General features: G+C 39.6%; 1 protein-coding gene across 2 annotated transcripts; it reads left to right on the forward strand.

The window, feature by feature from the left end:
- Nucleotides 1–14,137: 14,137 nt before the first annotated feature.
- Nucleotides 14,138–76,187, forward strand: LOC121354270 (myocardial zonula adherens protein). 2 transcript variants are annotated; one of them, XM_041468720.1, is made up of 15 exons: nt 14,264–14,438; nt 20,241–20,330; nt 28,559–28,717; nt 31,036–31,128; nt 33,489–33,602; nt 34,468–34,620; nt 37,388–37,513; nt 38,375–38,503; nt 40,245–40,330; nt 42,471–42,576; nt 52,955–53,038; nt 53,458–53,558; nt 61,226–61,921; nt 62,556–62,778; nt 63,543–76,187. In XM_041468720.1, the coding sequence occupies exons 1-15, from the start codon at nt 14,355–14,357 to the stop codon at nt 63,678–63,680; spliced, it is 2,382 nt and encodes a 793-aa protein (XP_041324654.1). In that variant the 5' UTR covers nt 14,264–14,354; the 3' UTR covers nt 63,681–76,187. The 2 variants fall into 2 exon arrangements, with proteins under 2 accessions (XP_041324653.1, XP_041324654.1); XM_041468719.1 differs by lacking the exons at nt 61,226–61,921; nt 62,556–62,778; nt 63,543–76,187 and adding an exon at nt 55,012–57,637 and having other exon boundaries at nt 14,138–14,438.
- Nucleotides 76,188–117,558: the final 41,371 nt, after the last annotated feature.

Genomic DNA, 117,558 nt, shown 5'->3' on the forward strand with positions numbered 1-117,558 from the left:
CAAATAATATGACCAAAAGTCTTAGGACACTGAGAAGGATATTTCAATTCATTCACCAAATAATTGGTAGCTCTGTTTCTCCATACTTGTTTACTATGGTGATGGTAAAATCATCTTCATTGGCACAAACCAAATTTATAGTAGTTTAAGGTCATCTTATTTGTTCACTCCACCTCCTCTTCGCTTTCTTCAAAGCTCATGTTCAAAGTTTAGTTTAGAAACATTTTCCTGTTTTTTTCATGTAATCTATTTTTAAATGAATTTCAGAAGAAGCTCTTGACCCATAAAAGGAAGCAATCAGGGGTATATGTAAAGAAATATGGTTAAAAGACATTTAGTGCCTAGAAGTTTGTATAAACATCAGAGTTGCTAGTGTATTACAGAGACATGGCTTGAATTCTGACCTGTACAGACCTTCAGTTTTGTTCCACAGTACTACAATATCTCTTAAACAAACAGACCTGAGCTAAATTATGTTTTCTATAAGCCTAAACTGATGACTTTTATTGTGGATGCTTGTCTCTCAGTATAAGTAATCCATAGTGAACAGTGAACTTTTTTGTCCTTTCTAGGATTAATGGCCTTGGTTTTCTGAGTCTGTTATGGTAGATAGGAGAAGACAAATTACTTCTACAAGAGTTTTTTTGGTTTTTTTTTTCTGTTTTAAATCACCAACATTTGGCAAGTGCTCCAAGATCTTTACATGGCAGCTTCTATACAGTGCAAAATATGTAAATGTTAAACAAGTGAAGAAAATCCTCCTGTCCTCCATGGACTCCTCACTCACTTACTAATGATATTAGAGATACTCATCACAATAATGCATTTTAATGCCCTTGAGTTTGGAAGGCTTCCCTTTTATAAAAGCATTAAGATCTTTCAGACATCATATCTCTTGTTAGTGCCTGAAGAAATAAAAAGTTGTCATCTTCTTGCTGTCCCCTGTACCTGTTTCCCTGCACTGCACTTTATTTAAGGAAACTCCTGTACTATGCAAATACTTTAGTTCATCACTGTGCTTTTTACTGTTCAATCACCAGGCACGTTTTCCCCCCACAACTCTTGGTGATGAGACTGTAACTTGTTGATTAATCTGTGTATTCCTCTGATTTATCCTCTTTCTTCTCAACTTAATTCCTCCCTTTTCTTGATTAAATAATCTGTTCTGATTTATAAATAATTTTCTAAACTGTTCCAGAAGCCATGTGTTTTCCTCATTTTTTACAGACCAGCTGTGTGCTTTGCTGAGTGAGCTACATAGTGCAATAGCTTCAGCTTTTAAGCCTTTTCTGGATCACACAGCATATTTTAGTAATTAAATGTAGATTATTTTCGCTTACTGGAGCTTCCTATCCTGTGAGTAGAGCTACACATTTCAGCTGCTTAATTTCTACCAACTGCACTTCTCAAGTCACATTGCAAAATGTTCAAAGACTTTGCTGAAAGAGCAACATTCTTTAGAAATTGCGAGGGTTTCTTACACATTTAATTAATTTTTTTGCATAAGGTTCTGACTAGATCACATGTTTAACCTCCTGACCCTACCATGTTATATTGAGGGAAATTTCATTGGCATCTCAAAATTTACTCAGGAGCACTGGGCTATTGAGAAAAAGGTATAGAATTAATAGAAAGACGTTTTTGTATTACAGGTTTTTCTTTTAACATGTAAGAAAGGAAAGGCTTAAGAGGAAGGGGAGTGAAGTTCAGCAGACAAGGCCAAGTGCAGCATTCAGTTTGCCTCACCTACCTCAGTAGCAGCATGACAGCCCTTTAATGGTTGGTACCAATGACCCTTATGTGAGGTCAGCAGGGACTGTTTTACGTAAGCTGGAACATTTTATCTTTTTTCCATTTCTAATAGCAATTTACTGCTTTATTTAGATCCTGAAGCTTCATGCCATTAGCAGAAGAACAGGCAATAAAAAAATTTTACTTAAATTCAGAGCACAGGTGGAAGATGAGAGTTTAAGCTTTCCAAGTTGTCAGTAGGAAAACTGTAGGAACGCTTCTATGTGAGTGCAGAGGAGGAACTCACTACAGGTAACTCATTACAGGTAACCTGAGTTTTGCTTTGCCTTCTGTGTACTTCTGCTTTTCAACAGAATGGGCTTTCTGAACAGTGCTTCGTGTGTTAGGTTACAAAGCTATTTTCACTGGTTTCAAGTACTCCTTTCATCTTGGTTGTATGCAGGCTGGCTAGGATGTACCCTACCAAAAGACATAATGGGGAGTGAAGAAAAAATACAGACAGCAGGAAAGATTCTACTCAGGATCCAGTTCTGATTAATTTGATTTTGACCTTCCCTTCACTCTTAAGGATCCTGGCACACATCTGAGATGGAAGTAACTGCAGTAACCAGCAGGTTCTGTGGAGTGTCTTTTCTGCAGAACAACAGCCTTAAGTATAGATTTCCTTGCTTTATGGGGAGTTGCAAATCTGGTTTTCTTCAGACAAGGAAATGGTTTATTGTGAAACAGGTAGAATGGCTATGAAAAGTGGAAAGGAAAAAATAACAAAGTGAGTCCAATAAAACTATGTAAAAGCAGTAAAATCAGCCAACCAAAGAAAGGAGGCTTCCTGAATTAGGCTATGTGTACTTTAAACACAGCCCACTGTGCCTTGCTATTTCAGTACATATTGTGTATGGTGTCCAGCTATTTTAGAGATAAGATCAAATTTGTAATTTAGATCATAATGTCCCTCCCAAATGTGAACTTCTTAGGCATTACTTAGTCACAATGGAAAACTGTGGTCTGTGTGGATATAACAAACCAACTCAAAATGATAATGCATGTGGAAATTCAGTTTTCTAAATGAAACAGATTCCATTTAGAGACCCTGCTGGGCCAGCTGTTTACAACACAGCAACCCTATAAAGGTACAGGTAAGTGTGTCAGGACTACCAGGCTGTGCTGTACTTTCTAACACAGCACCTGGCTGATGGTGTCTCTTACCCTTCCCAGTTGTGGTTCTTCTTCATCAGTGACAAGTGCAGATCTGTTGGAAGACCCAGTGTGTGGCTTAGATGCATCAGGCCAGAGAGGAAGTGAAGAGACCTGACCACCAGATGTGTGGGAAACAGAGTTAACATTACCTTATTCACAGCAATGACAGGTTCCCAGGTGCTGACAGAAAGTTGTGGCTGGTAGGTTGGGACATTCTGCCTTTTTTTTGGCAAGTTTAGAGTTTTGGGGTATTTTGGTCAGAGGATAGGAAAGAAAAAAAACAACTCAAAAAACACCCCTGTCCTGGTTGTACTCTCCAGGTGTCTGCTGGTTCTTCTCTTCCTTGTGGGTGAAATCTGTACTGTATGCCTGGGATTTTATTTTACTTCACTCTTTGCTGACCATGTGTCCACAAGCACAGCGAGAGGCAGGCAGTATCTGCAGCCTGCTGTGGTGACATTGCCAGGGTGGTGGCACAGGAAATGTCAGGACACACTGTGGCCGTGACATTAAACACCTGTCTTTCAACTTTTATTTGAGCAAAATAAGGAGCTTTTTTCACTTGTGCAGTATCTGCTTACCTTGCCTCTTAGTGTTTGTATTCACCTGGCGGCTCTTACTGTAAAGCCTCACAATGCTTTTCCAGGGAATGCAGGTGCTTACTGCTCAAAGCCAGATTACCCAATCCTCAGTAGGCTGTGTCTAAACTGCGGCACCCATCCATGTCAATGTGCCATTAAATGACATTAGCAGCTGCAGCTGAAGGGCAGTGCAGGTGGAGGGAGGAAACTGGATACCAGGAAGCTCAGCTGGTGATGTAGTCGGCTCAGCTCTGTTCTGTGGGGTGTGCACAGGGTAATTCCTGCATTGAATAGGTCTCTGAGTAATTAAATAGTCCTGCATTTCCTATGCCTGCAGAGCCTAGAGCACTAGATATCAGGTAATTGAGCTTTGATTCCACAAACTATGTTAAGTCTTGTCATTTTAGCTTTACTTTTCAAGTATATAAACATACCAACCAGGCACAGAGGAGCTGTGCCTCTTACCACAGTTGTGAGTGTGCCCAGCTGCCAGCTGTGAGCCCTGGGAGGATGCTCTGAGGATGAGCTGAGTGGAGATAGAATCAGATACAAGCAACACGTTTTAACTTTGATTGGCACTCTATCTTGCCAGCGCAATTTTTCTTACCACCTTTACCATTTTTACGAATTAGAAGTAATGTAGAGGGAAAATGGGACAGTAACACCCAATTAACTTTGCTGCTCCTCGGAAACTATTCTGTGCTTAGCAGAGCTTGGCATTTCTGGCTCTTGAGGAAAAAAGATACTGTGTTTTGACGGAAGACGTTTGGAAATCTTAAGCTTGGGAGCGGCAGTGGAGTGGCTGAGCTCCAGCAGGTGTCGGGGAAGCGGCGGGGCAGCGCGGCCCGCAGGGGGCAGCAGAGCGGGGCGGCTCGGCCCCCTGGCCGTGACGGGTTCGCTGCATCCCCGGCGCCTCCTCCATGGAAATCTGTTCTCTACTGAAATACGAGACGCACCTGCCAGGTTTCCCTTCAGGAGGTAGTCTGTTCAGAAAGTGACATGTTGCTCCACAAAAATCCTTTTCAGTGTAGAACCACAGTCAAAGTAGCATTCAAGGTTTTAAGGTGCATGAAGTGTCTGATGTGAGAAGGAGGATGGTGCTTTCCTATAAAAATGTTGGTGCTGTAAGTACTCAGATACTATTGCATTACTCTGTAAGAAGACAGAAAATTGAGTGGTTCTGAGTGTGAAGAAATTAATTTATGAAGGACAGAAAAAGCTCAGAGTATCTCATCTTGACTGTTCAGTGACATTGTAACAAGGTGACAACCTCCAGAACAGAGCAAGGATAATAAAAAATGGTGTTTTTTTTTTTTTAATATACAGCATGATTATATTGTAACAAGGTGACAACCTCCAGAATAGAGCAAGGATAATAAAAAATGGTGGTTTTTTTTTTTTTTTTTTAATATACAGCATGATTAGACACACTGGTATTGATGGTGATAATTTATCAAAACCCAGAAGTTCACAGCTGGTAAGAACACCCATTATTCATGAAAATGTGATGGCTGGAGTTATGCCAGACAACGATCAATCTAACCATACCATCTGTACATGTGCTTGTGTGCCTTTCCTGCACTGCAGACATCCAGCCTAGGGTTGAGGAGGTTTATGTCAGGTTCCCATCAGGGTCAAAACTTCAGCCAAATATGTTTTTCTAGATGCTTTCTTTGTTGTCAGAAAATCACCTTTAAACTGAAATTATTCCAAATGATGATGAAATCCTGCTTATGGTTACAGCAGATTTATGCAGAAAAGGCACCCTATTAAACAGGAAGATTTGTTTGTATGGGTAGGATGCATAAAGTGTTCTAGTTATACTCATCTTCCTTTGCAATTTACGCCCACGTTGGGCACTGTCCTTTGCATAAGCCAAGGAGAGGAAAACAATATTGAGAAATCTACAGAAATGTTCAGCAAGAATACAATTATGGAGGGCACTTTAACATTTTTTATCCAATGTTAACTTATATAGGATCTTTTTGTCTGTGCTCTCTTCCCTTGTTAATCCATTAAAATACTAAGTATGTGTAGTAACAGAGGAAAACACCAAAATTCATAGAGATTCTGTAAATCCAGTCATATGAGAGTGGGACATATACCAAAATGTCTCAATAAGACCTTGCTAACCTGTCTTCTGTCAGAATGTTTTGGTGTACTTTTCATTCTAATCCTTTAGCAAAAGTACACTGTCATAGGACAGTGGATTAAGACATTGAAAGTGTTTGTTACTCCTCCAAATGGTTTACTAAAAACAAGATAGAAAATTAACAACCATCAGGTGTTTTCAATGTATCCAGTGCATGCTATTAATATATTATAACCTCTGTTCTACAGAAGTACAAATTACTGGGAATTTGGCTGTGGACTGTAGAGGGAGGAGGAGTGGATCTTGTGTTACTGTATTAATAATTTGGTAAATGTTTCTCTAAAAGGTAGGATTATAGAAATTTCCAGGGGCAGACTGATGGTCTAACATCCTGTTTTCAACAGCTCCAATTCCCAGGGTCACATAGGAAGGCAGATCCCTTCCTTTCCTTCCCCACATCAGTTGTGTCAGAGACTACTGTTAGTCTCTCTCAGGTAAATCTGGCTGATAACTCAGCCTGATTTCATGGCAACCACCTCACCATTCTGCCTGACCTAAACCTGAGCCTGTAAACCCACCCACAACCATGTGTGTATCAACCTCTTCCTTCAGGGTTTCTTTACTTTGTGACCTGTAGCAGCAATGGATCTCCAGGTTAATTATAAAAAGGCAGTAAGATATTTCCTTTGTGCTACTTTAATTCTATTAACCCACATTAATATCGAGAGCATCTCCATTTACTTCTCAGTTATTATCAGGCAGATGCTAGTAAAAAATGAGAGCACAAGTAGGGCAATTTTCTTGTCATGATTTTTGGTGACTTTCTGTTCTTGTTCCATACTAGGGAGAACTGGTGTTTCAGACAGGTCTGTTCTAAGCGCTCGTTGCTATCCATACCCCTCTTGTATCTGTTTTCTCTGCTTACATCCGAACTCTCATGCATGTGACTGTGTACGTGTGAATTTTAAAAAGCTTTGTGAGTTCTTCTTAGAGAAAGCTAATGGGAAAAGAAAACCCCTTGCAGAAGCTGCATTTTGAAATAAACACAGCAGCCCTATTCTGTTTGCTTTCCATGCAAAGATGCAACGGAGAAGAATTTAAACACATCTCTTGATATGCCATTTCTGTTTACCCCTGCAAGGTGATATAATTCTGCCCCAGCAAGAAATATAGGAAAATGTGTCCTATTAGGCCAACTCAAGGAGGCATAATAGAATTCCATGTGTTACTCAGTCCAGCCACTCAGGTAGATTTTCAGTTCTTCACTAACTCCTGTCAAAGATTTCCTAAGGTGGGAATGGTGCTCTATTATCCTGTAATAAACTTAAAAGAAGTAACCTGGGTAGGCCAGAACTGCAGCAAAATGCCTAAGCATGGGGAGGTTATGAGAAAAAGAATAGCAGTTAATTGTTCAGAGAAATGCAATTTTCAAGTTAATGCTAGTGACAGAAGTTTTTATCTCTTTCTGGGCTGCAGCATCCTGAAGGATGACACACGGGAAATCTGAGGAGTGGCCATCCAGATTCAGAGATACGGTGTGTGACCAAATGTGTAAGTGGTGAGGTGTGTAAATCCATTTCCTTCCTAGGACCAACGTTAGAGGGGAAGTCCCCTAAGTAATATTTAGTCATGCTGGCTCAGCCATTATTAAGTACCTTAACTATTTTGTCCTTCCTACATTCCCTCCTAATAACTTTAGTCCAGTTAGACCCAACATTATCTTCTGTATTGATTATGACTTTACTTTTTTCTATTATTATGATGACTTACACACAGAGGAAATGAGACAGTTCTTCATAACAGGATTAGAAAATTTCATCATACAGATGAAGATGATGATACAGAGATTTCTGCTAGAATACTTTTAGAGCTGGAGGAACCCAAGTTTCCTGATGAAGGTCCCCTGATTTCACAACCTGATATTTTATGGTTAAAATACCTCCACTTCCTCCTATTCCACCTTATTTTCGTTTTATGTGACTTCTAATAAACTTCTTTTTAGTATGTAGAAAGGAAATAAATAGTAGAACAAACAGAAGATCTTTCACTTACACAAAACTTTTATGGACAGCTCCCTGTCCCAGCTGTGTGTGTGAACAGGCAATGGGCTGTGAGAGTCCATTAACATCATTCTGATATGAGAGAACATGGAGGTCTTAAACCAGATCTGAAACAAGGGAGGAGCCAAACAGCTGAGAACTTCTGTAGCATCTGTACAGATGTTCTAGACAAATGCCTGGTTTCCATCATCCTCTGCCCCGAAGCAGGGCTGAAGTCAACCACTTGCTATTCTGGTCTTCTGTCATAAGATAGAGCTGAAGCAGAATATTGGTTTTGCTCTCTTACTCTTCTGTGTTTCCTTTCCTGTGGAGAAACAAAATGAAATCTCTCATCTTCCCCTTTTAAACTAAAAGAAGTCAGTTGTGACTTCTTTTACACATATCGTGATTTCCTGAAATATGTACATTCGTCACACTTATAGAAGAACTTGCACTCCACAATTTATTTCTGCCTCTAAAATTTTCTTATTTCCTGCCACAGTGACAGTGCTGGAATCAGAAGAGATCTATCATTGGCTATTATCTCTAGGGAGGGGAACATGATTTTAAATGCAGCTACTTGGCAATATAACAGTGGTGCCTGGCAATATAACAGTGGGTGTGCCTGTTTTCTACTCTCCTACCTACCTTAACAGGTTCCATTGCGTGACCTGGCCAAGCCACACCCCTGTGTGAACAATGCTGCTGCTCCTGTGCTGCATTATTTTTATATGACATCTATGCTGAACTGTCCTGCTTGCATGACTGACTAAACCAAACCTACTGCTGGAGAATGAGTGACAGGCTTCCAGCATTTCATGTGCATCTCGAGCCACATTGCCGTGGGCTGTGACCCACTTGTGAACTGATTGGGAGACCTACATGGAAAAGGAGATGCTGAAGATGAATCAGGGGGTGGTGCTTTTTCTGCTGAATCAGAACTGCACTGATGCCCTCTATGCTTCAGCAACATCTGAAGTGATGTTATCTAGATCCCTAAGAATTTGTGACTGAAAAATTAGAGTGCTATCTTTTCATTCAGATACAGACACATGATAAATTAAACTGTCCTATATTTGTCTCAATTCATTTCATATTTCTCAGTTGATTTTAAATTCCAGTCTTTTTTTAACTTAATCTAAAGTCATTACTATAGAAGTGTACAATTACGATTTAGTCACATGCTTAATGAAAAGCCCTCCTAAATAAGGGTAAAAAATACTTTTTTATTGAAAAACATGCCCTTCTAGGGCTTTCCAGCCTTCTTTGAAATCTTAGCAGTGGTAATTTTTGTTTCTCTATAAACTGCTTTTTACAGTCTGGCTCTACAGATCACATCTGCTAGGTGTAATTTTCATTTTTCCCAGTACATGCTCCGGGTACAAACTGTGTGAAATGCACTGACATGGATGCACGAAGGTACACTGCAGAATCCTGGTACTGTTGTCATTATCTGATTGGCTTCAGTGGATTTGCTCTGTGGTCATGCCCAGATACAGCTTTTCCTGACTAACCCATTCCCTTTTGTCCCTTCTGTCTTTTCCAGGGGAAATTACTGTCCATGTGGCATTGTTTTACTTATTGACCTATCTAGCATTTTTTTTACTTTGTTGCTACATAGTTAAAAAGTATTTTGAGAACTGAACAGGAAGATGGACTTTAAGTAGAAAGTAGGACAACAATTAAAAGCAGAAGATATTAAAAGAAACATTTTCTACAATTGCAGTCTATGACTCTACATTATCAGTAAAAATGGAAGCAAGGTATTATTGCAGGCAACTCCAGGAATTTAATTTTTATTCAATTCAACCATAACTGAAATAATTGCATAAAATATATACTGAGGGTTTTGCACAAATAAAATGTATATTCTGCATTTCAAATTCCTGATGTAGGAATTCCTAATTATAGATTTATGTGTGTGAGATCAGCAGGAAAGGCTCTGAGTTTTTGCAGTAATCTTGTATTAGCCATGTACCAAGCAGGAGAGCAAACAGTTATATCAATAGGTCTGAGAAGTGATTTGATGCTTGTAGCTAAACCAAGCTGAACATTCAGGTAGCTGTATGTGTTACATCAAATTAAAAGGGTAACAGTAGCTGCAAATGCAGCAAAGATGTATTTGACAATGGAAGACAAAATACTACTCAAGAGAAAAATTGCACAATATTATATATTGGTTTGTATATTGCATATAAGAGCACCTATGGCAACTGACTTTGGGGGCTCAGTTTCTGATATGTATCAGGCTGTTTTATAACCATTAGCGGGCTACAATTTTCACATGAGTTGTAATACCCAAAAAAGAGAGCCTGAAGTTACATGGTGCTGAGCTAAATGTGTTTGTAGAACACAATAGTGAGAGCTGGCAGAAAAAAAGAAACAGCTTCCAGGAAACATCTTTGATCAAGCCTCCAGTCCTTACTAAGTCTGGTTCTGAAATGTTTTACATGCATCTGTCCATTTGATAATCTCTGCCATAATGGGTTTCATGCCTTAGGGATGATGAAGGAAGAATAGATCTTAATCCCCCTGGAAAGTGAAGGCTATTAGAAGTTAATTATAACCTCATTTTTGTAGCAATACGAATGGGACTTTATAACCTTAATGACCACAGGTATGAGTTCTTGTACAATTTGTGACTGCAATTATTCCCAAATCTCATAGGATTAATATTCCACTTGATAATGTGTTACAGGAACTTTTCTTTTTCCTCTGGACTATGTCAGCAGTTAACCTGAAGATGGACAGGAGATTTTGATTAAAAAAAAAAAAAATCAGCTTTTTAGCATGTCTACATTTAGGCAATTTTTAATGGTAAAACCAGGCTACCCACTCCTGCTGTTTCAGGAGGGCAAACCTTCCTCCTCCATGTACTGCATGCTCTATGTCCATCTTGTGATCAGGGTCTTTTCATAGAAAGGCCTGTTCATTCTGTGCCATCCCACTTCATTTTTCCTACAGCATAATGGTCTTTGGGCCTCCTGGGAAAAAAATATTTCAGTAGTGCTGGTGATGGGAAACAGGGTAGTTACAAAAAACCAAAGAAGGTGCCTACACTTTAAATTTCTTGCTGTTTCTATGTAATTATATTAGCTTTTTCACAATAACTATTGCTTCGGATATTCATACTGTAATGTAATCATGTAATTAACCTACTGTGCCTTTGGACCATTGTAGTCAGAAAGCACTGGCAGGTTTTGAACTGGAAGCATCCTGGTTGGATTATGTTCTGCCACCATATTGTATATTGTCTGTTAGCAGTCTGTATTATTATGTATACTTTTTGGGCACTCTGTCCAGCTGTAAAAATCAGCAGAATAGAGTTATTTTAGTCAAACTAATTCCCAACTAGTGATTTACTTTCTATTCCTCCATCTTGTTTCTGTAAACCAGTGCCACATCCCAAGCAGAGTATGAAGTGTTCACAGCAGTGTACAATGACTCTTGCAGGAAAAAAGAGCTGTAAACTGTGGCAAATCTACTTCAGATTATCAGCACTGGAGGTAAGGTCATGGGCCCTGGTCAGGGACGAGCTGAAACCAAGTAGAGACTTCTCCCTGAGGTGCCAGGAAGTGAATGAGAGAGACTGTGGAGAAAGAGGGAGTGACTGTGTTAAACCTCCAAAGGGGGTGAGAGAGACTGCCAAACAGAATAATGAGCTGCAGCCATGAATATGTGCAGAGTGTGCCCAAGGCAAGCAACAGCTGGGCATGGGAACACCTTTGCAGAGCTGAGGAGACCTGTTGCTTGCTAGAAGCCTGTCACCTCCAGTACTGTTGGTGGGGAGTCAGTCCTGCCCAGGAGAACAAGGGAGTGTCAGAGGTCCTTTGACTGGGACAAAGCAAACCCACATCTCAGGGACCTTCTGAGTTGTAGGCCTGTCTTCTTGTTTCATAGCCCTAGTAGCTTGTTTTCCATGAGCTTACCCAGCTACTTTTCAGGAGCATTTAAACTCTTCATGATCAGTGATTCTTCTGACATAATTTCACACAGAAATGTGGTGCCTGGTTTTCTTCAAATCCACTGTTCTCAAGGGTAGGAAATAATGAACAGCTATTCCCTGTTCACTTCTGCATACCAGTCATGATCTTCTACGCCTCTGTCACCCATTCCCTGCCACTGTCTTTTGTCCAAGCCAAAGATCACAAATTTGCTTCTCCTTTCTTAATCAAAAAATAATTCTAGAGTTCTTTTTTTCAGCTCTTTTGTGTATGTCTCATACTGCTTCAACAGCTTCTCTTGAGCTTTCTTTCTCCCACCTGGGGAGTACCAGATGTTCACTCCATACAAGTGGTTGGCTCCAGAATCCCTGTAGTGTAGGCAGAGCTTCGGGGATGAAGAAAAAGTTGTTCCAAATGTTGCTTTCATGCAAAGAGGGGTCACACAGGCTACACAAGGGGTGAAGAGACTGCAAATGGTTGCATGGTCAAGTAGTAAGGCAGCAAACAAATTACTTTCATTACTACACTTGTGCATCTTGTTGGCAGGGGAAGGGAAGTGATTCTGAGAGTATCCAAAACAGAGATACTACTCACCATGCATGTAGGTTTTTGGGGTTTTTTTGGAGGATATTAATTTGAGGATTAAATAGAAGATGCTCCTTTTCAAACTAATATTGGTAAATCAAATAAGTCTTTCTGCTGTTTTCCAAGAAATGGGGAGAGCTGCAACTAAAATAGACATAACTGAGAAAATAATATTTTTATTGTCTGTCTATTATTCATGGACAAGTCTTTTCCTCATCTGTACTTATTTTTTAATTTTCCATCAAAATGATCAATATTCTTAAAGTTGATGCAGACCTTGCAAATTTTCCCAGAGATCTGATTATTGTGCCTTACTCTCTTATGTCAATTATTATTGTGCCATACTCTTACCATATAGGAAGGGAGGTCCTTCTCCCTAGTGTAGTACAAGTTTAGTCTCTGTGCCTGTTCTTAGAAAAGCAGTTGTATTTGTGCCTTGCATCGACTGGGCTTCTCCACATATACACCTTGCTCCAGAGGGAAATACAGTCAAAAAGATGCAACTTGTATCTAACCAGAGCAATCTCACAGGTGTGTGAACTCCTTCTCAGCTGAAACCGCAGAGATCACCAGCTGTCTGCATACCAGAATTTAAACAGACTCACCAGAATGACCAGGACACGTGCTAAGGGATAACCCTATGGGTAGACAACATACTTGTGAAGGAACATGTTCCTCTTGATGATGACACACCTATTACCCAACTGCAAACCCACAAAAGCAGCATTACAAGCAGGACTTAAGACAGGGGTGATTTATAGGGAAATGCAATTGTTTGTAAGAACAAGACACCTTGCCACAAAAAGAATCGTGTAATACTCAGTCTTGCCTTGAGAGAAATCCAAGTACAAGTGGATGTTCTCATTCATTTGCCTTGGGCTATATTACCTTCCCCAGGAGAAGAGAATAGTAATTGGGAAAACAACAAAAAAGATACTGAATACTAAATGCAGACTCTTCATTCATTCCTCTGCACTGGGCAATTATTTCTTCCTCTCTTGCTCAGATCCTCGTCATGTCCATAGCTCAATGTCCTGCCCTGGGGACAGAAAGCTGAGAGGCAGAAGGAGCAGAGGCATTGTACACAGAGAGGGTGAGGCACCCACAGTTCAGTGCAGTTTCCATTTTTCTAATGCAGATTTCCTCTCTTCAGCTCTCTGGTCGTTAACATCATAATAGGCAAGGACATTGTGTAGCCATAACTGTTTTCTTGTGGTCTTAATTTAATTACATGGAGACAGGAGAAAAGTTATTTTTAAAATGCTGTTTAAGTTATTTGTTCTGTCATTTCTTTCAGACAAAAGCATCTCCTTTCCTTATAACTCTCTTGATTATTGAGGAATATAGTGCTCATTACAGATGCCCAAGGCTGTAGGTTGAAGATTGTGTGCCGTGTAGGATGGTATAGGGTTATGGTGTTCCCTCAGCCCAGATGCGGAAGAACTGAGCATCTGAAATGCTGAAGTCCACACCTGCAATCTGGCTCGGGGCCAGCCGGCTCGGGCAGACCATACTCATCCTGTTGGACCTTTGGCACTGAGGCCGATGCTGTCATTCATGCACTGAGCTGCGCCGGCTTTGTGCCTGTCAACCCCGAGGCTGGCTGGGATCTGCGTGCTTTCTGACGAGCCTGGTACCCATTCCTGGAGCACGGACAACAACTGACAGACCTGGGTGGCTCACGAATTGCTGTGGGAAGAAGGGGAGGACGGTGTTCAGCTTTCACGTAACACTCTTTTACAGTGCTCAGAGGTGGGTGCCGGGGAACGGGACTGAGTGACCGCCAGTGGCTCCTGCGAGCCATAACCTCCGTTTCGCAGTGCCGGGAGGTGGCTGTGTGACAGATGGACCTTTCTGGGTCTCCCCTCGAAGCTCCTCTCCCCAGGCTGCACACAGACACCCAACGTTCCCGTGAGCAGAGGGAATGCCTCCCTGCACTGGCACCTCAGCGTCCCACAGCGACTTTGCCCAGTGTCACGCCACGGGGTGAAATCGGGCACTTCTGTGGCCCGAGTTCCGCGGGGCGGAGGGGGAAGCGGAGCCCGCGCAGCCCCGGCCCGCCCCCGCCCGGCCCCTGCGGCCGCCCGCGGCCAAGTGCGCGGGGGCGGAGCGGCGGCGCCGGCCCGAGGAGCCGCAGAGAGAGCTGGCCCGGCGGCCCGCGGGGATGCTGCGCTACAGCTCGGGGCTCACGGTGACCGCCACCACCCCCCGGAGACCGCCTGACGACGGCGGCCGCTCCCGGCGGAAGGTGCGCGGGGCAGCGCGGGGGGCGGTGGGGAGGTCCCGCGGGCGGGGTCGCGGGGCGAAGCGGAGGTTCGACATCCCCCCTCGTGCAGTTACCTGCGGAGCGCCTTTCTCTTTCTACCACCGTCACATTTCGGTGTTTTCAGGTGAAGCTTGGGGTGTGCGAGAGCATCTTTTTGTGCGTTGTTTGTAGGTGTGGGGAAAAGAAGAGTTTTTGGGGAGTCCTGCAAGGCTTTTGTAGATCTAGACCCTGACCTGTTCTGTAAACCTGCGAGGAAGGTGTACTTGTGTTGAAGACTTCCCCTGCATCATTGAAATGTGCCTGGATATTTACAATGCGAGCTCGCCTATCCTGTCCTGAGAAAGCTCACTGTAATGATTTAGATGGCAATAGTAATTTAACTGTTTAATCAGTTCCTCAAATGCAGATATGTAATTTGCTAATTTAAAAAAAAATCATAAATGCACTAAATAATAACTATCTCTTAAATCTGTTTGGCTTCTAAAAAGTTGTTAAAACTAAGGCAGATATGATAGGAATGTCTCTACAGCCACTCAGCTTTAAATAGCCCTTTTCTTGCTTTTGTAACTACACTGCTATCATTGTGAATATTGATTCCACATGAGAAGAAAGAAATAAAAAAAAGTGATAATCATATTGTTACCAAAAATACATCCATGTGACCATGATGTTTCTTGAATTATGCAGTTACTGTTTTGATGCTGCAAAAATATGAGTTCATAATCTAAAAAATGAAGAATATTGTGTAGTTCTGGTTTTACATAATAGCAAGAAAATCAGAGTGGTCTTCCTGACAAAAAGATCCCTAGTCTTCATAAAAATGAAATTGCTCATGCATAAGAAAAATTATGGTGACTTGAAAATCATAGTTATGTTCCCTGTACGTCTTCTGTTTTCCAATTGGGTTTCTCTGTTCTATATTTCTTAAATTAGTTACAGTAAGGGAACTTCTGTTCAGGTGATAAGCTTCTTATTTTAATCCTCTTGATAGATTTCTTGGGAATGATGAACTGCATTTGATACATTCTTTTAAGAAAACTGGTAGGAATTTAATTTGTGACTGCAACCCACTGGGAAGCCGTTGTCCCTTTTTTTAGTGAAGTGTGTCTGCCTTACCATGAGTTGTTAGAAAAGGAGAGAGAGACAATTAGAATAACTGCTGAATAAAAGGAAGATGTGTGTCACATTCCTGTGTGCCTGTGGTCACAAGAAAGTGCCGTTTAATTGTGTGTGGAATCTCACGGGAGAGATTTCATGAATGGAGCAGGCTAATCAACAGATAAATGACCAAAGAAAGTACTTCTTTGCTTTTTACGACTGAAATTAAACATGCACTGTTTGTCTGCTTTCACCTTCAAAGGTCTAGAGCCAACACTTGACCTTAGTTAAAGGGAAGGATTTTTAGCTATTGAGCTGATAAGGTAGTAGGCAGTTATTCTACAAACATGTTATCCCCATTTCTTTTGTCAGTACCAACAGTATTAAATTCTGGTGATGTAGAACTCCAGGGCTGGTTTCAAGCTAGATCAATATTGAACCACATCTTTTTTCTGTGGGGGTCCTGTAAAATGCTTAGAGACTGGTTGCTAGTAGAATAGCCTTTATTTTTCTGTTGCTGTACTGGTAACTTTGGTTATTCGATAACAGCATTGCTCACTAATTTAACAATTAATTTTAATGAAAAAATCTGTAATTATTTCAGCCCATAGTTAATTCTGAATAATGCCTTTCTGAGTGCTTTGCTTTTTGGAAAGGGAGAAGAAGGGGCTGAAGAACATTATTTAAACTGAATCTGTCATCTGTATTTGTTGTAAGTTGCACCCTAGTGATTTGAGTAGGATGGTAAACATACATGTGGATTGTGGACCTGGGCCATGGATTCTCAACATTTTAAACTAAATTAGATTTTTTTTTCCTAACTGCCATATTACAATAGCTCTCCTCTATGCTGTCCCACTAGCCTCTTAGAAATTTGGTAAAAAATATGTTTTCACCTGTTACTTTTCATTGCAATCAGGAAGCTTCTGCGGTCTGGTATTGTGTTGTGGTGAACCTGTCCAATCCTTGTTTTCCTGTCTGTGTCTTCATTTCACAAATGATGTCAGATGAGCTTTGGAAATGCCACTCATGGGTTGTTGGTGTCAAAAAGTCAGGAACGAGCATAAAATGTTGGCACAATTATGATGATTTATAATGTTGGCTTGCCAAAGCTGCAGATGCTGCAAATTAAACAAAAGTCCAACAGTTTTGTAGGATTGTTAGAAAGATACCTCATTCTTCTTCTACCCAGTATTTCTTTTTAAAACTTATGTTCACAAAGGTACAATGTTAGTGACATGAAGGTAAGGTGGGAGTCATGTCTGTCCCTGTTTTCTCTCACTTGTTCTTACTGTCAGTAAGCAGATGAAGGAAATTGAATTGCAGCTCTTTCCCTGTTGGAGTAGTTCTCATTCTCCTCCCCATTTTCTTTCTGAATTACCCAGTTTGTTTCTGGAAATTACTTTTTCATCCTCAGTTGCATGTTATCCTGCCACTGTTTGGCACTGAGTTGAGGCTCTTCCTGTTAGGATTTCATTTCCATTTTAAGGCATCACTACAGCAGTGTTTGCTGTGGGAGGAGGGCTTGCTGTGATTTCCATGTGAGCCTGCTCATTGATTTGGTCAGTAAACTCACCGACAAATGGCACAGTGTGTTGTTCCTTCAGGAAGCCCTGCAGAGCAGGAACAGTGCATGTACAGTGTTCAGAACTGCTTCTAGGGGCTGGAGGAAAAAGCAGTGCCTGTTGTTTTTCCTTTCTAGTCTCCATAGTGTTTTTGAATTTTAGCAGATGTGTCTGTAGTGCCGTCCTTAGGTAGAATGCATCATCTGATGCCTAGGAGGAGCTGGAGTGCATGGCTACTTTATACATTTGCTGCTGTTTCCCCAGGGATGCTGAGGAAGTCCCATTGTTGTAAACAATGGCAGAGTACAGCCTGTGTAAGTTTGTTCTAGCAAGGAACTGGGTGGTACTGTGCCACTGCTGTACAAGCCTTGCTGGGCACAATTTTAAGGCTGGAATCCTTATGATTGCCAGTTGGGATGGGGTGGGGTAAGTGATTTGGGGGTAACAGATAAGGCAAGGTGAAAAGGGCAAGAAAAAACAGCTTAAACCATGACAACCTTTTGTTGTACAGTGGTTTTAGTCTCAACAAATGACTGTTGTTAATTTATATTTCCCGTGTAGTTGTGATGACTTGACTGCTATCTGTACTGGACTTGTGTGGTTTCCTTCATAGTAGTCCTGTGACACCTGTGATGTGAAAGGCAGTTGTGTTCACTCACTTGGTGTACAGGTACAGGGATAATTACTTATTTACAATCACTGCATTCTGAATCTCTGTTGGCTATAATTAGCCTCGTACTGATTAATAGGCAAGTTATTTGCTTCAGAGGTTCATACACAACCTCATTCTTTTAACTGTGAGTTGCCAGTCATTATCTATTTCTAGTTATTTCAGGCATTTTTAATGTTTTATCCTAGCAATATGTTCATTCCTTTTTGTCCAGTTTTCCTTTGTTCAAAATCACTGCAAGAAAAAGGTGGCCTCATCTATCACTTCCTGCACAGCACAAACTCACTTCTATTTCCTATTTATGGCTCTGGGCTTTGTTTGCCTCCATGGAGGGATGCCAGTCTACATTTCCCTTCTTGTTGTAAACAGGAATGTTTTAAGAGGAAAGAGCCTTAATAAGCTAATGGGAAGAAAGGGCACGAGGAAATAGATGAGGAAAGGTGAAGTTAATTACCTTGTGAATCAATGAGTTCTAAAGATGAGGAATGTATTATCATTATCTGGATAACTAATCTGTAAGTAGGAAGTACCACCAGCTTCTGTAGTATATGGAGACAGTCTGCTGTTCTCAGAACAAACATAGCAGCCAATCAGTATCAAAAGCCAATGTACCAATTTCATAATTTTAAAATTAATTTCATTGTTTCAGTATTCTTTAGCAAATATGAAAGCATAAACTGCTTTTAAGTTTTGGGGGCTTTATGTCACTTTGTGGCTTCTTGTTCTAGGTTTTCTAGCACATGTATGAATGATAAATTAACAGGGAGGAGGCCACTGCACAAAACATTTCTTTCACAGATATGTCTACAGAAAAGTTTCTGTTTCACCTTGATCTTCTTATAGACTTTTCCCTCTTCTTATTCTTTATAATACAGACACATCTCACATATTTTATAAGAACTTTATCTGTCTCAGGACCCTGTTTCTTACTGGCCTTGCAGACCTGAAAGACCAAACTGAGAGGAAGATGGAAGGCAGTACCTAATATTTCTAAAATACAGTTGACAACATACCAGCAGTCTAAATGCTATTGATTTTTCCTCTCAACAGATTTAAAGAAATGCCAGGAAAAAATTGTGAAGTTGCAGATAGTTCTTCCAACTGTGTTTACTTGGGAAGAAGGAAATGTTAAAGCCTGTTTGAAAAGTTGAAAAAGGTCTTTTGTCTGGCAATGGAAAATAGGGGTGTGATGTTGTGATGCTGAATAGTGGTCTCTGAGAAAATTGTATTGTAAAGAGGCTTGAAAATGCAGTCAAGGCAGCTTAAATGATTTGAAAGACAGTTGGAAGCAATGAATTGTAAAATGGTAACATTTGGGGTGTATGGGAAGGGCTTTGCTGCAGTGCTCTGAATGCAGTGAGCAGAACTTTATTGCCATTTTCAAGGCAAAAGGAGGTGCTGTTATGACCAAGATGTGAGCTGTTAGCTGGGACAAATGCAGTGGGAAGGTGGGTGTGAAAGAGAGACACACATTCAGCATGACTCCGGGAGAAACTGGAGAGATCCACATCAATGAGATGCTGGGCTGTAGAAGAACAGTGATGTTGGCCCACAGTAATCATGAAAGTGATACTTAAGAGGTTTTGAGGAAGAGCTTTGAGAGCTCTCTTTGTTGCCAGCAGACAGCTGGGATTTTACAGGAAGGTGTAGTGCTGCTTTGAATTAGGACAGCCAAATTTCTCATTTCATCATTTGCTACGCTCTGCTTAGGACTTAGAATTTTTTTCCACAAAAATGTCTCATGAATAGGATTAAGACCAAAAGTTTCTTGTATGAAATGTATTGTTTGGAAAACACCATTAAACCAAAGATGTCTCAGCCCAAAGCAAGGCAAACTGCAGCTGGGTGCAGAATGATACCATGCCTGCTGGCAAGAGAATGGCTGTTCTAAAATCAGATAGGAAACAACACTTTTTTTTCTGAAGGAAAACTTTTCTGAAGTGTTTTGAAGCTTTACAAACCATTTGTATGTATCAGCTTTCAATAATGCTCCTATTTCAAATTTAGTGGAGTTGTAGTACTGAGGTATCCTTGGATCAAATACTTGGCTATATGCTGAGCAGAAATGAAGCATTTACTCCAAAATACACTCTGTGTTTCTAAACAATCCCTTTTGAAGAATAAAAGTATGCCAAATCAGCAAACAAAATTCAGAAAGTAGAAAATTATGTTCATTGTTTTGTTGTCTCAGATCTCAGTGTCATTTTTGAGTACCTAAGAACAATTTGTTGATTGAAAGGGATTTTTGCTATTTCAGATATGTAATTATGAGAATGCCCTTGAATTATTTTTGCCAGCTAAAAGCCCCTTTAACCTTAAAAAAAAAAATTGTCAGCTGTGTGGTAGAAAGCAGAAAATAGTAAGTTCAAAGTTGAATCTCAGTACAGTTCATTCTGTACATCAAATTGTTAAAATCATTTTTGTAACACCTAAATCTTGTTCTTCTTTCAGATGAATGTGTGTAGGCTACGTTTAACAGTGCCACCTGATGAAGTGTCACAGCCTGAACAGGGACCAAAGGAAACTGAGAGAAAGAAAAGTGTAAGTTTTAAAAATCAAAGTTTTACTTCTCTATAAACAAGGAGTAAACATTGCCCTCCATAGATGTTGATATTTGTTGTTTTGGCAGCCCAAAGTTGATTTAGGAACATGTGGAAGATCATCAAATTGGGTGTGAGTTTTGAGTCTAAGCTTTGGAGTTAGGGATGGCAAAACTGCATGCAAAATAGAACGTGGTAGAGGAACAACAGAGATTGTAGGTGATTTGTGACTGTGGTGCCTTTACAATTTATTTCATATTTATGTGTCAAAGACCAGGAAACTGCTACTAGGAACACAGTCCTGTATTAAACACAGTCCTGTATTAAAGAGGATCCCATCTTGATTGGGATCCTCTCGATCCTAAAAAAGCATTTCATATTTCATGTAGGCTCAGATTTAATGTGCAAGATTTGAGCATTAATGTAGTTGGTGTGCTGGGGACCCTTGATGTTTGTGTGTGCCAGCTAGTTTCAGTAAAGGGTGATGTACAACTAAGAAATTAAAGAATTCAATTATACGTTGATAAACCAAAATTAAACAAGTTGATGAATTTTGCCAGACTCAATGTCTGACAATAGAAAGAAAAACAACAATAGAGTTTACTGAAAATATTTTCTTAGAAATACTTAAAGGCAAAAATTACTGCGAAAGGCATTCTAAGCAATAACAATAAATGCAAAGTAAAATTCTCAAGATAAGGATTCCTTATCAGTTGTTTTTGTCCTGGAATCTTTTATACACTCAGGTTTTCATACACTGGTCTATCAGAGTAATTGGTTCTTCAGGATCTAGAAACATTACTTACAGAATAGTTTAAATAGACCTTAATGCAAACTAAATTTGGGCCACCATTAAATAGTAATAATTCATTTTGAACAGAGCTGTTTAGTTGTAGCACTTAGAGTAGCTTCTCTGTCAGTCTCTTGTCAGCTTGTATCTGATTGCAGCAACCCTCAGACTGACCTAAGTTTATGGGTCCCTTGCCCTAAGAGGAATCCGAGTTTGCTTTTGAGGAGGATAGATATTTACTCATGCCTTACTCACTTTATGGTTCTGAGTAATGTGATAATGAGAAAGAATTGTTAAGGATTAGGGCTGGACAATTTGTAGTGATTGTCTTATGTGACCAATGTTTTTCTCCGTGGGATGTTGCATTTAATGAGCTTTTATTTCCCCCATAATACAAGTAAAGGCAAGTGGGCTTTATATCAGAGAATGTTAAGGAGAGGATATGGAGATAATAAATGCATTATTTGATTCTATGTGCAAAACAGTGATGTTTAAGAGATGGGTCCTTATAAGCTGAGACCAGGAAAAACCGTATGCAATTTAAGTATTGTATGTTCTGAGTAGTTTCTAAAGTTCAGTGCTTTTAGACAATTGAAAGACTTAAAAGTCAGGCTTCAGAGCTAGATGGGATCTACTCAGCCAGTTGCATACCAATTAAAACACAGAGGAATTGTGCCAACTACGTGTGTTTTGTAATTTCTGTGTGACAAAGAAAAATACCTCACAGATAGTACAGCCATGGTGTATGGAAGCAGCTATAAAAAAATCACTGCTCATGAACTGGGTTTCCCTCATGTCTCTAAAGCCAGACAGCAGTGTATTACCTGTAGATTTTTATTGTCTGTCTAATCGATTGCTTTATGTATTTGAAGTAACTTACTGTGCACACATGCCTCATGATTAGTCATGCTGTGATGATTTACTGCACAGTTTAATTAAAAAAACCTCCTAAAAACAGTAATCAGGTATCTGCTGGTCACCCATGTTCAGCTGACTTCATGTTAATGAAATCACTTCAAGCACTTTGAGAACAAGTTTTACAAATGTTAGATCATCCTTACACAGTCCTGTGCCCCTTTTTGGAAATAGGGATAATAGAAATTAGGGAACTGCTCTGTTTTCTACCTTGCACTTTACAATTTAAGGTCAAAAAATCCAGCTTCAGCAAGAATCAGATTTAACATCAGGTCCTTTGTTGGAATCTAGAGTTCTGTGCTGACTTTAATTGCTGACTCCTAAGAAAATGGGAACACGAAAAATGCTTTTGGTATTTACAATACATTAACGTGACTTACAGAAATGAGCTGTAGGGGTAATCTGTGGAATTGCACAGTTTTTGCTGGAGTGCTCAGCCAAGTCAGGCGGTCAGAGCCTGGCTGCAGGTGCTTTCCTCTTTGGGCAGGACAAGTCTCTGCCTCTGCTGCTGAGGGAGGAGAGAAAAGACATTGCAGTGTCGGAGGGAATGCCAGAAAACTATAAATACACCATGGCGTGACATTTGGTGTAATCTCCCTTTTCAAATCTTTCATTAGAAGGAGGTGATTTTGAGCTGCCCTAGTGTGACATGGTGATGGCTCACTGTGTTTGTTACTTTTCTGCATCTCTCAGGCTCAGTACCATTAAGAAGTGTTTCAGTTGCAGAATCAGGTAATGAACTACACAGCAGCTCTTGCTAGTGCTGATCCTGCCAATAGCTTGTTTTGCTGCTTGATGTCAGACCAGAAGTGATTCTTTATCAGTTATGTTGATAGCTCTTGCCTTAGCCTTTTTCATTGGAGTCCAAACTTGGCAGGAAATTTATTCAATCTCTATCAGTGCAGTAAATTTCTAGATTAACTTTTTTACTGCTATGCATCCATTGAATAAAAATGAACTAGTGTAAGAGATTAAAAATGAAATTATGGATCTGGGTGGTTTTCTTGCAAGAAAATTGCTGCAGGCAATACTGTACTAGGGTGGCCTCTCCCTGCCTTTTGTGAAAGGCTGGCAGATGGTACAGAGTTAGACACTGATCTCAGAAACTGAAGGGGGAGCGAGTTTGTGTCAGGTTGGATTTTTTATACTCATATTTAGGATATGAGACCCTGAAAGAAGCATATGAGAACTTAACTCACAGGTAGAGGCTGGTTGGTTGGGTTGTTTGAATTGTTAGTACTTTAGGTAGAGAGAATCACAAACTATTCTGATTCTGTTCCATTATTTCTGTCCATGACAGACAGTGGGTGACAGTAGTGTGAGGCTGTTTACTTCACCATGAAGTACAAAGGAATGTTGTGCTTGGCAGATTGTATGCAAAATCTGCATATCCTGAAGCCTCTCTTGTCTTGCATAATAAAAGGCTTCCAGACAATTGTATTGTCCCTGTTTGGGATTGGGCTTGTTTTTATCCATCAGTCTCTTTCTTCACTGTCATGGTTAAATTTGGAAGTGTCATTGGAAGCTAAGCTTTTGAGGGCAGAATGTGAAGATATGTACAGACAGACATTTCTTTTTCATTTGGATATGTGGACAAGAGAATGAAAATTAGATAACACTCTGGAAATTTGTGTCACTTTGCTGTCTGTGGCTTTCAGCCAAGATTGAGCAGTGTTTAGTCTTAAACTCAGGTTGGTACTTGGGCTGCATATATCCTCAAACACTTTAATTTTATTGGTTTTTAAACATCACAACTAAGAAATTGTTTTTACTTCCTAAGCAAGAATACAGAAGCATAGCAAACTTTTTTTTTTTTTTTTTTTTTTTTTTTTTTTTTTTTTTTTTCCCAGCAAAAAAAAGTAGGCTGTAAAGAAGCCAGAAGGGGAATTTGTTTCTGTACATCATGGTGAGAATCAAGCAGAAACTTTTGTCAGGCCTGGTTCAAAAATATGAGTGCAGTGAGTGTGGGGCTGTGGTGCACATTGAATCTGGGACAGTGCTATTTTCTCTGCTGCTGCCAGCCCACTCCTGTCAGCAGAGCAGAACTTGTACCTGAAAAAATGTGGTTCATCTGCTACAGGTGATGTTACTGTTTCTCAGCCTCTCCAGCACTGGTCGCTTGATTTTTGACTCGGACTAATTAAGTAACACCTTTGTTAAAACTAGCACTACATAGTACATAAAAAATACAGAAAGAATTCCACAGACTTCTGAGGTTACTGCTGTATTTGTTGTATCTTAGCTTCCCAATGTGTAACCACTGGCATTCTGTGTACAGATTTCAGGGTTTAGATATCACTTTGTATAATGTCTGACACTTCTCTTTTGAGATGGACACCTAAATTTCACACCCAAGGAGCTTCAGTGTTGGAATGTGTTCAGTGATGCTTCTTGCATTCTTCATGAATTTAAGAACACTCATGTCTGTTGTGGCATGTTTTCCCTATTGTAATACTAGTTGAATTGGAGTGTAAAACACTCCTAAATGTAACATGATTTTTATGGGTAGAGGAATATGAAAAGACATAAAAACAGAGCTACTTTTTGTCAGAGCACAGTAACTTTTCGTGGTGAGCTCAATGTTATACATGTGTCATTTCACTGAAGAGAAAATATGTAACCTCAGTAACAGCATGAATATTCTTGTTCCTTGTGTAACTAGTGAACAGATAAAAGATAACTGGATGTTGTAGAAATGCCTGGAATGTGGGTGTTAAGGGAAAGATAAAGCCTTGCTTGACTGATGTAATTCTTGTTTAAAGTTTTTTGATGGTGTAGGTAAACAGAAAATCATGAGTCAGGAAAATTTCAAGGCCACAGGGATACTTAACACAGACTTGTGTTAAGCATTACATTAGATGTCCTTTTTTCTCAAAAAATATGAGTCTTCTGTGCTTTTGCTTTCAATTTTGGGGCAGGGAGAAGAATTTTGGGGCAGATATGAGCCTATCTGACTTTTATTTATAAAACTGGTAGATTAGGAAGCATATATCACCCCTCAGTGTTATTTACATAATGCAAATTAAAACATAGGCCATAGAAAAATCAGCAAAAAACTAAATTCAGGGTTTAGTTTTGTAATGTCTTCACCTCTTTCATGCTACTTGTGCTGCCTCCTTGGACAGAGACATAAACAGGATCCATGGTAATTATCAAGACTTTTGCAACCTTGGGGTGTAGGCTTCTGTTTTAAATATTTATTAGTGAGGTAAAGACAGTCTGTGTTTCTTTGGTGCATTCTGTGTGATCACACCAAGCGCAGCTGTCTGTTGCTGCAGCGCAAACAGGACGTGTTCCTGCAGGCTGATCCAGGCCGTGCCAGCATCCACACCATGTGTCCTTGCTGTCACCTTGGGCTGTCGTAGAACTGACTGTAGGTGCAAAGAAATATTCACAAACAGGTTAAGCTAACTCTGCCTTTTCAGATCATTAGCTCACATTAGAAGGGATTTGGCTGATATTTTGACCTTAAATGGTCGATTAATCTAATTAACCTTTCCATCTTAAAGCACTATTCAGGTTAGCTTTATGGTATTTACTTGCTCCTAAGTTCTTGCATGTATTTACTTACGCTGTTATCTTCACTGAGATGCCTCACTGCAGATAAGAGTGGAGACCATTGAGGACCTGCTTGGAAAAATATCTGAGTTCTGAGAGTGGGTATGTATGGGACACAGAGGAAAATAATGGGAAGTATTTAAGTTACTGTTACGTAGTCCTTGAGCATGTGGAAAATCCAGAATTTGTGAAAGAGGAAGCATGGGAGAGAGGATGTATCAGAGGAAGAACTGAGTACAAGGCAGAAGTGGAAAAAACAGTGAAGAGAGAATAATAGACAAAGATGTATAAAGTAGCTTGAGAGGAGGCAAACTGGCAGAACTATACTCAGTGCATGCTTACTGCTGCAGTTCTGTGGAGATATTTGAGAACTGAGCTACTCAGCAAAGCCTCGTTTAGAGACAAAGCTGTATAGAAAAAGTAGTCAACAAACAAAGCAACCATCTCAACCTGCATTCAGAGGAGTTTTCTGATTGTAGCATTTCTCCTAAGAGGAGACTGCATCAGGTGAGCCCCTTTTTGGTTTGACAGAACCCTGAAACTACTGGTCACTGAGAAGAAATTCAGAGTTACTAAACAGAAAAGAGTGAGTAGAAGATAAGCATGGCTGGAATAGAACAGCAATGAAAAAGGTTAAGGAAACATGAGAACAGTTACTTGTGTAGCTGTTGGCTCACGCGTCTTTAAAAAAAGCAAGAGCTGAAATTTTAACAGGCGCTTGTGTGGCGATTGTGATACAAAGGAAGAATAAGGAGAGGGTAAAAACAATATCCTGTATTTTAAGTAGCACATAGAACTGGAACAGTCAACAGATGATGGAGAGTCCTTTAATCTTCTGAAAGAGAAGTAACAAAGGCATCTTGGGAGGCTTGTGCACATACAGATAACAGGCAACTTTAGCATTGTTGCAAGTGACATGTTACCACTCTGCCTTTGTGAGTACCTAATCCTGCATGTACTGTCCATTATAATGTAAATTTAAGTGTCTGTTCATCTCTGAAATACGTATGTAAGTGCCATGGGTGATTCTCCAGCTGCAAACCCATTGGTTTGAATTTGTAGGTCTTTCTTGGGGAGTGGGGGGTGGGCTGGGAGAGGAGGCATCCTTCAAAGCATTCCTTAGGAATGTGTTCATCATATTCTAAAAATAAGGAACTTGGTCAGAATTTTTATGCCAGAGTTCTGCAAACAGCACTTAGACAATTCTGCTAATGTTTCAGAGGCACAAAGGACCTTGGTATTGCTGGTATTCAGCTGTTCACCTCATTAAAAATGAGTGATCATGGGCAAAGGGTATGGATTTATGAATTCAGTGTCTGGTGCCTTGGTAACCTCTAAACAATCAAAGTGATTATTCATTCTGTTATCAGGAAGATGGAAACTTGTGTGTAATCCCATTTTCCAGATGCAGGGGAGGAGCTGGAGTGACCTATGAAAGAAACTGTACAACCCTGGAAGCAAACAAACACAAAATAATTTTGAGTCATGTCCCCATCTTGTTTCTGTATTTCTCTATTTCTAAGTATGAGGTGTAGAACTTTTGTTTGTGCACATCCAAACAGCAAAACAAACCCCCAATAACACATAATTATGAAACATCTCATGTTTCATGAAGCTTTGCATATGTTTTCAAAGTGCAAAATTACATCATGTATAGGTAGGGCTGGTTGCCCAATGTTTTCTTCATTAAATGGTTTTAAAACTTTCTTCTCAAATGAAGGCTTACAGCTTTGTTATTCTATGCCTGAAATGTTCTTTATTGGGTGTCTGTCTGTGATTGTTCCCCTCCCAGCCCTGCACACACACACCCAGAGCTTCAGCAACATGCTTAAACTATTAATGATGTGATAAAGAAGAGCGTATAGGATTTACAGTGTTGAGGATAATCAGTCAGTGCCATGTGGGAAGGACACAATATAAAACAAATGTCTGTCTGTGTAAATTTTTTTTAATACAAGCAAGTTTTCCTGTTAATTTCCCCCATACCTAAAGAAATATTTATTCTTATATTGCCAGCATAGTTGTGTTGATTTGGCTCCTAAAAACTGAGAGTGCTGCTGCTTTAGGCTACAGATGGTGTCCTCTCTTCTCTGTCCTGGTAAGGATGGGAGATCTCCAGGATGCAGCTGCAGATGGATATAAGATGCTGAGCTTCATCTCTTTAAGCCTCTGTTTGTTGTCAAAGAGTATTTAGACAATGTTTAGAATAAAAAAACAAAACCAAAACTTATTCTAAAGTCAATGTAGTAAATGTCCTCAAGTGGACCTGTATGTGGTATATCCAACATAAGAAAGTAAATTCAGTAAAACAATCCATGCCTGATTTTTCTTTAGAACTGACCTTTCAAACAGAATGTGCAAAGCTTATCAGTAACAGCTCTGTTTCCAAATTCTGCTTTATCTTCAAGAGAGACAGATCTTTTCTCCTTTAAAGAACACTGTCTAAATGTTTTAATTTCAATTTCTTAGAACTTTCTATGTTTTTTGAGTAAACTTGTGAATTTTTCTTTCCTGCAGCAGGGAGTTTGAGAAATGAGGAATAATTCTGTGGTTGCAAGAGTTTAGAGGGAGCTAGAGACCTGACAGTGTTGCTGAAAGAATGCAGAAAAGTTACATCTGGTGGTGAATGAAAATAAGCCAGTTTAACCTTTTCTTACATGCCTCTGCCTCTCCTTGTACAAATCAGCCTGTTGTATCTAGCTGTGCCTAGATGACTTCTATTGAAGGCAGTGGTAATTAAGCATCTCTGTATTCTTTATCAATTATAAGTTGGTCATTGTTCTTTCCAAAAACATGAAGGTTGACAGGTTGACTCCAAAATGTTTGTGAGTTAGTGTTCATATGTTCTGCTGTGCTTTCGCTATGATTGGTCTCTCTCCTGGCCCTAAGTTACGGTGGTTTTATTTGTGGGGTTTTTTTTTTTTTAATTCTAGTACTGATTTTTTAAATTTTTTTTTTATTTTTAGGAGCTCTACCATGTTCCAAATGGGATGTCTCCAGGGAAGCTCTCTCATGGGATGGTGTATGGTGTTGTGCACCGAACTGACAACAACCATAAGAGAGAAATGGTGGTGTATGGCTGGTCAGCTGATCAGCTGAAAGAGGAGATGAATTACATTAAAGAAGTGAGTTACACTTTCACCTCAAAATTTGTTAAATACCCTTTCCATATATCCATATATTTCCATATATGTAGAGCTGTGAGAGTATAATGGGATGACTGATATCTAGCCCAACATCTCCATTTGAACTGGGAACCTACTCTGAAGATAGAGGCTGGCCTTGGTAGTATTTGAGTTGGGAAAAATCATGCCCTATACCTGGGAACTGTGCTTGCTGATGGAAGAAGCTATGTAAGGAGACACCTGAAAAGATAGTTTCCCTCTTCCTCTGCTTCCCCCGACCCCAAAATCCTCAGCTTTGAAAAGGCTTCTAAATTAGGTGACATAGTAAAGTCACTTGGGTATATTTTGGGGCGGCCTTAAAATAGTCATCCTAATAAGGATGTCTTTGTACTACTTTTTCTGTGCCTGCTCATTTATCACAGTTGGCAGAAGATTGCCTGAAAAACACAAAATGCATTTATGATCCTGCTTGAAATTTTTCTGTTCTTGGAACTCAGCATCTCTTTGCCCATCAGTCTTTGTCCCTCAGGCTGTGGCAGTAACACCCTAATTACATCAGGGGAATTAATCTGACCTCTTTCCATCCACCCTCACCACCCAGGAGGCTGTTGGTCAGCCTTTATTGTGTTACACTGGTTCAAGTGCAAACTGAGTTGATAGAGAAGGGAGGAACCCTGAGTCAAGCAGCAGTGGAAAGCACTGTAATCATGTGTGCTCCTTGCCTGCCTGCTCTGTGGCTATCAGCACTTGCTTCTCTCCCTCAGTACTCCCAGTTTGCCGGTTCCAGGTGTTCACCACTCTCAGGCTGAGGTTAGGGACTGGCAGGGTCTGTCAGTGCTGTGGGGCTGCTGAGGCGCACTGCCTGCCTTGGCTGCTGCTTTCCTGCCTAGGTAGTTTCTCTGCCCTGCTGGGGCAGTGCCAAGGGACAGGTGAATTGGCACACAGCAGGCCAGCTCCCCAAACTGCACTGTCTGTGGTACCTGGGGATTGCTTGGGCTGGGACCATCTCCCTGCCTTGTCTTCCTTTATGGAGGGACACATCACACCAGGTGAACTGCATGTCTTGCTTGTGCATTCAGGGTACTGGTGGTTTCAGGAAAAAGTGGGAAGGACAGGGGAGGAGACATGCTGGCTTTTGCTCTTCTGTCTTCCGGATGCTATGTTCAGCTCTGCTACTTTGTGATCTTTGGTCTGCTAGAGTAGTGGTGTCTTTAAAAGCAGAATCTTGAACAAGAGTCCTCAGCTTGTGCCATGTATGTGCTGACTCAGATAGACCAAAACTGCTGGGCCATGTCAGAGCTGCTGACAGCTTCCTCTGCCTGAGTCAAATTTCATCTTGCAGGAGGGTGTGTGCCTGTGCTTGTGCGTGGGGAGGCACAGGGTGAGTGGTGCTTTCCTGATGTGTCAGCTCCCTTCTCTCTTCCTCATCCCAAAGGGAGCCCGTGGGTAGGGAGCACTCCTTGTATAGGTCTGGTGGCCAGTGCCCCTCTTTCTGGGAGTGAGGGGATTCTATGCAGAGCAGCTAAAAACATCCTGTGCTGAAGTTTTGCCCTCACCCCACTGTGCAGACACAGTAAACTCACTGACCTAAATGATCTGCAATCAGCCTGTGCTTGGCAGAGGTGAAGAAGGGAAAAAAAGAGGTTGAGTTACGTAGGCTGTAGGCAAACATGACTGCAGTGGCATGTAAAGCCAAGCTGAAAGCCAACTTGGGGGTTTTTGAGTGTTTTTTTTCCTGGAAAGGCAAAGAATAATTTGCATCCATAGTTCTTGAAATCAAATTGAGTTCTCCATTCTTCAGATTTGAAATTGCATTGGTAAATGTAAGCTAGTTTTTTGTTTAGTTAGATATAAGTTTAAAAGACTGAAATTAAAAGTGTTTATCTGCAAAGGATACCCAGAGGAAACCAACCGCTTTTAAAAGTATGGAGGTACAATAAGTCCATGCCTTTTTTCAGAAATAAAACAATATATGATCAAATTACTTTTAATTCATTTAGTAATCAGATTAGAATGACTTACAGGTATTTAATTGAAATTAATTTATCTAAATTATTAATTTATAAATGTCTAAGCATGTACACAGAGGTTTGGAATTAGTCATAGTGACAGTTATTTCTATCACCCCTGTGTAGACAAGTCTTGAGACTTAAGTTTTTGTCTTTTCCTTGAGAATAAGTTGCTGTTATGCAGTGGTAGATTAACAATGGAAATTACAGAAAGTAACAATGAAGAACATAGAGAAAAAAATAATGTCCTACTATATGAACAGTATAATCCAAAATTTTGATAAAGGCATTTGATTTTTCTGACACCAGGTGAGAGCAACTCTGGAAAAAGTAAGAAAGAAAATGTATGGTGAATATGATGAAATGAAACGAAAAATACAGCAGCTTACAAATGAACTGAAAGTAAGTACCCATTCATTTGCAAGGAAAGCATATGGGAATAACTGTCCCAGTGTTATCTAGAAACTTTTCTTTTGCTTTAGCAGAACAGAACTAATCTTCCAAACCACTCCAATTTGCTGTTTTATGTGAAATCTGTAGTTTCCTTTTGTTATTTATTTTTCCATCCAGGAAGGTAAAGCAGGACAGAGATGCTTTTGCATATGAAATTACTAACTGGCTGGAAATTCTTGGAAACAAAATGATGATTTTGATACCATTGCCAGTATGTATTGGTAATTAATGGAGATGGATGTAACAGCTTGCAGGTGAATCAAATAAATAACATTGATAATTAGGAGAAATTGATAACTTGGAGTTATTTCAACACTTTGCTCTGTTTTACTGACTCTGTTGTTGAAACACTAAGTAAAAGAAGTAGCAATATTCGTGAGTATTAAAGTGCTAAAAATGATTTACCTTTTGGTTTTTAATGGAACATTTCAATGGTCATTCAATGACCTGTCTTTCTTCTGACATGCTGCTTTAGCAATAAAAGCTGTTGCACTCTGTAAATAGCCTTCATATTAAACTGCTGAGGTGTTGGATCTAAAGAATCCCCCTGAAAACTTGCTTTGAATTTATGTTCAGCATTGATTTTCACAGTCCTGGTTCAGAGGAAGACTTGGCAATTAAAAGTATTCTGACTTCAAGGGACTGGGACCTTGACTTGTGCCCTTCTGCCTTCCTCATTCGGAGGCTGTCAGTTCCCTGCATGCTGTATTAGGTACAAAAATCAGAACTTGGTGTAAACTGGTACTTTCATTCTGTGCAACTGGTCTCAAAAAATAGAAAAAAAATCACCCTGACTTGAGGGGAAGAGAGAAAAAACTCAATTTCTGCAAACTGTGTTAAATAGTCATAATGCAAACAAGACTCACTACTCTCCCCCCAGCATGCATGTGCTAAATGCTGATTCAGGTGCAGCTTTGTTGTCTTTGCTGCTGATCTTTACTGAATAGCAGTGATGACATCCTGCACTTCCAGAACTTCTGTCAGACCAGTAGAAATCCTGAATGAGTCAGAAATTCTTCTTTAATTAAGGGTTTCTGACCAGCTCTGACAGAATATCTAGTTCTCCAGCAAATTAGCAGTTCATGAAGCTTCCTTCTGACATAAATGGCACATTAGGAGACATCCTTCCCTTTTTTAGTACTCTAGACTGCCTGAAAGGAAGCACAAATGTTGTTCTTCCTAATAATGTGAGCTTTTGTTTGGTTAGTTATTTGGGAGCTGATTTTGGTTTTACATGACTGTTGTCTTTTGTGCTATTTCCAAATCCTGTTTAAAATCCTTTCTATACTCTTTGCTTCAGCTTTCAATCACTGTGCTTTTATCTTCGCAATTTCCAGGACAACTTTTTATTCATAAAGGTTGTTTGAAATTTGCTCTTCCAGTATCCTGCCCTGGGCTTCTTCTCACATGTTCTTGCCTTGTAACTTTCTTAATCCATCCAAAGCATTTCTGCTTTCGTTTGTTTTACATGAGCACACATTTATGGAAGGTTAACAGTGACTACTTGGCCTCTACTCCCTATGCTGACCTAATCTGTGTATGGCTTGGTTACTACATACTTGTCCCCTGTATCAGTCTTTGGTGTTCTTCTCTTTTTATCAAGAAGCAAATCTGGTCCCTCTAGGAATGTGAGCTGGTTGGCTTTCATTAGTAACACTCTTTCCCTCTTTATTATTGGATCATTCACAATTATTTACACTGTTTGAGTTTTGGTCTCTTCTTGAATGATGTTATTTTGTGTCTTTCCCCTCCCCCCCCCTTCAGTTTTTAAGCATGTGTGTGTGTACATATCAGAAAATGACTAATTTTCACACAACAAAGCCCTCTGGCTTCCCCTTCCTGCTTTGTACTGTTTCTTCCTTAAGTCTTCTTGATGTTGCTTCTCTGTGTACCTGATTAGTCAGTTCCTTCTTAATTAGGGCCTTTCTACAATTCACAGTTCCTGATTTCCTTATTTCTTGCATTCTTCTGCTTTTCACTCTGAATTTTTACAATCTGCCCACTCTATGTATATAATCTCTCTGAATAGAGAGCTGCCAATTGTCCTCTTGTCCTTCCAAAAAGAACAGCTTATACAGTGATTGCAGACTAACAATAAACTTAGATACTCATGCCTTATTTCTGTTAGATTATTTGGATTTTAAGTTTTGTTTGTTTGTTTGTAAAATTATACTTTGAGGCCTGTATATTTTAAGCATCCTAGTAAAATGAAAACGACCTTAGCATCTTTTTCTTGTGTAGCTCTCTTGGAAAGAATAGATAAACTTGGTCATTATTCTATATAATTATTTTTTTTTCCCCCTGCTCAGGTGACAAATGCTCATCAGGAATCCTTAGAGAATCATGTGCGAGTGCAGGCTGCAGCCTTAGATAGCTTTAGTGAAATGAACAGCTCCTTGACATCAGCATCAATAGACTTGCAGGTACATCTTCATAGCTGCTTCCCAGCTCACAGCTGCCTTTTCTAACATGGATTTCAAAGCATGCAGAAAACATGGATGACAGATACAGATTCTAACACTAAGCAACACCATAAAGTACTGTCTTGGATATCTAAAGCACCTAATTTAAGAAACAAAGAAAAATGTTCCAGAAGTTCTTGTGTTAAAAAAAATATTACAAATAATGTACAATAAAGAGATACTGATATGCAGCAGACTAGTACCACAAATCATGTCTCTGTGAAGGATCTAAGGTGAAAATGTGATTTGGTCTGTATAGTGCAAAATGGTGCATCTCCTGACTTAGTTCTGCCTTCAGTTGGTAACAGAAATGAAGTGGCATGTTTGGGTGCCAAACACTTGTAAGATTTTACATACCTGTGAAATGCAGGGGGAGGGACGAGGTGGGAATGAATTTTAATTTTTAAAGCCTTCTGAATTCCCATGTATCTGAGCTGAACAACTTAATGTCCCTGCTTTCTTGTATGTAACAAGAATATTATATTCTTGTACATTACTTTCATGTTTTCAGTCCACTGCATTTTGTATGTATGGCATGGCCCTCAGAGAGAAGGGAAGATTATTCATGCTGAAATGTATCCATGTTCCTTTTTTTTTTTTTTTTTAAATAGTGTTCCAGGACTCGATTTCACTCAGTATACTCCTCACAAAACACCTTCTAGCAACAGCAAAAGCCATAATTTTAAATGTTAAAACTTGCAAAACTCTTCACACTGAATTAATGTGTCAGAAAGCTCTTTAAATGTCCTGTTTCATAATATCTTGCCTATATTAATTAATCAAATTATTTCTGATTTTAAAGATGTGCTTTGCCTCTTTCTTCTAGAAAACTCTAGTGGATGTTACATTGGAGAACACAGACATAAGGGAACAAATAAGGAATTTAAAACATACACATGAGCAATCTATGGAAAAGTTGAGAGAGAAGCAAAAGCAACTGGAAACGGCACAAATTGAAAATCAGTTACTGAAGTTAAAGGTGAGCTGTACAAACTCCCCCAAAAATACTGCACAGTAAGGGCATCAGGTGGATGTTAAATGAATTCCTTGGCCTTATCTGTAAAGGGTTCTTCATTCTTCATGCCCTTGCCATGCCCTCGAACTCCCTTGTTCCTGTGAATCAATACTGGTTTAATAACAAAGAATCTCAGCTGGTGACAGGCAGTCTTCCCATAACATGGGATGCAACATAAGAGTGAGAGATGTTGGCAGGTGAAAATTCAAACCATTAAATGGTTATTAGTGTCCTTTCCTATTAAGTAAAGGAATATTACAACTCTGCACATTGCTACCTGAATTTCTTGGTGTTGAGTTTCTTTGGTATTGCACCATTTTTAATAGGTAGTCTGTTAAGTCTTATGAGCATGTGGTCAGCAGGTAACAGCAAGCATCTTCAAAAGAGAATTAAGCTATTTCTTTCAGAGAAATGCAAGGGAATAAAACAGGTTTAATACGACAGACAGCTTGACCATATTCTCCCCTCATCACCTAAATGATTCCTTTAATTTCAAAAAAAACCAAGCCTACAAAAAACCGAAAAGCACGCTGCAACATAAAACAAACAATACCCTCTCCTCCCCGAAAACCTTTGTCTCTGTTAAAATTGCTCAAAGCAGACCAATTGGGATATAGTACTACATCAGAATTCATCAAATTTTGAAAAATTAGTTTCTATTTTTGATAAAGTTTCTGAAATTAAGGTGACTGCAGCTATATTCATGTTTAATCTTGAGAGAAAAGGTGTCTTTCTGGCCGTTTTGCTAGTGACTAGCACTCATGCTTAATGATGAATGGTTAAACAAGAAAACATATGTGCACTTCATATTCTGCTTTCCACTCACAGTGAAGCTCTACAGGCTATAAAAGTAGCTGTATTTTGCACCTGTGGTTGTCAGCAGGAAATAAAAAGAGGGAAAAACCAAGTAACAGATGCAAATATGATGCAATTAAGATTTTAAAACAGAAATTTGGGCTTCACTATAATATTAAGGACAGGCCCAAGCAAGTCAGGGAAAGGTATAGTCTGCTTCTAAGAGCAAGGAACTGCAGCTGAAGTCTCAGTTTGACTGAATGCATAAGGATTTGTTTATCTTCAAGCATGTCAAGCTCTGCAGAATACAGGCCCTGCATTTACACAGCAAAAGTGTAAATTTTGCCATGACACTTCCAGTTTTACTACCAAGTTAGTGAAAAATATACCTCATTACTGTCTTTGACAGTTAAATATAAAATTATGTCTCAAAAGGTGCCAAGAGTTCTGGGAATTCATTCTAGCAGTAAGGGAATGGTGTGGGATCTGGGAGGTTAGTGTTGAAAAGCAGTAACTACTGTATACCATGATTACATTGTGGGTGGAGAACACACCTGTGGGGCTTATTAAGGTTTGGTTTATTCATAAATCTGTAATAACTTACAGTGGAGATGTTGCTTAAGTGTATCATTACAGATGCCCTGATACATCCACTTTTTTAATGCTAGTTTTCACTCATTGTCCTCATTGCACAAGGTGTAAGGGAAGAAGTGATGGAGATAAAAGGCCAGAGATCCTGTTCCAGGGCAGTGTATCTTAAGGAATCTGGGGTTTAATGATTGGCTTTCTCTAAATGATACGATTCTTTCAGGCTTCCTGAAATGTGGAAGGTTCATTTAACTCCACACCCTCTCATAAAGTGCAGGTGACTACCTGTGCCCCAGGGTTGGCCTAGGCGAGATGACAGAGGGGACAGTTGCAGTACAAGTGGAGTCCTCCAGGGCTCATCCCTTTTCAAAGAATGAAACACACTGTTGTTTTTCTACAGGGTACTAAACCAGCTTGTTTCTGCCATGCAAGATGATCCCAAGGGTTTACTAAACCTTTTGGTCCATGAAATAGAAAAAAAATCCAACCTAAAACCTTAATCATCAGAACTCTGTATTTTGTATCTGTGTTAAGTGTGGTGATCAGCAGCGAGCACTTTATTCCTCCTCTTCCTGTCACTTTTGTAGCCCCCACAGCATTTCACTGTAACCTTGGCTGATTCACAGCATCTCTAGGAGGAGAACTAAGTTCTGTACTAACTGTTTTACTTCAATTTTATTGTGGTTTACATAGTAGATGGACCTAAGCTGTGAATATCCTATCTGGTGTTTAATTACTGAGGGTGTGTTTCAGTCAGTGTTTTCAGCCAACAGCAGGAAATCCTGTCTCTGAATTACCATTCTGCCTTCTTCCCCATAGCTCTAGTAAAGTTTCTGGTTCTGTTGTTAAAAATTAACCCTTCCACATGCCTGCGAATTCTAATTTTCAGTTTGATTGCAGGGAGGGTATTGCAATAAAGTATTGCTTTGAGTGTTCATGGTCATTCAGAAAGAGGAGTTGAGTCTAGTCCACCTCTAGTCCACGCTTCAGTAGAGTGGGGGGAGACAATATTGCTTCAATAGGGAAACAAACCAAGTGACTTGGAGGCTGTTATGGAATGGTTCAGCAAAGAGGCATGGCCTGATCTTGGATCAGCAATGACTAAATAAGATAATTGCAGACAACATGGAACTTGAGAGAACAGTAACTTCTACAGATTCAAATTAAGTGAATACTGGCAGAATGCTGTAAATGGTCTTGATGCAAATGGAAATCTACTTTTGCAATGCCAGATTTATAACAAGGGGGAGCTTAACTTCAAACTCTTATTTTCTCATCATGTGAACTCTCTTTCTCCTGCTGCCAGCAATACTGTATTTACTGATGGGGCAACCCTCCTCTCTCACAGGTGGAGTCATCGCAGGAAGCCAATGCTGAAGTCATGAGAGAGATGACCAGAAAGTTGTATAGTCAGTATGAGGAAAAAATGCGAGAAGAGGAACAGAAACACAAGGCTGAGAAAGAAATGCTGCTGGTATGTACAGCCAGTCTGTAAGAGCAGTGCTTAGCTTGGATGCCATTTCTCAGTCACTTCATACTCTGGAGCTGATGCAAGTTCCTTCACTCCTGCCTCTCTGATTAGTCGTGCCATAGTTACTAAGCTTCCCAAACATTTGGGGTTATAGGACAAAGAAAAATATGTGTTCAAACATAGTAATATCAATGATAATCTAGATTTCAAAATCTGAAACAGGGTAAGTAGGCTTTTTTAACTTCTGATTCTCTAAAAAAGGAAAATATAATGTCCAAATTTAACAAGTGACAGTTTAAGAAGGAGAAAGGAGAACGTCACTGGACGCTACTGGAACAAGAACTCTCCTGTCCCCCAATTTCCCTCCACCCCCAAGTTAAACCTTTCTATGAAGAGTATATTGTTGCATTTTTTTAAATTATAGAATCAGATAATGATGGAGATTGAAGATAGATGCTCCTTTTTATTCATATTGCTTTACGTCTAAGGAAAGTACAAAGCTGAACATGGCCAACTATGGTGTTTAGAAAGCTGTATTTTGCAGCAGCATATTTTTCTCATGCTGTTATTTAACACATCCTTGGGGAAGGGGAAGGGAAATCAGTGATCTAAGAAATGGGTAAAAGTTTCTTTTGGATTGTCATAATGATGCTTTACTAATACCTGTGTATTTCAAAGTACCCCCAGTCTTTGCTCTATGTAATTCACTCTCAGGATCATAACTCTTCTGATTTCTGAGCAGGTGTAGTGAAAAGCTTTGAGCTCTTTAGAGCTACTAGCCTGGCCCTAGAGCCAAAAAGAAGAAGAAATATTCCTCATTAATATGTTAGATGCTAATGTGACTGTAAATGTTCTTGTTTCTAGGAGGAAACAAATCAGCTTCTGAAGGCTATTGAAGAGGCAAATAAGAAGATGCAGGTTACAGAAACAAGCATACAGGAGAAAGACCAGAGAATTGGTGAGCTGGACCGGCTGATTGAACGCATGGAAGAGGTAGGAGAGGTGACTGCTGCCTCAACAGGAACTGCACCAAGTGCATGGAGGAAATTTCAGTTGTTGTTCTGCTGCTCAGCTCCCTGCTCAGTGACATACCATTGCTGTTTGCATCTTCGTTACTGTATTTATATCAGTAAATTCACCTGGACTGCCAGACAGACCCTGTGATGAGGTGGTGGTTCTCTCTTCCTGATGGTCCTTACAGGGCAGCATTTATTTAGGAAATGAACCATTATTTTAAAGAGAGAATTTAAAAACCATTCAGTGTCTCTTCAGTGTGCAAGGTGTCTTAAGCCTAATCAAGTAATAATCATAAATGACCCAGAGTCTCTTCTAAATGTTGCTATGGTAGGTCCATAAAGCACAGAGCTTTGTCTGGGGATGGATAAGAAGCTAATCCTGGCCCTGTAGGGTCTCCATCAAAGGGAGGGCAGGGACAGGTGACATCAGACTGGGGGGCTACCCGGCCAGGAAGACTGAAAGGATGAGGCCCTTTACAGGCAATGGGAGCAGCCTCTTGTTCACAAGCCCTGGTCCTCATGGGGATTTTCAACCACCCTGACATCATTTGGAGGGACAACACAGCAGAGCATAAGCAATCCAGGTTTCTGGAATGTGTTGATGATAACTTTAGTCTCCAGTTGAGGAGAGGTTCTGGATCTTGTTCTCACCAACAAGGAGGAGCTGCTGGGGAATGTGAAGCTCAAGGGCAGCCTTGGCTGCAGTGACTACGAAATGGTCTTGGGTGTACTTTGGCATTTCTCATTGCATTCAATAGCAGGCATCTCATCTTTAAAGATTCGTGCCTCACTGTCTCAAATACAGGAGCAGACAGTGTTTTAGTCAGTGGAGGGAGTACAATCTTCTGCTCTTTCAAATGAAGTGGTTTTTTTCACCAATTTCACTTTATTGTAGTACATATTTCATATCAGTACCTACTGAGAAATACGTTTTTACAAGCCAGTCTTGTTGGCTTGACTGGTTAGTCTAATGTGCATTGAGTGCCTTTTGTCTAATGCTTGCAAATCCATTAGTAGAATTAATGATTTTACTGAAAAATTACTCAACCTAATAATATGCCCCTCTAGTGGCTCCATTAACTTAATCTGGGCTTCAGCCTACAACTTTTAAGTATTATGCAGTGAATGTAGGATTGCAGTACAGTTCACATTAGTTCTTTAATCTGCTCTTATCTGGCTCACACTCACCAGAGTGAGACTGAATGCCTCTTAAATTCCCATCAAGGTGGATAACACACTTACACTTCTCTGTTAACTTGTTTGACTCAGACCTTAAATCCTCACAGATCTTCACAAGCACTGTGCTGGTGGGCACCTAAAAATAAACAGGAATACTCTGGGGGAAGAAAATGCAGCAGTATCTTTTATCTAAGCCTTGGATTTGGGAGTTCTTTTTGGAGTGATAATGTGGGCAATTTGACTTTATGTAGTTAAAGATTTTGATGACTCATCTTTTTATTGAAAAAAATCCAGTTTCAAGTATAGCTGCATATCTTCATATAGGAAATTGAAACTGAACTAGTTTCCATGCATAGCTGGGAAATTGATTTTGATTATTATGTATTCTGTCCTCCTTGGCTATAGGAAATGCATGAATTTTGTTTAATCAGTTTCTATTTTAATTTCACAAATGATGTTTTGAATTGCAATGAAATATGCTTTGTGAAGCCTTCACATTTTGATAGATGGAGAACTGAAGGATAACTTTTGTTGTTTAGGAACGTCACCAGTTGCAAAAACAACTTGAATTAAATGAACTACAAATATCTGGAGCAAAATCTGAAAACAACTCTGACAGTGAAAGGTGAGATATGACTTGCCTGTGGAACTTCTATTATTGCTAGGAAACTTGAAGGGTTTCTTTGCTTTTGTAGACATCTGAATTTTGCCTTTTCTAACATTAAAACTGCAGTCTGGTAGGGATTGTCTATCTGAATGTAGGCTTATTGATATGTAAAATATCAAGACAATTATTTTTTGCAAGAATGACCACCTTCATGCATCTTTTCTGAAAAGTTGTTTGCAAATGTGTGGAGTCCATTGTAGGTGGAACAAGCTATGACATATCTGTGGCTTGCATTTTTCTTAAACCTGCATTCCCAAATTCAGAAGAGTATGATCCTGACTATGAATACTTTCACTAGCTAAACTCAAAGATGTATATGACACTGCTTCAGCGGGTAAAGATGAATTATAACCAGAGACTGAATAATAGTACTTGATTACTACTTATGGTTCTGTGGCACCCAGAAATTAAGTTTTAAGGTTTTGGGCTTCCTGCTGTTCTTTGGGAAACATAAACATGAAAGGAGATCCCTGCTGAGAGCTTCTCAGTGCCTTGTATTGATCTGTGACCAGCTTCTCTGGTTTCAGAGCAAGAATGGCTTTTCACAGCAGCCTGTTAAAATAATAACTCCAAGGGAACAGATGTCGCTCGCATACAACATAGAATATGGAGATGAAAGATAATTGCTGTTTTCCTTTACCTCTGAATAACACAGACACTTCTTGCTTCAATGAATCCTTTTCACTGTGAAAAGTTATGCTGCAGTAAAAGGGTAAAGGCAGTGTTCAGGCAGAATTTGTGCAATGCAAGCGAGCTCACAGTTGCAATCTATGCCATGCAAGTGATGAATCTGTGTTCAGATTATGCTGGTTTATTCTTAAGTTGTCTTTACCTGTCTGAACCTTTTCAGACACTCAAGCTCCACCTTAGGAAGGATGTCTGTTCCATTTCTCCATTGCTATCAATGCTTAAGATCCTGAATCTTCCAATGAGATACAAAATATGTGCTACAATTGCAATTAAAATATAAATTAAAGTTTTATGAGATGTTAATACACACAACTGAAAAACTTGCAGCAATGCTTTGAATTTTTTGAGTCCTTGTCAAAGAGCTGCAGTTACATTTCTGCAGAGTACTTCACTGTTAATAGAGATTCTTTTGGGGGGAAACAGCATACAATTCAGTCATTCACTGGAATCATGTCTTACAGTTTGCCATCTGCTGCTTTGTCTTAGAATCGTTTTTCTATTTGCAGCTTTAACAGGTTTTTTTCTGCTGTGCACAGACCAAGATGAAAAAAGCCTTTTTGTTTTTGATTCCCCTCCTCCCATTCTCAAATTCTGTCCAGTCCTGAACCTAGGAGTACAGCAGTTTATTTTGTAAGCAAGAAATTGCTTTCTTTGACAAATTTTAAGAATTGGACATTCAGATAAAAATGGAGACTCCCATGGCCAAAGAGACAAAAACTTATGGAGAAGCTTCACTCTGGTTTCCTTGCATATTCTACAGCTACTTTTCTGACAAGCTGCCAAACCAGCTTGAGGCAGGAGTTCTGTGGGAGTTCACTTTCTGTATTAAACAGATTTGAAGAAATGCAGAATCTATCCGAAGAGTTGTATGCACAAATGTAAACCATTCATAGCATTCCTGCTGACTGCTGAGGAGTTAATACTATTCCAGTTAGCATTCTGCTGCTGTTGGCAGCTCTGCCAAATTCTTGACTCAAGGCTCCCCTGCAGTAAGACAGCTTTGAAAGCAGACCTGCTTCCTGGCTTCTGTTTAGCACATATTTTCAAAAGATTTGCAGGTAGTAATAAGTCAGGCTAAATGTGTCTCTCTGAAGCTAAAGATCTAGTTGTCTAAAAGCCTTTCACTAAAGGAAAACACATCTTGAGATGAGTTTTGTCACATTGTTTAATTGTCAGCACTTCAGGCTCTGAGTAACCATGTCAGTATGCAAGACAAAGGTGAGATAACTTGGGTGGAGACTGCCACTTGGACTAATATCACATTAAAATGTACTTTGGACAATTTGACATCTGTCAGTGCAATTTGACTTGCCTGTCCTGATTTATGATGGATTGTGGGGGTTGTTCTTGTTCTGCTTATACTGCATAGCTCCCCACTTACAGGCCTGATCTTTGCCTGTTTTGCCAGGTCACAGCATTTGGAGGAGGTAGCAGCCAGCTTGAGAGAGCGGATCAAGCATCTGGATGACATGGTTCACTGCCAGCAGAAGAAAGTCAAGCATATGGTTGAGGAGGTGAGATGTAGTAAAACAACTCAGAGTGTTTGGGGAGCACTGATTCTTTTAGTACATAACCCAAAGAGAACTGTGTTCTCTGTGTAGTTGCCTTATGCCACCTTTGTTACAGTGGAAGTTGAGTTAAGCATCTGGAGCCACTGAAGCAGAAAGAGTAGATGAAAGCAGTTTAGTGCAGTGGCTGTGGGTTATATACTATGATCTTTAGGCTGACACTAGTTCTGTACCCCTTCATGGGTGTTCAGGAAATGCAACACCACTTCCAGCTCAATTTGAACCGTTCAGAGGGTACCTCTGATATGATGCAGTCTAGTCATTAATGGTCTCCTTCCTGTACAGAATTGTAAGGCAAAAGCTGACCTTTATTGCTTTGTTCTTCTGGTTTTGGGAGATTTTGCTTAGGTTTTTTTGTTTGTTTGTTTAGTATGATTCCTCACAGAAACAGGTGAGCAAGTACAGGTTTTCACTGCTCATCTCTTCTTACCCTGGTCTGGGGACATTGTCTTAGCTGCTGCCATTTCCTGTAAAATTGTAAGTAGAATTTTGCTGGATAGATGCTTTAGGTTACAGGCTACCTATGTGTCAGGAAACTGTTCTGTGGTCAGAAGGCTGCAATTGCAAACATTTCTGTTTGTCCAAGTGGGAAGCATAACATGGGAAATAGATAAATTTAAATTGGAGCTTTACAAAGCTGACAGCTCTGTTAGATGAGCCTCCTACTGCACAGAGGATGGGTGTTTATGAGATACCTTTGATTTGTATCTGGACATCATACACTCAAAGATATCAAATGTTTAGAAATCACTCAAATATAAGGCATTCCTTCTGTATTCACAATGTGCTATTACAGGATTTCTGATTAGGCATGGAGATGTTCCATTTTTGCCAAGTTTGTATTTATGTATGCTTTGTTTTATAAGATTCTGATGCAGCCCTTCTGTATGATCAGATGTGTGATGCTAGTGTCTTTTACACAGAGGGATTAGAGCTCTTCTGTTGTATCAGACATATCAAGTCTTGAGGTTTTGGTTTTAGTTTAGTTCACCATTGTCACTATTTTTAAACATCCAAGCTGGTCTAAAACAGAACTTAGAGTCTTCATGCCATGATATTTTAATAAAGAAAACTTCTCCAGTCCAATAATCCAATCCATCTAATTAATGGATTATGGGAACAATTATATAATGGAGTATGGGAACAATTATTTAATCTGCTTTGTATCTCAGTATGCCAGAGTTTTTTCTGAAGGATTTTTGATACACGTGGCACCCTGAATGAATCTAGTAATACATGAGGATGGTGGCCTAAATTTTGCCCTTTATTACTAAGTATATTTTAAACTTCTGGTTGTAACTTGACCTCTAGTGGGCTGCATTGGTATAACAAGTCCTTTCAGCTCTGTTTTGTTTTGGAAAAAAACCCCACATATAAAGCTTGAGCCAAGGATTATTATTTCATTAATATTAGATTTAATGGGTGAGTTTAGCTTGCTAATTGCTTGTAATGTATCTCTGCTGGTGCCTTCATATACACAGAAAGCCCTCCTAGACCATCTGGTTATCCTATTTAACGAGTGTTAGGTGACCAAGTCACTATTAATTGTCAAACATGTCTGCTTCTAACTGCTGTCTGACTGCCTGCTTTTCAGATTCAGTTAAACCTCTATCAGTCTTGACTGCCACCTAGCCATAGGGTAGATATTTGTGCTCTTTCCTTTAGTCCCTGTGTGTTTTAATTTTTATTTTAATTCAGCTTCCTTCTGCATTAACATCTGTGTAGCTATATCTATATTTTCACTAGTGAGCTAGGTAAAGGCTCCTGTACCAGAGTTTTGATCAGGTCAGGTGATACCAAATACATCAGGCATTCAATGTTTGGGGCTTTGTTTCTTAATTTTGTGCTATTTGTTGCTTGTGTTTGTACTGTGTTTGAGAAAATATACATAATAGAGTTGGCATGCCCTGTTTCAAACTAGACTCTTAATTAAAGGCCTAAAAATAGCAGTTTTAATAATGTAGAGAAGAGTAGCTCTTCACCATGAGGCAAGAGAACAAACATTGCAGATATGTATGCCCTCAACTATCCAAGCATGTGGTGCTTTTCATGATTTTGTGCTTTTCTCTACATAATATTCAATAAGTATTTTTTAGCTCATTTTAAGCAAACACTTGCTAACTATGCCATAGAAGCTGAAAAGTTGGCAACAAAAATATTGAAAAGGAATGCTATCTGAAGAGCCTGTTCTGAAGTTAGGTTGAAAACTAGTGAGCAGCAGCACTAAAAATATATCTGCTAGGGCAAATAGGGAAGATTGCACTACTATTTAAGTCCCGGAAGACATGTTCATCAGGGTATATTTAAACACACATCCTCCCTACACTAAATTTAACTGATTGCAGAATGTAATGACAAGGAATGTCAAGAAAAGTGTAATGAAAACCTGCCCTGTTACTCATTATTGCAGTATTTTCATGGCTGGTATCTGTAAAGTAACATGCCATCTTAGGGTTTATGAGGGTATTATAATGATATTAATAACTTGCATTTAAATAATTGTGAAAGAATAACCAAATAATTCAAAGGCTAGAAACCTCGCTTTCTGAAACACTTAGCTTCTCTGTGGCAGTCAATAGGGTGAGAACAGGCTAACCTGGGAAATTCAGTAGAGAAGTGGAAGGAAAGTAAGAAGTTAAAATTATCAGCAGTGCTTATGTTTGAAGCAGGTCTACTGTATGAGCTGGTAGGTGAGAAAGCCTAAACTTGCTTGACTACAGAATGAGCTTGGTTTACTATGAATCTTCATATATTGGACACAGATCTGAAGTATAAATAAGGGCTTTACTCTTCCAGTGTAAATTGCAATGAGTTTATGCAGTTACCATCTCCAATTCAGAGAAACTGGAGAAATGAACATCACTTCAAAGGGATGCTGAACAAACAAGATATACTGCTTCAAACTCATATGGAGAACTGTTAAAATTGGACAAGCACTGAGATGAATCTCCTGGCTGAAAAAAATCACAAAATTCCCTGTTCCTGGGAAAGATGATGGATCATTTACAAATCACAGATGCAGGGCATTCTGTAAAAAACCAGCAAGCAGCCAGGAGGAGGTGAAAGAGAAGCTTTAGAATGGAGTTTGGTGATGCAGCAGGCAACTCTTAACACCTCTAGTGTTATTTTGATGGCATTTAAAAATGTGTTAGCAGGTGGTGGTCAGTCCTAACTTAGGCATGAAAGGGGATGCTGCCAGAGAAGTATCAGATGTAGGAGGCCATGGAGAAAAAGAGTATTAACACCTTCCTCTTCACAGATCTCATCATGTTGGTAGTGAATGCAATGATTATGTGATCTAGAGAATTGAGCCCAGGCAGAGGAGGACACTCACAATTCAGTGTGCTTATACTCCTTAGCAAAAAAAAAAAAAAAAAAAAAAAAAAATTGCTTCTATTTTTTTCCTCTGAAAAGAAATCCTTCCGTCTCAGGCATTAATAGAACCTTTTTCAACTTGATCTAATCAAACCAGTCATAAATTAAATAGAAGCATAGAAAATCACTTTCAGAAGAAAAATAAATGGGAGAAATAAAATGGAAATTTTCTGGAGATGGTGACCTTCAACACCCCTGTGTGTTAGCTCTCATGCACACACATTTTTCATCCTCATAGGGATTCTTTTCTGTGAGAGCAAAAATTGCTGCTCATTAGTGCACCAGCTGAGCAGAAAGTTATCCTGCATAGTCTTAAGCCTCATGTTCTCATTAGAGAGAGATTGCAGATGATTTATGGCTGACAGATTTATTCCTGTGTTGAACTTGTTTGTTAAACAAATCTATTTGTTCACAGCTTAGTGTAGTATGTTTTAAATGCAGTGCTGGCAGCTAAAAGTGCAGGATTTGCATTTGGCAGGTGTTTAGAAACCCAGCCCTTTTCTCATACTATTTGTACATCACGGGCTTTCAAAAAACAAATGAGGAGAGACAGATGGCCGAGTGGGTCACCCAAGGCTCAGATTTTTTAGCCCTTGCCTTTGTAACTGTCTTAAAGTATGGCTGGGTAGAGCTAAGGCAATCCAGGAAAAAAGACAGTTTGATGAGAGGAAGAATTTGCAGGGAGACTCACAGGTGGAAGGCAGAGGCACACAAACTTCAGGCCCTTCCACTAAGGGGTTTCCCCTGCAGAGATGGGACTGGGCAGGCAGATGCAGGCACAGAGGCACCACGGGAGGGCATGGGAAGTGCTACCACACTGTTCCCTCCAGGGCTGAAATTGCTCTTGCTCGGTGAGAGGGGTAAAAGCTTCTCTTCTGAGTATCTATCTGATGGGTCAACCAGTTCATCCTGTCTGTGCCACTGTAGGAAACGAGACTTTCATGTAAGATAAATGAAATACAAAACATAGATTTTAAATTAGCAATATAATTATTTTGTGGCTTGATCTCAGTTTCAAACCTGGAGAGATTTAGGAGAGGTTTAGTTTTGAGATTTATACAACTAACTTTGAAATGGATTGCAATTTCATTGCACAGTAAGCTTATTTTATATGTAATGTTGTTTCATTGTTGAGAAGCAAGAGAGGGAAGGAAATTAGCATTTACATTTTGTAAGCAAGGCAAGGGGGTTGATGCAGATAGAGGAAGCTGTTTTGAAGGGATCTGAAGAAAAAAAAGAATATTTGATTTCATGCCAAGAAATTATCTACAGAACTTGGATTTCACATGAAATTCCCCTAACTACTGAATTGAACTGTCTCTAGGTCATGGCCCATGAGCTGTTCTCCAGCTTTAGTCTCAGATTCCTTGGATAATAAATGGTGACCAGACACCAGGGAGAAGCTGTCTCCTGTTCTGTCGGGGAAGATACTTGCATGAAAGGACAAAGTGCTAATGAGCAAATGATATCCCAAATACAGAAGATACTTTGTATTGCACAAATGGAGTATTAAATGAAGAAATTTTTCAAAAAAGACTTAAACATCTGAAAACATCTGTATCAAGACACTCCAACTTCAGATACAGAGCAAAATTTCCCTCTTTTAATATGGAAGAACAGTTTCAAGGTCATGTAAAAGAAGCCACACAGAATCACAGAGGAGGAGAAGATGGAAGTACCAACAACAGATGCCAAACTTTTATTAACCAAAATCTGCATTGCATAGTACCTACCATGAAAATGAAACAACAACAGAAATGCAGAAGAAATGTAGAAAGAGAAACCCACCTTGGGAGCTTGGAGGAAGAAGATAAAGGACAGAACATGAATAACTTCCCACAGCCTCCTCCCCCCCTCCCTAGTACAAGTGTTTGGCATTCCTCAGTGGACTTGAGCAAGCAGTACATTGCTTATCTGTTGGCAGAAGTAGAATCACTGCTGGTGTTTGGTGAGAGGGTTTATATATGCACAACATCAGCACTTTCAGCTGGGAATTGCCAGGCCAAGTCATAAATTAGAAACTTGCCCATTACTAAGGTAATGCTTAACGAGGTGGGTTGATGTGCACACAACGAGCCAATGTCTGTAACTCATTAGGACATGTCAGCCCCTGCTTTAGCAATACATGGACATCAACCACTGGATAATGTGTTCATAGAGCTCATTCATTTAGGAAGGTCTCTATGCTGGTGCATTAACCTAAATCAGTCAGTTGTTATTCTTCTGTAAATGCAATGTGAGGTTTAAAATACAAAAAGTACAAGTTTAAGTGGATAAGTTGTTCACGGGATTTAAGGAGGATTAAAAGGCAGAGGTGCTCACTCCTATTCACTGCATTATGCTCCCTGAAAAAGTTTCAACTCTTGTCTAGCCTCTTATAAATACCAGTCAAGGTCCAGTGAAATACAGGACCGAGAAAAATCCTGTTCTCCTTGTACAGCAATTACCTCTACGAGCTCAGGCTGATGTTGCAATGTCTTGTCTGTCTTGTTTTGTGCATGTTGTCTTGTCTGTCTTGTTTTGTGCATGCTGTGTAGCATCTGTTTGTCCTGTGCAGTCATATTTCTGACTAATTTGTTCATGTCTCTGTATTGGTGTTACAGATGCCCAGTCCATTAATGGTTGATGAATAAGGAAAATATAGGTATACTTGAATAATATGATACTTATATATATTAAAACTATGTTCTGGTAAATATTTTAAACTAATGGATAATAGTGTTAAGTGGTATATGGTGACTGAGTTTACCTAATTGCTGGATCTGTTCCAATCCAGGAGATCACTGTATAGTTTAATGCCTCCAAATCTGTGTCTGAGTTACATAGAATAAAATAGTTTCCTATTTCAGGCTTTATTAAAAAAAGGCTCTACATTTAAATACAATTTTAGTTTTCTCTCAAGATGCTTTTCCCTTCTGCTTTAATAGCTTTGTAATACTGCTGACTTTTCATTCTAATACCATTAGTCACATATCCAGCATTTCTTTACAGACTCTTCCTTTTAGGTCTTGCAGTTCTCCAATTCTTCTCTTGACTGTTCTTCTTAGGTATTCTGTCCATGAGATCAGTTTAATGCTGTTGACTCTTTCATCTCACTTTCCATCTTAGGGAAGTAAAGTTTAGTATTTACACAGCCCATTCAAGTACAGTGACAATTGTTTGGTATTTGGAGAATCTATAAAGTGCAAAAGTGAGAAAGAAAGTGATCTTCATCGATGGGATGGACAAGAAGAATTGAATTTTCTGGGACATGCAGCAAGATAAAGTGACAGTCTGAAGATTGAGGCAGTTTGAGAAATGACCTCAAGTTTTCTGAAGGAGGCAAAAGCATAGAGGTGGTGACAGCAGTAGGGCAGAAACAAGGATGAGAGATCTTAAAGTCAGTGACCATATTAATGCTGAGTCAGTGGATAAATTCAGGATGATTCACATTCCATGTTGGACCTTATGTGCTGATTCAGTTCATTAGAAATTGCAGTGGGTGTGTGAAATGCAAGCTGCACACCAAGCACCACTGGCAGGAAACTTCATGGATCGTGCCAGGAGGGGGAGAGATCCGGTGTCCTTTCTCTGCCTGGCAGGGAAGTGCCGGGGATTGAGGTGGGCTGGCTGAAGGGCTGAGAGCACATCATGCCCCCCAGTTGCTGGCACACTAGATAAATTACAAACTGGAGCTTGGGCTTTGTAGCTTTTTTCTTCCCAGTTTTGGAATAGTCAGATGTCTCCCAGCTGGAGAAGCAGGAACAATGGATGCAGTGGGTTGGGGGAGGTAAGAGAGAACAAAGTGGTAGGAAGAAGGGTGACTGTGTGGCCCAGGGTTGCTAAAGTCACATTATTACTGTTAGCAGAACTGTTTTGAAAGGAATGAATGGGTCATTAATGTAACTATTTCTGAGTAGGTTGCCAGTTTTGTTTGAGTGCTTAATGTAGACAGGAAGGTTATAGAAATACAGGTAGAAATGTGGAGTCTTAACAATGAAAGTCAGGTCAAGAATTAAGTGCTAGGGAAAGTCTCTCTGGACATTTCTGGAGAAGGCTCTCTCTGGCAGAGAGAGCCTGAAGGATGTACCTGAATAGTGCTTGTAGAAAATTATGAAGAAATCTGAGAGGGTAGTTGTGCAAAAGCCAGGTTTGGGAGAAAGTTGCTGAGTTCAGTGAGCAGAAACTCTTGAAGTCTGCAGACACAGCAAGAATGAGGCAGATTATAGACCATGAGCATTGACCAAAGAAAAAATAGGAACATCTTGATGATAATTTTATCTTGAAGTCAGTCCAGAAATTACTTGGATACAAGAGTCAGTCCATGGAATTTGAGAGTCTTTGGCTTGCACTGATTTGTTTCTGACCATTCTGACTAGACTGTTCTGGCCACCACTCAGGCCTGGAGCTGAGTATTGTGTTTGGCCCATCTTGCTTCTCCTCTTCTCCTCCTTACCTTGTATTCAACCCAAAGTCAAAATCTATTGCTCTGACACCTGCTAGATATTCTCTTCCTTTATGCAGCTTCTAGAAACAAAGAAATTCTCAAGATGTGGATTTGTGGGTTTTAAAGTTTAATATTATAATATATTAATATATTAATATAATCTCTTAGAATTATTCCTGTTTTTCCTGGTTCCCTGTGACATACTCTCTCAAGGATTAATCAAATCAGGTTTTTTGTTCCTGGTGTTAAAGGCATAAGATGATGTGTACTCAAGTCCTTATCCAGTAAATAAACTTATTTTTATAGTAAATTACTGTTCTGGAATGTGTCATCTCTGTCAGGACACTTGTTTCAGCCCTTGGCCTGCAGTAGCTGCTGAGGCAGCTGTTTGACCATGCATCTCGGGGTGCAGAATTCCTGCTCCAATCTGAGCCTGCTTTCCTTCTGCAGTGGCCTCACAGGGTGCTCTGCTGTGTCCAGGGAGCAGGACTGCAGGACATTTTTCCTGGTGCTGAAACAGCCTCTCATTTTAGCACCTCAAATGCAGCCTCACTGCTGCATTTATTTCTCCCGAAGTGCATTTGGAATGTGTGGCTGTGTTGGAGTTCCTAATGTTTGAAGAGCCACCGACAGGTTCTATATAGGTTACACAATTCACAGCCCGGTCATTCTGTAAAGCCTGCATGGTCTAACCACACCTTCTGCTGACTGCTGGACTGAGACACAGAGCTTGTGATGGTATTCTGCATACTCACTGCAGAAAAGAAGGTGGATTTTAAAAATCTGGTGTAACTCTGGGGCAAAGGCATAGGTTTAAAGGGTTCTGACTGGTACTATGTAAATGTGTTACAGAGAGCCTGGAGGTACTGTTGTGTATGCTTCAGTCTGCTGCTCCCTAGAGCATCCTCACCAAAATACAAAATGTCTCTTTGGAGTTCAGTTCTGTGTTTGGGAAGGGGAGGAAGCTGTTGCTCAAAGTCTTCCTTTTTGTAGTCTCTGTTAGATTTTAAGGTGCCCGTGCTCATCTTTGCCTTCAGACTGTTCTAATTGAAATAACTCAAAAACATCCATAGGGAGCTGTCTTTCTGTAGCCAATGTGAAAAATGAGCAGAACTTTAATTTTAACTTACACAAAATCTATTTGTACATGATACTGGTGAACATTATAGTTACTGTCAGTTTATTTAATGTCTTAGGATCTTTCTGCCATAGAATGAATATAAGTTAAGGTAAATGCCTGTGAAACACAAGAGTTGTCTTGCTTTTGGATGAAAGATAGTCTGATCACTTATTTGGAAACAGAAATATTTTGTGTTTGATGTAAAACCAGGCTAGGCAGCTGATGGACTTGATTATTTTCAATAACAAGCAAGAATGGCTGTGTGTCAGTGTGATCACCCAGCTGTGCTTGGCTTTGGGCTTCTTTGTGTGGCACTGATTATTGGTGTTAGTAATATTTCCTTGTATGCATAGTAGGAGAATATTAATAGAAAAGATCCACTTGAAAGTCCTAAGAGAACAGTTTATCTTTTCTAAAGTGGAGTTTGTTGGCAGGACTGAAGCTATTGAACCAGGGAAGACATTAATTCAGTCATAGTATTAAACAAAGTTGTGATTAAATATGATGATCGAGATATGTTCTAAGATTCTCTGAAAATGCTACAAGCTTTGTGTTTCTGTCAGTTGAAAACTGAAATGATAATAGCTTTAGATTACATGGGTAGTTTTTACATGGACTTTAAAAGAGGAAAAAAAGGAAAGATCTGATTGTGAGAAAGATGGATGATGATAGTACTCCCGTATTCTGTAACTGTTCAGCTGAAAACACTGTATGGTGTTTATGTTTTAGCCTTTCCAAGTAACAACTGATCATTGTGCCAGTGACATGTGATACCTGAAAGTCATGGAGACTAAATTAAAGTTCAGTTGGTGTTACAGATTTTCATTTTTCAGTTCAATATGTGGTATTTGTTTTGCTTCTTTTTTCCCCCACAGTTCTGTATGTTTTTGTTTAAATATTTTATAATTTCTAGCAGTAAATTTTTGGGAGAGCATTGTTTTCATTATTGTGCCTTGAGTATTTTATCTTTCTCCTTTAGCAGGATGGAAATATTTATATTAATCATTGTTTCCAGATATGCTGAAAAATTTTACACTGGTGAAGGGGATGTTAGTGTTTGTTCACAGCTTTGATTTTAATATACAGAGTTAAAAAGTGACTGGTGAGAATGCATGGAAAACTTGACCAAAGTATTCAGAAATGGTCATTCTTGCAATGACTGCCAGATAAAAATGAATGTGTTCTGAGTGTTCCTTGATTTCAGTTTAGCTGTTCTGCAAAACGAATTCACTTTAGTAAAAGTCCACTAAATTGGGTAGCTAATCCAGGGATTAAAGCAGTTTGTGAATACTTACAGGTATTCTGAACAATAATATTAAATACCTTTACTTCCTGTGATACCTAGATAATTTTCTTGCTTTTCCCATCCCCATCAGACTAAATATCTTTGTTTTTCTTCATAGATTGAAATGCTAAGGAAGAAAGTAAAAGAAAAGGAATTATTTATAATACAGCTTTTAGACAAAATCTCTTTCTTAGAATGTGAGGTAAGGCACATTTTAAGTTTACATGATTGTGATTATTTTATGAAACCAAATTGAATTTGAACCAATGTCATCCAGTGCTATCTGAATGTATAATTACTAAATGTATTTGCTGTTCTTCAAATGGAAATTAAACATATGACACCAGTCATACAGTCAGGAGTGTGTGTAATAAAATCTCAATATTCACTCTAAGTTTCTTAACTTACAATTTTCTAATGGTTTTATAATGACTTAGACCAGAAGTTTCTGAATAAAACTGTTGGTTTAATTTATATTCTTTCCAGAAATAAGGGTTCCTTTATTTTATTGATACATACTTTTACACTGTTTCTTGTAGGGAGAGGGCAATGTGCAATTTTATTCCCTTGTTTAATTACTATAAATAAAATAAAGTTGTGATGGAAATTATTGTTTCCCAGAATAAAGAATTACAAGACAAACTGGACTACTTAATGGAAAACCAACAAAAGACCAATATAGAGACCAGAGATACTGGTGTAGAATGTGATCTTCCATACAGGTATTTATTTTCTCTGCTTGTTTGTAAGAAAATTCCTCATAATGTCCCTTATCAGTGCTGTATTAGTGACCCTCATTAGTGAACCATTTTGCTACTGAATTGTTTGAGTGGACTGTGGAGTTTAAAAGAGCACTTCACACCTAGATGCAATTTACATCAGTCATTTATGATTTTTTTTCTTAAAGATGCAAACATACTGCAGACTCGTGGGGAGTAGTTATTGCCAGTAATGCAGTTTAAGTCGAGAAGTCAGAGAGGGGACTGTGAGGTGTGGCGAGTTCTGGTGCAGAGTGGCAGCTGGCAGCGCTGCAGACACGGGACAGCTCTGCCCAAGGCTGCTCAGCGCCGGCTTCGGGCACACTTCACCTCTGTGCCTGGAGGTGTGACCACTGGGAGAGCGGGGACACCGACAGGGAGGGCAGCAGCAGTTCTGGAGATCTCCTGGCCCGAGGTGGAGGATTGCCAGGTAAACAGGGCTGTGACATCTCCGGAATGCTGATGCTGCTCCGTGGTGCCAGGGGCTCAGCAGCCTGGCTTTGGGAAGCCCAGGTGTGGTGCCAGGGGCTCTGCAGCCTGGCTTTGGAAAGCTTGGCATAGTGCCTCCCCTTCTCCCCTGCTTTCCCTGCCCTGAGCCTGCAGCAGGGCACCTGGGAGCAGGGCTCTGCACTTGCACTTCAGTATTCCCCACAAGGCCCCACAGGGAAGGGCAAAACAGGAAACAAGCCAGGAAAATAGGGATGACCGCTTCACATTACTTTTATTACCAATAAGTAAACTTGTTCATTGTAACCACTCTGCAAATTGAATTGTTTAGTTTAAAGGAATGTAAATTAGCATATGAAATCAGCAAGCAAACTAAAATTTCCTTCATAATTTAAAAATACACTCATTTTGGAGTTCGGCCTAGAGCATATTTAATGGTATGTGTTTTGGAACCTTAAATACACTGTTTTTTCACTCAGGTTGTCAACAGAAACCTATCTTTGTTGCCCTCTCTCGGGCCCCTCCATATGTAAGCACAGCCCTTACTTATCTGATATTTTTCCTCTTTTTGAGATTTATCTCTATGAAGGAATGCACCTCTGTGCAGTTTAGATTTCATGGAATTACACTTAATGATTAATTGTGTTCTTAAATGCAATAGTGCTATCTTTTTTTGTAGCAGGACTCTTAATTCTAATAACTTTATTTCTGGGCATTCCACTGTGAGCACCAGCAAATGCTGGCCTGTAAACATATCAGTATCTGCCACGGTTTTTATCAAATACTCTTTGTGGCATTATAGAAAAGAAATATGGAACATACCAAATGCACTGATAAGTTTAATTTTAGCCTGTAATATCAACACAAGGCTGCAAGTTCATTGCCATGGCATTACAGACCCATGTACATACATACAGCTGTGCGATACTCTGACCTTAACACTGTGAGCTTTCTCTTGTCTCCTGAACAGCACAAGCTCTGAGAACAGACCTCCTGAGAGTCCGAGGCCGGTGAGGACGTACACCCCATTCAAGAGAGTGCTGGAATTTAGCACAAGGAGCAGTACATCCTGAGAGCTCAGCTCATCCAGCTTCCTAAATACGAGCAGAACTTTGCGCCTTTGCAGCTTGGTTAGATAAGTTTTTATCAGTTTAGAGGAGAGCAGCAGCATGGAGTCTTGCTAAATTTATCCTGAAAGCAGCTCTTTGGTAACTTTATTCCTGAAGTTGCTACTGATGTTAACTGTGAGGGAGTAGGAAAGCAGCAGGCTGAGGGAAGCAGCAGTCAGGCAGTACTGCTTCTTTAGAAGCTGTCTAGCGCAATGCGTCATTTCAAATGCCTGTAAGGACTTGTATAGCTGTACAGTTGGGTTTTTTTTTCTTCACTTGTGTTGTAATTCTGTTTGAGTAATGAAGCTCTAATATATTGTGTTGTCAGTACTACTGGAGCAGTACCTGAAGCTGTGCTGGCAGAGGGAACTTGTGTGGAAGCTCTGAATCTGCCCAGACTGAGGGTGGCTCACACCTGTCCCAGAGACCTGGGGCAGTTGAGGGCTCTCTTCACCTGGAGCAGCTCTTTTGTACTCTTTGTCTGGGAGGGAGAGATGAACTGGGCTGTTTAAAACAGTTCTCTCAACACATGGCAAATGAATATTGTGTTTGCTACTCAAAACAGTAAGGGATAGAGCAGATTATAATGGAATTTGCTTTATTGGACTGAGGCACTGGTTTGCACTTCCTAGTCATGGGACAGAGTGGCCATGGGTGACACATTCAGTAGCAATTGTGTAGGAAAATCCCTGACAGTTTATTTATTTACTTTTCCATTCAAGGAAGGAGTTTTCATTAAACAAAAGTTTGCCTACTGCAACCTGCAGCAGTCCTTGCAATTCCAACAGCAACAGCAATCCTGAATCAGGATTTGAGGTTTTGAGTACTATTTTTTTTTTTTTTATCCAAACCACTTAAAACCTTATCTTTGGCTTCAAAGTAGCAGCAGGAGTGACTGTATCTAGTACTGAGCTAATTTAAATATATATATAGGGTATTATCTACATCTTCTTTTGATCTTCCACTCTTAGTGAATTTAAAATGAAGTAGGAATATATTATTTTAATTATGTTAACATGAATGAAGGACCTTTTTTTTTTCCTAATTACAGTACCTGCAACAGAAAACAAACAACTTAGGTTCTGTATGATCAATATTGTTCTTGCATGCAGTATCAATCCCAGGAGGTGCTCACCTTGCCACAGAGCTTCAGAAAGGGATTGCTTTTATCTCCAGCCTAATGCAATTCAGTCCTGCCTATTCAAATCAAGCACACTTACTAAAGTTGTATTTAAAATAATAATGTTGATGTCATATTGAATGCACAAGATGAGTAATAACTGATTTCAGGGATGAGCTTTGTACCTGTGCAATCTTATCTCCATCTAGTGGCTGATAACAGCAAATATTTGGACAGTATCTGTTTTTGAAGAGAAAGACACTAAAACTAATCCCAACAGGTATATTAATGTCCATTAGGGATGCAACTTTAGGTCTTAGAGAATGCATTTTAGCATTTCTGTGCCCAAACTCTGTAATTCAGGACTTGAATTCTGAATCATGGTTTGTGAAAATTACTTTCAAACTCAAGATGATTGGATGAAGGTGGTAGTTTTAGATAAAAGGAAATGCATGTTGTTGTAACAAACATTAACTGACAAGTTTAAAGAAGTGAAAATCCTTTACCCCTCTGATTTTGGCCAGAAGTCAGAAAACAACCTGATGACTGTGAGGTGCTCAGTGAATGGTAGTAGAGGGCAGGGTAAGTATCAAAGTGCTGTTTTGACACAGACTCAAAGGAAGTTCATTCTACTTTTAATATACTCCTGAGGATCTCCTGAAAATGCTGCAAGGTATTTTTAACTCTGAGACTTGCAACATTACGATAATCTGCTCAAGACTTTACGAGGAATGCAGCAAGGCCTTAAGTTTTTACTGTAAAGGTGTTCTGTGTAAATTTTGTCTTGACTGTTTGATGAAATACAGTATTTTTTTCTAAACCAAAAAAGAACTGAAGTCAAAGCTGTATTTTAAGAGCATTTTGACATGCAGTGAGCTGGATGACTATCAATTGATGGGACTACTGATCTAAATTTGGTAACTGTGAAGAACAGGAGAGGAACTGTGTTTATATCATTGTGTTACATGAAAACGTAGAGCTTTCCACTCAAATGAGCAGTAATGTAAATTAGCATAGATAATAACAAACCTGACTGAAAAGACTGTAACATTTCTGTACAAATTTTCTCAATTTGAGACTGAGTTAATTAGTACTATCACATTAGAAACTAGTAAAATTTCTGCAAACAGCAATAAAAGCCATATAGGAAGGTCCCAGAAAGTACACTAAATGCAAGTCAATTGTATGACTACATTTGTACCATGATAAGTATTCTTTTGTGATTTATTCCAGATACTCTGGAAAGTATTTTGGGATACACTTTTCATATATGCTGTACAAATAATGTATTACATTGTACGCTTTTAATACATCCGGTATGTAGGACATGAAAAGGATAAATTGCAATAAACACTGTATTTAAACTTGTTGTTCTGTTGTGTCAACATGAAACATGAACATGAGTCTTTTAGAAATAAACCTACCTTAAAATGTTGCAGACTTACTGTTCACAACCTTGTTTGTTCCAAACATGTGGGAATGGAAAGCGGCTCCTGCGGAGCCTCGATGTTCTCCTCGGTGTTTCCTTTGGCACACGGGCTCTTGAGAACAGGAAGGCACTCCCTGGCTAAAGACTCTCAAAGCCAAGTCACAAAAGTAGATGAACTCTTTCATGAAATAAAAAAACTATTGACTTGCACAGGATAAACAAAAACTGGGCAGCACAGCTCTTGGAAAAAAGCCCAACAGCTTCAGATAATCCAGATAACATCTGAATCCATCTGGGATGATGCTCTCCAGGCCTCAGCAGGATGAGACTGGGATGGTTGTGGCCCATCTTTATTTACAGTTTATATCCACCTCCTGATAATGGAGATTTATTTTGAAGACTTTAAAAATAAAGCAATCTACGTGCCAACTAAAGAAGAGGTTGTGCAAACACAGTAATCACAGTGTCACAGGTTTGTAATGCTCACAGGAAGAATGGCAAGTTTTTAACTCAAATAATGCTTTCCTATTTATGTGTATTCAGCTCAGATTGCCAAGAAGCCCTGATAAAATCTTGTTGGAATGGGCAGTGCTTGGTGCTGAACCTACAGCATGGGATTCTGGCAGCTGGATACAGATGCTTTTCAGAGAGCTTGAAATATTTTACATCTAAAAACTTCTGCATATGGACAGATGAGAAGTAAGTTCTCTGTGCATGAAGTCTATAATTCTGCAGAGGAAATCCCTGCTCCACAGAATGGAGATGTACATGCTGAGAGCTTCATTCCACTTACATTTTACTTCATTCTTGTTCAGCCCCTGGGGCTATCTGCATATGTAGAAGAAGAAAAGTGCATGAGAGACCTGAGTTAAGGCCCTTCCAGCCCTGCCTCAAGCACAACATTGAAGGAGCACAAGAAAAGGACACAGGAGCCATTTACAGCTCAAGGTATGTGAATGTTTTCAAAAGAAAAAGGGACTTGGTGATTTAAAGAGAAAATACAAAGTGAACATCTGTGAGGTTACAATATTCTGTAAAGGCACGTGGTATGTAGGCAATGCAATGATCTGATGGTTGCTTCCCAGTATGTTTATAGGTAGAAAGACATATAGATTTGCTTTTAAAGTGTTTGGGGCTTTTTTTTGAGAAATAAGGTTAAAAGGAAGAGTTGTTTTTTTTTTTAAGGAAATTAAATTTTACAAAGGAATTTTAAGGAAATTTTTATTTTAAGGAAAATCAAATTATTACAAAGGTGCATCATGCTGATAAGAAACGAGTTTTTTTTTCCTAAATGTAATAAAATTTATTCAATTAAATTCCAAATACTCATACCATTTTTTCTTGTTATTTTGGGGGTGATTTATGTGTAGCTTGTTTCTTCTTCTCCTCCTCCTCAATATTCCTGAGCAGAGAAACTGTAAAGGCAGTTCCCACTGCCCACCCCCCCCTGAAAAAATCCCTAGTTTCTTTTGTCCTTTTCCAAATGAAAAGAAGCAGCATTTTATAAAGTTGAAGAAAGTAGAAAACAACAACTTTTCTTGTAGAAATAATACTAAATTACTAAATCTGTATTTCCTTCTTCAAGTTTGTACCAAAGTTGATGCTGTCTCGTTGCATAGTATCTAGATACTGCCCACCTTGTTCACAACCAAGAACGTATTTCTTCCAGCACCTTCCAAATTTCAGCTACTTCTTCATCATTCTGGACTGTGGGTTACCTGTAAACAGAAAATGTTATTCCAAAATTTAACACTCATGAACTGTAAAGATGAACAATATTCCTTCCCAGTGAACTTGGACAAATACAGACTTAGTGAACAGTATTCCAAGTGAGGTACAGAACGATCAGGTAAGATTCCCAGAAGCCATGTTATTAACACTTTATTCTCTTCATTTTTTGCTCCACTTTTTTCTGTGTTTATGCAGTTTAGCACATAAATTGAATCCACTGTGAATTGCTTTTCTGTACATGTCATAGAGCAGCTGAACATTTTGCGAGAGCAGTGTTCTAATGCGATTGTTCCTTCTAGATTCTCAGTTCCCTGCTGCCAGGAGCGGTTTCCGTGCCGTGTCCCCCTCTTTCCTATTGCAGGATCAGGTGTCCCCCCCTCTTTCCTATTGCAGGATGAAGTGTTCCTTCTGCAAGACGCAGAAATGTGACATGGATGCGTGACTTAAACCTGTGTAACAGAGGCAGCAATTCAAGGAACTTGTGTCCTGTAACTGCGGGGGATCTCCCGCTGAGAAAAGCCCAGGGATTTCCCTGAACCTTAGGCAAAACTCCCCCAGGGAGTGCGGAACAGACAAAAGATGTCGAAAAATTGAGATAGAATATCACACTGGTCTCCGGGGAGGGGGAAAAGTCAGAGTCTGCTGCAGTGCTGACCCCAAAAATTCCTAAAAGGTGTCGAATTGCTCTCCAACTGAAACGCACAGGCTTTCAGCGCCGCTCCGCGCGTGCCACACGTGCCGTGCAGGGCACAAGCCGCAGTTTTCCCAGCTCTGGGTGCAGTTGTGGTGGGATGAAGGCGGGTCCCCAGCGCGGGGAGAGCGGCCCGCCGCGCCGTCCTTCGCGTTCCGAGCAAGTCGGGCCCTGCCGCCGCGCCGTCACTTCCGGCAAGATGGCGGCCCGCGGGGCTGAGGCGGGGGCCCATGGCGGCGGCTCCGGGGCTGCGCGGGCGGGCGCTGCCCGAGCTCCGCGAGATGCTGAGGCGGCAGGAGCGGCTGCTGGCCGACCGGTGAGGGCAGCCGGAGCGCGGGCGCCGAGTAGCGCGCCGGGCTTCCCGCCGACTTCGCCCGTCCCCTTGCAGGCGGCAGAGGACGAAGCGCCCGCTGCCGTTCAGCGCCTGCGGGGCCGGGAGGGCGCGGGTAGCCCCGGGCTGCAGCGGCTGGGGATGCGGGCAGCGCTCAGGCTGTACATATCCGTGTGGCTCTGCTGCCCGCGGGCACAGGGATGGACTCCTGTCCTGTGAGGAGAGGCTGAGAATTGGGATTGTTCAGCCTGGAAAGGGGAAGGCTTTGCGGTAACCCAATTGCGGCCTTCCAGAACCGGAGGGGAGCTTACAGGAACGATGGGCAAAACGATTTGCAGGAGTATGTCGTGACGGACGAGGGAGGGAAGGGGTTCAAATGAAAGAGAGCAGGTTTAGATTAGACACAGGAGGAAGAAGTGATTCCCGGTGAGGCGCTGGGACAGGAGCCGTGCCTGCCCCGTCCCTGCAGGTGTTCAGGGCTGTGCGGGGCCCTGAGCAGCCGGGCCTGGTGGAAGTGTCCCTGCCCGTGGCACGGGGTGTTCTCAGGTCCCTTCCCACCCAACCCATTTCATGGCTCCTGTGTTGCACTGACAGCACGTAGGTAGTGCTGTGCTCTGAGTGCTTTGCATCTTGCCTTGTTTCAGAAGTTTAGTTTGTAAATAAGCTGATGTTGCAGTGTGAAAACTGCCCCATTAGCTATTCTAACAAAACTTCTGTATCTCAGGTTGAAATAGGATTGTTTATAGTAATTTTTGTTTATTTGTTTGTTTTAGGAAGTTCATTGCTAGGCTTCCAGATAAGGGTAAGAAGATCTCTGATTTTGTTGAAAAGCTGAAGCTTGCCATTTTCCAAGAAGAAGAAGTAGCCAGGACAGCTGAGCTGTTATCTGCTGTCAGGTTGGAGTTTCAGGCAAAACAAGAGGAGATTAATACAAGCAAACAGGAAGCTGTCCTAACTGAGGACACAGTGGACAGTGCAGATTCCTCAGTCATTAATGAAAACTCTAACATTAAGGACATTTCTGACACTTCTGCTGAAAGGCAGGAGGCAGAATGTGTTGAAGAAGATGCCACAAATCCAGCTTTGGAAAATCACAGTATTCAGAGGAAAAATCATAAAGCAAAGACTGTTGCAAAGGATCTGAATCATTTTTGTGAAGATGTCTCCAAGTCAGCCTCAAGCAATCACCTGAACAATGATCAGCAAGTGTCCCAGAGCAGTACTGAGGGTGGGACAGAAAGTACAGCTGCTTTGGACAATAGTAAAGAAGCCTTGGTTGATGCCTTTCAAAGAGTTACAATTGCAGATGGGGAAAGCAGTGAAAAAATATTGGAAAAAGAGCAGGATGTGGCAAAACACAAGGGCAATGTATTTGGAAGGCAGCATCCCAAGACACCACATTATATTGAGGTTCTAGAGGCCAGAGCCAAGAATCCAGTCATAAAAAAACCCAAATTTAAAACAAATGCGTGAGTACTGATCTTTTGTATGTGCATAAAATTGAAAATAGTACAGAACAAGCATAATGGCTTTATTTTCTAGTGATGATTAAAGAGATTTAAAGTCTCATGACACTCAAGGTTCATATGTTGGCTCTGTAGCTTTAAATGCCACAGATCTCAGTACTGAGCAGTGGTTCCTTTCTACCCATCTGAAACAACTGTCATGAATCTTCACAGAATTTCAGAACTTAAGGTGCAAAACTACTAAACAGTTGGTAGAACTTTTGGATCAGTTCTAGAACATGTAGAACTATAATAGCTGGAAGTGTTTTGCTTTTTCTGCACTTTTAGGAAAATTACAGTCTACGTTGTCTGTTCTGGTAGCAGTAACAGTTTGTACCTTGTGTGACTGCCACAGCATTGCTGCTTCAGTCTGCTAATAAATCAGCTAACCAGTTTGGTTCATTGTCAGGAGTAACTTTTCTGTCTCTCTGCAGAGAAGTAGTTCTGTTTTCTCTGAGTGCTGTTTACTTCTTATTTGTCTGTGTTTTCATAGCACTTCAGATTTATTTTCAGCTCTTAAAAGTAGGTTTTGAAACTGAAGTTGTTCAGCCTTGTGATGCAGATTTGGATCACAACACAGGTGTTTTATGTCTTCTAGACTATCAGGAGAGCAGAGTGGGTCATCTCATGGTTCCTCATCCAGTCGATCTCCCGGGGGATTTGGCTCTCCAGTTCCTCCAGAAGAGAGAAGACTCAGAGATAAGAAACATTTGGATGACATCACAGCAGCTCGACTGCCACCACTTCACCACTCCCCTGCCAAGCTGTTATCCATAGAGGAATCCATAGCAATTCAGATACAGCAAAAAGAAGCTTATGAGGTATGAATGTGCAATTTGCTCTGAAAATTCTATAACCAGGATCACTCCCAAAACAGAAAAGATAAAGGGATCTTTTCATAAAGGTGAATTGAGATGGGCAGACTTTGAGGAAAGGCACTTTGTCTTGTATTTGGTTCTTTTCATGATATAATTAAAGAAGGCAGGAAAGCTCTCTGAAAGTGTTAGTCTTACATGAAACAAAATCTTTGTGTGTTAATATGCTGACCTGATTGCACTCACTTCACCTCTGACTAGAAACTTAAATGTACACCTTCCCTATTAGTGATGAGAGCTTTTGTCCCTTGCATAAATGAAGGCCTAGCAGTATTTGTTATTCTTGAAATATGCAAGTGTCTGCATTTGCCTTTATTTATGCTGTGTCTGAAGAATCCAGGTTCTGAGGTTCTAAATTCTGTTATAATGGATTTTGACTTTGCAGGCAGTGTCAGGCTAATGTTTAAATTAGACACTATTGTAGGAGTGTTCTTTTAAAACTGACATTACTATATCACAGGTGGGGGCTGCCACTTGGAGAACTTCAACTCTTATTAAAAAAGTCAAATATTAATAGCAGAGTTATGTATAAGTGTGAAAAGAAAATTTCTTTGCTAGTTGCTAAAACTTTTAATTAAGCCCACTTTGGAATTACTACTACTACTACGATTATTAATATTATTATTAAGTGTATATTTTAGTACATTAGTTTATTCATGAGAATGACAAATGAACACTTTCTAACCTGTGTCCTTTTTTTTCTGACATAGGAAATGCAAGCCAAGCTTGCAGCACAGAAGCTTGCAGAGAGACTGAATATAAAAATGCTCAGGTTTGAACCAGAGGGGGAGGCCTCAATGCAGTACAGAGAAGTGAGAGATGAAGATTATTTTTCAGCAGAAGACTGAATGCATGAAGTCTGTGGATGAGCTGTGTAACTGATCTTTATGCAGTATTTCTAAAAACCCAAACCTGAATATTGAGAATGCTTCGTCTAGTCAGTTTTTTCTTAAAATTTTCACATGACAGCTCCAGGAAGGGTTCAGTGCAGAGTTGCAGGCTAGGATGGGTCAGCTATAAGAGCAAGTTTCTTCTGTGCAGAAATGTGATTGCAAAGGGCTTTGGCACAAAACATGTCCATAAAGAAAGCTGGGGTGTCTGTGAACTGCTGACATGTATGAAAGCTCTTGTCTTCTATAAATGTGGGCTACTTCTTTTACCTATTTATTATTACCTTTCATGGTATGGTGAAAATACCTGCCCAGAGAGTTACAGTAAGTGTCTGATCTTTGGGCTGGAACCACACGAGAACTTATTTCTCTGCCTGCACCTTAAAATAACACTTGCTGCCCTTAAGTTGTAAACAGCTAAGAATTTAAAGTTATTTTGTAACTCAAATTCTGTTTGGGCTTTAAGGGACTCTGCTGTTTGGTTTTTGTTTATTATGGCAAAGCACATCAAGAGATCAAGTTCATCTGAAGACTTTACTATTCTTATTAAAGATTTTTATGTTTTTCTGTATTTTTGTACACTGCTTTTATACTTTGGATGTACTATTTTTTCATAGTCCAATACTGTAAATTAAGAGATCCACCCTGGTTTTCTTGGAGGAAGTGTTGTGTGCATTTTTAAGTTTTGGCTGTTACTTGAAGACAAAAAACAACCTTTCTTACATGACCATGAATATGAAAATACGAATTTTGAAAGATAAGGAACACACCTGACAACTGCTTCATAATGGTATTTTCACTGTGGGCTAGGATTTTCTGAGCCTAGTTTGAGTTCAGTTCTTAAAAAAAAAAAACCTCAGAGATTCCTTGTATAGCCTGGCAATGCCTGTTTTCCAGGATGCTGCCACAGCTGTGTGTGCAGGGCTGTCCCTGTTCTGCAGGAATGATATCTTTGGAAACCAAGGCTGCTCCAGCTGCAAGTCATTTAAAAAGCTGCACGGGATGAAAATGTGGGAGGAAGGTCTCAGCCACTTCTTGAGTGCAGGCAGCCCTTCCCTAGCAGGCAGTAACTCTCTCCCAAGTGCTCCAAGCCCTCCTGGGCAGTCCCTGTGGCACAGTCTGTACCCTGGCACTGCAGTTGGACAGGTGGAACTGCTGCTAAGCTACTTGTGATATTTTTTGACTAGGTCATCTCTTGCTCCTTCCTGAACCCTTTCCTCTTGCAGCCTTCTGGTTCTCATTGTTCATTGGCTTCTCATCAGCTGCTCTTCCCTTTTTCTCATTAGGCTTACTTGCTGTCACTAAACCCAATCCATATTCTGCCTCCCTGCACCACCCATTCCTTTTCCAATGACATGCTGCTGTGTGTGTCTGTGTGTGACTCCTGCCATGTGTCATGCATCCTCCTGCCATTGCTATCTTACCTTGCTTTCTGGAACTCTATCTGAATACCAGCTGTGCACCTCCTACATGCCTCAGTCCCTTGAATACCTCACAGAGACCTCAATATCTTTGTAGTTTTGCCGTGACTGCTCTCCTGAGGCTTTCCTTATTTCCTGATTTGGTTTTAGACTGTGCAGATGTTTGTCATTTCCAGGCCTTCTCACCTTTCTACCTTCTTTTCATACTTGGGTTTTTTTCCTTCCTCTCTTGTCTATGCTCCTTCATCCTCCCAGCTTCTCACCATCACTTGCCTTTGTCAGCACAATCCTTTGGCTTGTTTTCAGCCATTCACATTCATCCCTCAGCATCCCTGTTGATGACCCAGTGGATCTCAGTTGTATCTATTTCTGTTCAGCACGTGGCTCTGACTCACAGGTCAGATGAGTGATCTCTTGTGGGTGCAGCTCATCTCTCAGATCAGTGCTTTCCATGCTGCCACCTGCTTGTCCAGCTGCATCTTGTCATCAGCCCTCCCATTATTGCAGTCTGTACTGCTCAAGGACAAGGAGTCTAGGAATTGTGTTTGCTTTCCCTTTGCTGTTTCATGAAACAAATTACCACTTCCATGCTGTTTGCATCTTTTCCCCTGGTTGGCATCCTTGCCCTTATCCTGTACTGGCTGTGCTGTCACACCTCTGTGAGATGCTGTGTGTGTTTTCTCTCTGCTGACTTTTCTGTGTTGTTGGAATTCACACAAAGCTATGCAGTTAGGGAGTTGTTTTCTAGAGTACTGAAATTTACCTCTACCTAGGCTTCTGCTGAGCACACACTTCTGCTAACTAAACCAACTCTTTTTTTTTTTTTTTTTTTTTTTTTTTTTTGTACTATTAACACATACTTTTGCTCTCTAAACTTTAAATCAGAGGCAGTTTTCTTGACCTTTATTTTGATAGCATTCAGCATGTTGGGCTTTTGCCAAAATGATCCCTGCATGGGCAAACTTCACCCTTCAGGGGAGGTAGGGTGGGGTGGAATTCACTGTGGTAACAGGTGAAGTTCATTATGTGTTCGTTGAACAATCAGCAGCTGTTCAGTGCAGTTTTGGGGAGTTCTTGTGTGAATACCAAACCAAGCTAAAGGTATGAATTTTAAGTTATTATTTTAAAGTTTGCAAAACCTAAAAGCTTTCTTGGGGGCTGTTGCTTCTGAGCAGAGGTATGCACTTTGAATTAAGATTCTGTGAATGATAAGAAAGCAAAATCAGGTTTAAAGAGTCCTGTGTTGAGGACGTGCAATCTTGAAGTCTGTGAGAGGTTAGAGCACAAGAGGATCGTGAAAGGATTTGCTGGATAATGAAAGGATGAATCATTAGATTGAGTATGGTATTGCTGTCGTGTATTTCATTGTTTCCCAGTTCTAGATCATGTCAAAATGTATATTGAGAGCTGAGGTGTAGTAGTGCATTTTATTTAAACGGTATGCTCTGTCTCAGCCCTCCAAAATGTATGGTATATCCCAAGCCCGTGGTCCTGCCCTGAACCATCGTGTATCTGTCATCCCATTGGCCCAAGTCTGATTCCGCACCCATTTTCATTCTCCCTCTTAAACCGTGCAAGCAAGACCTGTCGCTCTCTTAGCCTTTCTCCCCTCTTAGCCCCTTTTTCTCCCCTCTTCTCCCTCCCCTAGGCCTTTTCCCTCTTCCCCTCCCTCCCCCTTTCCCCTTCCTCCCCTTCAGTAACCACCGTGCTCCCAGGGATGTGATCCCCAATAAACCCTCATCAATCAGCACCCTCAGAAGCCGTGTGGAGTCTCCTTGCCTGCCTGCTGCTGCCAGCCAGCTCACAGCCTAGGGGAACCTCCAGGGACAGCCCGGGGTGCCCCCCCAAAATGAACCACAACACTGAGGAGCTTGTTCTCTGTTTTGAGAATGGACTGCTATATTGGAATGGGTTGTTAACACAGTAAAAATAAGAATGGATAATATATTTTTGAAGTTGTTCATGTGAATAATGTTTTGTTTTGACCATGTAAAATTTAGAAGAGAATTGGAACTCTTGTGCTTCAGTGCTTTACGAGGAAAAGGAAACTAGGAAAGCATTGCTATGTAGGAAAAGAAAACTAGGGGTCCAAATGGATGAGGAAAGACCTGAGAGACCTAAAGCTGGCCAGTCTTGCAGGTCTGAGAGATGGCACAGAGACACAGCTTAAATGTGGCCTGTGGTCAGAGAGCTGCAGCATGTGAGGCAGGGATGTGTGCAGCGCCAGCTGCAGGCCCTTGGTTTCTGCATTGCTGGGGTACCTGATTCCCAAACTGCTCAGAAGAAAAGCCCTGTAGATTTTCTGTGCAGCAGCTTTAACCTTTCTGAGGGAGCGAACATGTAATCTGGCTTGCCTGCTATGGTGATATCATCTAGACGATTTAGCCACCTAAAATTTTATGCTAGGTATTTAGAAAATAACATTTGAAGAAAAACCTAAATACTGCTGGACTTTAATTATTTTTGGCAGACTTTGAGAATGAGGGTAGAAAGTACACAGTTGTTTTTCCTGTTTTTTAGAGTTCTTTTGATAGTGTTCTGGCTTGTGGACTACTTCTAAGGGCCACATAATCAAAAAAAGTCAGTGACAGTGAGCTGTGAGCCTCCTGTGTGGAGGAAACGGGGCTGGTAAATTGAGAGAACTTGGAAACTGTGGCTCAGTGCTGTGGAATTTCTGAACCTGCCGCAGGGACACAGTATCAGGAGTCAGGGAGAACAATACCCAGACATTACTGCCTGATGAATCAAAAGGTGAGTGGGAAGCCACAGCAAGAGCTGCTCACGGTCCCTGAGCAGACCCGGGCAGCAGTCTGGGGGTTTCTGTGTGGATCTCCAGGCGCACCACAAGCTGGCAGCCTTCAGCAGCCTCCCGGCAGCCGGCCCTGAGCAGCGCGGAGCAGCGCGCTCCCTGCTGTGGGTGTGCCTGTGGCTGCAGCTCTGCTCCTCTGCAGCTCCACTGCAGAGCCAGCTCGGCACCCAGGAGCCTGCAGGTCATGAGCCACGCTGGGCTTTGCCAGTGAAAATTATCTGTAGTAGGACCCAGTTCTGGCATGGTTTGGGTGGTGTCTGGCTCATCCTCTGCCTTTGGCAAGTTAGTGCCTGCAAGGCGTGTGCTTGGGCACGGGGAATTGCAGCTGGCCTTTTATTGCAAATGCAAATGAATGGCTTTAAGAGGACAAGCGGAGGGAGTGCTGAGTTGGAACAAGCTGTGTCCTATCCTGTGGACTCTACTGTAGGAAAAGGCAGCTTTTCTCAGTTTTCCCAGCCCTGCTTCTTTTTCAGAGCAGGATAAGAAGCATATTTTCTCCAAAGTATGTTGTAAGGACAAATTTTTCAGGGTGTATGTGTTGCACTTTGTAGTCCTGTTCCAGGGAGGTGCTAACTGATCCTTAGTTTCCCTTAGTTTGTGGTTTACAGGTTTTTTTGCAAATTCACTGCTTTTAGGTGATATGTGTGGAGATCACCATTGAGATTTCGTGGTCTCCTAATGTTTGGGTTTAGGTTGTGAACTCCCACGTTCTGGAAGGGAAAGGAAGTAGAAAAGACAGCTGCGTGAATACATTTGTTTTGTTGTGGTATTGTTTGTTTTTAAGTCAGCTAATGATTGTGTTTGGTTCTCATTCTCTGCAGTGCTATGTCACTGCTGCCACTGTGGTGGGCAAATGTTAACTGACTGCAGCCCACACATTTTCCAATCACATTGACTTTTCATGGGGCATGGATGCACATTTGACTCCTTTGTAAATCCATACTGTAATTATTATTATTATTATTAATGCAAAGTTTTAGAGACATTTAATAATCTCTTGTTTAAAGCAGCTGTTCTGATCACTTGGCTATTAAGTTTTCACTAAATTGCCCTTTGATTTAGTGAAGCATGAAAGCTTCACTGTAATACTCAGCTGAAGTCAAAGCTTGATTCCTCCAGGAACATTTATATGCAAGTGCTCTGTTGAACTGGGATATTGGCTGTGTGTTTTGTTTAATCTCTGTGTGCAAGGCAATTTGTGAATAAGAGTTGTGAACCAGTTACTGGATGTGAGGAGACACAAATGAACCCAGTGAAATGCATGTGGGAAGCAAATTGATTTTCAACTTGCTAGAATCATTGAACTAAGCATTTCACTTCTAATCACCTAATATGAGTGAATGTGTCCTGCAGCAGTAAGCTTCAGAGCAGTTTCTTGACAGGAAAATTTGTAGGAATTTGTATTGACACCCTCATTGCTTTTCTTTCAGGTTTATATTGGAGACCATAATTGTGTCATGCATGAATTGGCAGATCTCCACTGAAATCTTGAGGGATATAAGTGGAGCCATAATGCTTAATGAACATATTCCTATTTCCTCCCTCTCTCCACACAGCTGGTATTAATGTACTTGCTTATTAGATCAAGACAGTGATATAATGTGGCAAGTGGTTGCAGTCCAAGGTTTGCTGAGGCTCTGAAGCTGAGTACTTGATAGGAAATATTCTTTACACACTTCTAAATAGAAATTTCATTTGTAAAATTTTTGTACTTTTTTTTTTCCCTGAAAAAAATGTTTTCTCAATTGTTACTTGATGAGAGTAACATACACATTAAATTTACTCAGAGAGTAGTCAGACAGTGGTGGGAGTACTGCAGCTCTGGCTTAACAGCAGAAGATCTCCTGCACTAATTTCTGAATTGAAGCTGTCATCTGCCCTGCCTGACCTGTGCTGCCCTGGGCCCAAATACTGTGACAAACCTTGTACTGCAGGATCACAGCTGAGTCTGGAGGTGCAATGACACCATCTCTAGGGGATCTTGGTGAGGGAGACTCTGCAAGGCTGAATGCTCAGCTGTTAGGGCTTTACCTGGTAGGTGGATACACCTTCCCAAACTGACACTGTAAGGAGAGTAAATTACACAGTCAATGAGATTTACATTACCAAGTCATTTAAGCAGTTTTCCATTGCAGTTGCCAGGTGCCTGTCAATGAGAACTAAAATTCCTCACCAAGAGAGGAACCTGGTATTGGTACCTGGGTACTAACTTGAAAACATGAAACAGCATTGGCACTCTTTCCTTCAGCCATCTTATAACACTACTGCCACTTATATTAAATTAACATTGATTTTATTCTGTATTCTTACAAATCTCTAAAATTTATTCTTCCAGAATTTGCCTACAATGAAATAAACCTCCTGATTTTGGGTAACAGATAATATATATAAACATAAGCTGGGTTATCTGGCCATTATTTGTATTTGAATGTATGAAACCTTCAGGGACTGTGTGATAAGCTCTTTCTGTTACCACTGTTACGAGTGGTCTGTGTTGTCTCCTGGTTACTATAAAAGTCTTGATGTAATTCTGGTTTCCAGAGTTACAATCCATCAGTTCCATTTGTAATTATGTGGGAAATTATTTTGTCATTGGCTTTCTCCCTGCATCTTCCTTATGGGGGAGAAAAAAACCAAATCCAAGCCACACAGATTCATAAAGCCTTTCTTATATGTAATAATATTTTCTTTACTGACCCAGGTTATTTCATATTGATTAGAAGTTCCTAAGCCTTGGTTTCATGTGTCTTCCTCAGAACTGCTTTAAGTTGGCATTGTACTGATTATAGGACTGCTTGAATGATAGCTGATGATAAATATTATCCGTGCACAGACATTGGGCATCATCATGTGTCATGTCTGCAGACCAGTTTTTTGCCTGCACGGCAGATTTTTGTGGCTGTGAGCCAGGAATTTTAATGAAAGAAAACATCAAAGATGCAGAAGAAATGAGAATATTAGTCAAGGAAGATACACAGTGATGCTCTCTGATAACCCCTGGTAATTGACATTAGAACTATGTGGGAGCAACTTAAATAAACATCTGGACACTGAGTTTAGACATTTCCAGTGACAAAACCCAGACAGATCTTCTGGACTTGCAATAATAAATATTTCAGCGCAGTCCACATGAATCAACTTAGAATTCTGTTTTCAATTATTCTAGTTTTATAAATATATCATAGTTAATTATTCAGGGATACAGTTTCTTTTGAAGATTAAGGAATTTGATGGTTGCTTCATTCACATAAAGTTCCATTTTTTATTTGTACCAAACTTACTTCTGTTTGTACAAAAACAATAATGCAAGCTTGCCAGAAGCCATTAAAGTAGAATGCAACTGAACTTTTCCTGGAGTGGAAGGGCCTTTTCTGAAATTCCTGGCAGTGCACTTTACTTCATTCCAGCTATAGTAACCACTTAAATTATGCTGAAAAGAAAATAATAAAAAATCATTTTTAAAAGTTATTCTCAATATTTAGAAGAGACTTTATTTTTTTACTTTTGGTAATGTGATAGTGCTAAGAATGTGGTATCCCTTACAAACAGTGAAGAGATGTTTATATCTACCAAAGTATTTTAAAAAGATAATAATGGAGCTACTAGACTGAATGGAATACTGGTTACAGTCCAGGTCTGATCCTGGTAGTACAACTGTGAGGAGTCAATGGCTAGCAAAAACATGCTTAATTTTTGTATTATCTCTGTATTCTTTAGAGAAGCCTCTACTGTGGGCTCTAATTGCAAAACCACTTATTTCAGGAGGAATGAATCATGTCTCTGAGGTCGAAGAGTTATTTCCACATTATATTAAAATTACTATATTCATGCTTTTAAAATAATAATAATTATTATTATTATTTTGAGATTATATGTACCTTTGTTACTGGGGGCCCTGGACAAAATGAGGAATTCTTCTGAAATGTACTCAGTATTTAGTAATCTTCAATTTCCACTTTCAGTTTAATTTATGCTTCCCCACAGCCCAGCCTGTCAACATCAGCACGTTTCTGCAGTTCCCTGCCCTGGCTGTCACTAGCAAGAGCACAAGTGTAAGCTGGCTGCCAGCGTTATTGAGCCACTGGCCGAGTTGTACTATACCACTGGGTTAAGAAAGTTTTAGGGGACTACTGTGTTAGTCTGACCTTTCAGAGGCAGGAGAGGCAGACACGAGTTGAGTACAATTCAGAAAGTCTCTCTTGTGCTGGCTGACAAAGTAGTTTCTGCACCAGGCTGGGCTCGTGTGGCAGTTCAGGTTAGAAGGGACCTCAGGAGAGCTCCTGGCTAGGATCCTGACAAAGCAGTCAGTTCTGAGGCCAGGTGACATTGCTCACGGCCTTAATCCAGACTGGCCTTGGCAACCTCCAAGGAAGGAGACCATACAGCTTCTCAGGATAACCTGTTCCCAAATATGACTGTCCTCCTGTGAGGCCAGGGACAAAGCCTCTCCTTGTTCAGCTTATGCCTGGCTATGTTTTTTGCTGATGTCCTTACAGGTACTGGAGGATGCTGTTCAATCCCCTTGAGGTCTCCCCTTCTGCAAGCTGAACAGGTACACTGCTGGCTCAAGCAGCTCGCTCTTTACCAAGACCTTCAAGGCCTTTTCAGCAGGGCTGCTCCACAGCTTGTCATTTCTGGGCAAACCCTAGGCAAGCATGTCAGGAAGTTGTAGGCTGACAAGTGTATTGTGTTTGGTTCTGTCACAGCTCTCTCAGATTAATAAAGAATGTGTATTGTACTTGGTTCTGTCTCAGCTCTCTCAGATTAATAAAGAATGTTTTCTGCTTTCATATTTTAAAAACAAAAAAGTAACCTAGACTCCGATCAGGGTAGCCATGCTATCCAAAACTTCACTGTTAATTAAAACAAGGCAATTTGTGCTTTGTAACCCTTTCTACATACTATAAAAGTGATGGATAAGGAAGCACAGTGAAAGCTATAAATCAGCCTTGAGTTTGATAATCTAATAAGAGCATCTCTTTGGCAGTTTCACCTCTTGCTCATTGATCTATAGCTTACTAATTAATTTTCCTTAGTTTTATCCTTGTGTTTATTAGGATACCTAATTCTTTATTGCTAAAACTATGCACCGGAAATTTGTAGTGTTATAGTTCAGACAGTGCAATTTATTCATTGTTATAGGAAAACAGAGGAGGAAGACAAATTATTTAGAAGTTTATTACTTAGAGAGGTGCACTTGAGCAAAGACAGAGAATAAAGCAGAATGGATTTTCAAGGGAAGATGTACGTTGTGAATGTTAAGCAGCTCTTGTAACAGAGGAATTATGTGTTGAATGATTCCCCCTAGGAAAGTGTTCAGTTCTCATCTGCAGGTGCTCCCAGAGCACTGACTGCAGGGAGCAGCTCTGCACTGGAGAGGTAAATGGATAATGGGATGTGGGGAGGTTGCTTTGTGTATGCTGCCCATGCCATGACTGCAGCATTCCCCTCTGTCACAGGGCAGCTGCTCTTTCCAGCTGTATTTGTGGTTAAAACCTGAGGGTATGGTTTGGATACCTTAACTCTCATGGAATTTAAGGGAAATTGCTCATCAGATCCTGAATCTGAAATACATTGATAGTTCTGATTTTCTCCTGCACTTTTGTTTTCTGATCTTGCTGAAAGGATGGGGCAGTATGGGTAAATGCTTTGCTTATCAGCTCTGCCCCATTCCAACATTACTTTTTCCCAAGGAGGAAAAATGCTGATAAAAAACAGTAATAAAATTAGTTTCAAATCATTTGTAGCAGATGAAAATTCTTTATATGCATTCTTTTTGTGCTTTGTCTAAAGGCAAAAGAGCTCAAGCTCTGTCTTGACCCTTCATTTGACTCAAACTACCACACAGTACAGAGGAAATGAAGTTTATAGGTTTGTACTTAATGGCTGTTGAGACACTTGACACATGTACATTTAAAATGTTAACTCATTTCTCTATTTCAGTGTTTTTATTTCCTAAATGATTATTAAGTTTTGTAGAGATCCAAAGATAACAAACTTCTAGGTAGTACATATATTACAAGCTGAGTTTTTTGCTCATGTGCCACATACTTATATCATATGCAGATAAATTTGAAAAATGAAAAGAAAGCAAGATGTAGAAAAAATGTTAAGTAAATAATTCATTAGATGGTAAAGTTCTCACTTTCTTTATAAATAGCACTTGGTTTAAAACAAACAAACAAACAATCAAAAAACCCCAACCAAACCCCGCAGCTGCAACCAAAGCAGCAAAGAGCATGTATTGTTATTAGGTTATCAGAATCCTCCTGCAGAAAAGAGTACAGGTCAGGTATAGTAGACAGATGTTAAGAAGAGCTCTGTTCTCTCTCTTGCAAGCAGTTCTCATGCTTATCAATTGTGTTTGGCTTTTAGAATAAAGGTAATTGGCAAAGTACCATGTCATATTTCATCCATTATGCCTGTCTTATGAAGTATCACACACTTCTTCCTAGAATAGGTGCTCCCCCTCCTCTCCAGAGATCAGACTCTGCTTTTACTTGTGGAATGGGTCTGTGGGAGGGTCACCCGAACTGCACTCTTCCTATCTTTTAAAAACAGGGAGATGAGAGATAAAGTTTCATAGGTCTGGAGAGAGCAGCAGTTTGTATTTCAGTCGGTGTCACATCTGTCTGACTCGTGTATGTGGTCCATAACTCTCTGCCACGTCTTTGGAGGGAAGTGCTCCAGAGGACTTGGTGTGCTCTTTTTTGTGCTTTAGTGTGTTAAGAAAGAATAGCTCCAAAATATTTGGAGGCTCTAGGAGTCCGTGATGTAGAGATTAGGATGAAAACCCAGCACACCTTTTCCAGATGTGTAAAGAAGGACAGTATGACACTCATTCTTAAACCTAGCCTATACTTATGTTCCCTGCTAAATTGATGTCTAAGTAAATAGCTTTACTGGTGGAGTAGAGGAGACATGAGAGTCAGGTTACACTTTATCACAGAACTTGATATGAAATCCATACTTTGTTCCCTGGACAGTGCAGTGAGATGGATATCTGTAGTAATGTAAGGGGATTTGTAGGAGTGCTATATGTCACAGGGCTGCCCTGGATCAAATAGCATTTAAATACATTGTACATGGGCTTTGATCAAGGACCACGGGGCCACGGCTAGCCCATGGAGCACCAGGAGACTCACACACAGCCTGCCACTGCAGCAGGAAATGTTTTCCCAGGTTATGGTTTTACTGTTATTAAAGCCGGAGATGTGCAGTACAGGATCACCCAACTAGTACTGACTAGTTAAACCAGGATACTGTGTGGACACACAACTTACTCCTGTTTTCTATGTAGCTGGAGCAGTCCCAGGGTGATGGCTATGCTGCCTTTATGATTCTTTGCCAGCTGTGTAAGGACAGTACTGGATCTGGCACACAGCTTGCCAGGGGAAGAGTGTTTCTCAGACCAGCTGGAACAACTGAGACTCATGTGATCAGTCTGAATCAGTGTTGCTATTGTTTCATATGTTTTGTTTGTGGTTGGACTAGGTGCTTAAACCCAGGTGGTGTCTGATTGAGGACAGTCCCAATTTGTGCATCTGTCTGAAGAGTCGATGTCCCCACTGTGATCATCCTGTTCCCCACTGCAGAGCTGTGCCATACAAGGCATTTAGTGGCTTTTGTTTTTGTGCCAATGTTTCAAGGATGCCATAGTAATTTTAAAACCTAAGGTAGAGAGAAACCATTTTTTTCCCCTCCCCACAAAACCAGCCTTGTTTGGGATTTGTTTTAGGGTTTGAAAATGGTAACTAGTGTTTTGTGTAATTAATGCCCTCCATGAGGCACCTGTGTGGCACCAGGCAGCACCCCAGAACCCTGCCTGGCTTGACAGGGCGATGGAAGCAATGGAATCTCATTAGCACCAAGCTCTGCCTGGGTTAATGAAGCCCTGCTAATGAACAATGTTGTGCTAGGTAGAGTAACCTCATGTCAGTAGACTAACTAACCATGATCAGTTTGGATATTAAGAGGGTTTGAAAATATCTTCTGATATTTTTATTGATAATACAGGTATATGCAACCTTGCCTGATCCTATTTCTGTTCCCATTGCTTGAGGAATATAGCTGGCCTGTTTGTAGCTTCTGACTAATGGCAACTCTAACACAATTTTCTGTGGATTTATGATGCTCAGCCAAGCTGATATAATCATGTAATAAAGATCTATTTTTTTCCTGATACTTTAATTAAATATCAGAGCTCCTTACAGAGCTTCAGAAGAGGGGAAGCACACGAAGTGGGAGCTGTGCCTCGCGAGTCACTCCCCAGCCCGGCCTGGTCTGCGGGGAGCAGCCCAGCTCGGGCTTGTGTTTGTGAGGGGCGGCACAGCGACAGCGACAGCGACAGTGCCGGCGGCTCCAGGCGGCCTGCCCCGGGCTGCGAGGAGCTCGGTGAGAGCTGAGCAAAAACTTAAAATGGGCCCTAGCCTGGAGGTATTGTACTCTCCCTGGCTGACAGCCTGGGCTGGAGCGCAGCCAGGGAAGGCGGAATGGGGCCCTAGGGCTCTGCAGATATGAACACAATAAATAACCCCGCGCAGCGCCCCTTGCGCGCCGCGCGGAGCCGGCAGCGCCATCCTCTGCGCGGCCTCCTGAGGGCACCGGGCAGCCGCGGCTGCTTTCTATTATTAAAAGAGGGAAATGAAAAAAAAAACCAACCCACAAAAAAACAACACCCCGCAATGTAAACATTCTTACAATTGCTGCGGAAACTGGATATAACCAGGTTATTCAAAGGGGAAAAAAATTAAGCCATCTGTACATGCCAAGTTTGCCTTCACATCTGTTAATTGTAAGGGGGTGATTTTAAAAAAGAAGTCGTGTTTTAGAGCCTGGTTCGGCAAAGGCCGTGAATGTGTCCCCTCGAAAAGAAGGTTAAATGTGCCCGTGTGCCATGAAGACGTTTCCATGCCGGTGGCCGTGGAAAGACACCGTGTTTCCCTGGGCTGTGCCGCGGGAGCAGCGCCGGCCGGGGCTCCGCGGCCCGGGGCTCCGCGGCCCGGGGCTCCGCGGCCCGGGGCTCCGCGGCCCGGCGCTCCGCGGCCCGGCGCTGAGGGCGGCCCGGCGCCCCGGTATTGTCAGCGCTGTGTTGCTATTATTCTGTCAGCAGTGCACGGTAAGAACAAATGAGCCCTGTTTCAAAAAAAATTAAAGGACAGAAAATGCCAGTGTTGTTGCTACTATTACATTTTAGGAATGTATTGTCTTACTGCAACATTATTGCGTTACTCTTACATCATCCACAACGTGACATTTCTGAGTTCAGTACAGTCATTTTAACATCAAATAGCAAATCTTTTACCTCACAAAATCTTCAGTTGAGTTTAGCTTGGAGACATGTTTAAACTTAAAATAAAGACAAGTCTGTTTTGGCTCTGCGTGCTCACATGAGTGCCTGTCTCTGGTGGTCTATTTTAGAGAGCCACGATCCACTTCTTACTGAAATTCTGATTTCAGTAGGAAAATCTAAACATCAGAATCATTGGTTCAAACTGATGTGCTCTGGTTTCTTGGCTGTTACTTGAAAATGTCATCCCATTAGAAACACACTTATGTCACTGCCCATTATTTTATTGTGAATTTCAAAATATTCAGTAGGGTTTGGGGGCTGGTGTTTGTTTGTTTGTTTTTCTTTAAGACTATCACCTGAAACAATAATACATGAAAATCTTGGCTTCAGCTGTATAAGGCGAGTTTCTATGCCTGAAATCTGGAACATCAGCCCCAAAGGTAAAATATTTTCTTAATTCTGTCAGTTATAAAGAATCCAATGCTTTCTGTGTTTACAAATAGATAAATAAATAAATCAACGAATTCCCATGATTTTCTGTTTGGAAATTTGCTAGATTTTTACTGTTTAGAATTGTTAATACTGAAAATAAATACAGCAGAGGAAGAAAGCATGTTCTGTGCCTGATCAAATGAACTCTTAACATAATTTGGTTTTCTAAGTGGCCTTTTAATTTTAAAGAACAAGCTATTCTTATATAAAGATTCCTTTCATTAAGTTGTTTAGATGTTTTTCTAAAAGGAATTTATTGGTAAACTTTATTTGTCAGTAGAATAATAATTAAGATGTAAATAAATTAATATTCAATAACTGGAAGTTACAACACACACAACAAAATGGTTTAAATAACATCCTGTAAAAAGTAATCTTTACTGCATTATTGCACTGTTAAAGCTCAAGCTTTCAGATACAAAGGCGTTATCAAATTATGACACAATCCTCCTTTCTAACATCTTTAAAGGTACATATTGTGTAAGTTTACATACATAAATAAGTTTACATACATATATGACACTTGGAAGCATTTGAACAAGATGCATTAAATTAATCTTTCAGTGAGGTTTTGTACATATTGCCTTGCAGAGTACTTGGGGGAGCATGAGTATTTGCAAGGATATCTGTGACATCTGTTCTTAATATTCTAACATCTTTCTTCCGTGTATGTTTGATAGACAACATATTTTTGGCAGTCTTTGTTATTAGAATTGCCAAAATGTTGATATTGAGTGCCTTGGTTTTCGATGAGTGCAAGCCAGAATGAGCCTTTTCAGAGATTCATCTTTGGAACCAAGTTTTTTCTAGAAAGTCATGTGTTTCAACATTCTTTTTAGGTAATCAGAAATAGATTTATAATAGAATAAGGAAATTATTTCTGTTCAGGAACAGTTGTTCATATATGTCTGCTCCCTCATCTTTGTTTCTGATCTGTGTATTTTTAAACATAACAGTGTGTTAGAACTCCATCCAAGTACCAGGCCGTGGGATTTTGCTTTACTAGATCCTTAACCCTCCTAAATGCCCATTGTAAATGCATTGATATGAGTGTATAAATGGCATTTCATTAAGGGATTTTCTGAGACTCAGATGTAACAGTGTTGAGCACTGTGCTGTGCAGTTTTTAGAGTTCTGAGTAGAGAGTGAAAGGCACAGCCATGAGTTAAGTGCCAGGGCTTCTTATAAAATATGTGAGAAGCCCCCTCTGAAAGATCCGTGTAAAGTCCAGGTAACACCAGAAAGCAAAAGGAGAAACAGTGAGGAAGTACCTCTGAGTACTTTGGATTAGCAATCTGAAAAGAAATAAGGTTCCTGGGTATTTCTTTTCAGAAACTAAGTGACTGTCATTTCTCTGAAATCACACCAGCAAATGATTAGGTGTCTGTAGAATTCAGCTGGGATTAAGTCCTTTTATTGCAGAGCCTGCGACTTTCAAGTCTGTTTGTTGAATGTCTTGGAAAGGTTCATTAGCCAGGGGCACACGAACCGTCCTGTACTGGTACAGGCTGATATCCTCAGGGAAAGCTGTTACCCAGTCTAGCAAACCTCAGGGAGAGAGAGACCATGGGTTCAAACCTATCTGACATGTTGAAGAGAGAGATCAGGTTCCAGTTGCTCTTCAAAGCAGTACTTTGGTGGAGAAGCAGTATAACCCACTTTTCCTGCCCTAGGAAGACAGACAAGGCTGCAGCTGCTTTTTCTGGAGAGGCCAGTGTGAGCAATAGGAATGCATTCTGGATCAGACACTAGTGATGACTGCATGAATCCTGCTGGTAAGTGCTGAACTGCATAGTCCTCCCATGTGGCAAGTCAGCATGTATGTAGAAGCCAAGCTTTAGGTATGAAGACAAATTCAAGGTGATAACTGAGGCATAGATCCTTCAGTGAGAGAGCATCAGGAGCGGGTTTCCAACCCTGTGCTGCAGTTTTTAACCTATGTGTGATTTTCAGAGCAGAACCTAAGTGGGAGCTGAGTGCATGTCAGCTTCATTGATTGGACCTACTCACCTAAAAAAGTTGGAATTTAGTCCTATGTGACCAAAAATTGGTGATGGAGATATTTTATACAACAGATACATGAGCCAAAGGTCTCATGTTTATATCTGTTTCAGAATCTGCAGAAAACAACTGTGAAATGTCTTGCAGACACTGAGATCCTGGCCCTGTCAAGGTCACAGGGGCACTTCATAACAACTTAGATCAAATCTTGTAATGTGATATTTAATTTTGACTGTGAAGGTTTCTCTTGTAGAAATAAAATTAATTATGCTGCTTTATAGTGTTGCCTCACATTACAAATATTTATTTGCCAAATTAGTGTTTATTTATAATCCTATAAGGTCAATGTAACGTAAGTGATGAGAAAATTGCCCCAGAAGTGGAGAAACACATGCCCTCAATCATTATCACCCTGACTCACTCCAACTTTATTAGAATTTTATGTTGTTTCTTCCCCCACAACCCCCAAACTGCTGTTACCCAAACTGAGGTAGACATACCTTTCCTGTTGTAGAAGGAAATCCCTAGACATGAGACCTGTAGTAGTGGTTATTGCTCTGTGGCTCTATGAATGGCTATGAATTCTTTGTTCAGCATGGAGAAAGAATACACTTTATAATGCACAAGACACCAGCAAAGTTTTTTCTTGAATTACCTTAATAGTGTCACTGCCATATGTCACTGTGACAACAGACACACACACATCAGAAAGTATTTCTGACTTGGTTTTTTGAGTACAGTTCTCATACTGGTGATATTTTTATTCCTGCCATAGTTTAGCCAAATGATTCATTTCCTATAGGAAAAAAATGATACTATATTTTTAATATTACTTTTGGAGCACAATTTCTTTGATCTGGTGTTTACTATGTGGATTTTGGCTTCAGCTGCCCCAGTCTGAGGGCTTTAGGTGCAGTCAGTATGAACTGGAAGTGCATCCTGATACATCAGATGCTGTGTGTCAATCTGAGTCTTCGGATTGGCAACTATAACGAGTCTGCAGCATCTGTATGAGGGATACAGCCCTTTCCTGAAGGCCCCTTTTATTTCCTCCCTGGCGTTTCCTTTGGTGTACCTGTTGATTCACTGATCTTAAGTGAAGCAAGTGAGTATTGATGCAAGCAGGCATGAAATGCGTCTTGAAAAACCAGAAGAGCAAACAACAGATAAGGGCCGAGGGAGGCTCATCCCTTTGCAGAAATGTGCAATTCGGCGTTCTCTCAATAGATGTCAGCAGCACTACAAATTTGCCCAGCTCACCGCTTTGAGAGCCGTTCTGTTTACAATTTTTATTAGTTCACAATTTCAGATTCAAAAGATTCAAAGGAATATCCCATCTAAACCAGTGGAAACTATTGCCCTCTGAAATGGGTTTAGAGACTTCTGTTTAGCATCTTAGAATAATATTGTATTCTCAGTAATGCATTTTTTTTAATAGAGAACTTAGAAGGGGCTTATTGCAACATTTTTCGAATTTTCTGAACATTTACCTCACATTTGCCCTCCAGGCAAATGTGAAGAAATATAAGATGTCTAATATTTTGCTTCTTTCTGTGAAGTAAATCAAAACCGTGGGAATGTTTTCATATAATTTGATTTACTCCTGTCTCCTACAATACATCTTCAGCTCTGTTCAATTAACTCTCTGCCTGCTGTAAGAAAAGGGTGCAATCATATTCTGACTGAAAGCAATGGCAAGTGTTCTTTTGGATCTGCTGGGAGTTGTCAGCCCCAGAGGAATTCACAACCACAAGGGAAGGATGTGGAAGGAAGTTTCTTGTGTGTAGAATTTTGTGTGTGTATGGCAGGGAGAGAAAAGGGTTGTTTATTTCAGTGTGTAAAGAACATTCATTTTGCTGCATATTATAATATAAACAGAAATATTTCAAAATCGCCATGTACATGAAATGGGGACAAGAAGATAAACAATCCAGTGTTTATTTGGTTAGAAATGAAGAAATTTCATTATCTTCTCTTTCTCACAGGAGGGGTCTTTTCCTTCATCTGATCTCCAGCAGGAATCTTTAAGTTTTTTTGTGGTATACTGGGGACTTGTCAAGTGTGGCAGAGTTATACTTTTGGATGTTAAGATCATACTCTGAGACAGGATCAGCCCAGAAAGCAGCATTGGCCACTTTCCCACATGTCTGTCACCATCTTCTTTGGAAGAGCACCAAAATGAGCAGCAGTAAGAATTAGAGGCCAATTCAGCCACAGGCAGTGCTGGGGACATTTTGTGTGGCATTTGCTTGTCTCTAGGAAAATAGGCTGTGGCTGTTTTATCTTGACTGCAGGGTGTGCCTACACATGCTGTAGCCACCTACAACTGGCCAGCTCCAGAGCCAAACTTCTTTACCAGGGATGCTTATTTCCACACATCCCTGCAGCCCACCCCTCTACCCCAAATTTGGAGGGGAATCTGGTGGAATGATTGTAATTTAGTGAAGGGAAATAAAGAGCTGTGCTCCCCAACCTATGTTATTGTCAACAACACTTGCAATTATAACACTCTTAGCAACTTTGTAATTTGTTTTCCATGCCATCTTCAGATCCTTTTCACTTCCTGTGTCGTGTGCAACTTTGCTGTGTGTTACCTTCAATCTGTAGGTTGGGGGCCACTATGTCATACAATTCCTTTTATATTTGTTCCCCACTCTCGTCCTTTCCCATGATCTGTTCCTTTTGGTGTTCTTTAGTGACCTCTCCCACCTCACAATCCTCTGTTCCTGGCCTTATCAATTGGGCTTTGATAATTTTCTGCTTGTCAGTCGGTCTATTCTATATCAAACCTTTTCTTAATTGCACTTTTTTCATGACCTCGCTGGAGTGGGCTGGGAGATGCTCTGTGGCAGGCCAACACTGCCAAAGGAATAATTACTAGTTCTAGGGATGGATCCAAAACACAGGGGAGCCAGTGGAGTTTGGGCCCCCCACATGGGCCCATTGATGTCTGGATCTCAGCCTGGGTAGATGAAGCCGACAAGGAGAAGCAGTTTGCCAAACTGAGCATGGGGTGCATGGCTCCAGGGTGATGAGGCAGCAGCAATGCACAGCAAATTTTCCCTCAAGGCATCTGTTAGCAGCAATTTGGGAACTAAATCAAATGACCCCAGTGTAATGCTGTTCTGCTCTCTCCATTGTTCTGGGGTTCTTTCTTACTTGCATAGCCAGCAGGAGGAAGCTGGTGGCTTTGGCTCTCTCTCTGTCTCCCTTGGCTCTCCTTGCTGAACGGATCTGTTTCTGCCTCCGTTGTTCAGCTGTTGAGCAAGTCTGTTTCTTAGGTTTTGGCTTGCTGTACAAGGCATGAAGAAGGGAATGCTGAATCTGCTGCTGCTCCTTTGCAGAACATTAGATTTGGAGGGACAGTCTTTGCCACTTCAGACTGAACTGGAAGTAAACAGAGAAATTGTGTCTTGTGTCTGTGTGAAGGTTGTGCAAAAATGTCTTCCTAGCCCTTGCTGGGGTTACTGTGCCGTTAATTGTGTTGTGAATTTGCATCTGAGAGTATCAGAGGGTCATGAGCTAAACATACACTTGTGCAAAGTTAGGCAAGAGTTGTCTCTATGTTACAGGGATTGAAATCAAGGTGCAAAAATAATATGAGTTAGCTCAGAGTTTACACAAAGGCTCAAGCTATTTGGCAGCAGAGTGACAGGAAATCTCCCCATCTTCAGGGCTGTGCATTATGACAGAGCCAGAAGTACTAAATAAAGCATAGTGCCGAACACTGGGTTAGTTTTCATTGTCTTCATGTAGGTCTCCTAGGAAACTTCTAAGAAATGAACTTTTGCAAAAAGATTGGGCACGCAGAAATACTTCTGGGTATTTTGGGATTGTAAATAATTGGCGTTTAAGTCAGAGTAAAAAATGCATGTTCCTAACTTCATACATACTGAAGTATGAAAGAAGAGATGCTGACTTAGTTTAACGTTCACAACTTGAAAAAGTTGTGACAACTTTTTCAAGTCATGTTTGCTGCACTGATGGACTGGTTTAGATGAAAAGGGGGGTGGTGGCAGGGCTGAGTTTTCATTTAAGTATGACTTGACTGGAAGAGCTAGCATAACTTTTTATTAATGCTAACAATGCTGATCAAAGCAAGGTTTAACTATTACACAGTTGCATACCTAATATGAAAAAGAAGACCTTTCTGCGTGTGCACAATTTCCTGACACTGATTTTGTGGCCTTATGTGCATCAACAGTAATGGACCAATCCAGCCAAAATTTGCTTCCACAGCTGCTGGTCTTAGGAAGTTCCCTGGGCCTCCTGTGCTCTGCAGCTGTGGAGGCTATTCCCTGCTCTGAATAAAAGAATCTCCCCTCTCCTGTGACTGCAAATGCTGAATGAGACATCCTGTAACACCCTGTTCAGAGGGGCAGAGCTGACAGCCAAAAGCCATCCCTTGGCATTTTAGTCCTTGTAGATAATGACAGATTGTGCATAACCATGAGCAGGGAATCCCTTAGTCCTAAAACAGGGAAAGAAATTTTGGGGGATAAAAGTTCATTGCCCAAAGATCTTGGGGCTGGTTCAGCTCCAGAGAGAGTAAGGAGGAGAGATTTTATGTAGCAGTTTAAAGAAAAAGTCATCTGGCATATTAGAGTAGTGCAACATCTTAGGTGGGTGTAAAGGGCCCATTTCTGCACATACCATAAGAGTAAAACCCGAGAACTGCTACGTGGAATGTTTCTTACAGAGCCACGCAAAGCTTGCCTGCTTTCATTCAGCTGTAAAACTGTCGGATGCAATTTTTACATGAATTCCTTAATTTGCACCTTTGAGAACTTACAGTTTTGCAAGTGAAACCTGATGGTTTCAAGTGTGTTTCAATTTGAGTTTTTAACTTTCTTGTTTGAACCTGAAACTCAAAGTGAAATTTAGGAGTTGCAAAAGCACGCATAGAATACAGACGAATTGCAGGAAAAACTCACAAGAACCTGAGCAAACCAAACTTGCAAAATTTCCCATAGCTCAGGCTCTCTTTGTTTATGAAAATTGTCTTAGTTTTCCCTTTGTTACGTGGCTGTGGAGGCTTTGAAGGTGGAGAGATTGTGATGGTGGGAGCTGTCAGGAGCAGCGCTGTCAAAGAATTGCAGGGTCTTTCCATGGTCAACTACTGTCCCCATGGGGAAAACAATTAATCCAAATCCAAGTTTGTCTTCAGATTCCACCCATGTATTAGGCAAGAATAGTTTAAGCTCTGTGGATAATGTGTAACTGAAGCTAAAGAGACAAGGTTTGAAGCCTGTTTTGAAGCAGGGAAGCTTTAGTAGCTGATCTGCAATAAAGGGGATTTAAAAAGAGCTGGATGGTAGAAAACCAGATTAATGATGAAGGTTTTCTAATTTCCATTCCTGCAGCACTTTTTGTTGGAAAACAGAAAGTAACCGTGCTTTGTTATTGCATGAAATAAATAAAACAAACCCAGAATGCTGTGGTAGTTTCTTGATCTCTAAAGCATACAAAGCTGAAACCACCACATGCAAAAACCATCACAAGAAGAGAGAGTGCAAGCTGAAAGGTTGGTGATACTTGCTCTCTGCAATGCACACAGCTCACAGTTCTCAGCACTGAGAGCTCAGCTGACCTCAGGGGAATTGATAGGAAGTCCTGGCTCTGCTTGAGTCAATGGGAATTTTGCTGTGGACTTCAGGGAACTTCACAGAGTAGTCCTTGTTGTGCAATGTATTGTTCCTGACTCTTAAAACCTTGCAAAATCTCATAGTTGGGCAAATAGGCATTTTTTGGTGCTCTGTATCTTCTGCCTAGCAAGCATGGGAAATTAAAGGCAAGCCATATTCACTAAAGCTGGCTAGGCTCCTGGTAGTGACATGCTACCTTACCCATGGAAATGAAATACAGAATGTACAAGTACTATGGCTGGCAGTGGTCTTGTGCTGCTCATTCCTTTTATTTGTATGTTCAGTCACCTTCTTTTGCCTGTGCTGTCACCTGAACTGCTTTCAGGGCACACGGGCTTTGGCAGTTCATGGAGGGAGGACTCCTGGCTTGTTTGGTCATTAGACATTAAGGTCCACATCCTCACTCCCATGTGGGCCTCAAGTGGTGGTTGTGATCATTGATATTCATTTATATTAAGCAGATCATTTAAAGTCTGTTAAGTAAACTGGTATCTCTGATTGTAACATTTGTATCAGGGAAATGCTGTGTTCAGCAAGCAAATAAGGATTAATTTTTGGGCCCTGTTCCTAAGGATAGCCGTGGCTATCCTTAGATGTGTATTATCATCCCTACAGAAGATACAAGCATTTTTCTCTCTTAATAATATCTTTTTGTCAGCTTTGATTGTGTAGGCTGCCAATATTGTTACAAAAGTTTTTATTCTGTTCACTCCATTTGTTGAGTTCTTCCTGCTAAGTCAGCCAAAAATTTATTTTCACTGTACATGGAAGGTCTGGCTGTTGTCAGTAGGTTATGTATGGGGGAAGGTAAAATTTAATTTATTGACTACTTAAAAACTGTGCTTTCATAACTGAAATGGATGGGGTTCCTTGTGCCTCCTTCCCTTGTGTCTCTACCTCTGCAAGCCTTAGCTGCAAGGATGAAACCTAGAGTCCTTTGGAGGACTTAAAAATAGAAGGGGAACATACTGTATCTATTTCACTTAAGGAAGTCTACCTAAGTAAATGTGCAGATGAAATGACAAAAAACTGGCAATAAAATGGCATGAAGCCTGAGATACATATTTCTTGTAGAGCATGTTTGTAGGGACCCTAAAACAGGTCCTTATGTTCTTTTATAGCCAAAGCTGAAGATAAGTGGGGACTTAGGACTAAATCCACAGCATTAGCACCTTCCAGTAATCTGTTCTTGTGGTGGGAAAAACCTTGCTGAGGAAAAAACAACTTTTAGTTTAACAAGAGTTGGAAAATCACTTCAGCAAAACACAGCATTCTTAAGGTGATGTGCCGGGGTGAATTGACCTTATAAGGTCTATGTAAGGAAATATAATGGTATTATTTCCTAATATTTTGAACTTTAGGGTTTTTTTCTGTAGAAGTTCCAAAAAGTTTTTATATCTGTAGAAGAAGCAGCTGGGAATCTTGGATGTAGATCAGTTTGATACACCAGTTAATAGATACCCTAATTAAGGTGCCACATCAAGAACCTTTCCCTTCAGAAAAAAACAAAATAAAATGTGAGATTTATTTCTGTGGTGCCTCTTCTGGAAAAACTCTCTGATTATTGTATTGTGTTCATAAGTATGACACAAAATCAGCAGAGTGTTGCTAGTGGTGTAGGATTTAGAATGTTAATTTAAGACAGAAAAGTAAGCAGGAAGAGAATTGATTGCCAAGGGTGTAGGATTTGCTCTGCCAGTGTTGTAACCAGCCTGTGAGTGCTCTGTCTGAAGCCTGCAAAGCGGGCACATAATATAGCTACCCACAGACTATGGGTTAAATGCCAGCTGCGGTTGGTGCTTTTTTTTTTTTCTCCCCAAGTATAGCTGAATAAGGAAAATTATATTTAAGCTTGTTTTAGTTGGGAATGTGACACATCAGAAAATCACCAGATTATTTTCCCAGCCTTGCTTTCTGCAGAAGCCCAAATAACTTTAGTTGCCTCATAAATCCACAGTGATTACAATGTATTTATTTATTATTATCTATACAGACACAAAATGATCTCAGCAAAGAAGAAGCCAAAACAATTCCTTGATTTTGGGAGAAAAATAATTCAGCCCCCATCTCTCTTCTACCCACAGGCTCCTCCTGAGGGCTGTGACTTTGTCTTATGCTTGAGCAGGAAACGTTTTTGGCTGAGATTGAACTCTCTGGGGTGTGTGGATCTTACAGGTATATTGTCAAGTGGAGTTTGTATTGAACACGGGGTGCTTCACTTGAGTGTTCCCTGTCAGATTACATGTGTGATTTTCAATATACAACTAGTTAGTTATGTTTTGTTATTACACAATTTCAAATAATATAAAAGTTAAAAGGATTAAATACTTTTTGAGCTGTGTAAGGGGAATGTGGGACCATGGTCACTTCAGCAGGGAGCTGAGTAAATTGTTGAGAGGCATGATAAAATAGGATTGTACAGCCTTGGAATCCTGTGTGTGGATGAATGGAATATGGAAATATGTTACATTAATTTCTAGGGGATATTGACCATGTATTGATGAAGGGGCCTGAGTTCTGTTCAGTGTCATGGATGACATAATTGAGATCATTAAATGCTATATTAGGTATTCCACCCAGTCATGTTTTGCTGTGAAAATCTCAGTGTCAGAGCAGAAACTCATTTAATGAAGTACCAACAGTGGCTACTTCTTATAAGGTTGGGCATAGACCCTCTCAGATTCTGGAAGTTGGCAGCTTAAGAATATTTTGTGCTGGGTTATTGTGGCGTATCACTTTCACAAACTGATCAAATCCCTTCGCAAGACATTCTCACTTTTGAGTTCCACATTCTTTGTTTGTTTCATTTTCCATGGTACTCCTACTTTATTCTTTTATTCCAAAAGATAATGACTAGTTATTCCTTGTTAAACTATATTTTCTTCCATGTTATCTCATTTCAATTAAAATGTTATTTTATTTTTTTCCACTGCATAGAAGTTTTTCACATTTGTCCTCTCTTTCTAGAAAGATTTCAATCAAACAAATTATCTGGAGTTTGAAAGTACCAAACAATCTCTGTGCAATACACTCTGTGCTCCACTCCATTGGCAGAAAAGCTGTGACTGGATATAATGTGCTTCCAGGGTTTAAGAACAAGTGTTCTAGACAAAATACAATTATAGATTGAGATTAAAAAAAGTGACATGTGAGATGTGCTTGCCGAAGTTAGATCACAGTAAAGTTATATCACTAGTAAAGTGATATTTAAAACAATAATGTATCTAGAAAAAGAATTTTTGTTCTAGATATTTTGCAGCAAAACATATGGTCAGGATCAACAGGGGACTCCCAGCATTAGGCTGCAGGAGATGGGGATTTGTACAGACACTGTGGGTAAGGAAGGGCCTCTAAGGGGAGAGTGGGTGCTGTTGAGAGGGGATTTGCTGGGCAGGCAGGTGACAAAGCTCTGTGGTGATCAGTCAGGGTGCTGGATATAATTTATACTTTTATTAGTGACTTTGGCATAAAAAAATGATGTTGAGGAAATTTATTGATGATATCCAGTTGGTATCTATTGCTAATGCAGAATGGGCAGCAATTACTTACAGGAAGAAATGAATGACCTCAAAGTTTGGGCTAATAGGAACAGGCAGAAAGTTAATGGAATGCAGTGCAAGATCATGCACTTTGGGATCACTGACAACACTAATATAAACTGGAGCTCATGGTTTGGAAACAGTTGAAGAAGGGACATACCTAAGTATTAGGGGTTCACTGGATAGCTGGTAGCCAGCAATATGTTTCAGGCACAAAGGGCATTTGAGATTGAGATCTTCCAGCTGAAATCAGTAAGTATTTTTGCTTGACAAGGTGAGATGAATCTGTATCTGAATACCATGTATCACTCCAATTTTCCTTGTTGAAAAAAAGGGGAAATCAAGATTCAGCAAGTCCGCAGAAGAGTTACTGGTGTCATGGGAATGATAAGCTTTTATGTAAGAAGAAACTAAATTGACAATGGTTTATTTAGCCTAGCAAAATAAAATTTGAGCTGTGATTTATATCCATGGGAGAAAATATCAGAAAAGCAACGCTATTTAAAAGACAACAATTAAAGACAAACAAATTGATATGAGCTCTTCTTGAGGAAATATGAGCTGCAGTTTAGGTTTCTAACTAACAGAAGAGCCAGATTCTGGAACAAAGAGTGACATGGAATGAGAACTGTCAGGTGTTACTATGGAGCAATGTCCATTCATTAGAGAAGTAGTTCACTTTCCTGTGGCTGAAGCCGATGGCATGACCCGAAAGTCTTATGGAGAAGCTTCATAATTTTTTGCTTGATGCTAAGTTATTCTACTTTGATTAGTGCTCGAATGGCAGTTTTGTAAGGAGTGTGTAGAAATTGCATCAGATTTTATTTTTGATGGTGATCAAATTGGTGATGCCTTGACATATTTTCACTGTAGTAGGTTGAATCTTCATGCTGTGGGGAAAACTATCCTTTCTGGAAAGCCATAAAATTTACCAATCCTTATAGTTTTGCAAGTGAGGGCATTAAAGCTGCATTAAAAGTCATCTGTCATTATCCTGCTGAAAGACTGGCAAATCAGTGTGCAGAACTAGAAGCTGCATTACAGTGCCACCATGTATTTCAAATTTCATGGGCAAAATTTATCTTTCTAGAACACTCATTTTTGCACCAATTAATAGCACAAATGGCATACTTATACTACTTAATGCATTTAGATGGACCAGAGGTTTTTACTTTCCAATAAAGAAAATATTTCACATTCCCAAGTTAACTTGTGTTTATAACTTGCTTAAAAATACCTTTGTTAAAGGGCCTTCTCTGCTTCCGTCTATGAGTACCCAAGGACAGAAGATATCATGAAACCAAAATAATTTTCTGTGCATGAAGAAAACTCTCAACTTATTCACAGACAAAATCTTCGTGATAAACTTGTCAACATATTCATGGTCTAATCAGAATGACATGGTATTCAAAGAAGAATATTTTATAAGTATTTCCCATTCATAACAATAGAATGCAGCAGTGTATGAAAATAAATACACTGCATGGAAATTCATGTGGATGTCAATCAGTGTTTTATGTTCTCTGATGAAGTTGTACCTTTGAAATCTTCTAAAAGCTGCTGTAATACTTCTATTTCAGAAGAAAATCAATTATACCTCTGTCAGGATTAAGCCCATGACAGTTCTCTCCTTACCTCTTTTTTCTCTTGATGTGTGTGTCACCATAGGTTTATATATATAAGGTTCTTAAAACCCAAAAATGCCAAAACTTCTCCTCTTTTAGCCAGATGTTTCATTCTAGAAACATCTTTTTCAATGAAAGTAAAGTAGATTCAAACTTTGAAAAGTAGATTGCCATAAAATAGATATCCGAGTAGTTGCAACTGAAATTTAAGTTCTGACTGAAACAAAAGATTACACCAAAGGGGCTTTTAAATTATTATGTGTGTGCTAATTGGGTAAAATTCTTTTTAATGCACTAACATTTGTGAAGCTGTGTTTGCAATATATCTTGAAAAGTTTGAGATGCAGTACTTTAGATGCTGTCATCCTTGTGGTTTTAGGAGAACTTATCTTGCAAGAAGGGCTTTTGTACAGGGAACTTGCTAGGCTCATTATTCACCGCAAGGATGGTGATGGTTTTCTCAATGTTTGTGACTGAAAAAAAAATAATATCATAGAACCCTCAATCTCAAAGTTCGCATCTTGCTTTGACACAGTAATGTTTTTCCACATGAAGCACTTATTTTCTACAGCTTCTGCAGCTGGGACAATTCTTGAATTGTGGAAAACTCTCTATACATGTACCAATGCACTGTAGTCCAGATAAATGAGTAACACTGTTGATCAGAGCTTCCAATGAAACACATAAACATTGGGATTTTTTAAATTTGTGTGCTTGTATTGTCTATGTAATGCAGATTAATGCATTCTGACATTTTCACACATCGCTCCTCTACCATCTTAATCTGACTGCATGTTTCACAAATAATCTGACCTTTGTGCATCTGTCTTGGAGTTTTTGGTATACAGGTCATATAATGTTTCCTTAGTGAATACTTACATCAAATGACTGTTTCTTAAGGTCATCTAAGTCAGGAGAAATGCTCTCATAGGAGCTTTATGGCTCCAGCCCTTGCCACAGGAGACACCCTATAGTGAGTGCACAGGAGCCAAGACATTTGCTGTGGTGGTTCTACTTGCACTCCCCCACACCTGCAGTTCTTATATTTTGATATTGGTGTGGTGCAGCCTACCAGTAATTCTTGGATATTATCCACTTACAGACCTGTTGGCCATGAATTTGTATAATCTCTTTCTGAACCTACACTCTAACCTTACTGTTCCTAAGGTGGCAAGGTCAGGAATTGTATTGCCCACTAAGTACTTTATCTGGTTTGTATTATGTGTTCATTTAGTGCCTCCTAATGGCCTGAAAATAGCAGCGATTTTGTGAATAAAATTTCTGCATTCATTTTTCACAGTTTTTCCGTAATTTTGGGAATCCTGATTGTATTCCCCCTTGATCTTCTGCCCAGATTGATAAATCCTAGACTTTTCGGTCTCTGCTTGTAAGTCAACTGCTGCAAACTATTAGCTGCTCTCTCTTTACATCCTCTATTTCTATTTATTTGTCAAGGTGCCAAGACCAGACCTGCATAATTTCTCATGTTAAGTTAAAATCTGATATTGCTGATTTCCCTAAAGCTGTATTTCATCCTCTTTTGGGCTTAATAGCATCATTTCTTTGGTGCTTAAAGGCAATGGTAAAATCACTGAATTTCAGTTCTCTAGGAAAATGGACAGTGCAGTAGAAGGATTAAAAGTAAGTAGCATAGGTGCTGACAAAATAAAACCAGAGAGCTAAATATATAGTTGCTTAGGCTTCTCAGAACGAATCAAGTTTGAGTGGATATGGAACTAAATTATTTGAACCTGACAAAATAGGTGAGTGGAATCTATACATGTGAAAATAGAGGGAGGGTTTGCTAAAACTGGTTATAACTTTAAAACTTATTTTTAAATTAACACAAGTTGATTGTATCTTAATGGGAAAGCTGCAGCCATCTATATGAAACAAGATTATTTGTCATGGCTTGATAAAGCAATTGCAGGCTAGCTCACAAAATTACTTTTCTAGTGCAGTAATCCTATGGCATGAAAAGGTGATAAAGAATGCAGCAATTTTGAATGTGACCTCATCATTACCTGTGGCTTCTGTGCTGGTGGTTTAGAACAAAGCAGGCCATGGCTATGTTAGGGCTGATGCATCCTACTGGTTTCACTCATGTGGAGTAGTCAGCCCTTTCTTCTACTTCCTGTGCAATTTAAAAAAAAATGAAAACAATCCCAGCTCCTCCTCGTGACTGATACTGAAGGTTGCAATTACAAATTTCCTGGTTGAAAATTTCCTTCTGAGCTAAGAAGCTGACTCTGCTCTTAACTCCAATAAAACTATTTTAATCCAAGAGCTCTAAATCTGATCCATAGCATTTGGATTTACCTGACTAAGCTCAAAAGATAGCCTTACTGAGTCCTTACTTTTTGGGGTGGTTTGGTTTCCCCTCCCCCGCCCCCCATCTTGTTTTTGGTCTTGTCAAATATTGTTGCTAAACTGGTCATTCTTTTCTAGGTTTCAGCTTCTCTCTCCCTCTCTCCCCCTCTCCCTCTCTTTCTCATCTGGCCCAAACTCCCAATGCCTAGAGATTAAACAGTTCATATTTTTCCACTTTTGCTCAGTTTCTCATATTTACTTTCTTCTTTCCCTAGCCTTTTCTCTGGACATAGGTGGTTCTCTCTTGTTTTGGAATGGTCTTACAAAACAATATAAGGAAACATAGATTTATATTCAGTTTGGCAACTGCTGGCATTCTTCTCATGCTTAAGAACAGTTGGGTGAAAAATTAGGTACAAATCAAAGGGAACCCACAGTCTGTAATGTATGCTGAATTAACTGCCTTTGTCACTCCTCAGGCTCGGCCATAAGAGGAACTTCATGATGCAGCTGCAGGTAGAGAAGTGAAGGCCAAGTGAAGTCAGGCAGTTAGTGGTGTGGAGGAGCACCTGCAGAAGTTGTTACCATGGAGTGACAGACGTATGAGAGGTACATGTCACTACAGGTGACATGGTAGTCTGTGAGGGTTGCAGGTACCTTTCCATTTGACTGGTGCTGTAATCCACCTCTGGTTGCCAAACTGATTGCAGCAATGTAGAGAGTGCCCTCCCTGGGCAAGTGCTGAGGGATGTGCCCATGGCTGACACAGGCTCATCATCGTGGAAGGAAGTTTGAGGCTGGAAGGAAGCAGAGGCACTGTGGCTGTGTAGTGAGGGTGGTGGGGAATGCAAGATGCTCCAATGGAAAGGAGAAGCAAACTTAGCTGTGATTTTTGGTTTTTCTTAAGGAAAAAGTTATCTTGGGCATGGACAGGAGGTAATAGAGGCAGAATGGAAAAGGCTGCCTATAGTTGTGATTTGTTTCCTTTCATTATTTTAAAGACAGAGCAGTGTTTGGTCTGCAGCTGTGCCTTGCACTGATGAACCTATGCGGGCAGCTTCTCTGCCCTGTCTCCTTCAGGTTTCAGGTGTCATCTCCTCTGCTGACATGTGCTTCATTCCTTCCTTCTCCCATGACTTGTTTGTCTTCAAAGCCATGGGTAAACTGATTATATTTCTCTATCCAAGCCTAAAAAATGGAAAACAAATAGTAGTCTCCCTCTATAGAGAAAAAATAAAGTGAAATAAATGGATAAATAACGAATAGGCAACAAAAATGTAGGTTTTCCTTTCTCCATATTTTCGTATTCATTCTTTAGTGTGTAGGAACAACTAATTTCTCATTTCCACCACTAATAAATGCTGATAGTGCTTTGAAGTCAAGACCATATATCCCATGGTTGCCCAGGGCATTTCCCAGGAGTACAAAGAAAGAGCTCTGAGATTTTGAGGAGGCTATGTCCCAAGGGAGGTGCTGGGCAGAAGTAGGACTATTCAGTCTCGCCTCTTTTTTCTACGATAAATGTAAGATAATGCCCTTTACTAAATTGATAAAATAGAGGTGAACTGAGCTAAAACTTAAAAAAAATCTTTGCTTTTCACCTTTTTTTTCCCACCTCTCTTACATCATAACAATGTATGTGTTTCATTCTAAGCTGTTGTTAGTCTTTACTGCACTCCTGTCTTACAGGGTGAGGCTGGAGGGACAGCTGATATTTCTGATTCCATGTTCTATGTACTGAAATATAGAATATAGGGCTGCCCATATATCTGCTGGTTGAAAACCTTGAAGCTGTGATGGTAGGCAAGTGCATACAGACATATTTCTGCAATGCTTTGTTCTGGGGTATGAGTAGTGCTGGAATTCCAGCAGTGCAGCAGCTGGAATTAAGTTCTCTCTGATGTACCCATGTGGGCTGTGTGATCTGGTACAGAGCTATAATCTGCATAAGGACATAGATTATTAATGGCAATATACTTATCTAGTTCTCTTTCTGTTGCTGCCAAAGCACTATTTATATCAGTAACTCTCACTCACAAGTTATATGAGGAAGTGTTTCCTTTTCTTAGTTGTAAACTTACCTAAATGAAACTGGATTCTGAACGTGTGTATATAACTCTTGACCTTGCATTCTGAAAAGTGAAGTAGGTCCTTTTTTTTCCTCAAAAGGTCTTCACTTGATTAAGAAGTTTTCATTGCCTAAGTTCTGCTAGTCGCATCACATATAGCAAAAATAAACACACCAGCTGATGAATGAAGGACAAGTTACAAGGCTGAGGGGCAAGGGTGTCACCTACATTTACACAGGCAAATTAAGATTTATTCTTGCATTGTTTTTGTGTGTAGTATGTTTCTTGCAGCCAAGTTGAACTGCATTTAAACACAGAAGTTGTGTATATGCATAATTTTAAGCACAAGGATAATCCCTTTATTTACATAATTTTTAAGATTTGTAAGAGTTAATTTGTAAGACTTTGCTGAGTCAAAGCTTTAATAGCATACATTTTTTAAATCCTGCAACACTTCAGACAATGATCCAGGCACAGGATCTTTGCACTGGCCTCCTAATCTATCAGGAGCAACATTTGAAAATATTATTTTACTTAACAGATTTGAAAATTAATTCAGTTAAAAGTAGCTGTGAATTGTTCTCAACAGATGTCTAACATTCAAATTAGGGTAAGCATCACTATTGTCCCTTTACACCTGAGAAGAAGGAAACATGTAGAAGTGCTTGCAACAGTATTAGAACTAAGGAAATTCAGGAAAGTCTTGTTAGTTCACAGCCATAACTAGAAGTCCAGACTGCTTTGAAATTCTGGCTAAATATACTTTCATATTCTTAATAATTCTCACTCCTCAATCAAATTAGAAACAAGAATTAGAGGCTCAGTAATATATGTCTTGAAGCTTATAGATGTCTTGCCTTAAGTTTGTGGTGGCTAAAAGTGAGCCTTCAGTCCCCAGAAGTCATCTGTTACTCACTGTGCTTTCCTTGTGTCAGGTGTGTTCTATTTCTGTGGACCTATAAAAGAGAAATAGTTATACTATTTAACAATTTGATTAGTGGGAGGTTAAGCTAGGAGGGTGTAATTTATTTAGTATTGCCTCTTTTCAGTCAGTCATTTAATTTTTTTGGTGATTATCTGGAAGCATTACTGTTTCTTCATTTATCACAAGTTCGAAGATTTAGAGGGAAATAACAGACTAGCAGTGAAACTAAAAATGTAATTTTCTTAACAACATGGCTAATTTAACAAAAACAGTTTATTATTGGAAACAAAAAATATACAAATGTTTGTTGGTCCTACCTGTATTTGAATAATTCAGTACAAAGGATTTGAAAGCCAGCCTTGTATTCTTGTATTGAGACACAGTCATGACAGAAAGTGATTGCACTTCATTTAGGTATTTCTTCAAGTTACCCAAAGGCATAGTATTTGCAACCCCTATTTAAATACCTGATGAAATTAATTTAATTGTGCGGGAGCTATTTTGTATTGTTATAGCACTGTATGTCTTCACATTTGACAAGTACCAGCATTTAACCTTTTAATTGAAGATTACTGTGGGGACTCTGCCAGAAATGCAGACTGCAAACACTAACCCCCGTCCCTGCCTCGTGTAACACAATAGGTACAAAGTCAGAGGTCCCTGACAGGCACGCTGGGGCTGTGTGGGTGGCAGTTCTGTGCCCTTCCAGAATTAACTTCTTTCTGTTCCAAGGGCTGGTTATACATTTTAAGGATTGTTGCAGTATTTTTCTATGCAGATACTCACAGAAGATAAACAGATATTCCCCCTTACAAAAGTGCTTTTTAGTGGGTATTCTTTAAGGTAGGAGCAGTGCTTCAAGGGGATGAAAAGTGTATTATTCTATGATATGTGGATTCTTATACAGGGCCAATGCAAGAAGTGGGTCAGGGAGGAGACGTATTCCTTTACACCTTCCAAAATAATTGGAGTTGGAAGCTACAAGAAGGCATGGAATTAGTGAAAATATCAGCACTACTGGCACTGCACAGCTCAGGTCATGGAGCTGCAGTAGTTCCTAGGAGGGGATGAGTGCAGCTCCAAGCCGTGCCAAGGGACTGCAAGATTCTTATTTCAAGGCTTCTCACTCACTGTGACTGTTTTGTGAGCTCACAGCTTTCGAACACAGGTCAATTTATGAGACCACAGGCAGGAGTGCTGGGAAGCCTTTGTGTGAGAATATGAGCCATGGTTTGGTCCAACCAGACTGCTTCCAAACTGATCCCATATAAATTCACTTGAAGAAGTGTGCAGTCTCCCTTTTCCAAAAGGGAGACTCTAGAGAAATGGGGACTTGTTCTACAATGTTCTGTGGACTGCTAGTGGAGCTGCAGCTTCAGGTGACTTGAGTTGTTAACTTTTCTTTTCCTGGCCAGGTTTCAGAGTCCCATAGATGTTGGGCCATTATATATAAAGGTTGGAATTTTAGTTTCTAAATACAGTCAAATCCAGCATAGTATTTAACTGTAAATATAAAACTTTTTAAAAAAAACTCGTCAAGTAAGGAAGAATTTGGTCTGTTAATAAACTGAGCATGTGTAAGTACCCTGAGGAGGGGAAGTAATAAGTGATGTTTTGTAAAAGTAGGGGTTAAATTGTGATTATAGGAGTAAGAGGGAATACACAAAACTTGGTTCAGTGACTGTGTACTATAGAAATACACATGACAAACTAAAGGAACCTAAAGCCTCTGGAAGTAACCAGTAGTTATTTAGTTACAGTTATTGTAGTTACTGTTACTTGCAGAGGCCTGTTTAGTGCATGTCATATGCAGCTAAATTTTCTGAAAGGATCCACTTATCATTTGTTCATGCAAGTAACTTTTGTTGATGCTACATCCCCAGTCAGATCCTTCATGTGAGGAAGCAGAATTAGGTCACAAGCTAGGGCCATTCAACTTCTCTTTTCAAATCTTTGTGTGTCTTGTGGCCAAAATGAAAATGCAATGCTACCCACCACCCTGGCTTTACTGCAAATTTTGGTTTTGTGAAAGGTCAGCACATGAATGTATCTTGTAATATTACACATTGCCTTTATTAAAAAATTCACATGCACAGGAAAACTGACAAAACAGTTTATTTTGGAAAATGAGTAAATCCAAATGATGGATACCATGTGTCAAAATAATCCTTAGTGCACGTGCTTGCATTTTCACAGGGACATTTTTGAAAATTATACTGTGGAGAATCAGTCATATTATACTATTATACTATATTATATTATTGTACTAGAGAATCAGTTTGCCAGGGAGCAGGTTTAAGCCACTTTTCACTACTGACTGCAAGATGTGGTGTCTTTTAGTAAACATAGAGGCCAAAGCACTTTCATCTTTACTTTAGCCCTTTGCTATTGGTTTCCAGAGATACCAGACAAGATCTAATGCACCAGTTAGGGCAGTTAGATAAAGAAGGATTAAGATTGAAATTTCAGAACTAAAGGTGTGAGAATACCTGAACCATCTTTAGGATTCGTTTCATATCCCTAGGACACTTTAAAAACTTGGTCCTTAGTTGAATCTGATTCAGTTTTAGAGCTAGTGGAGAGAGATGAGCGTCTTCAGAAGGAATTTTTTTGATGTTCATCCATTCCAAAAGGGAAGAGGTGATGAAGGATGTTATATAAAGCACTGCTTAAAGAAGGGAATGGTCTTTTATCTGCTTACTTTAAAAGCTCAGGTAAATCTCATGTGAAGGAATTAACTTTTACCATGGTCAGATGTGAATGGAGGATGATTTTGGAGATGTTGAGAATGTGCTGCTGTGTTTGGTTAAATTTCACTGATGCTTTAAGGATAGACTTGCATTTTAACTTTTTTTTCCCCCCCAATAGCCCGAATGCAAAAGTGCATGTAAGCTTTTTGCTGAACCTGGCAGGGTGGATACATAGGAAAACTTCAACTGGAAGTTGCTGCAGAGTTCTTGATTCCAGGACATTGAAGTAACCAGTAAGGTCCTGTCCTGGGAATATGGAGGACATAGATTTGTTTTGTTTACTTTCTTAAGTGTTTTAGATATAGTTAGTGAACATTTCTGCAGATACATTTTCAAGTACTTTGAAGTAGTAGCCGTTTGCTTCACCTGCATAATATTCTGTGTGTGAGAATATGTATGGAAGAGAGGTTAAGATCTCTTTGGTAAAAAGGCCTTAGTCTGCTTTTATTTTGTTTCTGGTTAGTATTTGCTCAGTGAGCTGGGAATGGAAAGTTCTCTTCTGAAGTTCACTTCATGTTTGTGTCATACTGACAACCGACATCTCTTTTGTGGAAACTTAAAGTTACTCAAACATTTAAAAAGTTGGTAGAGTTGCGTTTTCAGTCGTCTTCCTAAAGTCGAAATGGACTTACTACTGTCAGTCTACACTGTTGCCATGAGAACAAGATATTGCCTGCCATTTTCTCTCTTATATGTGTTTTAGGAAAGATGCTGGGACTGTAAAATAAATTACTATTTTGTAATTTAGCTTTAAGCAAAAGGAATATTTCAATGGTGACAGTTCTGGAAATGCTTTAACTTTTAAATGCTGACACCAAATAATAAGTAAAACTTTGTGATTAATGTTTCCAGAAGGGACTATTAACATTATCCTACATCTGTTCGTGATATAATCTCTAAATGAAAAACACTCACTATGTGGGAGAAAAAAAAACCAACCCAAAAAAACCAACACAACAAAAACCTAAAGAAGTATATGTTTATGTAGCATTTCAGTGCAGACTTAACTTTAATGTGTGGACATACTTGTAAGAATTAACCAACTAATTTTTCATCTGATCATTATTTAGTCAAAACTCTATGGTACTCTTGAGGTTGCTTAAATTTCATTGACAACATGTCATTTCATTTGCTGAAAAATATGGTCATTTTAAATTATTCTACATGAAAGAACTTTTTTATTACTTACAGTAAAATTAACAATCATACTTGATGAAAATACATAATAATAGACATGAGGAACAAAGTTCTGTGAAGCATCGTTCTAGAATTAGCTCTTGCTGATTTAAATAATTGAGGTTGTATAGAAAGGTTGTTTTTTATGACTAGGATGACTTTGCAGTAGTCCATCTATCTTTTAGGAAATATTTAAAAGTACTGAAGCAGAATTTGTAGAATATACATCAGTAACTCATTCAGAAAATAATTACTGGTATTGGTTGGGCATAATTTGCCCATTTAAAACAAATCCTAAACTATGTCACCAAGATGGTTGTATTAATTTCAATCTCTATGCCTCAATCTCAAATTTATTTACTTAATGAATTGAAGTTTATCGAATTAATGTGCTTTAAGAAAATGTATGCTGAAAAGTTACCCTTTTTAAGCTGAGTGGTGGTACTGTTAGTATTAAATGACAGTTTGTGCCATGCCAAATATTTTCTAAAATGAATAAATTGGCATTTCTGGTGGCTTTTTCTAGACACCTGTTGAGTAGTCATTTTGATCTCTGTTGAGTGCTAGTTGCCATGAACAACTAACTCTCAGTTTTCCAGTTTCCGTCTTTAGCTGGCATGAGAAATCAGTGATAACCTAACAGTTACAGGCAGTATCTACGCAGGCCACTTTATGATGCATTTTTTAATTGATGCTCTTTCCTGCTACAATTCTTAAGTTCCAGCAAACAGCTCTGTTGGGTTTGGGTGTTGAAGTGAGCTGCAAAGTGTGGGCCATGGAATGCCTTATGCAGGTTTAACACCTCATGTGGTAGTGCTCGCACACTGACACAGGTGGTGTGAATGACATTCATGAAAGAAATGAATGTATCTTCCAAATGAACACTAGTAAGGGAGCAGCGGGTTGGTTACGAACCTCTAAAGCCTGATTCAAATGTTTGAAGTTAATACCTTCTTACTCTGCTTTGGTGACGATGCTTCAGGGTAATCTCTGCTAGAAACAAAGAAAGTTTCCTTTAAAATAAATTGAGTTGAAGGCTGTTCCATAATTTATCTTGGAACACCACTGTTCTAATCTCTATAGATAGATCAAGATGTATTCCAAGTTATTTTTAACAAAAAAAATCCAGACAGCTCTGGACACAAGGCTGTCCAAGATACTTAACCTGCCTGAAATTAGTTTCCTGACATTGACAGTATTTTAATTGTGCAATCTAAACTTCTAATCAGTAAATAATATGTTTAACCAACTGTTTTTAAGACATGCTAGATTTTAGAATTGATATCTCTTTATACATATAAACACACAACTTGCATATATATATAGTATGTATGCAGTTCAATTAGAACTGATCAGATTACTTGTCTTTCAAGGCAAGTGTATGTAATACACTTAATCTATGTCAAAAAGAAAAGTTAAAACACCTTTGGGATTTACTCATAATTTTCACATCATTTCTATCCTCAGTTATTGGATTAGAACAAAATGAGGATATTGCCATTCAAGGAAATATATTTCTTTATATATATGCATGAAACAGTATAGAAGAAAAGCTTCAGGTTATTTCACTCTGCTTACAAAGTAGCCCTTCACATGCATCACTTAATCTTTGTGGGAGTGAATGAGCTTATATTGTACGTGATCACTGGGGATCACATTCAAGGTATTTGGTTGGTCATCATCCCTAGACCTGTTTTCCATATGTTCTGACCCCACCATTTGCCATTCTTTGCCATTAAGCTGTAGCTCTGGAAGTTTGCACTGTTTCTTTGCTTCATTCACCTGTTCTGTTTAGAAAAAACGTAAATATCTCAGACAAGTTAATACAGACTTTTCTATATTTTTCTATAATGAGGAAAATGAGCCAGAGTAAGAAAGAAATTTAGCAAAATAAATCTTTATGACTGCCTCTACCAGCACAAAGGTGTAATCTGTCATTTTGTGTTCAGCCCTTTAGTATATTTGTTTCTACACATTTCTTTATATTACAGGCTTGTCTACTGTGTCAGATTGTAATGTGTCATATCTTACAGTTCCATTTCCTTGTGTGGGATTGTATCACACCTTTCCTCCTAGCACAAGTGTTTGGGCATAACTGACTCCTTTCCATTGTCTAATTATTCTGTTTCAACTTTTTTTCTGTGAGCTCTGATAATGTGTGTATGACATGTACCTTACAGAAGTGGCCTTTTTCATTGCTCTTGGAATTGTCATGTTAAACCTGTTTCTAAAACCAGTTTGTCACCTAAGTACAGACAAAACATCATTCAACACGTGCAACGCAAACAACTGCCAAACTTCAGACTTGAAGATTTGTGTCAGCCTTGCTAGCCAGCAGTACTGAAACAGCTGTGTGTGCTTGGCTTCTTTAGACCCATGATTGCTGAATGAACTTGGAAAGAGTGAAGGGGAAGGGAGAATCCAGTGAGTATATGCAGCAAGTTTTTTGGCTTGGTGGTTATGAAAGTGATTCAATCAATGTTCTCTCAACCTGCTGAGGGCCTCATAAGTTCATTATCAACAGAATTTATTTTAACGTCCTTCATGGAAAAGGGAACATCCCTGATGCATAACAGAAATTGTGATTATCATGTTTTCCTACTAAATATTTCCTACAGCCAAGGTGGAAAGAATGTTGTTGAGGTATTTTTAGACTTAATGCTGCATATATTTCTTAAACTTCAGAGAGACTTAAAACATAATGGTTGCTGATGAAATTCAGATTTTCTCTTTCCCCCCAATCAGCTTAAGCAAAACTATTTCGATATTTTTAAAAAACAACCATTCATAGCTCTTTCTGCCAATCTGGAGACAATGAAGACTTTAAAGCCATAAAGAGGGGATATTTAAATAGAGAGTATCTAGAACAGCATTAATAAAAGCCAGATAGAGAGAACGGAACATCTTTCAAGCAAGCTTAGAGCAAATATCCTGAAGCTGAAAAAGTCTGCCTTCCAGTCTTGATAGGGTCTTGTTCTCCCATGTCTTATTCTTAAACCCTCTGCATGGATTCCCTGAATACTGATACAGGTGTAGGTTTTCACTGGTATAAATGGGAACAGAATTTGGCTTTTCACTCCAGTCTAAATTGGTGGAAATCCTGAAGTGTGCTGTTATTAGGGTTTAGGAGAATTGCTTGAGGTTGACTTAAAAGTAATAAAATTAAGTAGAATTTGATCCAAAGTTTGGTAACTGGTTTGTACTTGTGTAGTGTGGATGAAAGGCCAATAAGGGTTAAGAAGATAGAAGTCCCAAATTCTCTTTCATTTTACCTCAGATAAATCTGAGCCCAGGCCTCCAGAGGTGAAAGGCTAGCACATTAACTAGGACCTTAAATGTGTGCTTCAGCACACAAACCTGCAGTATCTTTTGAAATCTATGCAGGTTTCTCCTGCCTGCTGTGCGTAATTTCAGAATACGCTGTCACCATTAAAGAAAAAAAACAAGTTTGCTCTTTCATCTGTGCACCCCACGGCACCGATTGGGGGAATCAGTCCCCAGGCTCCCCTAAAATTTGTGATCTTTGGCTTCTGCTGTAAATTGATTCCGTGCTGTGCCTCCTGACATGTGAACTGGGTAAAATCCATTCTGAAGTCTTTTAAAAGCTGGCATTAACCCTGTGGCATCCTCTTAAGTGCTGATGTTTTCTCATTATATTATTTACTGGGAAGAACTTGCCTTTAAAGCTCTAGCAGCATTTCAAACTAACTTGTTAAAATCTCAGTATTAAATGCTATAGTGTGCTTTGAATTTCTCCTGAGACCCAATGTTGGGAAAGTGAGTTCAATTAGTCATGAGTGAGATGAGTGCCTCACTACTGTGCAAATTGCTTTGGGACCATTTGGCCCATGTCTACTCATGATCCTCCCCCGCCATAAATGCAGATGTGTAAAGTAGTCAATATTTTGTTTAAGCTTATCTTGGACTGATTATCTGAAACTCTCAAACTTTTTTTTTTTTTCTTCATTGCCATCTAATAAAAAGACTTAAATATTTCAAATTTTTCCCTCTGTTCTTTTATAGGGAAAGTAATAATGTCTTTCATACACATATGTGTCTCTTTTTACATCTATGCTGTATAACTTGGTTCACTGCCCATTGAAAGGAAGTGGCCTTTGGGATTAAAACATAGTAGTGTTTTACTCAAGAGTTTGGGACAGGAAGTCAAAGTGAATAAGTATTTGAAAACTTCAGGGATTTTTAAGTAGCCAGAACTTAATTCCAAGGAGGACACAGCTTTGGACAAAATAGCAAAAGCAATGCAAATTCTTTAATGATAGAAATGAGCTGCAACCCCAGTGTTAGATCTTAAAACAACAGTATTGGTGGTGGAGTACCCATGCACTATAAAATCATAGTAAAAGGGATTTATTTGAACTGATGGTCTTGAATGCTGGCAGATGGTGCTTGCTTTTGTGCAAAGAACTAATGGTGAAAATGGTCTCTCTGCTCTTGGAGCACTCACTCACTTTGGTTCTTTAAATGAAGACCTGAACTTCCCTTCAAGAAAGCCATGCTCAAACCAACTGGACCCTCACCAGAGGAAGATTTTGAGAACTTGCCTAAGTTACACGTTTTCTTCTGGCATCTCCATGCTGATGTTTATGTGGATGTCTGGCATACAGTTTAGCTGGTAGCAACTGATAAAGCAAAATAATGTTTGTTGTTGTATACTAAAAGGGAGGTGAAACTATATTTCACTTTTCCTTTGAGTAAAAGGCTGGTAATACAGGACTTGTCAAGAGCCTTTCCTGTGTTTGATAGCTTTATCACAGCCCCAGCTCGAAAGGTTAAATGTTTTGGATTACACAGAATGTACATTATATGGAGGGCTTACTATAAATCAACAAGGCAGGTATGTTAAACACAGAAAAATATCTACAGCTGTTCTCTTACTCATCCTGCTTGTTATTTAATGCCGTCTCTACCCAAAGGAATATTTTTAGTTGTACTGTCAACAGTTTCAAAACAAAGAAGCAACTACAACTGGCAAATGAGGAACCCAGCTGGTGCTGTGTTTAGGCTCCCAATGAATATACTCTAATCCTGACACCTGCAAGCTATTTAATCAGGATTTACAATTGAACATGAAGGATGAGAGGTCCAGAGGGCTGTGTTCTTGGTGTTTTGATTGCAAATGATGGAGAAAAACTTTGTTATCGGATGTTGTAGTTATTTGAAGTTTGGTGCCCTCTAACCCATGGGGGACCAAGAATCATTTATCACTTCACAGCAAAAGCCAAAAAAAAAAAGCCACTATGGCTTACACACCAGCATTCTGCTTTAGCTTTTCCTGTATTCCAGTGTAAACACGCCTTGGGTTTACGAACAATGAAAAACAATTTCCAGCAAGCACATGGAAAGGAGGTTATAAAGGAAAGTATGCATTATCCAATCCATGTCAAACTGAAAAGATCACTTTATTTTCCTTAGCACCCATAATGTACATAATGATGAAATGTATTATAAAAATGAGCAGAAAGAATGTGAAGGAAATTTAATAAAACAAGTTCTAGTTTTATTTTTTTTTTTTTAAAAAGACCCTTTTCTACAGTGGGATTTTGAATCTCAGACTGGCATTGTCAAGGGTGAATGACTGCCTTCTTAAAGGTCTTCATAACTCCTTCTAAAACCCTCTCTTTCCCTGAAAATGACATAACATAAAGAAATTTAAAATTTGACTACACCATCTTGTAACAAGCTCAGATATGCCATTATGTGGCTGTGCCTGTTTATTTTACTTATTTACTGAAGGTTTCTAAGTACTTGTAGCTGAGTTCATGACAAACATCATTCTGGCAGTAGCATTCGTGTGTGTACATGGGGCGTGTATGTGGGGGGCAGTTTGCTTTTCTCTTTCTGTGTTGTACTGTCAACAGCATAGTTCTGAACAAGCAGGGTGTGGTGTAATTGACACCCTACAAAAAGTGGTTAATCAGCTGTCTGAAGCTGTTAGGTAACAATGCTGTTGCCTTTGGGTCTGATCAGATGATGTAATGCCTCTAAGTTATTTTTTGTTGATTGAGGCTATTGTGTAACTAAATATCCCGCAGAGAGTTTGTATGGTTACAGTCACAGAATAAGTCAGAATTTATTTCTAACTTGCATATGCTGGTTTATTTTGTTCTTAATTTAAAAGGGAGGAAAAAGTATTTGTTACTTTTCAAGGGAAATAACTAATGAGGACAGCAGAGAAAAAAAAAAAGGGGGGGGGGGGGCCTCAAAGCAGTCATGATGGATTCTTTAATCAGCTGGAAGCAGACTGGAGCAGAGAGTTTTCCTCCAGAGCATCTTTTATTCTGGACTGCTATAGGTAGTGCTGGCCAGGATGATCCAATAAAGGTTCCTGTGCTGTATGAGCCCTCTCCAGCAGACCTCTCCTGCAATGCCCAGCAGGTAGTATTTCAGGCTTTAAAGTTTTACTTCACAGTATTGACTATACAGAGGAACTTAATCCAGGGTCTCTTTAAACTCCTAGTTATAACTGCAGAAACAAATACTTTGGCAGAATGATAGTACTGCCCCTTTCTAGACCAGATACTGTCATCCCCTGGCATGTGGATGGATGATATCACTTGTGTGGTACCAATGATACAGTATCTTCAGTACTTGAACTCTTGCACTGAAAACTGCTCCCTGAATTCTTCCTCAGCTTTATTTATGTGTTTAGGCTTTGCAGTTTCTTTATTCCCGCATTTTTTTGAAGAAGAGGATGTTTTATCTACAAGTAGTCTTCCTTCTCTCTCAACATATTCCCTCTAGTCCAGAAATCAGATGTTGGTGGCATCAACCAAATATTTATGGTGGTGAACCCTCTGATTGCAAGAAGTGCATCTTTCCTGAGGACATACCAGCTTTGTGGACTTGCACGAGGTTCTTCTCTTAAGGAATTCCCAGCTGTTGCCAGACTCATGCCTGCTCAGTTCTCTCTGGACAATCTCCATTACAATCCCTCTGGTGCCCTTTGGTACCTACTACAACTGGACCTTGTCTGTCATATCCAGTCTCTTCATTATGTACATTGCATGCAGCCATTGTGCTTTTCTGCTGTTTCCACTATTTAATTTTTACCCCCAGCTCTGTCAGATAAATATAATACTGTCAAGCAACTTCTGCAAATAACTTTTTCATGGGGAGTTATGCATGCCATTGTTTCTATGGATAAAGGAAACAATGCTCAGTTCTGTCTAGGGAACCATAATGTGAAGATACAATAAAGTCACACATTGTCTTTGGGTTGCAGCTTTGCAGGGTGAGCAGGTTACTGCCCAGGGGCTCTCTTCTGTTTCTTTTCCCAGTCTCTAGAGATCTGCCATAATAATTGTGTGCTCTGTAGGCTGTCTGAGAAAACAATTATGCATATATTGTTAAAGAGTTTAATCTAACCTAGTAATTTAATTGGACTAGATTAGGAAGCAAGTAGTGGTGTGGTGATCTTGAGTAAGCTGTGAAGCAGCTGGTACCAGTAACCTCTTCACTTGAATCAGCTGCAGCCAGAACAGGACTGCTGACTTCTGTATCTCTTGGCACTGGAGTAATAGCACTCGTGTTGACTTTTTGCAGCCTTGAACTTTCATCCTGTTCATCATGTTTGTGAGATCAGATACAAAATGTCTTTCAAGGCTGTTTGAGTAAAGAATAGCGTTCTTATTCCTAAACCTGCATTTCTACAGTTGCTTTGCCTTTCCGGGAGCAGCAAGCAATGTTACTGCCTACAGTTCTGCTTCCTTAGGGGGCTACATGAGGAATTCATGCTAAGAAGTTGCCACGCAAGTCAGTGAAGATATATGGAAAAAAATGAATGAAGAAGTGAGAAAAGAGTGGTCAATCACATAGAAAGCATGGGGAAATACCAGGACTGCAGCACATCAGACAGACAAGGAACCTAAATGACACACACCTTACCAAGATGTTAAAACTTAATCTTGTTTCAAATATTTGCTTTTGGCACTGCTTTTTGGTAAAATAGAAAATTTCTTGAGCCATCTTTTCTGTAGCTAGAAGGGGTGTTTAGTTCCACTAGCACTCTGAGGAAAAATACCAGTGTGGCAGTCAGATACTGCATCAATAGATTCACCTTCGTGCTTGAAATCTTGTCTGTGCTTCCCAGCTGTGTCATTCCATCTGATAAAGGGTATCACTTCATTCCAGAAGTGTTGTCTTTTTCACCACAGTTAACAGAAACATTTGAAATAATATCTACTTTGATGGAGTTGTAAGATATTTCTTGCTGGCTGCAATATTCCAGCAGATAGTACCTCAGAACAGCACTTGGGCAGTAATTTGTGTTACTTCTTGACAAACATACCAGAGAAACTGTGCCTGCTTACAAAGGCAGGCATTTATATATTATCTTGTTTCCCAAGGGTCTGCTGTTAGACTGCTGGAAGGCTTGATACAATGATTGTTACCTCTGGGCTCAGGTTTGGAGATGCAAGGACATCATGCTGTTGCTTTCTCAAGAGCTAGCAAGGAGGGGAAGTCTTTGCTGTTTGACTTAGTTAATGTGCTACAGCAGCATATAAAATGAGAATTTCTATTAAAGGCTGAGCAAAACACGGGGTTTATCAGTCATGTTCACCGTTGTAATAACTTAGCTCTTTGGTATGTAGATAAACCTTTGCTTTTCGAATAACACTTTGGAAAATATAAATCATTGTCGTGAAATGTATTTCACACCACATCCCGCCTAAAGTCATAACATCTGTTTTAATATGGAGTTTCAGATTTAGTATTATGGACCGACAACATCAGTTTATATGTATTTTTAGTTGCTCATATATATTGACAAGTAAACTGACAATTCATTCTTTTTAACGGAGGGTTGTTAGTTTCTGCCTGTTTCAGCATATGAAAATGAACTTGGCTTTCTCTTTTGAACTCTGTCCTTAGAAGTTCAGGGTGGGGAAGTACAGTGTTTATTCAAGAAAGCTGTGAATCTATGTACCTCAGCCAGATTATCACTTTGCAACATTGACAGGTAGTTAACAAAACAAATGGCTTAGCAAGGCATGAGCTGGCTTCTGCAGTTTCTTCTTCACAACCAGACCTGTCTAATGATAGAATCTGTTAGTGTTGTGAAAGAGGTGCCTTTGTCCTTCAGATTTTTTCTTCAAACATGAAATATGGATGGTGCTTGAGCTATCAAGTGTTCAATTGGGTGACTAATAAAAGAGTTGAGGTCTTTTACTCACAAGTATTCCCAAATTCACAAGTTGACAAGTGTCTCTCTGGACAGGATCTGTTCTGTTTTGTATATATCTGAGGGATCATATGAAAGATAAGGGCCAAATTACTGATGAAAAAAATAAACCTAAGGAAGCTGTTTTCTTGTGGCACATAAAAAATTATAATGCAGAGTTACTCCTCGATAGAAAACCTTATGACAGATCAAGTAGTGCTGCTGGGACAACTCAAATGCTTGAAGTGTTATGAGAAGCACTTTTATTAAGGGATTGTAATGTTTAAGTATTACTCAATATACAATTTCTTTTGGCAATGACAGAGCAATGATCATAAGTTGTATAGATCCACAATTGCCATTATCTACTTCATAATTCTAACAGGAAGTGAGATATCAGTGTAAGTTACTTTGGGAATAAGAATTTCTCAAGCAATATTAAGATTGCATATGGGTACTACATAGTTTCATGTTTCAGAAAATGAATTGCATAAGCTGTTGTTTTCACGAAGTATCACAGTCATCCTCTAATTGCATGCTAATGAAATATAATAAACCCAAGCAGAACTTCAATTTGTACTAGTTAGGTACAAGGTTATGATTCAGTCATAGATAACCACAAACAGATACATTCATCACATGGGATAACTATTTGCATAGCCAATATAAAGTACAAATGTTTTGGCTAGAGAGTTTCCATTCTCAGGTAACTGGATATTTAAAGTAGAACTGTTAGGACAGGTGTGTGCATATATACCTCTCTTGCTCTCTTTTTCAGTGAATTCCATGTAGACATTTCTTCTGCATTAGAACAATACCAGCAGGAAAAAGCATTTTCTACATTTTCTCCTCTCTGCTTTTCTCTTCCAAAGTGAGAAAAGAAAGGAAAGAGGAGTAAAACCCCCAAATGTCAGAATAATTTTTAATACAAATTTAAAATTAATTATTAAAAAGAAATTAACTCTTTTCTTTGACACCAGAATAATTTTGAAAATTTCAAAATCCCTTTGAAGTATTTTGTATGTTTTTTTAAAATCCATTTTTAACTGGTCTTTATATATGTCCTTTAAAACCTTTTCAAGCTCCATGGGACTAGAATGAATGTCAAGTTATTTTATGTTCTTCTACCATTCCACATCAGATGGGATAACTCACAATCAGGCCTTTCAGAAATTATTGTGGGTTCCTGTGCTTCACATCTTTAGTGATTATTTCAAAGTATCTTGCAGGTTCCTGCTTTTCAGAAAATGTATAACGCACATTTCCTAAGAATCTGATTTGGTTTTGTGATTTTGGTTGAAAACTTGACCTGAAGATAGGTTTTGATCAAAACGTGAACTACTCCTACTGGACTTTTATTGATGTTCCTTCTCAGTGTATTTGAAATGCCTGAAGTTAATCCATATGTTCCACTTACAAGCTACATAAATTACAAAGGAAAACAACATTTTGATTTGAAGACCTTTTTCCTTTCATAATATTTTTGATTAAAGATTATTGTGGTTTAGCAGATTGCTGGCAGATCCAAAGACAACATGGTTTCCACAAGTACTTGTAGCTGTAAAACCTGCTTATAACACAAATATTCTGATACAGCCTCGTTAATAGAATTGAGATATTTTTGGGGACGGGATAATCTGGATTGGATCATACAGAGCATGCAAAAGAAAAACAAAAATTTCATAAAATTCACATAGTATATATGGATAGAATTCATGCAGGTGCAGGTATACAGGCAAAATTGAAATAGAGGGTAGGTAAACACTGCTGTTTTGCCTGTAGCAGGTTGGATTGCAGATGCCAGCTGCAGTTCTCATGGGTTTCTTTTTTTTGTTGAAATTGTAATGATAATAGATTTCTTCTGCTGCATCATGGAGCTAGTATTTTGATGGACAAATGAGGAAGAATCTCTAGTAGATTGCATTTCTACACTGCAAAAATACTTATGAATATGAAATGGCAAAGAGAAAAAATTGAACATAAGTATTTTCCAATGGTTAACATAGACCAAATGGATATGAGGAAACCAGAAGAAGACCAAGTACATTTGCTTTTAACTTTCACTTAACTTGGTTGGATGACATTTTCTTTGTTTGTTCCTGTGTTGCTTGACTGTCAGGACTGTCAACATGGAGTCAATTTTTTAAAATTTTAATTATGACACCTGATGTAGAAAGCTGAAGAAGAATGTGAGCTAGTTTTCAAAATGGCTGGGCCTATACCTTTTAAGTAATTGTATACTGTTACTTAAAGTAACTTCTCAATACAACTTCTCCAGTTTAGATATGATATCTTGCAAATTAGTAGTCTCTGATTACTGAGATTCAGTAGATTTCTTTACATTTGGGGGAGTTTTTAAACATTTTTAAAGGATTATTTATTACCTGAGCTGTTAGGACATGGGAAAAAAACCCAGGGTAAATAAGCTATTTGGTAATCATCTCAATAGCATGGGAATTTAAACAAATGTTACATATGCTTGCAAGCAAATGGTCAGTGTCTGAACCATGTGTTTCGCTAGTGAACTTCTGGGTCTCTGGTGATGTTCTTTCATGTGCCTGCCGAGGACATGACTATGCCAGCATTTCTTCTAAAGATGTTAACTTAAAAGCAATATGCTGAAGAGAAGTTGTCAATGCTGCAATTAAAAGTACTCCTCATTAGTAATTTAAAAACTTATTTCATGAGAAGAAATGAAAGTGTTAGGCCATATCGATCAGCTTCCCATACTTCATGGCATCATTCCCACAGAACCTGAGTTTCACCAAAAGTGCTGCTCAGCTGCACCATGACTTTAAAGAGAATTCTTTGTGCTTCTGGTTTTGCATCCTGTTCATGAAATGAACGCCAGCTTTGAATAGGGGCAGGCAACTAAGATTGGCTTTGTTGTGTTGCTTCTTATAATGCAATTAGAATGTGCAGTGCCATATCTCAGTGTGTCAGAGAAGGGCTGGAGAGCTGGATTCTGAAACACTTTGCTCCCAGCTGTGAGCAATAGGAGCTGTAGTGCCAGCAGGAGAGCTTTTACAATACAGTGATCAGCAGCAGTTTCTGTAATTCATTCTTTGGTATATCTTCCCCCAAGAAGATACAATCTGTCATAGCCAATAGCATGTACTGAAGCTCTATGAAAATTCCAGCCCAGTCTGAGAAAGCTTGTGTAATGCTTTGGGCCCCCAGCTAACACCAAGCTGCTGGCTGTCTTCTCATGGTTTCCCTGCTGATGTGCCAGACTGGTTTGATGCGAGCTCCTCTTGGCAAATTTCTGCTGCCTGCAGTCCCACACTGCTGTTGTAAGGCAGACATGGCATGGCTGGGACAGGATGGAGAGGAATCCAGAGTGATCTTGAAGTCCAGCAGTGGCTGTGTGAATACCTGCATCCTCTTTGACCTCATACATAGCTAATAAATGACTCCGAAAAACTGTTTCAATTATTTATGTGAATAACAGGGTAGAGAGTCTTTCTGCAGATAAAAATAATTTTATCAGGTTTTATGTTAAAAATGCTTGAGAAATATTGTAAGTGCTTGATGCCAAAGAACAGTTATCAGAGCTGTAACTGTGGTAAGGACTGGAAAGCAGGGCCATGTCTATCACCAAAATGAGAAATGAAACTAGAAAATGCTATTCATGACTGATATTTTGAATAATTCTGAATCCTGAATTTCCCTTTTTTTATTTTTTTTTTCTGAAGAGCCTTTAGAATAGGGTAGGAGTAAAATTTATGCATTACTCTAAAAAGAGCTCTTGAAGTCCTACACGCATACCAAAGAATGACAAGTCAAACCTCATTTCTCCTTGTAGGTTTTATGTTTTTTGGTGGGTAGTCTAGGTGGAATATTACTAGTATCAAGTTCACCAGATAGCTGAAGAACAGTGAAGGAACACAGAAAGATTTCCTACTGTGTTGTATAGAACTTCTCCAACAAGCTTCTTTTTTTCTGATGTTTATCCCACGTCAAGTAAATAGCATACCTGGAGGGCAGTGCTGGGATGACATGTGCTTGGGGTGCTGGCTACACCAAACACAGCTGTTGCTGTTTGCTGACAACTTGGCCCCACACCTCCATTCAGCATGTAGTCTGGAGGTGATGAGAAACTGCTGAGATCCCTGCTGAGGAACAGAAGAAAGAAGCATCTTCTCCTTCACAGCTTTTATCTAAAAACAAGTTAATCAATATGCTAAATACTGATAGCAAAATACGCTCACTTAGACTGATGTTCTGAGGAGGTCTGGAAAGGCACCATTTGTCCACAGCAAATCTTTGTCAAGGGAAAAATCATCTGTGAAAGGGATGGAAAGAACAAGAAACTGAAAATATATTTATGTTTTTGCTTGAGGCGTAGGAGACAGAAAATAGTGATGACTCCAGAAAAGAACATCCCCACTGACACTTTCAAATATCTCTACCACAGCTCAGTAAAATAAGCAGACAAGAATGGCTAGAGAAATTGTTCTTCATTTTTGCATTGAAACGATTACAGGAATCATCCTGGTTTGGAACTCAGTAGAATGAACCCAATAGTTCTACTAATTTTTTTTTTCATAATACTTCTAACTCTGAGTGGCTTAATACACTTAGAAGTTTTTGCAGTAGCTCTCTTGGAGTAAAAGTGTTACTCTACATTTTGCAGGGACCATGTTTGCCACAAATTACAGTGTTTTGCCTAAAAGGAGAAAGTGATAAAACAGTCAGACCTGCTATTTTGCCAGCATGGATAATTTCCATTATTAGGGACCAATTATGTCTTTCTCTGTCATATTTGGTTATATTCATAAGAATAAATTAATGTACATTTTTACCCTAATCTGTGTAACTAATAATAGTTTTCAAGGTTGTCCACTTGGGCTGCTCATGTAATACTTTTTGAGGTATGATTGATCCTTATTTTACTCTCACTTTCATTCCTGATAACCGGTCCATTTCTTTTAATTCTTATTGAGCATTGATTTCATATGAACAGGTTTTGAAAATTTGTGACTGAGAGGCAAAACCTATTATGGATGATATTGATTAATATGTGTAATTAAGGTTGGGTTTCATTTTTCTGTATTGCCTTGCACTTGCCCATACTGAATTTCTCCTGGTTGTTTTTCCTCATTCAGTGTCATGTCACAAATAGTTTTTACAGCTTTTCATAGTTATTTTTCATTTTGTTTAGGTGGAATTCTGCACATTTTTTCCCTTCTCTGTATCATTTGGGAACAGGTTGAATGCTACTGGTCACAGCTGTCTGGGACCAATTTCTGCTGCAACTTGTTGTGCAAAATGACCATTTAATATGTACTTTTTGCTTTTTCCCTTTTAAAAGAAAGGGTCCTTTGTCTTTTTACATGACAGCCAAGAGTCCTGAGGAGGATTTTCTAATGCCTTGTGAGAAGTTCTTGGTTTGATTTCTATTTACAAGAGTCAGCTTGTTCTCCCTTGTATCGTTTTTATCTGTCCATACTGTTCTGTTGCCTCTTAGAGTGTCAAATCCCTTGCTTGGTGTAAAGAAATCTTGCTAATCTGTAGCTATTCAGATTTATCTCCTTCCTCTTTAAAGCTGACCAACAATACAACTTTAATCCTTGGTGAGATGTCTCTCCATCATGTGTCCTCTTCTGAAGAGAATCTATGCAAGGCTGATTTCCAGGATTGGTAAACAAGGGCAGAATGGAAATATTTAAATGTGAAGCAGTTTGTCTGATGCTATTGGAAGATGGTCTCTGGGGATTCATTTTCATGTGGGATCCAGTGTGTTCAGTTGAGTTCCATGTATTTATAGCCTACCTAAATGCATTAGTGGTGGTAGTAGCTTTGAGGAGACTGTGCTCTTAATTTACTACTATGTTCATTGGTTTGAGACTGCTTATTTATACTTGAGTTACATCTATGCCCATCTGTATTATATATATTTGAATCATCAAATGAGGGTGTTTGAATGAGAGTTATTAGAGAAAGAGAAGTGAAGTGACTGTCAGAACTTCATACCTGGGACAAGAAACTGCTGTTGCTTTTCTTCTGCTCCTGAGGTAACACTTTTGATTATGAATTGGGTAGAAAATTACTTAATTTGCACGACAAAGCTCTCCAACCATCCTTTTTCATGTGGCATCTTTACAGGGCTACTTTTCACATAGAAACTTCAATTGTGACCTGATGTGTTTTTTAAGGTGGGAAGCTGATTTAAGTTATTTGCCTTGCTGGCTCTGCATTTCCCTGCTGCCTCCCCCTTCCACAAGCTGCCTCCTCAGTCAGTCCTGCATGCATTTGTTATGGGCATGTTAAACAAAAGTTGAAGTTACTGTCTCATGTAGGTGCTCATCATTGCTCCTCAGGAGAAAGAGGTTTTTTCTGCAGCTTAGTGAGACTGGTTCCTTTTATAGCAAAGCTTCTACACAGCAGAGGCACTGAAGAGATTATGAGATCTGAGAAAAAAAAATACTTTGCATGAGTTCCTGTTCTGCAAATCAGTTTCAGGCTTAATTGAGAGATTTTTAGTGTAGGCCCAGCATTGCACTACCATGGATTTGGAAAACATGGACATGAACCCAGGGTTCATTTCAATATTAAAGCCTTTGATCTGCTGCTGCTTCTGTGCATTCCATTACGATCCTCTAAGCAATTAAAAAGTACAAACCTAAGTCTCTTTAAACCTGAAATATTTTTAAACCCCTCTGCTGAAAAAAAGCAGAATCTTTATTAGAAATTTCAGTCATTAGGATATAAAATGGAAGTCAGTGGATGCCAAAATACCCCCTTCATGTAATGATGCATCAGTGCTTTTGTGGGTTCATGTTCCATCTGTAGGCTATTGCATTGCCCAAAAAAATAATTTGCTTTGCACTTGACTACAGCAGTGTGACAGGAGTCTCTGTTTTCATTTGCATGTTTGTGTTTCAAGTGAAGATGGAATATGAAGCAGTCAAGATTTGCAGTATGTTTATGTCATAGTGTCAACACAGAAGAGGAATGTCCCTCCCCAGCTTCTTTATCACAAAAGCTCTGCATATGGTTTACCTGCTGCACATTTTAAAATCTCGGGAGTTCCCACCTCTGGGGTGCACAGCTCACCCTCCATTTTCAACTCCCTGAGACACCCACCATGTTACCATTTTCCTGACCAGGCATTCGCACACTCTCGCATCTGGACCAGGGAGAGTCACTGCATCAACTGATCCTGCTCCAGCAGCAGCAGCTGCTCAGGAGTAAAGGTGGAATAAAAGAACGCACAGTGTAAAAGCACACAGTCACTGACTGCTTCACAGAAGAGGAAGGCTTTAAGAAAGGAAAGACTTTAACCAGTAGTATCAGGAAAGTATCAGAGAGAATTATTAAATGGTTGAGTAGTCTCCCTAGCCAGCTGATGAAGCATTTGTTTGATCTGTCTGGATTGCCCGAACAATTGTAAAGTTTGCTACTGGAGGCAAACATGCAACAGCGTGCTGATAGATGCCATGACCAAATAGATCTTTCTCTTTTATTTTGCTTGACCACCAGCTTTTAAAAGGAACGCTGTCTGTAAATATTTGAATACAAATTGGGCTTTTCCTCATCATCACAAACCTCCAGGTCTATGTTTGATACCTTCCTTTATTGAATAAGATTATTGCATGCTGAAAAATAGTTGAGAACTCACTGAAGATCTTAAAGTATATTATTTGGCTGGACACCTTAAAGAAGTTCTGTGATAAAATTACTATAGAACACTTATCAGAGGCTAGAGGAATGCAGCTGAGTGGGTTTAGTTTGCCCTATTACTAGGGATATGCCATCTGTATGACATAGAACCACTTTACTGGTGAATACTTGCTCTTAGCAAGAAAAGAGTACAGAGAAACCCTGATTATGAGACCACCACAATCTAATCTGTCTCCTTTCCCTAAGTTTGTGATTAAAATTCGTTGGCATATGGCCCAAAATATATTGCCTCTCTTACAGCAGAGTAAAAGTATGCAGAAGTATTTCCTCTAACAATCAAAGCTTCAGTGCAAAAGTAGTGACCCAAATTAACTGTTTGGAAGAAAAAGGTTAAAGGTGTTTTAAAAAAGCATTCCTGACCAAACTGAAATAAATCAGCAAACTTCACCCACACATCCTACAAACCTGCAATCAGCAATAATTTCATAGAAATAAAACAAATGGATTGCCACATTCCTTCATGTCTATTACACTTCTGTCTTCATTGCAGAAATTACTCAGAAATGAAAAGTTGGAAGGAAACTTGGCTGTTGGTAGTAGTTTTATCACTTGTATTACAGCAAACGTACTCTCTACAGAAATTTCTGGGATGCACTGTTTCTGGTTCTACTAAGCATGCTGAAATTCTTCATATAAAAACTCTAAAGCATTTTCTGTACATAGCAGTTGTAATACACTTATCCAAAGTTATGCCTAAATATTTTAGCCTCCATTCTAGAAAGGAGCTTGTTGAATAGAAGCACCTTAACATGCACATAAACTATTACTTAAGGTTAAGGTGCTCTCTGGAATTGGGGTTAATCTTTAAAATAGATTTTTATGTGGCCTATTTTGATGAAAAGGTCAGTGTTTAGCTACAAAACAAGTAAGAAATGAAAAAACAAACACCACCACATTTAGTTCTTAGTTTTGTAA

Source organism: Pyrgilauda ruficollis, unplaced genomic scaffold (assembly GCF_017590135.1).
Source record: "Pyrgilauda ruficollis isolate IOZ18807 unplaced genomic scaffold, ASM1759013v1 scaffold23, whole genome shotgun sequence".
In the NCBI taxonomy this organism is placed as follows: Eukaryota; Metazoa; Chordata; class Aves; order Passeriformes; family Passeridae; genus Pyrgilauda; species Pyrgilauda ruficollis.

Bases quoted from the DNA above. Each gene is read 5' to 3' on its own strand.
- LOC121354270 (XM_041468720.1), top strand. From the start codon at position 14,355: ATGCTGCGCTACAGCTCGGGGCTCACGGTGACCGCCACCACCCCCCGG. The intron at 20,331-28,558 runs GTAAGTTTTAAA...TTTTATTTTTAG, and splicing joins AAACTGAGAGAAAGAAAAGT to GAGCTCTACCATGTTCCAAA. The intron at 37,514-38,374 runs GTATGTACAGCC...TCTTGTTTCTAG, and splicing joins CTGAGAAAGAAATGCTGCTG to GAGGAAACAAATCAGCTTCT.